Here is a 144,179-nt window from a genome sequence, read left to right as displayed (position 1 = left end):
TCAGCTTAATGAGGTCAGGCTTGGGGCTCTCATTCCATTGAGTTGGTATTCTTTTTTTTTTTTTTTCTTCATCATTTTTGGGCAGGTGGGATGAAATGGAGGTGTTATGTGCAGAAATTAAGCCCAGGAGTCATGAGTTTCTTCTTTCTAATATCGCAGAACCCAATTAGCCTCTTTGTGAAGAGAAGTATAGGCCCCAATGTCAGGCTGCCTACAATGTCAACTGCATACTCATATGTATTGTATTGGGTTGATGAAAGAATTAAATGAGATTAAAAGAAGTAACATACATTCGGTCTTAAAAGCCTAGGCCATAATAAGCACTTAGTGGTATTAGGCAATTTGGGGTCACTTCATCCCACCTTGGCTGAGTTGATCATATTCCAGGTAATACCATTCTGTCTAATCCTGACACCAGTAACTGGAAAACAAGATTCCCTTTGGTTGGAAAGAGAATTCTAGTCAAAATTCTTACATGATTTAAGAAAACAGCTTCAAACTTTCAGACCAAGGAAGAGGCACATGCCTTTGTACTTCCCACTCATGGTGCCTGGCCCAGATCCCCTAGAACCCCTTTTCTGTGTTCTCTGTCCCCTCCCTGAACATCAGCTTTACTTCAGAGGATTGCCCTCTGGCACCTCAGAGAAGCAGAAGTGCCAGGAGTTAGCACTCCAGTTTCCAGGCTCTTCCTGTCCCAGTGTACTTCTCAATGCCCCAACTGGTGTGATGGTACTAAAAGTTCTGCTCCTTGTTTTACAGCTGGCAAACTCTCAGGACTAGGCTGAATAAACTGCCCCTGCTTCTTCCCTGCTCTTTCCTATCGCTTCATATCCTTAATGATTTTGCCCAAGAAATAAAATGATTTGCACCTCAATCCCTGGCTCAGGGACTACTTCTAGAAGAATCTAATCTCAGAAGGCCTTAATTTGGGATTATCTTGAGAAAAAAATGACAGGAGACAGAAGAATAGGAAAGAGAATATATATTCCAATTTGGGAAAAGCAACAAATGCAGAGTCATCCGTGAGTTCAATTCTCTCCTCCATTCCTATTTCATATAGTCAATTACTTGTTCTTTGAAAGTTGTCAACCAGTACACAGGTAGTGAGGGGCAGAGGCTAAGAGAGTTAGGGTATGTGTGGGCAAGTTAGTGGCAGAAAAGAGGCATAGGTAGTCCCTTTCCTCTTCCAGAACAGCTGTATGGGGTAATCCAACTGATCTGGGTGATGCACTGTCAAGGTGGAACATAGAGAAAGACAGAAATTAAATACTGAATTCTGTTCTAAAGAGAGGGCAGAGGGTCAGGTCAGAAAACATGTCCAAATAAGATACTTAATGATGGAATCGGACACAAGAACTGGGAGCCAAAGAGCAGTGTCACAGTGAGTCATACAGCCTAAAATTACATAACAAAAATTAAGTAACATTGAACCAGAGGTGTTCTGGAAGAAAAGTGAATCAGGACAGTGAAAGAGTTTTTATATATTTCTCATCCACTCCAGTATTCTTTCCTGGAGAATTCCATGTACAGAGGAGCCTGGAGGGCTACTGTCCACGGGATCACAAAGAGTTGGACACGACTAAGCAACTAACACTTTCATTTTCATTTTATCTTCTGTAGTATGATACAAGGGACACAGAGCCAGGTTTTTATGATGGTTACTTACCCAAACACTCTAGCATACTCTATTGTGCTCCTGATTCAGAATACACACTGGTGTGCCTGAACTTTTATTCTCAACTGCATGGGAAAGGGGTAGGGTACACTTACAGGGAGACAGAATTGACTACAGGTTACCTTTGACAGGTGGTTCTGGGTAGGAGTTTCTTGTAGGAAGTATGCTCTTTCCTCCTTGCTGTGCAGAGCTGTGCTTAAACTGAGAAGAGAGCAGGCCATCATCATGTCCCTTCCTCTTAGATGTCCTAAGGTAAGAACATTCTTTATCACTCCTTAGTGCAAGAGAAAGAATCTCAAGAGCCTCGACTTAAAGAGTCATTGGTCCTGCACTTGGTCAGGTTCAAGGTGTTTGCCATACTGGGAAGTCAATTAAGTGAAAGGTTCTGGGTAGGAGGATTACGCTGGTTGTTATTAGCCAATTCTTAAGCAGCTTGATGGATGGATTAGCCATGTTGACTTTCAAACTTTTTTGACAACTGCCCATGGTAATAAATACATTTAGATCATTTGACCCAGTAAACACACTGATACACACACACATACACACACACACACACACTATAACCAAAATAATTATTTTATAGAACTGATACTTTCCTTATTTTGTATATACAAGCTGATGTTTCTACATTATTCTACTTTATTTAAAAAAGCACGGGTCAAAAATCCATTAATTTTATATTATGAGCCACTCATAACTTGAAAACCTATTGTTTTACTAATCAGATGATAAATTCTATCATCTTAGGTAAAGTCCTTTGGGAAGGACTGGTGGTTGACAGATGGATGCAGAAGTCAAGGGGATGGGGAAGTTATTTTTCCAAACTGAGATACAAACTATAAATCAAAGTCTGAGACAAGACAGTGTCTGAGATTAAGGATAATACAACATGTGTTGGGACCCTATAGGATGCATCTTTTGTGGATAGAGCATATCATCTTTAAAAGCCCTCCTTCATCATGTTTGCCTCTCTCTAGCTTTTCTTGAGTCCTTTATCCCCCAAATATCTTTCTATTTTACCATCTTCCTCACTAGTTCTGAAATACCTTAGGTCTTCCTTAATGTATTCCAGGTATTACAGGATAGCAGGAAGTGTAAAGCGTGAAGAGTGGGTACTGTCAGAATGGATAAGAATGGGATAAAGATACAAGTACACAGTGTCCGCTCAGAAATGGAAAGGGAAATTTTAAAAAAGAAATACTTTTGTAATAACAATCCTTTTCATCACTAAAAGTTCTTGATAGGCATTTTAGCATATTTTGAAAGGTATCTTGTAATAAAATATAAATTAAAATAAGGAATTACTATAACTACCAATCAAAAAATTTCAAGTAACCACTTGGTTCTCACTTTCAAGGAACCAATTTGAAAATTTCATTTCTAACATTTCTTGTTTCAATGATAGCTGAATCAATTAACTTTTATCACTAATGACAGAACACAATATGTTTTTGAAATTATTTTGGGGGGTCTTTATTCTCCATACAATGACATACTATAGCAAGCCACCCTTATGGACTTTTGCATCATTATTTAAAACAAAGAGCAATTAATTCATATATCTGTACTTTGGTTACAGTATTGTTTTAAAAGGTAGAGCATGAGAGAAAATCTGTCAATAAAATCATTGGACCTTTCCCGACTGATATGATTTATATGGAATCATTGCAGTTCTATTTAGAGTACTGTGATCTCAGTGGCTGGGTATGAGAGGTTTGAATTATTCATATTTTCCTGGTCAATATACATACACACACGCACACACTTACACGGAAGTTCTTCATTTTTAGGCTGCTTGCATGGATGTCTAAGTCTGGTTCCTTTTGGAGTGATTCAGAGTCCGTCAGTAACAAGCTGCATTCTCTGCACATGGACACCAACAGAGGCTTAAAAATAGGAGCCATGTGCACAGAGCTTCTTGTGCCAACCAACAGATTCTATCTGCATCTGCTACATATGGATTGACAGGAGAGGGGCCAAGTATACGTTGGTGTGAAGCAGCTTGCTGCTTCTGTTTTGAGAAAAGCTCATCATTGTACAAGTCCTGAACAAATTAGCCTTCCAATCACAATGCAAGGATATTGAAATAGGGTGAAAAACCTAGATGGTATCAGGCAGTTCTTGCCAAATTAGTAGAAGATTAAAGAGGAAAATAGAATTTTAAGACTGATAATTAGTAAGATAGAAAGATGTGAGGGTATGTTCAGATATGTGACTGAATCTTGAATTCAAAAAAACAGAACTTGTTGCCACTCATTGGAAAATAGCTGGGGTCAAACAGGAAAAAAATATCACAGAGCTCTGAGTTGTTCTTTGGTAGAAACAAAAGAATTTCTGTTAGATCCATAGAGTCAAGGTTGCAAGGGAAGTTTAGGTAGATCTCTGGATCTTGAAGTCACTTACCAAAATTCATAGAGCTAAGGTATTGAAAACCTAAGGGAAAATCCAGATCAAATAAACATTAAGACCAGTTAGTGTGAAACAATAGATATGAGAATGCTCTGTAAAATATAAAACCATGTACAGATTTTACTTTTAGTTATTTTACTATGCAAACAATGTGCAGTATAATCCTTTTACAACTATACTACCTCATGCTAAATGGATTAATCATTTCTCAAGAATATAATACAATTAAACCAATTTACAAATCAACGGCTTCCCTGGTGGCTCCGTGGTATAAGAATCTGCTGCAATGCAGGAGACAAAGGAGATGAGGGTTCGATCCCCGGGTCAGGAAGATTCCCTGGAGGCGGAAATGGCAACCCACCCCAGTATTCTTGCCTGGAGAATCTCATGTACAGAGGAACCTGGCGGGCTACAGTCTATGGGTCGTAAAGAGTCAGACATGATGGAGCGACTGAACACACACACATTAGGGTGTGTGGACAAGGCCCATATTTTCATACCTTCTTTTGTCTCCTAAACAACTTTGTGCAAATTAAAAGGGGGCAACAGTGTATAAGGGGTATACTCCATCCAATTTATTTATTTTATTATCACTGCCATATGTAACCTTTCACTTCATATCCCTTAAGCCTGCATGTCTATCGGAGAAGAACATATGTTCTTAAGAACACAAGCATTGGAAGATAGCTACGTGCACAGCTAGCTCACTCACTCATTAACAACCACCACATGAAAATTACTGAGCAGCCACTGCGTGCTAGGCATTGTGCTAGGCACTAGGCAAGCAACACTGCCTGTTCTTTCAGAGCTCACAGACTGGAAGGAAAAACAAGACAAGAAAAAATGCAATTGTCACAGGGTGCGGTTCCATGATATGAGAAATACAGGGTGATTTGGGAGCACACAGGAGGGATACCAAGCCAAGACTTTGGTGGTCAGAAAGGCTTTCTTGAGGAAACTGACTGGATTTAAAAGTCCACACTTAACTATCCTATAAACAAAAGGTTATAAACCAATGTTACCTACTTTATATATTAAGAAACAAAAGAGAATAAATGAATAAGTGAAAAGAAATCACCATCTGAAAGAACAAGGAAGAGGGTACCCACTGTGGAATTTATAAGCAAATGGGCATGTTAGCAGGATGAGCAGGACTTAAGAATGTCTAGTTTTCTACTGTCTCTGTTTCTCTCTCTCTCTCCCTCGCACTCTCTGTCTCTTAACAATCCCAAGGGATCAGTGAGGAAACTGTGAAGAGCTATAGTGACCATGAATCTCCTGTAAGTTCCTCTTTGGATACCAGCGCTACAGAATTTTCTGCCTCAGAGAATATTTAATAGTTCAGAACTGAAACATTCCTTGTATTTGTACATAGCACACTTGATCACTCTTTCATTCAGGATGAACTATATAAAATACCAACACTTGTAGTTATGCTTAAGATATACTGAGTATTTAATATACGTTAGGCACTAAGCATTTTACATACATTATCTATTTTAACCCTAACAGCAGGGTGTGTTTGGTCGAATAAATATCCCTATTTTACAGAGAGGCACAGGACGGTTACCTACTTTTCTTAAGGTCACTCATTGGCAGAGTTATATTTGACCCAAGATCTCTATGACTCAGGAGTCTGAGCTTTTGAACACTCTACTGTCTTTCCATGCAGTAGTCCCATATTGTTACTGTTATTATCATCATTATTAGTAGGTAAGTTGCCATTTTATTTCCCCATAATTCATTTTGGAATGCTTATAAGGTACTTCTCTTCAAAAACACTAATGAAATAGACATTGGCACGTCCCAATATCTTTTGTATATTACCTCTTGGAAAGTCGCTAATACTGCAAAGTAACAAGAGGAAAAAAAAAAAAAAAAAAAACCCTCTCTTGTCTGAGTTTGAAGGGATACATACTGTGGCCTTAGTTATTAATTAAATGTTTTAAAACATTATTTATCAGTGTGCTTTTTCACTGTCAGAATGCCTTAGGGCTCCGCACAGCAGGTCCTCCACAGCTTTCAGGAAAGAGCTGCCAAGAGTCCTTGCCCAGTGTTCACGGCTATATTTGTTCATTCTATTACAATATATACTGTGCCTCTCCTAGTGATTTCACTTTAATCTATGTAGCAAATCACGCAAAAAATATAGAGATATTTCAGTGCAGTAGATAACAAAGAAATTGAGATTATGCAAATTGGAAATTTTCTGTTGTTCCTTAAGGAAACAATATTTACATGCCTCGTCACTAAAAATTGGCCAAAGGAAACTGGCATGAATGCCATTCCCTAACCTTTGCACTTTCTTAATGATTCAGGGTGAAAATTAGACATACCAAGTAAAATTATGATGGCATGGGTAAATTTAGCAGGTGGTCATAAACTCTTCTCTTTTCCATGGAATTTGTATATCTTCCAATAACTATTTTTGATATACTCTTTGCTTCTCACATTGCAAATACTTTTACTTGGTTTAGTAACAACTTTTGTGTTGTAAGTGTAGTGATAAGCAAAGGAAACACTGAGCTGGCCACCTTGTAAAACTGCAAGCGAATATGTTACTACTGGAGCTGAACAGATAGAGAACATATTAATCCCCATCACCCATGTGACCATGTCAGCAAAGAGAAGAGGATGTGGCTCCCACTCTTAAGTCAAGCTAACTAATAGGAAATTCAAGAACTTGAATTACACAATTTTCAACCTGTCAAAACTTGGCAAGATCAAGCATTTAGACTAAACAGAAAGTTTTTTTGGGGGGGGACTTTATTATTTTGCCATTTTTAATAACCGAAAATTGAAAAAAGAAAAAAAAAAAGCCCCTTTTTTTGAGAGGGGATTCTGAATTGGGAGCATATCATTAACAGAAATTTCTACTTAAAGTATGCCACAGAAGGATAAGATTCCAGGAAGTATATGATTTATGAACAATTTCTATTTCCTTATAGTCAAAGGGTTAAAAATTAAAAATAAAAACCCCGCAACCCTGATTCAGCACTGACAAGTATAAAAGCTAAGAAATGATTGGCCAAACAAAAACCACACATGAATGATGCAAGCAGTTAAACACTGAGCAAACTGAAAATATGATGATATCCCATATCACAGCTGAGGGAAGTCAAGTCCCTTGACCTTTCCATTTAAGAATACTTTATACATGAAGCTTTACCTACATTACTGAATCTGGGCAACAGGGAAGGAGTGGAGAAATTAGGAGGCTCAGAATAGAGAGGAATGACCTGAATCTCTTCTCGAATGGTGCATCTGGTGCCTACATTAGTTTCATACCCTGTCTGCCTCTTTCCTGAAACTCAAAAAGCACATTGTGGCAACGGGATTAACAGAACCGGAGCTACAGGACATAAAAGTAAGATGAAGTATTCCAGCGATCCCAGCTGCCCCACGAGTGATGGAAAGGAAACATTCTTCTCCACAGGTAGTAATTACCATAGTTAGATATTTTTCAGACTGATGTCACATATCTTACGTGATTTTTACATTTCCAATATAGCTAAAATGGGTATCATTAGGTACTTACCATATGAACAAAAGGCTGACAGTTATAACTTTATAAAAGGTCTCCTCAAGTACTTATGTTAAAAGAATATATACCTTTTCCCCCTGGGCCTAGGCAATCTCAACTTAAGTTTCCTTCTTTCCTCACTAACAATGTTTTCTCATCAAAAGAAAATCTGATTTCCAATAAACTCTTCCGGTGGAAAATACGGGTTCAGAATGTAAAAGACCACACTTAACATATATAGTAAGTGTATTATTCTTAAAAGAAGTTTCCCACACAACTTGGTCTCTGTCATCAGGCCACAGAAAACAACATAGTGCTAATTAAGTTTAAAAATTCTCTTTCCATTTTAAGACTAATTAGCATATAGCACTTTCATCAGATTTATTGAAAATTTATATTAGGGAATTAGTTTCGCAGAACATTGCTTCGTGACATAGAAAATCCCTCCCCCATAACCCCTCATACACAAATTAATTAGTTGTTATTTAATAGAAGAAATTTAGAATGTTTTAATTCCTATCACTTCTGTTCCATGTTATTGACATCCAATATTTTAGTTCTATTTTGTTTTTAAATTTCTCTCAAATTGGTCATCATGCCATAAAGTTTACCAGGATCACTCCACTGCTGTGTTGAGAATTTACTGTGAGATATCTAAGGAGAAGCAGTCAGGGTTGGCTGTAATCAGAGACTGGATAATTAAAATTGAGGTTATGGAGGGTTTATACCTGTTTTAATGACAACTCTAGGATATACGTGAGAAAATTCCTGAGGTAAGATAGAAGACAATTTCACCGAAGAAGAGGTCATTAAAGAAGAGAGAAGCCAGGGCACTAAAATAATATATTCAAATTCTCTTAGATCAAGAACTAAGAGCACAGTAGTATTGAGGAGAGAAAAAGAGATACTGTGATCCGAAATCTTCAGGGAATAATAGGCAACAGCTATTGAATGCTTACAGTGAGCTAGACACTAATCTGTACAAATATTGACTCTTTTAAGCCTCACAAAACTCTATGAGCTACTATTATTGCCATTATTTTCAACCCAAGAAATCTGTGTAAAAATTACTTAAGTACTTTATGCAACTGATCGGTTGAACTCATATTTGATCCCAAGCTGTCTAGATTCCTAACTATATTCTTAACCACTCAATAGGCTTCACAGAACAAGAGAGGAATGACTCAAGGGTTGTGGTAGACTGCAAAAGGGTACTCTTGCCTGGAAAATCCCATGGACAGAGGAGCCTGGTAGGCTGCAGTCCATGGGGTCGCTAAGATTTGGTCGCTAAGAGCGACTTCACTTTCACTTTTCACTTTCATGCACTGGAGAGGGAAATGGCAACCCACTCCAGTGTTCTTGCCTGGGGAATCCCAGGGACGGGGGAGCCTGGTGGGCTGCCATCTATGGGGTCGCACAGAGTTGGACACGACTGAAGCGACTTAGCAGCAGCAGCAGCAGAATACATGAGATATTAAACTAAGTGTACTGGGGACTATGGGAAGATGACAGTTTGTGTCAGTGAAAACCAAACAATCAACTGATGTCTGACTCCTGACTGGAAAGTTCAAAAGCAGAGAGAAAGGAGAAAAGGAGACATGGTTAAATTTGTCACGATGTTCTAGAGTTTTTCAGAGCACTTTTGCCTAAATGTTTCTTGTGTATCAAATGAAGTCTACATGCTCTATGTCAGGCTGGCACACAGCATGCCTCATAAAACCATTCAAAGAGACTCCAGAGTTGACTGAAGAAGCAAAGCAAGCATCACCTGTCAATGAAATTGCACAGGAATGGTCCACAGAGCTGGGGGGTGGAGCTGAGTTCTCTGATTAATCCATAGAAGTACTCTAGGAAGCTCTAAATGTTTCCTTAGACACAGAGAGTGACGGTGCCAGCCAAGTCAGGCTCTCCTGACCCAGATCCTCTCATCTTTCATCCCTCCTTTCAACTCCCTTCCTAAGACATAGAAACTACAGAGCAGAAGGCAAGAATGAAACCAAACATATTCACGGCCCAGAATGTAGGCTTCCCACTGCAGCAGGCTTAAGCTTTGAATGAACACTGAAGTGTTGACTACTCTTTGGGGAAGCACATGCTAATTTCTGAAGTAATTTAAAGTGACTCTAACATGTATTATCTAAAAGTAATTAGAAAAGACATTGACTCAAATTTCCAATGAAAGTGAGGGGAAGAACTTCTCTTACCAAAATCACTAATAAAAAGACAAGGAGAGAAATAAGAAACATAGTACATGACTACATCCCTTGTGTCCTGCTTCTCCAGCATACTAATTATAGTAGTCTCTCTGCTTTCATTCTTGCCCCTTACCATCCATCCTTCACGCAGTTATCAGTGAGATTTAAAATAAAAAGCAAGCCACGTTAAATTTAAATTCAGGACTGGCAATTCACTACTCTTAAAATCATGTTCAAACTTTTTTCTGTGGCCCATAAAACCAAGCATTATTTCACCCCTACTTATCTCTGCTCCCATATTCTACCACTCCTTTCTTTCATTCCTAGGACTTGCTAAGTTCTCTCTCCACTTATGCCTTTGCACTTGCGGTTCATCTGCCTGGAATGCTTTCTCTCAATATCTCTTTAAAAGTCTTCCATGGCATTTGGCCTCTCTGTTTGAAAGACTTCTCAGAGTGGCTTTTGTTAACCACTCAGGCTAAAGAAACTGCCACAGATAGTTATGAAATCATCCCATTTCATATCTTCCTTCATAGTTCAATGACTATATGAAATTATACTATTCATTTGTTTCTTGTGCTTCCCCTCCTCTGAATAGATGCAAAAATCTATAAAATCAGTGATATTTTAACCTTGATTACTGCTGCATTCTCAGTACTAGAGCTTTGCCTAGCACACAGTAAGTCCTCAATACATATTGCTGCTTAGTCACTTCAGTCATGTCCAACTCTGCGTGACCTTATCAACTGCAGCCACCAGGCCCTTCTGTCCATAGGATTTTCCAGGCAAGAATACTGGAGTGGGTTGCCATTTCCTTCTGCATAATGCATATTATGTAAAAAATATTTTGATGTCAAATATGTTATATTGTGTTTAATAATATTTATCACTTCAGTCACTAGGTTGTTTCCGACTCTGCAACCCCATGGACTGCAGCAGGCCAGGCTGCCCTGTCCACCACCAACTCCCAGAGCTTGCTCAAACTCTTGCCCATCGAGTCAGTGATGTCATTCAACCATCTCATCCTATGTCATCTCCTTCTCCTGCCTTCAATCTTTCCCATCATCAGGGACTTTTCCAATAAGTCAGTTCTTCATACCAGGTGGCCAATGTATTGAAACTTCAGCTTCATCATCAGTCCTTCCAATGAATATTCAGCACTGATTTCCATTAAGACTGCTTTGATATCCTTGCAGTCCAAGGGACTCTCGAGAATCTTCTCCAACATCACAATTCAAGAGCATCAAATCTTTGGTGCTCAGCTTTCTTTGTGGTCCAACTCTCACATTCACACATGACTACTGGAAACATGATAGCTTTGACTTTAGTTCAGTTCAGTAGCTCAGCTGTGTCAGACATTTGTAACCCCATGGATTTCAGCATGCCAGGCCTCCCTGTCCTTCATCAACTCCCGGAAGTTACAACAATCTCATTCTCTGTCATCCCCTTCTCCTCCTGCCTTCAATCTTTCCCAGCATCAGGGTCTTTTCCAATGAGACAGTTCTTCACATCAGGTGGCCAAAGTATTGGAGTTTCAACTTCAGCATCAATTCTTCCAATGAATGTTCAGGACTGATTTCCTTTAGGATAGACTGGTTGGATCTCCTTGCAGTCCAAGAGAGTCTCAAGAGTCTTCTCCAACACCACAGTTTAAAAGCATCAATTCTTTGGCTCTCAGCTTTCTTTATATTCCAATTCTCACATCCATATATGACCACCAGAAAAACCACAGCTCTGACTAGACAGACATTTGTTGGCAAAATAATGTCTTTGCTTTTTAATATGTTGTCTAGGTTGGTCATAGCTTTTCTTCCAAGGAGCAAGTGTCTTTTAATTTCACGGCTGCAGTCACCATTTGCAGTGATTTTGGAGCCCAAGAAAATAAAGTCTCTCACTGTTTCCATTTTTCCCGTCTATTTTCTATGAAGTGATGGGACTGGATGCCATGATCTTAGTATTCTGAATATTGAGTTTTAAGTAAACTTTTTCACTGTCTTCTTTCACTTTCATCAAGAGGCTCTTTAGTTCTTCTTCGTTTTCTGCCATAATGCAGCTTTCCTATGCCACAATCAAGGAGACTAACCAAACTGATCACATGAACCACAGCCTTGTCTAACTCAATGAAACTATAAGCCTTGCTGTGTAGGGCCACCCAAAATGGGCAGGTCATGGTGGACAGTTCTGACAAAACGTGGTCCACTGGAGAAGGGAATGGCAAACCACTTCAGTATTCTTGCCTTGAGAACCCCATGAATATCATGAAAAGACAAAAAGACAGGGCACTGAAAGATGACCTCCTCAGGTCGGTAGGTGCCCAATATGCTACGGGAGATCAGTGGAGAAATAATTCCAGAAAGAATGAAGAGAGAGAGCCAAAGTAAAAACAACATCCAGTTGTGGATGTGACTGGTGATGGAAGTAAAGTTTGAGGCTGTAAAGAGCAATATTGCATAGGAACCTGGAATGTTAGGTCCATGAATCAAGGCAATTTGGAAGTGGTCAAACAGGAGATGGCAAGAGTGAACATTGACATTTTAGGAATTCAGTTCAGTTGCTCAGTCGTGTCCAGCTCTTTGCAACCCAATGAATCACATCACGCCAGGCCTCCCTGTCCATCACCATCTCCCGGAGTTCACTCAAACTCACGTCCATTGAGTCAGTGATGCCATCCAGCCATCTCATCCTATGTTGCCCCTTTTCCTCCTGCCCCCAATCCCTCCCAGCATCAGAATCTTTTCCAATGAGTCAACTCTTCGCATGAGGTGGCCAAAGTATTGGAGTTTCAGCTTTAGCATCATTCCTTCCAAAGAAATCCCAGGGCTGATCTCCTTTAGAATGGACTGGTTGGATCTCCTTGCAGTCCAAGGGACTCTTAAGAGTCTTCTCCAACACCACAGTTCAAAAGCATCAATTCTTCGATGCTCAGCTTTCTTCACAGTTAGAGAACTAAAATGGACTGGAATGGGTGAATTTAACTCAGATGACCGTTATATCTACTACTGTGGGCAATAATCCCTTAGAAGAAATGGAGTAGCCATCATAATCAACAAAAGAGTCTGAAATGCAGTATTTGGATGCAATCTCAAAAACGACAAAATGATCTCTGTTCGTTTCCAGGGCAAACCATTCAATATCACAGCAATCCAAGTCTATGCCCTGACGAGTAGTGCTGAAGAAGCTGTAGTTGAACAGTTCTATGAAGACCTACAAGACTTTCTAGAGTGGTAGTTGCTCAGTCATGCCTGACTCTTTGCAACCCCATGGACTGTAGCCTGCCAGGCTCCTCTGTTCATGGAATTCTCCAGGCAAAGTTACTTGAGTTACCATTTCCTTCTCCAGGGGATCTTCCTGACCCAGGGATCCTGCATTGAAGGGGAGTTTTACCATCTGAGCCACCAGAGAAACCTACTAGACTTTCTAGAACTAACACTCAAAAAGATGTCCTTTCCATTATAGAGGACTAGAATTCAAAAGTAGGAAATCAAGAGCTACATGGAGTAACAGGCAAATTTGGCCTTGGAGTACAAAATGAAGCAGGCCAAAGGCTAACAAAATTTTGCCAAGAGAACACACTGGTCATAGCAAACACTCTCTTCCAACAACACAAGACTCTACACATGGACATCACCAGATGGTCAATACCAAAGTCAGACTGATTATATTCTTTGCAGCCAAAGATGAAGAAGCTCTATACAGTCAGTAAAAACAAGACTGGGAGCTGACTGTGGCTCAGATCATGAACTCCTTACTGCCAAAGTTAGACATAAATTGAGGAAAGTAAGGAAAACCACTGGACCATTCAGGTATGACCTAAATCAAATCCCTTATGATTATACAGTGGAAGTGACAAATAGATTCAAAGGATTAGATATGTTAGATAGAGTGCCTGAAGAACTATGGATGGAGGTTCATGACATTGTACAAGAGGCAGTGATCAAGACCATCCTCAAGAAAAAGAAATGCTAAAAGGCAAAAATGGTTGTCTGAGGTTACAAATAGCTTTGATTAGATGGACCTTTGTTGGCAAATAATGTCTTTGCTTTTTAATATGCTGTCTAGGTTGGTCATAGCTTTTTTTTTTTTTTTTTAAGACTCTGATGCTGGGAGGGATTGGGGGCAGGAGGAGAAGGGGACGACAGAGGATGAGATGGCTGGATGGCATCACTGACTCGATGGACGTGAGTTTGAGTGAACTCCGGGAGTTGGTGATGGACAGGGAGGCCTGGCGTGCTGCAATTCATGGGGTCGCAAAGAGTCAGACACAACTGAGCGACTGAACTGAACCGAACTGAACTGAACATATCTGCAAAGCACAGTAAAGTGGAACACAATAAAACGAGGCAGGCCTCGTCTGGTATTTGTATGTTATAAAGCAGTCTTGATGTTATCAAGCTCATATTAGTGACCACACTGGAAAGGAGCATAGATCTACCATGCCATAGTGAAGCCAGACGTGACTTAGCATCAGGATTTCCAAATTTTATAAAGTATATCTTATCTAACATCCCAGCAATGACTGAGTTAGCACTTCATGATTAAACAGCAAATGACTATATTTTGGGGTCTTCCCAGGCACTAGTGGTAAAGAACCTGCTTGCCAATTCAGGAGACAAAAAGGAAATGGGTTCCATCCCTGGGTCAGGAAGATCCTCTGGAGGAGGGCATGGCAATCCACTCCAGTATTCTTGTCTGGAGAATCCTGTGGACAGAGGAGCTTGGTGTACTACAGTCCATGGGATCTCAAAGAGTCAGACACGACTGAAGCAACTTAACACACATGCATGGCTATATTTTGCTCTGAAAATGCATAATATATACCATATGTGGGACAAATAAAAACTATACATAATTTAACGTTAGTTCAGGTGAGTTTTTGGTGCTAAATAAATGGGATTAGGTCCAGTTCTGTTGTCAAATGAGTTAGAAGAACTTTTTGTTTTTAGGAGTTTGCCATTGCAGGTAAGAGTTTTATCAGCTATAAATTTTTTTTTCTTTTTTTTTCTTTTTTTTCTTTTGTTCCCCATCCTGAACCCTCCTCCCTCCTCCCTCCCCATACCATCCCTCTGGGTCGTCCCAGTGCACCAGCCCCAAGCATCCAGCATCGTGCACTGAACCTGGACTGGCATCTCGTTTCATACATGACATTTCACATGTTTCAATGCCATTCTCCCAAATCTTCCCACCCTCTCCCTCTCCCACAGAGTCCATATGACTGTTCTATACATCAGTGTCTCTTTTGCTGTCTCGTATATGGTCATAGCTTTTTTATCAAGGAGCAAGTGTCTTTTAATTTCATGGCTGCAGTCACCATCTGCAGTGATTTTGGAGCCCAAGAAAATAAAGTCTCTTACTGTTTTCATTGTTTCCCCATCAATTTGCCATGAAGTGATGGAACCAGATGTCATGATCTTAGTTTTTTGAATGCTGAGTTTTAAGCCAGCTTTTTCATTCTTGTCTTTTACTTTCATCAAGAAACTCTGTAGTTCCTCTTCACTTTCTGCCATAAGGGTGGTATCATCTGCCTATCTGAGGTTATTGATATTTATATATTTGATGATTTTAATATTTATCGTGAAAAGTTTTTATTAGAACAGAAAAGTTCCCAAAGGAGTAATAAAGAAGGCATAGGAGCTAGACCTTCAGTGAGGAACTCTATTGAGAAAACTGGCCAGAAATCACACCTGTGAGACAGAATTTTGACATGACAATTACAGTAGTATATCAGTCACTGTTCAATCAGAAAAACAAAATGACTACAAAATGTGGGACAAGAGACTTATCATAGGAATTAGACCTTCTATAACTGTGGGGGCAGTGGGGAAATGAATGTCTAAAAAGGAAAATTAAGATACCAGACAAGTTACAAACTAGTCAATCTCAGAAATCAAGCATGCCCAGATATCTTAGTGAACCCAAGTAGAGGAAGATGATGGAAGAATTTCTGGAAATTATTTGGTGATGAGCCTGAGGTGACGAGCCCAACTGGTCAGCAGTTGGCAAGAGAGGTGGACCTGAATCACAAAGAGAGTTTATAGACAAGCTAGACCCAACCAACTTTGTTCTTAGTCTGAATCCACAATTGACCATCACAACCTTCAGGGAGCCCTGGACACCAATATCCTTCTATCACCTAAACCTCATGCAAGTATCATTTTTATCCAGCTCTCACCCAGAACCATAAGAGAAGGAGGTTCTGGGAAGCACAAACCCAGCTTAACCAAGTGAACAACAGAGTGGCACCTCACAGTTAATTAGGTCTCATTTTACTTGTAGTGAAAGAAACTCAATGGAGTATCCCTAGAGATACATAAATTGTAAAGGATATGCACATTTTCTTGAAAGACAAAAGTAGGAGAGATTAGATATAATGAACCAGAAAGCCCTCTGACCATCTCTCTGTTTCTCTCTGTGCATCTTCAGTCTTTTTGCAAAAGAGCTTCTTCTCCTTTTCTTTTCATATAGTGGTAAGCTTAATCTGAATTTGTCTCATATAGGTAAGCCACATGAAAAGCAGTTGACCTCTCCTTCCTTCTCTTCCACTTTCCTTCTCAATTTCAAATTCCTAAGGAAGCATCTTTGGATTTACCTACATTATCTACATACTAACCACTAATCCAAGCAATCCAGACCACTGAAGAGGGTTCATTAAATAAAATAGATGCCACGAACCTACGGCTATTCTCATGTACAAAAGGAACAGATAGTACTCAGAAAATGATAAATGAAATGTGATAAGTATCTAAAAACGGTATATGAGTACATATTAATACGTAAATGCAGGTGTGAATACTGTATACATGGGATAGCACTTATATATCTGAAAAAATAGCATGTTATGAACTTCTCTGTAGTTTCTGAAAAATAAATAGTATACATTCTGTGCTCCCTTTGTTACCTGCTGCTGCTGCTAAGTCACTTCAGTCATGTCCGACTTTGTGTGACCCCATAGATGACAGCCCACCAGGCTCCCCCCTCCCTGGGATTCTCCAGGCAAGAACACTGGAGCGGGTTGCCATTTCCCTCTCCAAGGCATGAAAGTGAAAAGTGAAAGTGAAGTCGCTCAGTCATGTCTGACTCTTAGCGACCCCAGGGACTGCAGCCTACCAGGCTCTCCATCCATGGGATTTTCCAGGCAAGAGTACTAGATGGCAATAACAAATATTTGTATCAATTAAGAGAGAAAAACATAGTTGGACTCTAAAATAAGAAAAATATACTTGAGATTCCAAAATGGGATAGAGAGGTGCCCAGAACTGAAGCTGCAAGCCAAACGAGTTTTTGATTTAGAAAAAGATATAGGGCTGGAAGTTTCTGGAAGACAATGAGTACCCAAAGTGCTTCTGTTAGGAGAGAGAACAGGCTAACTGCTTAAAACCAATGGCTGATATGGAGCTTCCCTGTTCTACAAAGAAATCTAAAAAAATTCTGCTTCTTGGGTTAGATATTCTATGAACATGTTGCCTAAGGAGAGGAGAGGACAGCCAGAAATATCCCCGTGACAGAATCTAAAAAAATACTCCTGCTGGCTTAAAGACTGGTGACATGAGGCGGCCTTCTGAATTGATGAGCCTATGAGAAGAGTTCAAACCAATAGGTATGGGAGATTGAAACTTAGAGAAAGAGGGTAGTGAGAAATAAAAAGAAAGAGAATTTCCTATTTAAATGTACTGAAAACTTATAATTACATGAACAAAAAATATAGTTCTTAGAAATAACTTTGAGTCAATAAAATCAACTCAAAATTTAATGCAGCCAAGAGGCAATAAAAATAGTATAACAAAGGTTTTTCTTTTTTTTTTTTAGTGAATGAGTAGAACAGAGAAATAAAGCAAGACTAACATTTGAAAAAGAATAAGAAATCCTGAAATCAAAAAATCAAATGATTAAATACAACTTGATAAATACACACAGTATATGTATTAGTTTCCCATCTCTGAGTAACAGATTACCATCCTTATGGCTAGATACAACAAACACTTATCACCCCACAGTTTCTTTGGGTCAGTAGGCCAGGTACAGCTTATCTATGTCCCTTGCTCTGTGTCCCACAGATTAAAATTAAAGTGTCATCCTGGATTTTGGTCTCATATGAGTCTTGAGAACTTCTTCAAAGTTCTTGCGATTGCTGGCAAAATTAATTTCCTTGTAGCTACAGAAATCATGACAACTTGCTTCTTTAAGGTCATAAGGAGGGCACATCTACTGTTCCTATCTTTGACCTCTGAACCCTTTTTAAATGGCTCAACTGTTTAGGACAGGTCTCACCTACAATCAAGGGGAAGGGCTTATATAAAGACATGAGTCACTGAAGGCTAACCTAAAATTCTGACTATCACACTACAAAAATAAATAGAGAAATAGAAAATGTGAATTTAACATACAGCCACTGTGAAGGGATAAAATATCTAAAAAGGTGGGATAAAATAAGCCTGGACACAGGGGGACAGGGACACAGATGAGAGAATAGGTGAAGTGGATGATACCACTGAAGTCTTCATCCAGAAAGTGGCACCAAGTCACAAAGGTATTAAAAAGAACAACAAAATGAAAGGGCAGTTAAGGATAAAGGAGTTCCTAATAAGAGTTCTAAATTGTTTTTTTTAAGTTATGGAGACACAAAGTTTGAAAAGGTAATAGTAAGAATTTTTCCAAACTGAAGAAAGAAAGGAAACATCAGCCCTCAAATTCAAAGTGTCCTGGCAAGATAAATGAAAATAAAACTATACTTAAAATATCAAGGATAAAGAAATAATCTCAAAATCTATCAGAAGGAAATGGCAGATCATGACTATAATTTATCAGACATAACCTGACAGAATATTTCCTCATTGGCAGCAATAGATAATAAATTAGTATCATTAAAGTGATGGAGAAAAATAACTGTTAACCTCAAATTTTAAAACTAGATTATGAAAACTTTTCAGACATTCAAAGACAAGAGTGTAAGTTATAGATTCACAATAAAAAAGTTGTTGGAGTGGCATATCCCACAAAATTTTTCATGTGATGGCATGCTCAGAACATAACAACTGTATGTCCCATGGTGGCAAACAAGGCTACCCTCAGCTGGGAACACGTGGTCACCTCAGACCCACTGGACCATCCTGACCACTGAGCAGATCCATGCGCTGGTCTCCCAGTGTGCTGAAGCACACCAGTTTAGAACTCTTAAAGTTACAGAATCAAAGAGAACTGCTCCCTGAAGACAGGATGAGATTCTAAAAACAGTGAATGGATAAATTAATAAAAATTCATCTCAAAATATAATTAACTATTGATTTGTTAGATGAAATACTTTGCTAAGTATTATATAAATAACTGTAAAACCACTGTTCTATAGAACAATAGCAATATGGATGTATATATGTATGCATGTGGTACTTGGTGAGATGTGAAAAGGGAGTGAAAGTGTACTACAAAATTTGCAGTGTGTTTGGGGAAGAGAGAGAAATACTGAATAACCTTAGGCTTTGTTAGAAATGTTTATATATAATCATGAATGTAAAAATAATTATGGGAAACCTCCCCTAAAACATAAACTGAATACAAATCCTGCCAACCAGAAGAAACAAAAAGGAATTTTAAAGTTTCTTAATGCAAAAGAAGAGAGAAGGATGAGAAAGGAAATAATACCAAGAAGAAACCATAAAATAAGATGACATAAATAAGTCTAAACATGTTAATATTTATAATAAATATGAATGCATTTTTTAAAAGAGAAAGTTAAAATAATTTCAAAAAATCAAAACTGAGCTAAAAACTACTTAAAAGTCAAAAGGAGGTGAGTAGGGATAATTAAATGTTAATTATTATTAACAATATTAACATGTAATTTAAACCCAAAAACCATGATAGCAATACAAATGAATATAACAGACAAGAAAAAAGAAATTCACCCTGAAGATCTAATTATCATGTCATAAAAACACAACCTCAAAATGTCTACTTCAAAGACTGGCAGAATAACAAGAAGAAACTGATAAGAACACACCTATAAATGATAGATTTTAATGCATTAATATCAGAATCTGGTAAGTCAAGCAGACTTTAAACAAGAGATCACCACAATAATGAGATCTATCAACATGATATATCACCTGATACAATGCATAGAGATGAGTACAGGATTACTTATTTCTGTGACATTCTTATTTCACATGCATAACCTGAATTTAATCATAACATCATCAGAAAAATCCAAGCTGAAGGTCAGTCTACAAAATAAAGGGCCATGATTCTTCCAAAGTAACAAGCTATGGACCAGGGGAAAATATTTACATTTATCTAACAAGTAACTTAAACAGAGAACACGCAAAGGAGTTTTGAAACTCAATAATAAGAAAACAACAACCCTTCCACAAAATAGGCAAATGGTGGAAAATACATTTCCCCAAAGAAGATATATGGATGACAAACAAGCACATGAAAAGAAGCTCAAAATCATTAATCACTGAGAAAATGCAAATTCAGACCAGAATGAAATATCACAAGAATTCAACTTAAATGGCTAATAGGAAAAAACAATGTCTAGTGCTGAGAAGGTGTGGAGGGACTGGAACTCATACATTGCAGAAAGAAAACAGCCGCAGTGGAAAACACTTCAGCATCAAAATAAATACTTATCCTTGATATTTGCTCAAGAGAAATGAAAACATATATTCACACAAAAATCTGTCGAGAATGTTTATAGCAGCATATTCACTCTCACCCCAAAGTGGAAACAACCTAAACGTCTCTGACTTTCACTGGCTTAATGGATAAACAATGTGTGGGACATCCATACCACAGAACACTTCAGCAATTACAAGAACGAATTAGCAATACACGCAACAACATGGGTGAATTTCAACATGGTTGAAATGAAAAGTAAGAGAAATCAATCATCATATGATTCCATTTCTATGACTTTCTGGAAAAATAAAAACTATAGGAAGAAAGAACGGATTAGTGACTGCCAAGATTTAGAAATGGGTGGAGATTTTAACTACATAAGGATAACAAGATGAATTGTTGGGGCGATGCGACTGTTCTGTGTCTTGATTGTGGTGGTGGCTACACAAGTGTATGTACTGGCAAAATCTCATAGAACTGTTCAGAAAAAGTAATGATAACAACTTTACTTCATGGAAATTAAAACTGCCTTCTACAAAAATTGTAGATGAACCAGTTATCTCTATTTTGATATCAGCACTAAATACTTAGAAAAAGAAGCTAAAGGAATATATCTTTATGACATAATGGTTTTGATGACTCAAAAATTCTGAACCACTAAAGAAAAAAGTATAAATTTAATTACATAAAAAATTTATAACTTTTGTGCAATAAAAAAGCTAAAAGTCAAGTGATTCACTGAGATAAAATATTTGCAGTATCTATATATAAATAAAAGGTTCATATCCAAAATATATTTTTAAAAATCTACAAATCAATAAGGAAAAACCAAAGAACCCAACAGAAAAGAAACAAAATAAGTAGGCAAGTCACAGAAAATGGAATTAAATGGCCACAAACATGAAAATATAGCCATCCCACTAATCATGAGTTAAGTACAATTCAAAGCAAGATACATTTTTAAACCTTTATTATCTCCCTAACATACCTCTCTAAGATCTGAAATATGAAATTGTATCAACAGATCTACTAAATGTATAAGCCAGAAATTCTGGTTGTAGTATATAACTCATGAAAAACTTTTCATGTATGCACAATGATACTTGTATTTATAAAATTAAGTATTACAGTAGTTAAATAAGCTGATATTCTGTATTTCAATATGGATAAATCTTAAAACCACAATACTAAACTAAGTTAAGTACTTACATAATGATAAATCACATATAACAATTTTCTCAGAGAGAAAGAGGAAGAAAATTGTTTGTGGATATATATCTCTGCAGTTACAATATAAAATCATGGGTAAGAATCACACACTTGTATTTCAGAATGACACGTCACCTGGAGTAAAAGGGAAGAAACAAGGGACAAGGAGGGATACAGAGAGGATTTTAAATGTTTCTGTAGAGTTTTAATTATTTATAAAAATTCTGAAGTGAATTTGGCAAAATACTAGATTTGTTAAAATTGGATGAGAGGCAGAGCTTTTATTTTGCAATAGATATTTTTTCAAATAAATAACTCACAGAATTGAGAGTTGCATATCTATCTCTAATGCTTGTTATCCTCACATTTGAAGTCAATCTATCCTTTGGGCCAGAGGTGCAAACTATAATTCTTGCATCCCAAGCAGTTTATAAAACCAATATAAAGAAAGAAAGCAAATATTTAATTTTCAATTATATTTATATTTTCAACCCTTAATATGGCTTCCAAAAATTTTGTTTCACAATGTCCATAATCAAGATAATGAATAGAAAAGAAACCACACGTGTGGTGATATATCATAAGTTTACTAACTGGATGGCTGATTTAAGTGTTTGGAGACTGCTTCTCTAGGTGGTGATTTTTCAGATTTAAAGTACACATGTACCACAGATGGGTAGTGTTTAACATGTAGCTCCCTGGGGAATGGTATGAATTGAAATGCTCTATGTTTCAATTTAGTCAGTTTGGGGTTAGACTTTGAATCTACATTTTCAAAAAGCACCCCAGATGATTCTGAGGCAAGTTTCAAAGGACCCTATTTGGAAAACAACTCTAGAACAATACTCCTACAAACAAGTATCACACATAAGAACATGGCAGCTTAATTCCCTTAAATTTCTGCAGTAGAGTAATCCTTAGGCTTTCTATATGATTTCAGTGACAGAATATCACGTTAGGCCACCTATCTTCCATTACCACTGACATAAAAAGAAAAGGATATAGCTTTTAAGATAATTTGCAGATGAACATGTGGGTTTTTTTCCCCCTTTTTATCTGTCAAGGAAAAAAAAATCAGTGGGACTTCCTATACTGTGTATTACCTTTTCAAATATGTCCCATGGACAAAAGGTATAATTGGCAATATTCTTATTCCTTCTGCCCTGTAGATGACTGCAAACTTATCTCTGTTGATCCTTACAACAATTTTGTAAAACACAAAGCCTCATGCCATTTTATAGGTGGGAATACAGAGTAATAACAGACAGAGCAAGAATAAACATGAACCTCAGATGAGCAGACTTTAAAAGCCGTGTGTGTGTGTGTGTGTGCTCAGTTGTGTCCAATTATTTGCGACCCCTTGGACTATAGCTTGCCAGGCTCCTCTGTCCCTGGGATTTTTCAGGCAAGAATACTGGAATAGGTTCCCATTTCCTTCTCCAGGGAATCTTCCTGACCAAGGATTGAACCCATGTCTCCTAGGTCTCCTGCACTGCAGGTGGATTCTTTATTGCTGAGCCATGGGGGAAGCATTTAAAAGCCTTACACTGCTCCATTCTCCCCAAGTGCTTTCCACAGGTGTGAATAAATGTGAGCACAACTGTTCCACTATCACCAAGGAACTACATGCAGTGTGAAAATTTTACAGAAATTTAAAATTCCTGCAGAAAGGGGTTCAATATGCCAGGTTCCACTTTGCAATTTGCTATTTCTAAAATTTGAGGCATGCCTAGAACAGTACTTTTTGGATACCAAATTAGAATTCGGTTTATTGGGAATCAAGAGACATGATTTGAAGGACAAGATCTTTCTCTGTGTCCTCAAATCAGCCTGCCTTGAATCACACTGTTTGCTAGTCCTGGTATTCTTAGCATTCAGCCTGCTCTGTGGGGGAACCTAGATCTGCGTTTTTGGGTTCTCATGGCAGGACCTCTGAAGAGGGCTACAGCTATACTTATGAACTTTTAATATCACCATTTGGGAATTCTGAGAACAGGAGATGTGTTTATTATCAAGCATCAAAGAGAATTAATAGGACAAGGTTTCAAAGCATTTATAAATATCACACATAATAGACTATTTTGCTAAATGCTAAAGAAATCATGCTAAACAACATGATTTTAAAGTTTCTTTCAGATTGTTGGTCATAATCATTAGAAAATTTTCCCCCAGAACTCAGAACTGCTAAAGTTGTAACCTACTACAGCCTATGGCTGCTCTTACATAAGGCTGAAATTTAAGGGGGAATACTGAACAAGTGCAGCTCATACTGGGAGCTCCCAGGTGGCTCAGTGGTAAAGAATCTACCTGCAATGCAGGAGATGCAGAAGACACGGATTTGATCCCTGGATCAGGAAGATCCTCTGCAGGAGGAAATGGCAACCCACTCCAGTATCCTTGCCTTGAGAATCCCATCGGCAGAAGAGCCTGGCAGACTACAATCCACGGGGTCATAGAGTGGAACACAACTGAGTATGCACGCAGCACAGATTATTGTTATTGTGTTATTATCTTGTAAAATAAAATATTGATAAACTTCACTGACCTGTATCTGCTATCTGATTCAAAATAAGAGACTAATCATTTTAAAAATGATCTTGGGGGATACATGTATATGTAGAAATACATGTATATTACATTTATATTTTACACATATGATATAATTAACAAAGCTATCCCTCTGATAGTGCTTTCTCCTTTGATTTACTAAGATCTGGACTAAAAGCTATGATCTTTGATTGTGTTTTTCTATTCCCATGCAAATAAAATGGATCATTTTAGCATCCATGTTAAGAATGAGTATTCTCTTGTCTTAAAAAAGATATGTCAAGGAATTTTGCCATAATTAAACATTTATAAATATATATATCTACATAAAAGAAATTAAAGACCCCTGTCCAATAAAGCAAGTCTCAAGAGTCAAACTAAATCAAAGAACTCTTTGGGAGAAATATGGAGTGTTCGAGATAAATTTATCATCATATGCTCTTAAAGATGTGGAATAAAGTTGTAGAATTTATGGGTAACATTGCCCTTAATCAAACAAGTAAAGTGCTGTCTGCACAGAGATGGAATGTGACTACATAATTTCTTGGTCGTTGAGGGGAGAGAATCTTGTCTTCACCATCAAGCATACGTGTATTTTTTTCAAATGTCATATACTACATGATACGACGAACAATATTCTTTTTTTAAAACTTAAGTTCCTTTGGGTCCCTTTTACTGAATTTCATGATAGTATCACAGGCTGTTTTGGATTTGATCATTGGGAGAGAAGTTTCTACTGGCAAAGAAATATAGAATTTTAGAGCTGGGTCATTATGCTTTGTTTAAGCTTAGTTTTAAATATGAGCTCTTTCTGGAGAAAAATGAATTTATTTTATCTAAAATATGCATCTTATGAGCCAGAAAAGAAAGCGAAGGCAGCAAAAAAAAGTCAAAATTTATTGTACCTGAGAGAAATTACATCCAGGCACTTAATTTGATGAGTATATGGATTCCACTACTCACATTTTTCAAACAGATTACTTATTTTGGAATAATACTGATTGTTCATTAAGGCTGAAGCACGATAAAAAAAAGACTAAAGTAGCAAAATGCTTTATATTTTATAAAGATGACCTCAGTATTCCAAGGAGTTACTGTTGGGTAGGGTAAAAAGTGGAGTGGGCAATGGCACCCCACTCCAGTACTCTTGCCTGGAAAATCCCATGGATGGAGGAGCCTGGTGGGCTGCAGTCCATGGCGTCGCTAAGAGTCAGACACGACTGAGCGACTTCACTTTCACTTTTCACTTTCATGCATTGGAGAAGGAAATGGCAACCCACTCCAGTGTTCTTGCCTGGAGAATCCCAGGGACGGGGCAGCCTGGTGGGCTGCCGTCTATGGGGTTGCACAGAGTCAGACACGACTGAAGCGACTTAGCAGCAGCAGGGTAAAAAGTAACCAATCTTGAGGATAAGTCCACTTGCCTCCTGGCCCCATTTTTCATTTCTGTACATTATTGGGTACATCTATCTCCCTTATTGATTTTCATGTTTCCTTGCAAGTAGGGAACATATCATACTCATGTGTATATCTGCAATAACATTTAGAAGAGTGACTTGTTGATGTTTTATTGTTTAAATAGCATTAAATAAAATTAAGTAAAAATAAATATTTTAAATTTATGAAATAGAAAACAAAATCAGACCAAATGTGCTGTGATACTTAAAGCAGAATATAAAATGAGCACAGCAGATCAATTATTATTGGTAGTGTCTACATTTATGACATAAAAAATGAAATTCAAATATAATATCCAGTTTAATATTATTCTTGAAAATATTTGAAGTCATAATTTTGGTTTACTTTGGTGAAGCATGCAGTTTTTTCTTGCTAGCTTTATAATCATGTAAATCAATGGCAGTAAAAAATTCCATTTGGAAGTTATAGTTTGGCTCTTTGGGCTTGTAAAGATTCTAATATCTTAGATGTCTTATTCAAAGTAGTGTTATTAAATGCTACCCAGTGAATGTCAATTTTACCTGCGTAAATGCATATATTAAATGTATATACATAGATATTGTATTAAATTATTAAATCACAAGTTGGAAATGTAAACCTCGCTTGTACCACAAATTTGAAAGGATGCCATCTTACTGTGTATTGATGAGCATATCAGTTTATATTATATGACAAATGGAAGTTTAAATGATGGGAGTTGGAAATCTTAAGAGATGCTTTTCATGTAAATAAAAACCACCTGTCTCTCAAGGTTGCTATGGATGTAGAACACAGAGAATAGTGAAGAGGTTCAGCAGCCATTTAGAAGTTTATCAGAAAGAAAGCAGCTCGTCATGTGCCATACGCTGCACCGAATGTTTTATACATCAGTACTCATCATCTACTGCATATTTATACAATCCCCTAATAGTAACTATTATACACCATTTTTTAAAATTAATTCATTTATTTTAATTGGAGGCTAATTACTTTACAATATTGTAGTGGTTTTTGCCATACATTGACATGAATCAGCCATGGGTGTACATGTGTTCCCCATCCTGAACCCTCCTCCCACCTCCCTCCCCATCCCATCCCTCTGGGTCATCCCAGTGCACCAGCCCTGAGCACCCTGTCTCATGCATCGAACCTGGATTGGCAATCTATTTCACATATGGTAATATACATGTTTCAATGCGATGAAAATGGACATTAGAAGATGTAACATGAAAAACCCAAGGCCAGATTGTAGATCAGGCATTTGACACCAAGAGTTATGCTTTTGAGTTTCTGAGGCAAAGGCAAAGTTGATGGTTGTTTTCTTAGGAAATAACCAGAAAAAGCAACAAAATATGAGAAACGGAACAGGCAGAGGACTGAGCACTTTAGATGATATAATGCATGGAAATAGTAGCAAAGGTTTCAGTTATGAATGCAGAAACCATGCCAAATATAATAAAAGCACAGCAACTTCCTGTAGCCACTGAAATTGCTTGCACAGTTCCTGTTTTAACAGAGGACTAGGTAACAGAAGGCTAAAGGATACATCAAGTAAAGAATGTATCATTTAATGTGAAGTTAAAATCAAAGCAAACCTATTATTATTGATTACACCTGTCAGTCAGATTGAATTTTTTTTTTTTTAATTTTTCTGTTTGGAGCTCTGAAACATGAAGATAAATAGCATTTAAAATTTGTTCAATGGTGTGGGTTCCTTACAGTGAAATAAGGAAAACAAAAGCAACATTTCCTAATTTGTATTCATTGAAAACATTTCTTTGTATTTACTCCTCCAGACATCTAATGAATACTTGCATGTTCTTACTAGGTTTTTTTATATGATGTACTTTACAGAGACTAACAATTGAAAAAAAAAAAAAAATCCAGAAGGAAGATGAAATAAAGGAGGCACTAAAGTCTAAAGTTCCTCTGTTTTTAAATCCTAATGAAGGTACACACTGTAGATGTAGTGTTTTCCATCATTTAAAAAAAATTTAAAAAATATTTTCTGTGCTTTTAACCATTTATGATATTAAACAATATAGCTTACTAGAGATTTCTCAGTTAAGTTACTCCTGCTGATACTTTAATTTACTGTGAAAATTCTATGCATAATTTCTTTATACCATCTTGGCCCCATTTTCCTGATGAAAAAATATTATTAAAGTTGGCAGATCTTGACAAATACCATATGATATCACTCATATGTGGAATCTAAAATATGACACAAATGAACATATCTACAAACAGAAACAGACTTACAGACACAGAGAACAGACTTTTGGTTGCTGAAGGGGGTAGGAGGGAAGGAATGAGAACTGCAGATGCAAACTAATATACAGGATGAAAAAAACAAGGTCCTATTATATAATACAGGTAACTATATTTATTATCCTATGATAAATCATAACGGAAAAGAATATGAGAAAAATATATATGTATAACTGGATTACCTTGCTGTACAGCAGGAAATAACACAATATTATAAATCAACTGTACCTCAATAAAATAAAAAGTTGGCAGACCTTGATTCTACTAAATAGAACTTCCCTAACCCATAAATTTACAACTATTTAAAAGCAGAGAACTTTGAGTATGATTTTCCTTTTTTTTTTTTTTTTTTAGAATTCTAAATTGGATTTTTTATTTACATCAATGATTGTAATTGCCCTGAGGGTATGTATATGTTTGTATATTTGTATATACACATTAGTTTTTTGTATTTTTTTAACTTTACAATATTGTATTGGTTTTGCCATATATCAAAGTGAATCTACCACAGGTATATATATGTTCCCCATCCTGAACCCTCCTCCCTCCTTCCTCCACATACCATCCCTCTAGGTCGTCCCAGTGCACTAGCCCCAAGCATCCAGTATCGTGCATCGAACCTGGACTGGCGACTCGTTTCATATATGATATTATACATGTTTCAATGCCATTCTCCCAAATCATCCCACCCTCTCCCTCTCCCACAGAGTCCAAAAGACTGTTCTATACATCAGTGTCTCTTTTGCTGTCTCATATACAGGGTTATTGTTACCATCTTTCTAAATTCCATATATATGCGTTAGTATACTGTATTGGTGTTTTTCTTTCTGACTTACTTCACTCTGTATAATGGGTTCCAGTTTCATCCATCTCATTAGAACTGATTCAAATGTATTCTTTTTAATGGCTGAGTAATACTCCATTGTGTATATGTACCACAGCTTTCTTATCCATTCATCTGCTGATGGACATCTAGGTTGCTTCCATGTCCTGGCTATTATAAACAGTGCTGCGATGAACATTGGGGTACACGTGTCTCTTTCTCTTCTGGTTTCCTCAGTGTGTATGCCCAGCAGTGGGATTGCTGGATCATAAGGCAGTTCTATTTCCAGTTTTCTAAGGAATCTCCACACTGGTCTCCATAGTGGCTGTACTAGTCTGCATTCCTACCAACAGTGTAAGAGGGTTCCCTTTTCTCCACACCCTCTCCAGCATTTATTGCTTGTAGACTTTTGGATCGCAGCCATTCTGACTGGCGTGAAATGGTACCTCATAATGGTTTTTATTTGCATTTCTCTGATAATGAGTGATGTTGAGCATCTTTTCATGTGTTTGTTAGCCATCTGTATGTCTTCTTTGGAGAAATGTCTATTTAGTTCTTTGGCCCATTTTTTGATTGGGTCATTTATTTTTCTGGGATTGAGCTGTAGGAGTTGCTTGTATATTTTTGAGATTAGTTGTTTGTCAGTTGCTTCATTTACTATTATTTTCTCCCATTCTGAAGGCTGTCTTTTCACCTTGCTTATAGTTTCCTTTGTTGTGCAGAAGCTTTTAAGTTTAATTGGGTCCCATTTGTTTATTTTCGCTTTTATTTCCAATATTCTGGGAGGTGGGTCATAGAGGATCCTGCTGTGACGTATGTCGGAGACTGTTTTGCCTATGTTCTCCTCTAGGAGTTTTATAGTTTCTGGTCTTACGTTTAGATCTTTAATCCATTTTGGGTTTATTTTTGTATATGGTGATTTTCCTTGTTTAATAGCAATTGACTAGCTAACACATGAAATGTAATGATCAGTAGACATTTACATGGAAAAGGGTCCCACCTTGATCATTAACACTTAACACTTATGAATGGTCACTGGTTCCATTAGAAAAAATATTGTGGTCAAATAACAGATTTCATTTTGAGGTGGAGAGGAAGGGATCTCAGCAGAAGAAATTGGTCATTTACATACAATTGTTGGAAAGTGAATGTGAAAGTATGTTGGGAACTTTAAAAATGTATGCAATCATAGTCTGTCTAAAAAGTGAGATTGAAGCAGTCCATTCCATGTCAGTTTCAAACCTTTATGGTAATATCAAGAGTAAATCTGTACTATTTTATAAGTGTTAGGATTAGTGAGGGCATCATTGAGTATTAGAGATAGAAACTAAGAAAAAGGTCGCTGTATTTAAAAAATATTTCAATTTTACTATTTTTTTTTTTTTTAATCTGAAGTTCATACTTTAATCTCCTCCTTAGGAACATCAATCAGGTTCATCAAATACTACTCTCAATACTACTGCTACTACCGTTACTGAAAGACGGAAGGACACTCTGGGACCCTCCTAAGTATAAATCTTTTCTGTGTCTTCTAGTTCTTGTTTATAGGATAGAGACTTCTTTTAGCCTCTTTGACCTTCTCTGAGTTCCAAGAGGCAGATTCAAACAGCTGCTTATCAAGTAAGGGAGGGAATGCAGAAACAAAGGGGGAAAAGTCAAGCACTGTCAGTGCTGACATTGGGAAGGGTCCGGGTTCCTTGTTAAGGAATATACATAACAATGCCTTTAAGTTCTTCTGTAGAAACTAAGCTCCCCACCCAGATGGCACACCTCACCACCATCAGAAGACTGCATACAGTAGAAGATAATGAAGATTCTGACCCCCCTCCACTCTCCATATGATTCTCCCTTTAAAAGCTTTCATGGTTGAGCAGAATCTTTGGAGTTGCTTTCTGGACACGAGTCCACCTTCCCCCTAAGTTGCTGACCTCCTGAATAGAGAGACCTTTCTTTTTCCAACCAACACTTGCCTCTCAAGTATTGGCTTTTGAGTGGCAAGTAGCTAAACTTGAGTTCGATAATACTACTGCTACTACTTCTAATAAAAGTATATTACTGATTTCTTATGTAAGTCTTATACTGAGTAAACAGAACTCTTGAGGTGCAATTACAAACACATTTTTTTGTCTCCCAATATTTCCATCTCAAACTCATTCTGTGGAAACAATTCTTCTACCTCTATGTAAAATCCACAGAAATCCCCACAGTATTTCTGATCATGATCAGATGATAAAGATATTTTTAAAAATTTCGTGTTATTATGTTTTAGTTTTCAATTAATTTAACAGTACTATTTCTAAGTACTAAAAAGATCTCAACTCATCAAGAGCTGAATTGTACAGTTTGATAGGAAACTATGTGCAAGGAATTATGTGCAATATTATTTCTAATATTTCTACCTTTTTAACTCTATTAAGTTTATGTTACCAAAAGCACAGAACTTTATTATTACTTGTGTTGAATTTTATCTACCTTGTGACTTATGATCCCATGCCAGCACCAAGAGAGAAAAAGTAATTTATGAAACCTAAAACTTATCCCATTTCACAATGAAGAGAACATTAACATGACTGGTGGTGGCATTTTTATCAGAAGTTTGCATTTCATTGACCTTTAACCATTAAAACATAGTTTCATTTAAAATGCACTTTTAAGATTTGCCCACCCATGTGAGTGGTCAGACTTTCTACCTGAAAGCACTTTTCAAACCACAGTGAAAGAAAATGATGCCTGCGTTAAGACAGTGGTCTTGCTGAGCTGAGCCAGCAGAGATTACACTTCAGGGCTACTGAAATGACTAGAATTTCAGAGAGGTAGAAGCTGTGTAAAAAGGAGCCTCAGAAGTTTGATTGAGGGTTTCTTATATGTCATTGACTGAGGACTGAGGGTTCTTAGCTGATATCTAACATAAGATTACAGAGAGGCTGTTATGAAACTAACAGCTCAATGGAGATATGTAAAACATACTGAAAAAGGAAAATATATTGAAACCAAGCAAGATCCCGAGGGGTCCTTCCAGGTAAAAAAGCCTTTCTGAGTATCCCCATTTCTTGTTTGTGGGGAAAATATTTTCAGCCTCCTAGGGTAAAGCATCTGCCTGCAATGCGGGAGACCCGGGTTCAGTCCCTGGGTTGGGAAGATCCCCTGGAGAAGGAAATGGCAACCCACTCCAGTACTCTTGCCTGGAAAATTCCATGGACTGAGAAGCCTGGTAGGCTACAGTCCATGGGGTCACAAAGAATCGGACACAACTGAGTGACTTCACTTACTCAGAGCTTCCTTAGTCTTTTGAGCATGAACAGCCCATTCTCTGTTTTGCCCTTGCAATAAACCTTTCTCTGCTCAAACTCTGACATTTCTGCTTGTTTAGCCTCACTGTACGCAGGGCACACAAACATGGGTTCAACAACAATATGAGAACCTGTTAACACAATGAATGAGGGTAAATGGAAAATATTGATATTATTGTTAGGGAAAGTGTTGGGCGCTCAGTCTCAGTCATGTCCAACTCTTTTGGATCCCATGGACTGTAGCCTACCAGAAACCTCTGCCATGAGATTTTCCAGGCAAGAATACTGGAGTGGGTTGCCATTCCCTTCTCCAGAGGATCATCCCAACCCAGGGATATAACTCAGGTCTCCCGCATTGCAGGCAGATTACTTACCATCTGAGCCACCAGGGAAGCCCAGTATTCACAGTTTAGAGTGGTAAAATACTCATTTTAGTCACACTTTAGTGAATTAGGAATGTATACTGTATACTGTAATGCTTAGAGCATTACATTGGTTAAAAAGCAAAAAGAGAAAGAAAGCAGAATACATAAAATATACAATTTAAACAAAAAAATCAAAAAAGGAAAAATAAAAGATAGCAAAGATGATAAACCCAACCATACTAATAATTGCATTAAATGTAAATGAACTAAACAATTCAACCTAAGTCAGAGATTTTCAGGCTGAATAAAAGAAATTATATATTTTCTACAAGAAATACACTTTAAGCCAACATTTATTACATACCTATAATGTACGGAGTACTCTGCAACACATTTACATCTCAAAAAAGGTATATTAACATTATCACTCAGAGAATGCAAAATTAAGCTGGGAACTAGGTAAAGGGAAAATATGATTTAGAAACACATGAAGCAATTAAACCCATTAAATTTTTCATCAATGTCAGACACTGGGTAATTTTTGCAATTCCCTAATGACAAATAATGTTGAGCATCTTTTCATATGCTTTTATGCTATCTGTATATCTCCTTTGATGAGGTATCTTTTTAGAGCTTTGCCCATTTAATAATTAGGTTGTTTGCTTTTTATTGTTGAGTTTTAAGAGTTCTTTATAACAGTTTTTTTTTTTTTTTAATTTTAATAATATTTTGATGCCTACTGGAGAAACTCACAGTAATCACAGCCTTCCGCTCTGTAATGACACGGTGTTGTTTTTCTGCATCATTAATAGCTTAATATTGTGCACCTACCACCAAGAAACTTCTAGTAGTACTTCAGTATGTACTAACATTATTTTAATTGCTGCTGCTGCTGCTGCTAAGTCGCTTCAGTCGTGTCCGACTCTGTGTGACCCCATAGATGGCAGCCCACCAGGCTCCCCCATCCCTGGGATTCTCCAGGCAAGAACACTGGAGTGGGTTGCCATTTTAATTGCTAGTCACTCAGTTATGAAGTACTAAACTCCTTGGCCTCTTCTAATAAATATTCACTTCTCCACTGAGGAAATACTGTTTAGCCTATACAATTCTGGCTGAACAGGTAGTACTCAGGTACCATGTACTTCCAGCCAAACAGCCCTGAAAAAGAAAAAAAGCACAGTAGAATTAAGGTTTGTGTCTGCAGCAATCATAGGAGATTTTTTTTTTCCTATAAGAAAGAAAGGTTCACAAATGGAGCAGGAGGCTAGTCACCAAGCAGCTCTTCAGCTACACATAATACATATTTTGATGAGTTCATATTTTACAAGCCACCAAATAATACATTAAAGTGCTTCACTTTTTATCCACATCCTTGTATGTCATTCTTGTTTCAAACTGCTAAAAGTGAAGGAGAAAAACACAGCAGTCACTTTTCTAAAATTTAACTTCTTTTTCTGGTCTGTGAGAGACTATGGGAACTTTTCTAGGCCTCTTTAACAAAGTGTAAAAGGCAGAACAGCAATGTTGTTAGAAGTCTAGGCTCTGAGTCAGATTGCTTGGACTCTTACCAGCTATATGACACTTGAGTAGCTGTAGTCTTGAGAAAATTCTTTAAGTTTCTTGTATCTCAGTTTCCTACTTTTAAAATGGAGATAATAATGGAATCTACTTCACAGAACTAATAAGAGAATTAAATTATTTAACACTTGGTCATAGGAAGAGAACACCACTCACTATCAGAAATGGAAAAGCTGAATAATATATTTTATCATGAAATGAGGAAGGTCTATGCTGGCCAGATACACACTCAATGAGTAAAGCAAACTGTTGAATCTTTTTAGGATATTTGAGAAATTCTTGATTAGAGGATGCTTTAGTTTCTGAGGCAAGAGCTATTAACACCAGCCTTGGAAGTGTCGTTTGTGTTATCTGGGTAAGAGTCAATATCAACTTTATAAATCTACTCACTGCTATATTTAGTACACACGGCTATATTTAAAATGGATACCTAACAAGGACCTATAATGTATGACACAGGGAACACTGCTCACTATTCTGTAATAATCTAATTGGGGAAATAATTTGAAAAAGAATACATACATGTATATGTATAACTGAATCACTTTGCTATACATCTGAAACTAATATAACATCAACTATGCTCCAATACAAAATTTAAAAAAAAAATTTAATAAATTCACTAGGATAAGTCTACCACCAACTAGCTAACTTTGAAGGTGTAACATTGCCACTAGTTGGCTGGCTTTCAAAGAAATGTTAACTGAAACAAATTGTCATTTATTGATTAAATGAGTTTAAAACCATTTCTCATATTTACTTGTTATCATGGTTAAGCTCTCAGTTTTTTCCCCACAAGCTGGAGGAATTATTCATTACTCAGATGTTCAAGCTGGTTTTAGAAAAGGCAGAGGAACCAGAGATCAAATTGCCAACATCCGCTGGATCATAGAAAAAGCAAGAGAGTTTCGGAAAAACATCTACTTCTGCTTTCTTGACTATGCCAAAGCCTTTGACTGTGTGGATCACAATAAACTGTGGAAAATTCTGAAAGAGATGGGAATACCAGACCACCTGACCTGCCTCTTGAGAAACCTGTATGCAGGTCAGGAAGCAACAGTTAGAACTGGACATGGAACAACAGACTGGTTCCAAATAGGAAAAGAAGTACATCGAGGCTGTATATTGTCACCCTGCTTATTTAACTTCTATGCAGAGTACATCATGAGAAACGTTGGACTGGATGAAGCACAAGCTGGAATTAAGATTGCCGGGAGAAATATCAATAACCTCAGATATGCAGATGACACCAGCCTTATGGCAGAAAGTGAAGAGGAACTAAAAAGCCTCTTGATGAAAGTGAAAGAGGAGAGTGAAAAAGTTGGCTTAAAGCTCAACATTCAGAAGACGAAGACCATGGCATCTGGTCCCATCACTTCATGGAAAATAGATGGGGAAACAGTGTCAGATTTTATTTTTGGGGGCTCCAAAATCACTGCAGATGGTGATTGCAGCCATGAAATTAAAAGATGTTTACTCCTTGGAAGGAAAGTTATGACCAAACTAGATAGCATATTGAAAAGCAAAGACATTACTTTGCCAACAAAGGTCCATCTAGTCAAGGCTATGGTTTTTCCAGTGGTCATGTATGGATGTGAAAGTTGGACAGTTAAGAAAACTGAGCACCGAAGAATCAATGCTTTTGAACTATTGTTGGAGAAGACTCTTGAGAGTCCCTTGGACTGCAAGGAGATCCAACCAGTCCATCTTAAAGGAGATCAGTCCTGGTGTTCATTGGAAGGACTGATGCTAAAGCTGAAATTCCAATAATTTGGCCACCTCGAGGAGTTGACTCATTGGAAAAGACTGTGATGCTGGGAGGGATTGGGGGCAGGAGAAGAAGGGGACGACAGAGGATGAGATGGCTGGATAGCATCACCGACTCGATGGACATGAGCTCAAGTAAACTCCGGGAGTTGGTGATGGACAGGGAGGCCTGGCGTGCTGCAATTCATGGGGTCACAAATAGTCAGACGTGACTGAGCAACTGAACTGACTAGATGCCATAAGCACTCAGTGATCAATAGCTACCATTATGTGGTATTTCTAACTTGATTTAGTTAATAAAATAGTTGGAGACAATGCATCTTTAGCACAGTTTTACTTCCAGGTCACAAATTTCTAATTGCATTGGTAGAAGTGAAGAATTAGGAGCCTGACTTAGATACTTCTAACATTTTAAGAAGGGTAGTAGTCCCACACATTGATACAGCTACAGTTGTTTGAAGAAGTGCATGGCTATACAAATGAATGAGCAGAAAAGAGATGGAATATTAGCCTGGGCAAGGAGTATTATGGATTAGAACATGTCATACCATGTCTATGTGATATCTTCTACATGTACTTTATAAGAAGACCAGGGAAGTGATTTCCTTTAGTCTCCATATACAAAGTGGTTATTCTAAACTTATCCAAAGGAAAGGATTCTATGAAGCCAGAAAAAAAAGCTAAGGAGTAAATACTGAAGCTAAATATATTGCCCATATTAATATGTACACTCTATTGCATATATTTGACATTTAATTTTATTATAATGTGTATTTAGCATTTAATATTTATTATAAACTTCAGTCTATGAATTATGTACAAATTGAGGCTTTCTTTGTCTTGTTTACAATGTTGCAAAAGCACTTGATATAATGCTTTGTGGGTTAAAAGGTAAAATTAAGCAGAGGGAAGTTAACTAAAGTTTTGTTACTGTTGTGGTTGTTCAGTCACTAAATTGTGTCCAACTCTTTGTGATCCCCGGACTGTAGCATGCCAGGCTTCCCTTTCCTTCAATATCTTCCAGAGTTTGGTCAAATTCATGTTTATTAAGTCAATGATGCTATCCAACCAACTTGTCCTCTGTTGCGTCCTTCTCCTCCTGTTCACAATCTTTCCCAGCATCAGAGTCTTTCCCAGTGAGTTGGCTCTTCACATTAGGAACCCAAAGTATTAGAGCTTCAACTTCAGCATCAGTCCTTCCAATGAATATTCATGATTGCTTTCCTTCAGGACAGACTGGTTTGATCTTGCAGTCCAAGGGACTCACAGGAGTCTTCTCCAGCACCACAGTGCAGAAAGATCAATTCTTTGGTGCTCAACCTTCTTTATGGTCCAATTCTCACACCTGTACATGACTACTGGAAAAATCATAGCTTTGACTGTACAGATCTTATTTGGTGAAGTGCTATTTCTGCTTTTTCATATGCTAAGTTTGTCATAGCTTTCCCTCCAAGGAGCAAGTGTCTTTTAATTTCATGGCTACAGACACCGTCCGCAGTGATTTTGGAGCACAAGAAAATAAAATCTGTCACTGTTTCCAATTTTTCCTCTTCTATTTGCCATGAAGTGATCTTAGTTTTCTTTAGCATATTCCAAATTCCTTATAGTTCCTTGTACAAACTAAAGCATTATTTCTGTCTTGTTGTTATTCTTTGAATTCAAATATTGAAATGCATTCTATGTATCTCTTTCAAAAGTTTCCATTAATCAGCATGTGTTCAGCTGTGTCAGTTATGTCACACTCTTTACAACCCCATGGACCGTAGTTTGCCAGGCTCCTCTGTTCATGGGATTTCCCCTGGCAAGAATACTGGAGTCGGTTGCCATGCTCTCCTCTTGGGGATCTTCCCTACTCAGGGATAGAACCCATGTCTCCTGAGACTCCTGCATGGACAAGCAGGTTTTTACCTGCTGAGCCACCCGGGGAGCCCACATTAATCATCACATAACTAGTAAAATGTCCACAAATATTTCTATTTTTTAAAAAGTAAGAAAGTTAAACCCATGTGGATGGAGTTGATCTTCTAATAAATTACATAAATATGAAAAAACTTCAGAGTATTTTCTCTTAATGTTATGAGGAAATGTATGCCTTTTATTTATTTTTTGGAAGACACTTCTTTGAAGAATTTCTTTAAAAAATAGGGGCTTCCATTTGTTTTGCACAATGAGACATGTATAAAATTACAACTTGATATCACAAGTTGTTAGTCATGCATAAATAATTCAACAATATTATAAAAAAGAGAAATATCTTGACTCTGCAATATAAAGCAATTCTAAATAACCTTCCCCATTAAAATATGTGTATGTGGTGAGTGATAATGAATGTCTAAGGTGATGAAACATAACTATGATGTAGTGAGGTGTTGTCAAGATTTTTTTTAATTTCCAATTAGTGTTTAGAGAGCTTTCACTACAATGTCATCAGCTTCACAGGCCTGTGTGAAGGCATTTTCACTGTTGACGAAACCAGGAAAATATCATGTCTTTCCAAGACTTAGAGAAAGTGAGAAATGTAATGCTGCATGCCGACTTTTTCAGGATGGTAAATGGCATTTTAAAAAATTAACTTTTGTCCTCCTGACTTTGCATTACCATCACTGCTGCTAATCAGAAAGGTGGCACTTAATGAGAGAAAATGTTTCGTACTAAATTTAAAATGTATCCTGTGTTGTTAAATTTACATTTTACTAATTTATAGATAAATTTTGACTTGCCTTAACATGGAAATAATATGAAGAGTTGGCATCTAATGGGTCAAGAAGAATATCTTTCATTTCAGATTAGCTAGATATTAACTATGTCTCTAGAGTTCAAAAGCTTGGCCAGGTAGTTAAATATTCCTGATTCCTCAAAAGGAATCAGGAATAAAATTATAACTTGATATCACAAGTTGTTAGTCATGCATAAATAATTCAACAATATTATAAAAAAGAGAAATATCTTGACTCTACAAACCAGCCTTACAGAGAGATAAATAAAGGTAAAATATCTCTTACTTATCAAAGGAATAATACCATTGTTATGTATATATTAATACTTCCCTTTAATCCAAAAATATTAATCAAATATATAAAAATGATTGGGGAAACAATCTGACAAAACATTTCATCTTAATTTTATTTCAGCAATTATTTTTCAATTGCTATGACCAACCTAGAAAGTATATTAAAAAGCAGAGACATTACTTTGCCAACAAAGGTCCATCTAGTCAAAGCTATGGTTTTTCCAGTAGTCATGTATAGATGTGAGAGTTGGACTATAAAGAAAGCTGAGTGCCGAAGAACTGATGCTTTTGAACTGTGGTGCTGGAGAAGTCTCTTGAGAGTTCCCTGGACTGCAAAGAGATTAAACCAATCAACCCTAAAGAAAATCAGTCCTGACTATTCATTGAAAGGACTGATGCTGAAGCTGAAGGTCCAATACTTTGACCACTTGATGTGAAGGACTGACTCATTGGAAAAGACCCTGATGCTGGGAAAGACTGAAGGCAGGAACAGAAAGGAAAGACTGAAGGCAGGAACAGAAAGGAACGACAGAGGATGAGATGGGTGAATGGCATACTGATTCAATGGACATGAGTTTGGGCAAGCTCCGAGAGTTGGTGATGGACAGGGAAGCCTGGCATGCTGCAGTCCATGGGGTCACAAATAGTCGGACACGACTATGCAACTGAACTGACTGAAGGTATAGGGCTTTATTTCTTAGTCTAAATATCTGAATTTTACCTATAACTCTAATTTAATCTCCATTCCCTTTGCTACACTGCTTAGCTAAATGCTGAATATCTAAATGGTTAGTTTTTCTTTAAGAATAAAATATGATTTAATGTTCAACTTGAACATGATAACAACAACAACAAACGGGAGCCCTCATTAGAAATAAGTTTACATCTATTTTAAAGAGTACACTAAATCTTTCAACCAGTAAGTATATACAGTTGCTCAGATATGCTTAGCAGGGAAATACATGTGACAGGCAGTCCTTTATTTCTCAAAGGTTATACAATAGAAAGTAAGAACAAATATATACAGATGAAATATAGCTCGGCAATAATGCAAAAGAGTACACTGCTACTCAACAAATAAAAAGATACATAATTCTTAAATACTAAAATTTCATTAGAAGTGAAGTCGCTCAGTTGTGTCCTACTCCTTGCGACCCCATGGACTGTATCCTACAAGGCTCCTCTGTCCATGGATTTTCCAGGCAAGAGTACTGGAGTGGGTTTCCATTTCCTTCTCCAGGGGATCTTCCCCACCCAGGGATCCAACCCGGGTCAGCCGCATTGCAGGCAGACGCTTTACGGTCTGAGCCACCAGGGAAGCCAGGCAACAAAATAGAAAGGAAGGAACATGAATGGGCTTAAATCACAATTTTGCCTCCAACTAGTTAGTTAACCTTTCTGGAACTCACTTTCTTGTGTACAATGCCAAGGTGTGTTTACACAGTTTCTGAGATTACTTTCAGCTTGAACAATTGATAAATTGGAGCTGGGAGACTTAAAGAAGCTGTGTAAAGAAGTTAGGATTTCATCTGAGTCATGAAAGTTAAGAAAGATATGATTAGGGAGAAGAAATAATGGGAAATAGGAACACTATGAACTCAAAGCTGAATATGCCATGGTCAGGAGAGGATGACAAGCTGGGCTAGAAGGAAAATGAAGCTGGATTGATAGAGAAAGATTGGAAGAGGTTACACACCATGATAAGGGTTTGAACTTTTTCCTAGACTATATAGGAACATGGAGCAGGGCAATAATAAAATATATATCTTAATAATATTAATCATATGTAATGGGTTGGTTGAAGAAAGGAAGGAGCAGGAAATACATGAAAAGTCAGTTGCATCTGTCTGGATATAAAAAACTGGACTAAGGTGACAGAAATAAGAAACAAAAAGCACTGATAGCAGAAAATATTTAAGAAAGAATATGTAGGTCTGGTGACTTGGAGTTACTGAAAGACAACAAAAAGCCAGATATACCTCCAAGATTTTTTTTTTTTTTGGGGGGGGGTACATGAAAAAAGGGTAACAAAACTAAGGAAATGGCAAAAATTAACTTCGGCAAGAAAGGGAGGCTGGGGTGTCATCAAAAATCGTGAATCTTCATTTAGCTAACAATCTCTGTCCCTACAGAATACGTCACTCTAAAAAAGGTCTTGGAAAAACTTGAGCTCTAGAAGTTAGGGGGTAACTGTGGCAATTCTGAGGCATCTTGGCAGAGAAACAAAGCCAAACAAGGAGTTGTAGTATCTTCAGCAAATTTCGGCCTAAACGTTGAAAAGATGTAGTTAATGTTTTCCCTTGAACCACAGTAAGGTATTTTTTCCAGTATAAAACCTCTTTTGACAACAATACTGCTAAAGTTCATTAATTTAAATCATTTTTTCATGAGCATTTTCACCATAAAATAAAAGTATCAAGTTAAAACTTGGCTTGTAGCTAACCACTTACTCTATATAGCATGTATTTTGTTAAGCTAAAATAAATCTACATAATTAAGTTTACTAGCAACTTGTGCCGTTATATTTTGTCAAAACCAAGAGGTGACATGCAATTAAACTTACTTGGCTTTGTAACTTTTTCTGTTAAAATGGGTCTCTTAAACATGTCACTGGCAACTCTTCTCAGAAGCAAGATTGTGAGCTTGTAACAGCAAATGCATACTTGAGAAAATGGTATCTGAGAGCACAGAATCTAAATACTTTGTCTTAATGAAACTCAGTCGATCTTTACCAGGTAGACTTTATTCAATATAGGATCATGAATGCAATTATATTCTCTAATTATGACACTTAAGTGATTCCCTTAGTCCAGAAGGCCTCTGAATTATAGATCTTATCAGAATAAATGAACAGAATTTTAACACTTGTAATGCAGCTATTATGACAAATTTTTACATGGATGCCCCAAAGTATAAAAAGGACAGTGAGATTTTTCTAGGGAAGTGAGTGTTCTCTGTCAGGACTTATTCTACTAAATAGAAGAGGTCTTGTAACCTCCTTTTATGTCTTTTGCTTCCATACAACATCTAAGCACAATTTTAAATCAGTTCAGTTCAGTTCAGTTGCTCAGTCGTGTCCAACTCTTTGCTAACCCATCGCAGCACGCCAGACCTCCCTGTCCATCACCAACTCCCGGAGTTCACCCAAATTCATGTGCATCGAGTCGGTGATGCCATCCAGCCATCTCATCCTCTGTCGTCCCCTTCTCCTCCTGCCCTCAATCCCTCCCAGCATCACAGTCTTTTCCAATGAGTCAACTCTTCACATGAGGTGGACAAACTACTGGAGTTTCAGCTTTAGCATCATTCCTTCCAAAGAAATCCCAGGGCTGATCTCCTTCAGAATGGACTGGTTGGATCTCCTTGCAGTCCAAGGGACTCTCAAGAGTATTCTCCAACACCACAGTTCAAAAGCATCAATTCTTCGGTGCTCAGCCTTCTTCACAGTCCAACTCTCACATCCATACATGACCACAGGAAAAACCATAGCCTTGACTAGACAGACCTTTGTTGGCAAAGTAATGTCTCTGCTTTTGAATATGCTATCTAGGTTGGTCATAACTTTCCTTCCAAGAAGTAAGCGTCTTTTTAATTTCATGGCTGCAGTCACCATCTGCAGTGATTTTGGAGCCCCCAAAAATAAAGTCTGACACTGTTTCCACTGTTTCCCCATCTATTTCCCATGAAGTGATGGGACCAGATGCCATGATCTTTGTTTTCTGAATGTTGAGCTTTAAGCCAACTTTTTCACTCTCCACTTTCACTTTCATCAAGAGGCTTTTTAGTTCCTCTTCACTTTCTGCCATAAGGCTGGTGTCATCTGCATATCTGAGGTTATTGATATTTCTCCCAGCAATCTTGACTCCAGCTTGTGCTTCTTCCAGCCCAGCGTTTCTTTTAGTTTTTTAAGGAACCTCCATACTGTTCTCCATAGGGTTGTACCAATTTACATTCCCACAGTGTAAAACAGTTCCCTTTTCTCCACACCATCCGTCTCCAGCATTTTATTGTGTTTAGAATTTTTGACAATGGCCACTCCGACTGGTGTGAGGTGATATCTCAATGTAGCTGATCTTCATTTCTCTCATAATTAGTGATGTTGAACATCATTTCATGTGTTTGTAGGCTATCTAGATCTCTTCTTTAGAGAAATGACTGTTTAGGTCTTCCACCCATTTTTTGATTGAGTTGTTGGGGTTTTTTTTTTTTTTTTTTCAGATTGAGTTGCATGAGTTGTTTGCCTATTCGAGACATTAATGCTTTGTTGGATGCTCCATTTGCAAATATTTTCTCCCATCCTGATAGTTGTCTTTTCATTTTGTTTATGGTCTCCTTTGCTATGCAAAAGCTGCTGCTGCTGCTGCTGCTGCTAAGTCGCCTCAGTCGTGTCCGATTCTGTGTGACCTCATAGACGGCAGCCCACCAGGATCTCCCATCTCTGGGATTCTCCAAGCAAGAACACTGGAGTGGGTTGTAATTCCTTCTCCAATGCATCAAAGTGAAAAGTGAAAGTGAAGTCGCTCTGACGTGTCTGACTCTTTGCAACCCCATGGACGGCACCCTACCAGGCTCCTCCGTCCATGGGATTTTCCAAGCAAGAGTACTGGAGTGGGGTGCCATTGACTTCACTGATCCAAAAGCTTTTAAGTTTAATTAGGTCCCATTTGTTTGTTTTTGTTTTTATTTTCATAATCTAGGTTGTGGATAGAAAAAGATATCTCTGTAGTTTATGTTAGAGAGTATTCTGCCTGTATTTTCCTTGAAGAATTTTATAGTATCCAGCCTTACAGTCAGGTCTTTAAACAATTTTGATTTTATCTTTATGTATGGTATTAGGGAGTGCTCTAATTTCATTCTTTTGTATGTTGTTGTTTAGTCACGAGGTTGTGTCCGACTCTTTGTGACTCATGGACTGCAGCCAGCCAGGCTCCTCTGTCCATGCGACTTCCCAGGCAGGAATATTAGAGTGGGTTGCAATTGCCTCCTCCAGAGGATCTTCATGACCTAGGGACTGAACCCACATCTCCTACATTGGCAGGCAGATTCTTTACCACTGAGCCACCTTGGAAGCCCTCTTTTGAATGCAGTTGTCCAGTTTTCACAGTACCACATATTAAAGAGACTGTCTTTTCTGCACTGTATATATTCTTGCCTTCTTTGTCATTGATTAGGTGGCCATAGTTGTATAGGTTTCTCTCTGGACTTTCTATCATGTTCCATTGATCTATATTTCTGTTTTTCAGTCATTACCATATCGTCTTAATTACCATTGTTTTGTAATACAGTCTGAAGTCAGTGAGCCTAATAACTCCAGCTCCATTCTTCTTTCTCAACATTGCTTTTGCTATTCAGGGTTTTTGTGTGTGTGTGATTTCATACAAAATTAAAACTTGTTGTTCTAATTCTATGAAAAATGTCCTTGGTAATTTGATAGGGGTTGCACTGAATCTGTAGATTACTTTGAGTAGTATATTCACAATATTCACATTTTTACAATATTGATTCTCCCAGTCCAAGAACAAGGTATGTCTTTCTGTGTCATCTTTAATTTCTTTCATCAGTATCTTGTATTTTCTGAGTACGTGTCTTTTGCCTCCTTAAGTTGGTTTATTCCTAGATAGATATTTTATTCTTTTCGATGCAGTGGTAAATGGGATTGTTTACTTAATCTTGCTTTCAGATCTTTCATTGTTAGTGTATACAGATGCAAGAGATTTTTGTGTGTTAATTTTGTAACCTGCAACTTCACTAAATTTACTAATGAACTCTAATAGCTTTCCAATAGCATTTTTAGGATTTTCTATATATAGTATCATTTGCAAAAAGTGACAGTTTAACTTTTTCTTTTCCAATTTGGATTTCTTATTTTTCTTTTATTTATCTGACAGATGTGGCTAGGACTTCCAAAACTCTGTTGAATAAAAGTCGTGAGAGTGGATATCCTTCTCTTGTTCCTCATCTTACAGGAAATGATTGCACATTTTCACCATTGAGTATGATGTCAACTGTAGGTTTGTTGTTTATGGCCTTTATTATGTTGAGGTAGGTTTCCTCTAAGTCTACTTTCCAGGTAGTTTTTATCATAAATGGGTGAATTTTGTTAAAAGCTTTTTCTGCATATGTTGAGATGATCAAATGGTTTTTTGTCTTCAGTTTGTTAATGTGGTGGATCACACTGACTGATTTGCACATTCTGAAGAATCCTTGTATCCCTGATATAAATCCCACTTGATCATGGTATATGAACCTTTTAATGTGTTGTTGGATTCACCTTGCTAGTATGTTGTCAAGGATTTTGGCATCTATATACACCAGTGATCAGTTCAGTTGAGTTGCTCAGTCATGTCCAACTCTTTGCGACTGCATGGACTGCAGGACGCCAGGCCTCCCTGTCCATCACCAACTCCTGGAGCTTACTCAAAAACATGTCCATTTAGTCAGTGATGCCATCCAACCATCTCATCCTCTGTCATCCCCTTCTCCTGCCTTCAATCTTTTCCAGCATCAGGGTCTTTTCCAATGAGTCAGCTCTTCGCATCAGGTGGCCAAAGAATTGGAGTTTCAGTTTCACCATCAGTCCTTCCATTACATAGTCAGGACTGATTTCCTTAAGGATTGACTGGCTGGATCTCCTTGCAGTCCAAGGGACTCTCAAGAGTTTTCTCCAATACCACAGTTCAAAAGCATCAATTCTTTGGTGCTCTGCTTTCTTTATAGTCCAACTCTCACATCCATACATGACTACTGGGAAAACCATAGCTTTGACTAGACGGACCTATGTTGGCAAAGTAATGTCTCTGCTTTTTAATATGCTGTCTAGGTCGGTCATAGCTTTTCTTCCAAGGAGCAAGGATCTTTTAATTTCATGGCTGCAGTCACCATATGCAATGATTTTGGAGACCAAAAAATAAAGTCTGCCACTGTTTCCATCGTTTCCCATTTCTTTGCCATGAAGTGATAGGACCAGATGCCATGATCTTAGTTTTCTGAATGCTGAGTTTTAATCCAACTTTTTCCCTCTCCACTTTCACTTTCATCAAGAGGCTCTTTAGTTCTTCTTCGCTTTCTGCCATAAATGTGGTGTCATCTGAATATCTGAAGTTATTGGTATTTCTCCCAGCAATCTTGATTCCAGCTTGTATTTCATCCAGTCCAGCATATCTCATCAGTGATATTGGCCTGTAATTGCGTGAGTGTGTGTGTGTGTGTGTGTGTGTGTGTGTGTGATATCTTTGTCTCATTATAGTATCTTTGTTTGGCCTTGCTATTGGGTTGGCCAAAAAGTGCCTTCAGTTTTTAAGTAAAAAAAAAAAAAGACCTATTTTTCATTTTCACCAGGAACATTATAGAACAACACATTCACCCTTTGTTCCACTACTTTCTGCCATTTTCCAGGCAACTTCATAATTCTATCTTCCCAAAACTTTTTTCTTTCTTTGAGCAAAGAGCTGTTCCAGGTGCCTTTTAAATTCTACCTTGGAATTGAAAATTTTCATTAAGAGAATTCTGTAAAGACCTTAAATAAATGGAAATCCAGAGACACAAGGTCTGATGAGCAAGGAGGATGAATAGAACTCCCAGCAAACTGTAACAGCCTTTGAATGGGCATTAAAGAAACGTATGATCCTGAGTTATCCTGATGGAAGATGATGCATTTTCTGTTGACTAACTCTAGATGCTTTTCATCAAGTGCTGCTCTCAGTTGGTCTAACTGGGAGCAACTGTTGATGGAATTAATCATTTGGTTGTCTGAAAGGAGCTCTGAATAGAGGACTATCTTCTAATCCCACTTCATTCTTTCTGGAGTTATTTCTCTACTGATCTCCAGTATCATATTCAGCATCTACTGACCTGGGAAGTCCATCTTTCAGTGTCCTATCTTTTTGCCTTTTCATACTGTTCATGGGGTTCGCAAGGCAAGAATACTGAAGTGGTTTGCCATTCCCTTTTCCAGTGGACCACATTTTGTAAGAACTCTCCACCCTGATTTGTCCATCTTGGGTGGCCCTACATGGCAGGGCTCATAGTTTCACTGAGTTAGACAAGGCTGTGGTACATGTGATCAGATTTGTTAGTACCTGTCATTGTGGTTTTCATTCTGTCTGCTCTCTGATGGAGAAGGTTAAGAGGCTTATTGAAGCTTCCTGATGGGAAAGACTCACTGAAGGGAAAACTGGATCTTGTTCTGATGGGTGGGGCCATGCTCAGTAAATCTTTAATCCAATTTTTTGTTGATGGGTGGGGCTGTGTTCCCTCCCTGTTGTTTGACCTGAGGCCAAAATACAGTGGAGGTAAATAAGATAATGATGACCTCCTTCAAGAGGTCTCATGCAGGCACTGTTGCACTCAGGGCCTCAGCAATGCAGCAGGCTACCACTGACCCACACCTCTGCCAGAGACTCTGGGACACTCACAGGCAAGTCTGGGTCAGTCTCTTGTGGGGTCACTGCTCCTTTCTCCTAGGTCCTGGTGCACCCAAGGTTTTTCTGTGCCCTCCAAGAGTCTGTTTTCACAGTCCTGTGTAAGTTCTGGTGGCTCAATGGTGGGGTCGATGGCAACCTCCTCCAAGAGGGCTTATGCCATACCCAGGTCTACTGCAACCAGAGCCCCTGGCCCTGCATCAGCCTACTGCTGACCCGCACCTCCAAAGGAAACACTCAAACACAGTTCTGGCTCAGTCTCTGTGGGGTTGCTGGGTCCTGGTGTGCAGAGGTTTGTTTGAGCTATCCGAGTGTCTCTGGCGGGTATAGGGTTTGATACTAAACACGATTTTGCCCCTACTACCATCTTGCTGGGATTTCTCCTTTGCACTTGGAGGTAGAGTATCTTTTTTTGGTGGGATTCAACATGCTCCTGTTGACCGTTGTTCAGCAGCGAGTTGTAATTTTGGAGTTCTTGCAGGAGAAGAGTGCACATCCTGCTATTCTGCCACTCCTCCCTCGATTAGAAAGAGCTCCAGAAAGAATAAAGAGATGGAGCCAAAGCAAAAAAAAAAAACACCCAGTTGTGGATATGACTGGTGATAGAAGCAAGGTCTGATGCTGTAAACAGCAATACTGCATAGGAACCTAAAATGCTAGGTCCATGAATCAAGGCAAATTGGAAGTGGTCAAACAGGACATGGCAAGAGTGAACATCGACTTTTTAGGAATCATGGAACTAAAATGGACTGAAATGAGTGAATTTAACTCAGATGACCATTATATCTACTACTGTGGGCAAGAATCCCTTAGAAGAAATGGAGTAGCCATCATAGTCAACAAAAGAGTCCGAAATGCAGTTCTTGGATGCAATCTTTAAAATGACAGAATGATCTCTGTTCATTTCCAAGGCAAACCATTCAATATCACAGTAATCCAAGTCTATGACCTGACCAGTAATGCTGAAGAAGCTAAAGTTGAACGGTTTATGAAGACCTACAAGACCTTCTAGAATTAACACCCAAAAAAGATGTCCTTTTCATTATAGGGGACTGAAATGAGAAAGCTGGAAGTCAAGAGATATCTGGAATAACAGGCAAATTTGGCCTTAGGGTACAAAACGAAGCAGGCCAAAGGCTAACAAGGTTTTGCCAAGAGAATGCACTGGTCATAGCAAACACCCTCTTTCACAACACAAGAGAAGACTCTATACATGCACATGAACAGACGGTCAATAGGAAAATCAGATTGATTATATTCTTTGCAGCCAAACATGAAGAAGCTCTATACAGTCAGGAAAAACAAGACTGAAGGCTGACTGTAGCTCAGATCATGAACTCCTTGTTGCCAAATCCAGACTTAAATTGAAGAAAGTAGGGGAAACCACTGGACCATTCCAGTATGACCTAAATCAAATCCTTTATGATTATACAATGGAAGTGACAAATAGATTCAAGGGTTTAGGTCTAATAGACAGAGTGCCTGAAGAACTAAGGACAGAGGTTTGTGACATTGTACATTGTCAGTGATCAAGACCACCCTCAAGAAAAAGAAATGGAAAAAGCAAAAATGGTTGTCTGAAACCTTACAAATAGCTGAGAAAAGACGTGAAAGGCAAAGGAGAAAAGGAAAGATATACCATTTGAATGCAGAGTTCCAAAGAATAGCAAGGAGAGATAAGAAAACCTTCCTCAGCGATCAATGCAAATAGAGGAAAACAATAGAATGGGAAAGACTAGAGATCTCTTCAAGAAAGTTAGACATATCAAAGGAATATTTCATGCAAAGATGGGCTCAATAAAGGACAGAAATGGTATGGACCTACCAGAAACAGAAGATATTAAGAAGAGCTGGCAAGAATACACAGAAGAATTATACAAAAAATATCTTCACGACCTAGATAACCACGATGGTGTGACCACTCACCTAGAGCCAGAAATCCTGGAATGTGAAGTCAAGTGGGCCTTAGGAAGCATCACTATGAACAAAGCTAGTGGAGGTGATGGAATTTCAGTTGAGCTATTTCAAATCCTAAAAGATGATGATGTAAAAATGCTGCACTCAATATGCCAGAAAACTTGGAAAATTCAGCAGTGGCCACAGGACGGGAAAAGGTCAGTTTTCATTCCAATCCCAAAGAAAGGCAGTGCCAAAGAATGTGCAAACTAACGCAAAATTGCGCTCATCTCACACGCTAGCAAAGTAATGATCAAAATTCTCCAAGCCAGGCTTCAGCAGTACATGAACCGTGAACTTTCAGATGCTCAAGCTGGTTTTAGAAAATGCAGAGGAACCAGAGATGAAATTGCCAACACCTGTTGGATCATGGAAAAACTAAGAGAGTTCCAGAAAAACATGTACTTCTATTTATTGACTACACAAAAGCCTTGGACTTTGTGGATCACAACAAACTGTGGAACATTCTTCAAGAGATGGAAATACCAGACCATCTGAGACCATCTGCCTCTTGAGAAATCTGTATGCAGGTCAGGAAGCAACAGTTAGATCTGGACATGGAACAACAGACTGGTTCCAAATGGGGAAAGAATTGTGTCAAGGCTGTATATTGTCACCCAGAAAACAAAGATCATGGCATCTGGTCGCATCATTTCATGGCAGATAGATGGGGAAACAATGGAAACAGTGACAGACTTTATTTTGGAGGGCCCCCAAATCACTGCAGATGGTGGCTGCAGCCATGAAATTAAAAGACACTTGCTCCTTGCAAGAAAATTTATGACCAACGTAGACAGCATATTAAAAAGCAGAGACATTACTTTGCCAACAAAGGTCTATCTGGTCAAAGGAATGGTTTTTCCAGTAGTCATGTATGGAATGAGAGTTGGACTATAAAGAAAGCTGAGCACAGAAGAATTAATGATTTTGAACTGTGGTGGTGGAGAAGACTCTTGAGTGTCTCTTGGACTGCAAGGAGATCCAACCAGTTCATCCTTAAGGAAATCAGTCCTGAATATTCATTGGAAGGACTGATGTTTAAGCTGAAACTCCAATACTTTGGCCACCTGATGCAAAGAACTGATTGGTTGGAAAAGACCCTGATGCTGGGAAAGATTGAAGGAAGCAGGAGAAGGGGACGACAGAGGATGAGATGGTTGAATGGCATCACCAAATCTATGGACATGAGTTTGAGTAAGTGCCAGGAGTTGGTGATGGACAGGGAAGCCTGGTATGCTGCAGTCCATGGAGTCGCAAAGAGTCGGACATGACTGAGCTACTGAACTGAACTGAACTTCCAATCCTACCATATACACGACATCACCTTCTTTGGATGCAGACCAGCCTTTGTGTAGTTGGTGGGAGTTCATTTTTCCTGCTTCACAGTCTCTTCCATTCCACATTATTGTATAATATCCACTTTCATCATCCTTCACAATATCTTTTAAAAACATAATGTTTTCATTAGGTTTCAGTTGAGCATCACATGTGGAAACATGGTCTTCTTGAATTTTTTTTTTTTTTTTTTTTGCTTTACTTATATGGAGTCCAAACATCAAAGTGATGAATATAACCGAGCTGGTACAAATGATTTTCAATGCTTGATTTCCATAATTTGAATATGCTAGCTATCTCCAACATGGTATAACATTGATTGTTCTCAATTAAGGTGTTGATTTGATCACTATCAACTTCAACTGCTCTACCCTATCAATGAGCATCATCCAAAGAGAAATCTTCAGCATAAAACTTTGTAACCCACTTTTGACATATTCCATCAGTCACAGCACCTTTACCATATGCTGTACAAATTGTTCCAAACTCCACTTGCAGCACTCAACTCCCCTCCTTACCAGGAGACACATAACTCAAGCTGGGGTACACAGGGTGCGGCATGAACCATTCACATAGGTCTTACTCTGTCTTACTTCCACAGGTCAGTTGCTGTGCTCCCCTCCAATTCCCCAAAGGTCCCTCTCTGTCCCAGCCAATCCCCCCACCGTGAGGGGGCCTCTCCAAGTGAGGGAACCGCTCGTTCTTCAGCTCTCCCACATGGGTGCCAGTCTCTTTCTGTTTCCCCTTTCCTGCTTTTGTTTCATCTTACCTGGTTGCGTGGGGATTTTTCTTATCCTTTTAGGTGTAAGAGGTCCTGTGCCAGTTTTCAGCAGGTAAGCTCTGAGAACTGCTCCATCTGTAGATGCATTCTTGATGTATTAATACTTGTGAGGGAAGACGAACTCAACATTCTCCTATTCTTCCCTCCTCAAACATAAATTTTTGAATAAATGAATGAATAAATTTTTCTTCTAAGATCAATTTTTCCAGCCTAACTCTTAGCCCAAGAGAATGATTCTAATGGCAGAAATTTATGCATTTTTAGTATATTAGTAATATCCTTGTAGTTTCTATTTCTGCCTCACTATAGGGTAGTGTTTGAATGTAAAATTTAACATTAACCTTGGAATCAAAGCATCCCTTCAAAAGTTTGACATATTACTTCACAACCCTTTCCATAATGCCCATCTATGACTAAACATTCAGAAAATAGCTGAAAGTAGCTTGGGGTGAGACAACTGCTACCCATTATCTACCCGTTATCTCCTACCTCCTAACTGCTTACAATTCTCCAAGAAGGAGACTCCAGCAAGTTTATCTGGAGTCCCAGAATGAACTCCAACTCTCAAAACTAATGAAAACAACAGCAGTGCTTCAGGAAGTGAGCAGAGTAAAATTAAATTTGTTTAAACCACAGGAGAATCTGATACCTCCAAAGAGAAATAGATAAAACATCCAACATATGCCTAGGCTGCTGAGTTACTGAGGACTGACTGCTATTCTGCAGTCTTGAAGGCCATGGTCTAAATGAAAAAGGGTATTATTTTAGGGGTAGAGTCAAAATAACCTGGATTAGAGCTAGATGACAGAAGAGATAAAGAATATTTAAAGGAGGGTACTAGAATTCATTCATAATTTGTCTTCTTGCAAAAATTTTTAGGAACAATAGCATTAGAAGGAGGACTTGTAAAGAACGGAAAAAGTCATACCTCTACAGGTACAACAAAATAATAATTGTCCCAAATGAGCATCTCTCATCCAGGGGATATGTAAAACAATCCACTAGAATGTAATATAGTATGCTAGAATTCCTACTTACACTTTTTATATAAAATAAAAGAAAGTCTATTTTTAACAATTTTATTACACATCTGAATACTAATACTCACACTATGGCCATATGTCATCAGTCTCAAATCACAAGCAAATGCAAGTAGCCCAACATTTGCTAGCTTTCAACATACTATGATTTACTACATTTTAAATTCATTTATGGGTTACATTGTCTTCTATAATGAATGTGCACAATTATTTGAAGATGAGGAGTGTATGTCAAGCTTTTCACAATTTTTATGTACACTAGCTACCATGAGACAATGTATTTTAAAAATTTGTCAGAATTAAAGGTTATTTATTTATGCATGCATACATGCTAAGTTGATTCAGTCATGTGATTCCTTGCAACCCTATGGGCTATAGTCTACCAGGCTCTTCTGTCCGTGGGATTCTCCAGGTACAAATAGTAGAGTGGGTTGCCATGCCTTCCTCCAGGCTCAGGCATTGAACCCAAGTCTCCTGCATCTCCTGCAATTACAGACAGGTTCTTTACCACTAGCACCACCCTGGAAGCCCTATTTATTTATATATTTATCTAAATTTATTTATTCACATCCACCTATTATCATCAATCTGCTGCTGCTGCTGCTAAGTTACTTCAGTTGTGTCCGACTCTGTGTGACCCCAGAGACGGCAGCCCACCAGGCTCCCCCGTCCCTGGGATTCTCCAGGCAAGAACACTGGAGTACGTTGCCATTTCCTTCTCATCCACCTATTTATATAATTATCTATGAAGAATGTTCAAAAATGTATACATGAGGTATTAAAGGTAAAATGTTTGAAGACATCATTACAGCAAACAAACAGCATAAGCTTTTTCTTCCTTGTAGCCATATGCTGTCCTTCCAAATGAGTAAAGCATATTTTCCATACTTTAGTGTTGCCACAGCATCGACTGTCAGGAGATGTGGTTTTAATACTTAGGAAGTAGTATCTTCCTCTATGAAAAACAGGAGTACTCAAAGGACCTGGAAGCTATATGCTGAATGAAGATAAAAAAGAGTAAGACATCTCATCAATGACAAAGTAAAGATATTTTTGCTGGGTGATTATGGTAGTAGCATAAAGGTTGCTGCTGCTGCTGCTAAGTCACTTCAGTCGTGTCTGACTCTGTGCGACCCCATAGATGGCAGCCCACCAGGCTCCCCTGTCCCTGGGATTCTCCAGGCAAGAACACTGGAGTGGGTTGCCATTTCCTTCTCCAATGCATGAGAGTGAAAAGTGAAAGTGAAGTTGCTCAATCGTGTCCGACTCTTTGCAACCCCATGGACTGCAGCCTACCAGGCTCCTCTGTCCATAGGATTTTCCAGGCAAGAGTACTGGAGTGTGTAGAGATGATTATTTCATCTAGCCATTCCTTAATGAACTCACTCAAAACATACTCATTTTGCTAGTACCTGAAATGTGAAAATGAAGATGACACATCCTTATCTTCAAGATAATCAAGGTCAAGGAAGTTTGCCTAAATAAAATTTTTTAATAATATCAAGATATATCTATAGCTTTAAAACAAAAATTAAAGGTGAAAAAAATAATGGTGATCAGGACTTCACCGGAGGTCCAGTGACCAAGACTCCGCATTTCCAATGCAGGAGCCTGGGTTCCATCCCTGGTCATGGAACTAGATCTCACATGCCACACCTGAAAGATCCCACATCCACAATGAAGATCAAAGATCCAGCATGCCATAACTAAGACCCAGTACAGGCAAATAAGTAAACACATATTTGAAAATAATAATGGTGACCATTCATTCCGCCTTTTCCTTTATAATATACATATATAATGTGCTATTTTTAGTACAGAAAACAGAAGCCTGAAAACTCTTATTTCCTTATTTAGAAAACAAACATTAAATAACAAAAGTATATCAAATTAATATTATATAAAATACTTAAGCTTATATAGAACATTTAATTTATATAAAGTAACAAAATTGCAGAACACATTTTTAAACACAGAAGTGTAAGAACACCAACATCAGCTCATAAAAACAATCGCTGCCTGTGTTTAACACTATAAATACACTGGGAAATTGTCACATACACTTTAATACACTTTTGGCCCTCAAATCAACATTTCAAAATGCATTTATCCATAAGTGCTTTTCCTGGTGCAATTTATCAAACAACCATGTTTGACATTTAACTGAAAATTCAAAATGACTTCATATGATTTGGCTATTATTAGGGTGTATTAAAATGCACTTTATAATGGAATCTTGAAAAGATACTGATCTGACATATAACAGTTTAAAATCAGTTGTCATATGTTGAAAAAGTTAGGAATAAGAAATATTCATAAGAAATGAGCTACTGTAAGTTAAGTGAAAGAAGGAAGGAAGTGAGGGAGATTGGAGGAAGAAAGGAAGGAAGAGAAGGAAAGAGGGAAGAAGAAAAAGAAGAGAAAGAAAGAGACACGGGATGGAGGGAAGGAAGGAGGTAGGGGAGGGGAGAGGGATGAGAGAGGAAAGAGAGAGGGAAAGGAAACAGACTAGGGATCACCGCACTGTAATGTGTAAGGGATATGTGAGCCTAACGCTTATTGAGCACTTTATCAGAAAGTGTCAGTCTCTGCAACATAAACCTTTATCCAAATCAGTGGTTCCATCTTTACTTGGGATCAGAAGGAGGTAAAAATTTTCCCTAAAGGCCCAGATAGTAAATATTTTGCTTGGCAGGACATATGGTAACGCAACTACTGAGCTCTGTCATTGTAGTGAGAAAGCAGCCACAAATTGTAAACAAATGGGTAAGGCTGTGTTCCAATAAAACTTTATTGTTTGACACAGAATTTTAATGCATCCCAAAGTGTTTTCCTTTTGATATTATTTTTCCAACCCCTTAATAATATAAAAGCCAATTATCTAGCAGAACATACAAACACAAGCATCAGGACAGGTTTGACCTCTGGAACACAACTGCCACCTTTTTTCTGCTATATCTACTGTTAGAATTAAGGCATTTTTAAGATGTTCTGTAAGACAGAAAGAAGTTATCTTTCCAGAAGTCTATTTGTATGAGATATTGAGAAGCTTTATCATGGAGAATTTCTTCCAAAGGAAAGAAAAAAGAATTGGACAGACAAGCTAGTCTAAGGGTAGAGAGGGAACTGACTTCAACACAATATTTTTATATATATTAATACGTGGACATGGCTTTGCCTCATAGGTTAACCTCTATGAACTTGTGTCTGAAATTCTCAGGAAGGGTTTAAGCTTAAATGTTCAAACGAGCCATTTTCCCCCTAAGAACTCTATAAGACATCAGAGTGGAAGCAGCATTGTTCTGCTGCCTAAGAGTTTACACGACAAGATAAGGTTAGCATTCACGTCCACTTCCCACCATATTTGGCACTTTGCTGCTGCTGCTGCTGCTGCTGCTAAGTCGCTTCAGTCGTGTCCGACTCTGTGCGACCCCAGAGACGGCAGCCCACCAGGCTTCCCCGTCCCTGGGATTCTCCAGGCAAGAACATTGGAGCGGGTTGCCATTTCCTTCTCCAATGCATGAAAGTGAAAAGTGAAAGTGAAGTCGCTCAGTAGTGTCCAACTCTTCGCGACCCCAGGGACTGCAGCCCACCAGGCTCCTCCGTCCATGGGATTTTCCAGGGAAGAGTACTGGGGTGGGGTGCCATTGCCTTCTCCGTCTGGCAATTTAAGGACTCTCAAATCACTGTGGCAATGTTGCAGCCCCACAAAACAGCAGCCCACAGTGGGTAGGATGCAGAATGAAAAAATGGACAAAAGGAAAGACCTTACTTACCTCCGGAAATGACTGTGCTGGCATACAAGCATGCATGAGGACTCTCTCGAGAAAGGTCAGGCTTTCCCTGGAAAGTGAGGGAAGAGGCTGGCCCTGGGAATTGGCAGACAGGGCACAAAAAGAGAAAAAGAAGTGGCAAATATGTCTACGATCAAAGCAATCTCATTTTTAACCCATTTGCCTAAACAACTGTAGGATTTCTCAGTTAATTTAACTTTTACCATAATCATGGGAAGCCAAGCCTCCTTTGGGCCCTAAGCTATTTCTCACAGAAAGCAGGCTTACTACCAATGGCGGCAGCAGCAGGTCTGAAGGGAATGCACTCTACGTCCACCTATTTTGTCCATACCCCAAGTCGGTACAATTTTTTATGGGATTTTTATGTCAGGAACTGAATGTATCTGCTCCAAAAATGTGCTTGGGGTTTTTTTGTTTTTACTTTTTTTTTTTTTTCACCTAGTCTAACTGAGAAGGCAACTGAATAAATGTTTGAAGTGCCACTTACTATGGAAAAATTACTTTTAAGACTGATCTCAACTTCATACAAAAAATTTAAAGTATGAGTTTGTAACTGAGCACTTACAATTCAGTACTTACTTCCTCAACAAAAAAGAAAAGTCTTTCTAAACATATTAATGATCGCATTTTACAATTCGTTTTTGGAACTGATTTCCTTTGGATTATCATCTCACATTACGTGGCAGTACAGAACGCAACACTGCCATCTTTGACGCTATTGCTCGTGGGTGACTTTCATGTGCACCGCAAGAAGACAAACTTCAGAGGATTTTTTTTAAATTTATTTAAGCTGCGGAAATAATTCAGAAATGTGTCATTGTTTCCCAATGCTAAGGGTGGATCTATTGCTTTCAGTTCTACAAACAGGTTTTAACAGAACCCCAGTCCCAGGCAAAGCTTTCTCAGAGTGACGTGGTGAGAAGCTTCTATTGTGCCTGAGTCACTGATCAAAATCTTCATTCCTTCCAGTGTACAGCAATCTTTGCTATTGTTGCAGTGAAGACATTTTTGCCCATCCCACTTGATTCTTAGCTTTCTCATAACTGAATTCAAATTTTTAGATTCCAACAATGTAAAACAACAACAACAATTCCCTCCAAAACAAGGAAATCCTTGAAGGATAAAATAATGTGGGCTTACAGCAAGTCCACTCTTTCTATAGAAATCATTCATGTTCATAGATTCTAGTCCAGTGGCCCTGAAGATCAATCAGTGTTTTCTTTCCACGAAGGCCTACTGTGATACCCTCAAACTTTCTGAAACTGTGGTTACCACATTCAACCATGGTATTACAAGCCACTTCATCCATAACAAATTTTCAATCAAAAAACACCTAACTTATTAAGTTGCATCTCCAGCTGACTTTGTATTCCATTTTCTTCCTACATTCAGCTGGAAGCATTCACAAATAGCAAAGTATAATACTTCCCATGTTATGTGTTGCCAGGCAATCAGGGCAGAAATAATTAACACAGAAAGTGGACTGCCAGTATCCTGCTGAATGGCTCTGGAAAGAGTTCAAATATGACAAACATTCTTAGCTGTCCCTTCTGGGACACGTGCTCTGAAATAACAGTTTGAAAGGACAACTGCCAAATCTAGTTTCAAACAGTTTGACAGCACTACAGAATTTCATTCTAAAATCTGACTCAGTTTTTATTTAAAGGAGAATTCATCTATGCACACGATGCCTGTCTTCCTTTGCCCATTCCTAAAAGAACACTTCTTGTTCTCCTGCTGCCTCCATTAAAGCCCAACTGCCTAATGAAGCTAATCCTGGGCACTAGATCTTTCTATAAATGTAGAATTCACACTGAATTCAAAGGGAAACCTGGGTCTGTGAAGAGCCTTGTGTCAGGCAAGCCAAGGGGATCACATATTTATTTTTAATGCTCAATCTCACTTTCTATCTAACTTTGTTGAAATAAAAACCAAGTTCGAAAGCCAATCAATTCAATAAACACCTTCCCACAGAGATACGCTCACCCAGAAATATGTACCACATGAAGCAAAGTGATAGATATCTAAATACATTCCAAGAATCCTAGCTGAATGCATTGCAATTCAGGTCAATGAAGATGTATTGTGTACCTATGAGGTACAAGGCTCCAGATTAAGTGCTGGAAACCAATAAGGACATAGTCGCCTAAATCCTCACATAATTTTTATCTGATGGGAAAGACAGGGATGTATACAGTTTTTCAGTGCAACATGGCAAACGCTAAAATAGAAATCTAGATGGGATGCAGCAGGCAGAGAAATGAGGAACACCTGAGGTGGTTTCCTCTTATAGAAAGGACCATAGTGACTATCTGTACAACAAGCGAATACACTCACTTCTAAACCAGAACACCGCTGATCAATTATCACTGTTTTAACACTTCAGCTTAGAAAACGTGAGTTCAAGCTCTGGTCCTACTCACTCTACATTTCATAACACAAACAAATCGTGTTATGGATGTTAGGCCTTACAATCAAGGCCCCTGATTTAATGGATAGATTTTATCTATCTATATCTTTCACGTTTAATGTGAAAGATAGATATTTTGGTAAAAAGTCAAGAGTGCACTGGGAGTTACGAAAGAGGAGGAACAAATTAACGTTGCCCCATTCTTACTGTGCATTTGAACATGTCTCCTTACTTCTTTAGGCTTCAATGCCTCATCCAGACATGAAGAAGCTGGAAAATTCCATCTCTAAAGTCCCTTCCAGCCCTAAAAGATACTATAACTTCAAGAGAGAGAAAGTTAGATAGTTTGTGAGCAAATCTCATCTATTTGGGAACCACTGAACTTTTCTAAGATAATACCACTGAACTTTTTCTAAGATAACTTTTCCAAGATAATCACGATAGTGTGATCACTCACCTAGAGCCAGACATCCTGGAATGTGAAGTCAAGTGGGCCTTAGAAAGCATCACTACAAACAAAGCTAGTGGAGGCAATGGAATTCCAGTGGAGTTATTTCAAATCCTGAAAGATGATGCTGTGAAAGTGCTACACTCAATATGACAGCAAATTTGGAAAACTCAGCAGTGGCCACAGGACTGGAAAAGGTCAGTTTTCATTCCAATCCCAAAGAAAGGCAATGCCAAAGAATGCTCAAATTACTGCACAATTGCACTCATCTCACACACTAGTAAAGTAATGCTCAAAATTCTCCAAGCCAGGCTTCAGCAATATGTGAACCGTGAACTTCCTGATGTTCAAGCTGGTTTCAGACAAGGCAGAGGAACCAGAGATCAAATTGCCAGCATCCGCTGGATCATCAAAAAAGCAAGAGAGTTCCAGAAAAATATCTATTTCTGCTTTATTGACTGTCAAAGCCTTTGACTGTGTGGATCACAATAAACTGTGGACAATTCTGAAAGAGATGGGAATACCAGACCACCTGACCTGCCTCTTGAGAACCTGTATGCAGGTCAGGAAGCAACAGTCAGAACTGGACATGGAACAACAGACTGGTTCCAAATAGGAAAAAGAGTATCTCAAGGCTGTATATTGTCACCCTGCTTATTTAACTTCTATGCAGAGTACATCATGAGAAACGCTGGGCTGGAAGAAGCACAAGCTGGAATCAAGGTTGCCGGGAGAAATATCAATAACCTCAGATATGCAGATGACACCACCCTTATGGCAGAAAGTGAAAAGGAACTAAAAAGCCTCTTGATGAAAGTGAAAGAGGAGGTTGAAAAAGTTGGCTTAAAGCTCAACATTCAGAAGACGAAGATCATGGCATCTGGTCCCATCACTTCATGGGAAAGAGATGGGGAAACAGTGGAAACAGTGTCAGACTTTATTTTGGGGGGCTCCAAAATCATTGCAGATGGTGACTGCAGCCATGAAATTAAAAGACGCTTACTCCTTGGAAGGAAAGTTATGACCAACCTAGATAGCATATTAAAGAAGAGACATTACTTTGCCAACAAAGGTCCATCTAGTCAAGGATATGGTTTTTCCTGTGGTCATGTATGGATGTGAGAGTTGAACTGTGAAGAAAACTGAGTGCCGAAGAATTGATGCTTTTGAACTCTGGTGTTGGAGAAGACCCTTGAGAGTCCCTTGGACTGCAAGGAGATCCAACCAGTCCATTCTGAAGGAGATCAGCCCTGGGTGTTCTTTGGAAGGAATGATGCTAAAGCTGAAACTCCAGTACTCTGGCCACCTCATGCGAAGTGTTGACTCATTGGAAAAGACTCTGATGCTGGGAGGAATTGGGGGCAGGAGAAGGGGACAACAGAGGATGAGATGGCTGGATGGCATCACTGACTCAATGGACATGAGTCTGAGTGAACTCCGGGAGTTGGTGATGGACAGGGAGGCCTGGCGTGCTGCGATTCATGGGGTTGCAAAGAGTTGGACACGATTGAGCGACTGAACTGAACTGAACTGGACTGAACTGAACTGAACTTTTCTAACAATTTGGTGCAGTTGTAAGAATATGCACCTCTGGAGCCCAAAAGATACAATTCAAAATTGTAATACCACTACTTACCAGCAGAATGACCTTGGGATAATCTGTAATTTTCAGAGCCTCTGATTTGCAAGAAAATTTTTAAAAATGATAACACATATAAAAAAAGAAGCACAGTATAGTGGTGGCATATAGGTACAAAATGCTGCTAGTTACTCTTTTCTGCATTTCTTCCATCAGACCAAAATCTATTTATTTATCTATCACCTATCTTTTTCTCTTGCCTTCTTTCTCATTGAAATTTGCCAATTACTGAATTTATTGAACACCAGCATTTATTGAATGCCTATTTATTTGTCACCCATTGTGCTAGGTGATGGAGAACAAAACAGTCAATTAGTCCCTGCCCTCATAAAAGAATTTCAATTTTTCTCTAGCTGTTTACCTACCTTTTCTAAGGTAAAGCCCTCACAGTCCTGACCTGCTTCTCTAGGGGGCTCCAGATCCTGAACTCTGAGCAACATCTCCAGTGACCCTTAGCCAAGTGCAAAAGCTGTCCATGGATGATCTGGCAGTGCTGCCACAGCAGTTCCTCACTAGAAGGGTTAAAAGCCTTAAACCTACTTGGATAAAATATCAAACCAACCCCTGCCTTATGCAATCACAAATAAAACTCAGCTAGTTTTTGTAACCTTATGACTTAAAGTTGAACCTAACTGAACAAAGTTTCCACTCTTAGAAAATTTCCATCATTTAAGTGTATATCATTTTGATAAGTGATAACTAAAATAGCTTTGCCTTTCTGAAAAAGTGGGGGGTGGAAATTATGTCCAAGCACTCCTAATTTTAACTCCTTACAGGGCTCACATCTTTTTTCTCATGTCCACCTTTGAAGTTTCTTTGTCCATAATTCCATTCCCTTAATTAGTTCCCAAATGGACAAAATTATCCAGCTCAACTATTTTCAGTTATGGCATTTCTAATTTCCTGTAAGAATCCTACTGAAAATATTTGTCCTGGTAGGCTCTTTCAAGCTATTTCTCATTACTGATTTTTTTTTTTTTTTTTTTGACCTGAGAGTTAACTATTAAGAGTCACTCTTTCTGAAATAGATTTGGTTATGGGTGTTTTTTCCTCTTTCAGAATCACAAGAGTCTTTCTGGCTATCTGGAATCAATTACTATTTCACTCTAATAACTTGCTTTTTTTTTTTTTTTCATTGGTATATATTTTGAAAGAATACTTATGCTGGATATGTTGACTGCTATTTGAGCCATTTTCTTCAGGCAATACTGTTTCCATTGCTTGTGGATTAATAGACAGAGTTGCTTCTTCATACCCCTGTGGACCAGACAATCAGTAAGCTGCTCTGGTCAATGAGCCCTAATGAAGTGTGATCAGTAAATTCTCTTATCACCATGGTAACTGGTATACTCCTTAGACAGTGTCCTATGTTGGTACCTTGGGGAAAGAGCTTGATGACACATCACTATGATCTCCCTCTACATTTACCTTGTTGTTTGAATCAAAGTCTTTGGGGACTCTATTTAAGCAATTACACGTCTATAAAACTGTACACATATATAGTTCTGCAACTTATCTGCAGTTAGATCATAAATAAGTTTATCAGATATTTAACTCAAGTTAATGTATGTGATGTTCAAATTCATTATTTTAATAATATCTTACAAAAGGGAAGAAAGTGGTTTAGCTAAATTATTCTTTAAAACCCCAAGTTGGATCTTAGTGTTCCTAAGGGTTCACAGAACACTGGTTTAATTTATATCAGAGTTTTCAGTTTCTGGTTTAACCTTGACATAAGACAGGCTTTTCTTGATTTGATTTAAAGCTTTTCTCTCTCTATTTTCCCTGAAATAATCAATATAGTTAGCTCATTTTCCAATTTTGTATAGAAGCTGGTTTTCCATGTCAGTTTCTATGTCAGTGGATATCTTTGTGTGATATAACCCAATTAAATTTCTACTGAAACAATCTTAGCTATTAGAATTCTCCATTCCAAACCCTTAGAATCTCAATCATTTGCAAAAGAATTTAGTAGGTTAGTTGTAGGTTATTTGCCAGTTTATAGGGGAGGAGAGCATTCACTGGTTTTTAATCTAATAAGGTTTATGCCTCCAATCCATTCTTTCCCAAATGATTAGCAATCTCCCAAAACCATATCTGTTTCTAAGACAGTGACCTTATCCAGACTCTTTCTTAAAAGCATATCGCTACTGGATGATAAACACCCTACAGGTCTCAGGAGTCCACATTTTGTATGTATGGTAATGTAGGAAGTGATATACCTAGCCAAGACTAATGGCTTATCTACTATAAACCATAGATGGGCATTGGCAGGTTTTCAGCTTTCCACTCAACATTTTCACAATTTAAGGCAGACTCTCAGCATCACTCGAATGCACTTTCTGCAGTTTACTTTATCATTATGCAGTGCCATGTGATTTCATGTCACAGCCAAACAAAGTGAATAATGGAACTTTTGCATTAATATTAGCCACAGGCACAACTCAAATGTTCTAGGACTTTACCTGCCTGTGGTGGATCCACAGGAGATTACATTACATTGCCAAATGGGTTGGTGTGTATTCCTAAATTTGGCCACCATCACAGATATTTCTATGGACCTAGGATAGTTTATGGATGCTAATGGCATCAATTCCCTTGATGTTCCTTATCTATGGCAACTCTTGCCCTAAGAAGTCTCTCTGTCACTGATGGAGTCTCTAGTATCCTCTGTGAGAAACTGCTTTTCATTTTTAAGGAAGTGCTTCCCAACACTTCAGGAAAAAATCCCAGGAGTACTCTACTAGTACCAAACAACACGGAGTGACCTCATTTCTTGTCCCAACTGTGTAAACGAATGTCTTACACTTAACTGAGAGCTGCAGGGTCAGCTCTCCAGAAGGGGGAGAAAACAACCCAAACTTGTGCACCTCTCTAAACTCTGATGTGCTGAGAACTTCTGCACAAAAACAACTCTTGAAACATTCTTATTGACTCCATACATATCAATGCACCTGAGAGGGTGGTACCAGCCCACAGGATCATTTAGACACAATCTTATGTTCTGTCAGAACACTATGCTTAAATGGAGAGTGTTCTTCAACAAAAAGGAGCACTGGAAAAGATGGCAAAAGGGAAATCAGTCTACCTGTTATTCCTTTTTTTCTGTCCAGTCAGGAAGCAACAACTTCCTTCCAAAAATATTTAAGGGATTGTGATGCTTGTGTCTGCTCTGAAGATAACGGTCACAGCTGGAACCATTACCCAGACATCTCTTATGACTGAATCACTGTTTAGTGCAGGTCTGTTTCCCTACTCCTAATGAATCCTGGCTTTAGAATTGCAGAAATTCATCCAACAGAAGAGAGGAGTGCACTAATGTGTTATTTTCCCATGAGTGAATCACCTTCGATAGAGTCTAAATTCCATAATTTTGTATGATGGATGCCTGAGTGTTTTGTGAGTGGGCCCTGAAAATCAGGATCCAATTTGAAAACATTGGTAAGGACCCTGCAAATGACTATTGTGTTACTAAGCACACATTTGTATACTTAAAGCAATCTCAATTACAAAGGATGGCATATGTAGGATAAAGTGATAACTGGCAAAATGACAAACACCAAGCCTTAATTCATTCAGGATTACATTAAATAATTGAAATAGTGTGTTTTCTAGAATAAGGTTGCAGAGATTTCTATGAAAAGCACCTTAGTAAGTAGGGTAATTTTCTCACCATCAAAGCATCTGTGGCATGGATGCCCTTGTTTTCTGAATAGAGGATCAAAAATCATGTATCTTGGAATGCTTTGAGACTAGTTTTCTTCAAGGCAGAGTCCTTTGTTCTCCGATCACTATTGAAATCAAGGATAGCCAAGTCAAATGGCAACCAGACAGAGGTCATAAACCAGTGGAAACAATAAGAAGAAGACACTCTAGTAACTTAAATGGAGTCCCAAATACACCTAACATCTCAGGGTGCATTCAAGAAAAAAAGGATGAAAAGATTATGAAAGTCCAGATAAACACAACTGCAGGCCCCATCTCAGGGGTGCTGCCAGCCTACGGGGAGCCTTCCTACACCACAATCCGAGGCCTTGTGCTACTCCCTGCTACACCTGTTTGCAACTTCTAAATTAAATTCATTCCTATTTCCTTTTTCCAAACCAGAGATACTCTCTAAAAGGCAGGTTATGTTCATTCATTTACATCTAAAAAACAGGTTATGTTCATTCATTCACACCTGTGAAGCAGAAGTCCTACTATATTCCCATTTTTGTAAAATTGTTGGGGGAAATGGTAAAAATAGTAATTAAATAGAATTATTTTTAACTAATCTATAACTTGGGGTCATTTATTCTCAAATATGAACTTCTTCATTACATGAGTATGCAAAAAATTCTAATCCTTGATAAATTCAGATGTCTAGATTTACCTTGTCCAAAAAATGCAAATAATTACTACACATAAAGCAGTTTGCTAGTAAGTGTTCATTTCAGCTGCTAAATTGAAATTTCAGCAGCTATTACTATCCTTTATGATAGTAATAACAAGTCAATGGTTGCCTTCCAAATATTTTTTTAAAAGCTGAAAGGGTGAGGACTGTGTTAATGTACTTCTTAATTTGCATATTTCACAGATTTTTGACTAGTTATTGTAGCTATTGCATGTTGAAATAAATACAGAGAAGGAATATACTCCAAGAATAGTTATTTGATTTCACAAATAATCTAAAATTCAGCTACTGTTTTTCTATCTTAAAGTTAAGCCTCTTAGAAAATAGTTAAGAATAATGAAATGGTTCAGATGGCAGAATGAATTTTTAAGAAATAAGTGAATCTACCATAAATATTCAAAATCATGTTAGCTTCATTTTTTAAACAATTTCTTAGATGTTAGCTTGCTACAGTGTAACTGCTGGTCAAATCAGAGGCATAAAGGTTAGGTTATGCTTCCTTCATTAATGATTTGGCTCAATGCACACAGCAGTATAATGTATTTTATGAGTGAGGGAAATGATATTGGTTTGAGAGGTCTCATGTAACAGTCACATCCTGTCCAAATAGAATTTTGAAAACAATCAGAGCCATTATGGCTCATACAGAAAGAAAGATAAAGACAGATAGCTGTATATGGGTTTTTAATAAGTAATTCACCCTGGGTCTTGAAACATCAGATTGCCAAGTAATGTTATTAATGTATAAGCATGTTGGTAAAATCATGTATTCTTTCCATTGGTTGGCTTTAGATATGTTTCCAATGCAAATATTGTGTAAATGTATTGAATCCAAGATATGCAAATCAAGAAAGTAATTCATCTTTCAAGAGTTTTACTTGATTATTTCACATGCCAAGGAGCATTTCTCTGGCAACAGTCTACTGACTATTTATATCTAACATTTTCCATTGGTGAAATTATGCATCTTTTGCTATTAGATATTAGTTGTTTTAACATATTGATCACCTCTGTCTTTGAGGTTAGTATTCTGTGAAACTTCTTGAGTCTTCCATAATGAAAGTGTGGTAAGAGACTTGATAGTATTGAACTGGTTTTTTTTTTTTTTTTGGCAGAGAGGAGTGTATGTGTTCACAAATGAGAACCTAAAGCAAAGACAAAAATAAAACATCTCAAAACCAGAAGGTTGACCATCAATCATGTTGTTGGAGCAGATTTTAAAGACACTCTTTCCACCTGGCCTGCTCTCTTCTCCTCACTCTCCCTAAGACACAGTGGGTCTTTGCAATACAAGTTTTCCTCATCTTAATACCAATGTTCCAATTTGGAACCTTAACATGGGCATATTAACCCTCATATTTAGCATATACATACTTGACATCTACCCTGATAATCACCTTAAAACACAGAACAATGACATAGATTAGTTATCTACATTATTTTGCATGTTTGTCTCCTTATGAAATGCAAGCATCTTTGAGGACTTTTCTGTGTCATATTTGTCTTTGATACTTTGTTTCTACCCTGCCTCCACTCAACTCCATCTTTGGTACAGAATTAGTAATCAGTCAAGTGATGCTTTTCAAGTACTTATTATGTGGCCAGACTTCTCAGGTGATGCTAGTGGTAACAAATCTACCTGCCAAAACAGGAGAAGCAAGAGATTTGGGTTTGATCCCTGGATTGGGGAGATGCCCTGAAGTAGGGAATGGCACCCCACTCCAGTTTTCTTGCTTGGAAAATTTCATGGGCAGAGGAGCCCGAAGGACTGCGGTCCATGAAGCCACGAAGCGTCAGACACAACTGAGCGAGTGAACATATTCTGTGGTCAGTTAATATTCTAAGGACTTTATATTATTATTTCAGTGAACGCTTACAATCAACTTTTGAACTAGGTTATTATTATCCACATTCTACAGTTGAAGATACTGATGTACTGATTACAGCCCTACAGTTAGTAAATGATAGAGCCAGGATTTGAAAATTTGAGTCCAGCACCTTCACTCTTAGCCAGTAAAACTGACAGCACTCATTACATTCTAAATATTGTTTAAATAAATAAAAATAATGGCTAAAACTTTAATAATTTTGTATATGCCTAGGACTGTTCTAAGAAATTTTTCCAAGAATTTATAAAAGTTGGACTGCCCAGATGGTACAATGTATGGGAGTCCACCTGCCAATTCAGGGGACACAGGTTTAATCCCTGGCCTGGGAGGATTCTAAATGCCAGGGAGCTATGAGCCCATGAGCCACAGCTGCTGAGGTGTGTTCTGGAGCCTGCAAGCCACAATTGCTGAGCCAGCGTGCTGCAACTCCTGAAACCCCTGTGCCAAGAGCCTGTGCTTCACAACAGGAGAGGTCATCCATGGTGAGAGGTCTAAGCGCTGCCACAAGGAGTGGCCCCTGCCCATCCCAACTGTAGCAACACTAAGCACCCAGCAGTGAAGAGCCAGCACAGCCGAAAATAAAAATTTAGAAAAAGAATTTGCAAAAGTAACATTACAAAATAGTTAAGATATCTGCTCAGGTGTGGGATGGTCTTGGTTCAAATCCCAGCTCCTCTTCTCATAAAAACTGTACCTCGGTTAGTGCTATTGCTATCCCATTTTGCAGATGAGGAAAAGGAGAAATCAAGAGTCAAGTAACCATGGTCCAATCACGATCGAAGGTTTCCATTACTTTACAACATCTTCTAACTATGATGATTCAGCCAAGAGCTGAACTTCTCTCCTGATGATAAACTTCCAAATGCTGGAAGTGGCATATGCCATCTTTAGGTAGCAGGAACTTTTGGAAGTTTCCTACTTTATTAAGCAGAAATCTTTTACCTATTGCTTCTTCCCTGAAGAAACAATTTAATTCTCCTCTGGCCATGGGATTTCCCAGGCAAGAATACTGGAGTGGGTTGTCATTTCCACCTTGAAAGGATCTTCCCGACCTAAGGATCGAACCCACGTCTCTTGCCTCTCCTGCATTGGCAAGCAGATTCTTTATCACTAAGCTATCTGGGAAGCCCTCCCATTAATTCTAGTTCTATTCTATTAGGTAATGACTGAGTTTTATGTGTTGGGAATGAAAATCCTAGAACCTCCAGCCTAGTTTCTTCACTAGATTCCACATCTTTGTCAAAAATATAGCCAAATTAACATAACTTATTTTCTACTTCATGATTCTTGAAGTATGTGATAATTGCCCCATAGATGTTCATCTGTACCAGGGTAGACATTCCACTTTCTTAAACCATACTTATTTGGAAGTCTGACTCCTCAATATATTCTACAATTATTTTCTATTTATTAACCCTCACAATCATATCCATTAAGTCGCTGATGCCATCCAACCATCTCATTCTCCATCACCCCCTTCTCCTCCTTCCCTCAATCTTTCCCAACATCAGGGTCTTTCCCAATGAATCAGTTCTTCACATCAGGTAGCCAAAGTATTGGAGCTATAGCTTCAGCATCAGTCTTTCAATGTATATTCTGTCACCATCAGCAGTGATTTTGGAGCCCAAGAAAATAAAATTTGCCACTGTTTCCACTTTTTCCCCATCTATTTTCCATGAAGTGATGGGACTGGTTGGCAAGATCTTAGTTTTTTGAATGTTGAGTTTTAATGCAGCTTTTTCGCTCTTCTCTTTCACTACCCTCTTTCACACTCCTCAAGAGGCTCTTTAGTTCCTGTTTGTTTTCTGTCATTACGATAGTATCATCTGTGTATCTGAGGTTGCTGATATTTCTCCCAGCGATAATGATTCCAGCTTGTGTTCATCCAGCTTGACATTTCACATGATGTACTCTGCATGTAAGTTAAATAAGCAGGGTGACAATACACCCTTGACATACTTCTTTCCCAATTTCAAACCAGTCCATTGTTCTATGTCCAGTTCTAACTGTTGCTTCTTGACCTGCATACAGATTTCTCAGGAGACAAGTAAGGTGGTCTGAGATTTCCATCTCTTTAAGAGTTCTTCACAGTTTGTTGTGATTCACACAGTTAAAGTCTTTAGTGAATATTACTTGTGTATTATCATGGAATAACATCTTTGGTGATAGAAACTTAAAAGTTTGACAGTTAACCATTTAGTTCATTTTATTTATATACATATATATATATACACACACACACACATGGTATGCATATGAATATATATTGATACATATACAGTTTTAAAATATGGCTACAAAACTGGCCTCCTAGTTCAATAATATTTTTCATATATGCTTGTCAACTTGAAGAATCTTTAGGTAGTTGTATTAACCACTGGCTGCCTCAGTTAATTGAAATGTTTTCCTGTACTTGAAAACACCCTGTTTTTCTCTCCTTTTTCCCTGGTATCATACATTCTGTCTCTTTACCAATAATCACTGTGTCATTTATATCCTCTTCTTCAGTCAGTTTCTCTTTAATTAATCTTCAGATTTCATTCCTTATAGTTTTCCCCATGATTAATTTTCAAGTTACTCTACATACTGGTCATTACTCAGTCATACTATCTAAAATCCATCATTATAAATTCACTCTTTTGGTTCTCCTTTTCAAGAGTACTTTACTGAAATGAAAGTCTTTCAGGGAGAGGAAACTATAAAAATTCTATCAGCTGGGAATGAGTCTAAGATAAGATATGGTAACAGCTTAAAAAAAGGTAAAGACAAATATGGCTTGATTCACACCTCTGCTTATGGTTCTACTATCAGCACAAAATGAATAAAAAGCAATCAAAAACACCTAAATGGTAATATTCTTCTACTTACATATGCAATGAGTTCTGCTAAAATTACAAGAGAATAGATTTAACAAAATTAAATAGATTTACTAGATTTAACAAAAGACCTATATATCTTGACTCCTTACAAAGGAATATAGTTATTAAAGTTCCAGGAGGATTCCAGGGATCCCAAGGATAGGACCAGAATTAAGTCTCAGTGTCTTGGCAATAAGAGATTTACTTCAGACTGGAAAGCATATATAGGAGGAGCAACACTTTGAAAAAAATCAGCAACATTTAGTTTCCATTTAGGAAATCAATGAGCACATAATTTGTGTATTTTACACGTGCACATTTAAGACTTGATTTAGAATTTCCACTCATTCACTGTGCAATAGTAAGATAGATGTATGATAAACATGCTAAAATCTAAAGAAAGCCCAAAGCTGAGGCTGTAAATACAGACGCAGCTTCCATGCACTAGATGCTAATACTTTTTTTGGGTTTTGTTTTGGTTTTTGTTTGTTTTCACAGTGCTCTTGATAGAGGATTATATGGTCCAAGAGAGGAGAAAATATTCACCCCAACATGTTATTTGTATTAGTAAAAACCTCTCTTGAAAATAAAATTTAAATTTGATTTTAGACCACAGAGAATTCACTGCTTTAAAAGCTTAGTAGGGAGGTATAGGAAATAAAAATGACTATAAAAGACAAAAATATTGATTGTGCCAAGCAGTGTACATGCATATCCATGTATCCAAAAAGCAAACACTGCCAAAGTGGTACAGCCTTTCTTTCTTTAAAGTGCAGCTCCAAAGCCACCTCTTCTGGAAAGCCTCTGTAACTCTTACAAGCAGAGACAGTTCAGGTTTCTCCTAGTATCTCATGAATGTCTATCTACAAATTCTCACCACCCAGAGGATGTCCCATCACATGCTGTGACTTACCATAATTCAATGCATTTTGATAAATGGTACTTATTTTAAGTTGTCGGTCCTTCCACCATTGTACATTAAAAGAACAACAACAAAAACCCTACTTAGTTTACTCAATAATTGAAAGTCTATGGAGAAACATCTAAGGAAATTATTGACATGAAATATCAAAGCAAGACTCAACGCTGATTTTTTCCCCTTAATTAATCTCTTTGGGAAATCGCAATCATTTTTACTTGTGTGACTCTACAAATACCCTAAATTGTGTCCCAAATTGTTGAACCTCTTTTGTCAGAAACATGGGTTCCAAAAGAGATGGATTCTCACAGGAATGGAGAACAAAGAGACATATGGAGTTTCAGTAGCAAATGAACTGAAAGAGATGATGAACAGTGCTACAAAGATTACCATACTAAGTGAATTAAGTCAGACAGAGAAATACAAATGGCATATGATATCACATACACAAAATCTAAAAGAAATTATATAAATGAACTTTATTTACAAAACAGAAACATTCAACAGATTTAGGGAACAAACTTATGGTTGCCAAGGGACAAGAATGGGGGAGAGGAGGAATAGATTGTAAGTTTGGGATTGACATGTATATACATATTTAAAATAGATAACCAACAAGGACCTACTGTTCAACACAGGGAACTTAGCTCAATATTTTGTAATAACCTAAATGGCAAAATAATCTGAAAAAGAATGGATATTTGTATGGTATAACTGAATGACTGTGCTGTACACCGGCAACCTACACATCATTGCTAATCAACTATACTCCAAGATAAAACAAAACTTTAAACAAGAAAGCAGAGAATCACAAACATCTAATTTACCTCTCTCCTGGAGGTATTTAGTTTCTTCTGCAAATGTTAGTAACAGATATATATATATGATCTTAAAAGAGGTGGAAAAACTGCAAAAATGCCCAGAGTCATCTCGTTCTACTTCTATGTGCTCAGGGTGATCATAAAATGCCAGATCAACCATCTACATGTGCCAAAAGTGAAATGGATCCTGTACAACATGGTCAACCAAGACTGACTCTCCAACTATGAATTTACAATGTTCTTTAGATGTTACTGGCTTAATTTTTTCATAAAATCTAACTTTCCATTACAGGATGTTACAATTTATACCATTCTTTAATTTCTGGATCTGTCCTTATGTTACAAGTATACTTATATTACATAACAACAGACTTACAAAGTAAAAATTAACTTATCTTCTTTTTTTTAATTTAATTTTATTTTTTTATTATTTTTATTTTTTTATGTTTTTTTAAATTTTATTTTATTTTTAAACTTTACAAATTGTATTAGTTTTGCCAAATATCAAAATGAATCCGACACAGGTATACATGTGTTCCCCATCCTGAACCCTCTTCCCTCCTCCTTCCCCATACCATCCCTCTGGGTCGTCCCAGTGCACTAGCCCCAAGCATCCAGTATCGTGTATCGAACCTGGACTGGCATCTCATTTCATACATGATATTATACATGTTTCAATGCCATTCTCCCAAATCTTCCCACCCTCTCCCTCTGCAACAGAGCCCTCTAAGAGTGTTCTATACATCAGTGTCTCTTTTGCTGTCTCGTACACAGGGTTATTGTTAGCATCTTTCTAAATTCCATATATATGCGTTAGTATACTGTATTGGTGTTTTTCTTTCTGGCTTACTTCACTCTGTATAGGCTCCAGTTTCATCCACCTCATTAGAACTGATTCAAATGTATTCTTTTTAATGGCTGAGTAATACTCCATTGTGTATATGTACCACTGCTTTCTTATCCATTCATCTGCTGATGGTCATCTAGGTTGCTTCCATGTCCTGGCTATTATAAACAGTGCTGCGATGATCATTGGGGTACACGTGTCTCTTTCCCTTCTGGTTTCCTCAGTGTGTATGCCCAGCAGTGGGATTGCTTAAAAATTAACTTATCTTCTTAACCAACATTATATTTTCTAAGAAAAAATAGTTTGTTTCAAATTACATAAGACATTTTATAACTTTTTAAGATTATAACTGCCTCCAATCACTGATATTAATGTAACAGTAATGCTACAAGGATAAACACAAATACAAAAAGTGCAATAAAGATTCTACCATGGCAGCTCCAAAATATTATTGGGAATTACTGATTCCACAGATAAACTGAAACTCTTATAACTGTTTAGACAGAAGGTCTAGCATTGAATCTATGTACTAGGGAAAGGATGTGCCTAAATTTGGTACATTATGAAACTTCAAAGAAACATTCTTAATTATTCAACTTATGTTCCTTCTTGTGTCATTCTCAACTTATTTTCCCCTACACCAGATAATTCCTTCCTCCTATTACTGAACAATCACTGTTTGTCTCTGTCTTTTCTCTCTTACACTCACAGACATACAAACACACACACACACACATACACACACACACTTAGTTTCTCAAATACACACGTACATGAACACACAGGTTTATTGAGAGTTTGACTTTTTATCCTATCAACAAATTAAGTGCTGTTTTCTTACAGGGTTCACCACACAGGAGAGCAAAAAGCAGTTATTATTTATACCTTTAGACACGTAATACTCAGGGGAACTCCAGCATAGTAAAAAAAAAATGGTGTCATAGTTGGAATATTGAATGGTATTTATGGTAACTCACCTGTCTAGACTACAAAGTATGAAACCTTGGCATCTGAAGGTACTATTAATATCATCAAACCCAAACTTCTCATTTAAAGATAGTAAAGCTGAAGCCCATAAAGGTCACAGAACACAACTAGGGTGATGATATTTCATTACATATTGTGGAGAGATTCGAATTCTGCCATATTCCTTTAGCAAAGGATTAACTGCATGCCCTTGAGCCATCTCTTATGGATGGCTCAGTCCAAGAAAGACTATCTTTTTGGATTTTCAGTGCTATTAGAGTTATTCTTTGGATTGGGTTAATACATCTTCCAAATGGTGGTTCCTGGAGCAAGAAATCCCCAAATCACTATAATGACATCACCATAAGTAACACACTAAGTTCTGCTCAGCTAAATTTGGATCTGGATTTGTGGAAATTTTCAAGAATAATAATTAATTGGGATATTATTAGCACATCTCAGAGAGGTTGTGTATGAAACAAATCATTGGGAGTACACTGTTGTAAAGCTTGTACAGCCTTTACAGTTACCAGAACAGGCTGGACCTTTCTTTACATTTAAAAAATTTTTCAATCATGATACTAGAAGAGTATGTAACCTTTTCCACTTCCCCACTTTGGGTAAGAGAAAGGATATGCAAACATTTCAAGAATAGAATAATATTGTAAAGAAACATTTTAAATTAGATTGGAAAATATAAACTCCAGGCCTGTTCATTTGGATAATTGTTTTAAATTAATACATATCTTACCAATATAAAAATAAAAATAATATAGAGCCTAAGAAAAGCTGGACAGGTATGGTCAGGGTCTCAAGTTTGAGAGAAAAAACAGTGCCTCAAAGCAGACAGCGGAGAAGGCAATGGCACCCCACTCCAGTACTCTTGCCTGGAAACTCCCATGGACGGAGGAGCCTGGTAGCCTGCAGTCCATGGGGTCACTGAGGGTCAGACACGACTGAGCGACTTCACTTTCTCTTTTCACTTTCATGCATTGGAGAAGGAAATGGCAACCCACTCCAGCGTTCTCGCCTGGAGAATCCCAGGGACGGCGGAGCCTGGTAGGGCTGCGGTCTATGGGGTCGCATAGAGTCGGTCACGACTGAAGAGACTTAGCAGACAGATGGTTCAGAACCCTGGACAGTTGCCCAGCTGCTGCTCCTGCTGCTGCTGCTGCTGCTGCTGTAGCTGTACCTTTTCTCTCAGACCCCGCCCCCACCCCTCACCCTTACCAACGTGGTTCCCTTGGCTGAACGAATACTTAGCAGTCTGCAGCACATTAGGACTGCTATAAACGTCACCTTAGTGGTCCCAAGAGAGACAAGACATACTGTCAAATGTGTGTTATCTTTACAAACATTCCAAAAACCAAGATTTGGACATTTGTATACTATCTTGTTTCTATTTCCATAATATTTTATATGACAGCCTAAAGAGAGAGAGATTGGCTATATTTTCAGAGTACATAACAGCAACACCAGAAAAATATAGTTGTTAAAAAAACTGAAAATTCTCCTCTCCACAGAAAAACAGTATTCTTAATTGAAATAATCAAACAGTTTCTCATCTTCATTCTTTTACTCTGCAAAGTCTTTGCAAGAAGCATTTCATAACAGCCAGCATTGAACTCTTAATTGAAAGGTGAAAAATATTCAAATATATTTGCTTAAATTGCATATTATAGACTATTTTAGGAAAACCTACATCATCTTTTTGGGAATATATGAGAAACCACTTCAATTTACCAACTGGTTTTGGTGGTAGCGGTACAGATTACATTCATGACAGAGCTTGAACTTTGAAAGAAATAAAAGATTTCAGTAATCTCAGGTAACATTTATAAATCTTTTGCAAAATTCAGCAACTAAACACATGTCAGGAGCTATATTTTCTTTTTCTATTTTAAAATCAGGATGCCTTGTATACTTAACTAACAAATACAGTATATGAATGACCTTCTGAACATACAGCTTCAATCATAATAGAATTGCTATTTCAGTCAATATGTCCCTTATCTCTGCATATCTGAAAATGCCTGGAAAAAATAAAATCACATAATATAAGCTTTGTAAACAGAAAAATTACTGTCTTTTAATTCTATGCTATATGAATACTGTTACAACAGATTTGGTTAACTCAAATTAATATACTATTTTAGTCAAATAATGCTGGATGTGCATTTATTCTTGCTAAAATATTTTAAACAGAATTAAAAATATACTCTTCATTTAAAAATGAAAAGTCAATATAATCTCTTTTCCTTTCATTAACTTTCTGAATATCTGGCAGCCCATTTACTGAATTAAAAAAACATGGGTGAAGAGGTTAAAGGTTTTCCACAAGTTTTGGGGTACAGCATTAAATGAATAAATCTATCCTAACTTCTCTGCCTCAATCTAATTCTAGCCTTTTCAGCATTACCCAATCTACCCTAAATTGGAACAAGTCAGAACCAGAGTAAAATTAAATCTGGAGAGTCCACCGCAGACTGACAATCTCTCCAAGAGCACTCCCCAATGAGCACTGGTCTCAGCATTCCCAAAGACCTTTCAAAGTTATGCCAATTTCCAGGATCAGCTTAAGTTATAACTCCCTTTCTCAATAAGAAAACCTAGAATTAATGATTGCTCTCCAGCCAAAGGGGACATTATTTTAGAAACATGGTGATATTTTCCAATATTTCTGGTAGTTTTGTCTCAACCTAAAGCTTCAGAGAGTTTATTCAGGAATGGCTTGATCTGAGTAAACATGAACATTTTCATTCAGTTGTGTCGCATGACACAAACCGCGGAAGCTTCATGTCACCTTTACACTTTTGTGTTTTGTTCATGAGAACTACTGAACTATTTCATAACCTATGAGTTTCTTTCAAGCCAGAGATGAGTGATGGGTTAGAGCAGGTGAAAAAGTTCATGTCTCCTAAACAGGACACATCATCACTCTTCCTTTTCTTTTGCTCTATTGGGATAAGAGTAATAGCTTATGTCTGATGCTCTGTGCATTCTATAAATATTCCTAATTTTTCAACTAGATGATGCTATTAAGATAGCCATCCAGTGGCAGGAAAGATCCAAAACCACTTTTTATATAAGAAAACTGATCGCAAATGTAGCTCAGTGCATTGGCCAAGGTCCATTAGTTGGTAAAACATCAGAGTCAGAACCTGAACCCAATGTAAAGAAAGATTTGTATTATATATATCCATTCATATTAAGGTTTGTTAGGTATTCTGAAACTCAGGAGACTGTGGCAAACTAGAGAGTCTCATAACTTTAATTATATGCATATTTTTAAAAGGTATAAATACTGAGTAAATATTCATAGTGTGCACTAGTGTAACAGTAAAAATATAATGTGTGGAGACCTCCTAGACCTTCTAGCATGTGAATTACATAGCAGTAAATACAAAGTTTAATTTGGAATAGTTGGCATATGGTGTTAGTGAGAACAAATATGTAGGTTTGATTTCTCAGTTGGGCCAGTTGATGCAATTCAAGGAAAGGGGGTGTTCCAGAGCTTCATGACAATCCCAGTCAGTCAGTTTTAAAGATACGTGACCACAAAGGAATTTAGGTTACAGAATACTACTAGGTCAATGGAGAAGAGGACAGAAGTCAGCCATTCTGCAGATCAACTTCTAAGTGTCAGTATTCTCTTTTGTTTTTTCTAACTGTTTACAGATTACTTTGGCCTGTAGGTATTAGAATAATTTTATGATGCAAATTTAAGCACTTGAAGATTTCTACTTCTTGAATTCCAAGTTCCATGATTAATGGTGACATCACCAAATTCACACTAGATCTTTTCCTCAATGAATGAGCATCAGAATCCTGAAGATAAAATGAATCATGGTTCATAGCTTGTTTCTAACATCACATTTTGCATGTTTCTTGAAATTTCATAGTTAACTGTGACAACATTACAGATTAAAATGTCTTTAATCATGCAAAATTAATGCCAGAAAATTTGGAAAGAAGAAACTGCCACTAATTCTTGACCTAATGTTAATCTTAGTTTCTCAGATGAATTGTGATAATCCATTTATCACTTCACAGCCTTCAATTATCTAACTCAGCTTTTGCTCTGAACCATGCTAATTCATATAGCTCTTGCAAACTATTCTGCCCTGGGCTTGAAAGAGGTCACATTTCTGTACTTGGTATATCAACCAGAAAAGTCAGGAAAATACAATTCTGGACACTGGGATAGTAGGCCTTCTATAACTTTAAAGGTTTATTACTTATATCTTGTCTTTCTGTAGGGAACCTCTTCTTAAATCTAGTAATTCTTATACTCTTACTTATGTAATTCTTCCTGCTGTTGGATATCAAGGAATCTCAAATCTTTTCATCTCCTACCTTGTATGAACATATAGGCTTCCTGCTATCTAGAATTAGAAACCAATTTCTAAGACTCTGAGCACCTTCTGAATATGTCACTGTGCTTTGTGGAAATCTGTGCCCAGCTTAACTGTACCTGCAGGAAAAACTTCCTTTGTAACTGATATCCTTGGTACCACAATCAAATGTTTAAATCCTTTATGCTTTGGGGATGACTGAGCTATCCACAAAAAAACCCTTGATGCTGTCTTTCCAAGAATTACCTTGGACTAATCAACTAGTAGTATCAAGTGAAACCAAAGAAAAGAGAAGCAAAGTTTTTTTTGTTTTTTTGGTTTTTTTAATGCCTTCTATATTATTCCGTATTCTCAGAGAACTCTGTGCCATCCTTTATTATCTAAACTTGGCTAATATTAATTTAAGACTTTATCACTTAGCTCTATTTCTGAAATACAGAATTCACATAAAGACGTTTTCTGTGTAAAGAACACTTGCCTTTCCAAAACAAAAAACAGAAATGTTACTTTTGGTTAGTAAATAAATTTGCTTATTCATGTGAGCCGTATTGTCTTTTAAAACATCAGAGCAACACTCCCCAGTTTGTTTTAGAATAATGTTTGTTTTTTTCCCCTTTGACATCTCATACCATGGCTTTATGACACAACAGGGTATGCTTGGTTGGTGTGTTAATATCACAGTCTGAATGCAGTAAGCTATGAATTCAAAGGAGAGAAACTACAAAGGACCAAAAAGTGTATTACTGGTTGAATAAAGCACATCCTGAAGTGGTAATTCAAGTTTTGTTTTGTCACTTTATTAATGATACTCATTATATTATAAGGTATTATATTACATAAAAGGAATCATATGGCCCCAACTGTATATGGATAATGCTGTAATTCCATCAAAGCATTCCAGCAACGTTGTAAACTACCTGAGCAAAGCCTGAATAGCTTGTTTATTAGCACCAGAACCCAGAATGGAATAATAGCTCTGATTTTATATACATTGGGGATACATTACATACCACAACATGTATTTATATCAGCCAGGTATATGAAATGAACACAATTAAAGTGAAATTACATGATGAAATAATCAATCATAACCTTATAAAGAGAATTACTACACATCCCTTTGGAGCTCCAAATCCCTTCCCATTTCTGTCCATCAAAGAATCAGGAATGCCAGAAAGAAAAAGAAAAAAAAAAATATTTTGCCCAGATGAGAGAAGAAGAGAAATTTGTTCTCCAAGTTAGCAATCTAAATGGCTGCTGGAGCTTATAATTTTCCCTGCTGCTTGGAGAAAACACCCAGGAGTGTGCTGGGTCTCTGCATGCTTGCTATGATGCCCAGTCAAGAGGCTTGGCACAGTGTGTCTTTATTTCCTTCTGGGGACCATGGACACTTTACTAGTTTCTCCATGAAAATACGAGACAATTTTACCATGTTGAAAAATAAATCACAGGACACATTAGCAAGGACTGAGAAATAGCAAAGCCTTCTTTTGGTCTGGTCATAGTCTGCGTTAATGCATGGAAAGTCACAGAAACAGAAGTTAACATTTACTAAATACATACAATGTTCCACACTAGGCTGAGTGCTCTATATGCCTCATCAGATTTAATCCTACAACTCTGTGAGTAGGCAGTGTTACTAATGTCACTTGCCCAAAGAACCAGCTAGAGTTCATAGTGATCAAGTAGCCTGACCAGGGTTACAATGCCTGTAAGGATCAGAGTCTCATTTTCTAAGTCAGGCTTGCTCCAAAACCATTGCACACAACCATGTCTACAAAAGTACTCCATGGCAATAACATTTCCTCCACTTTTCAGGAGTAATCACAGCAGGAGAAGGCTGCTATATACTTTCATACCCGTACTTCGGGGTTTCCCTGGTGGCTCAGATGGTAAAGAATCCACCTGCAATGCGGAAGACCTGGGTTCAATTCCTGGGTTGGGAAGATCCCCTGGAGAAGGGCATATGGCAACACATTCCAGTATTAAGGCCTGGAGAATTCCATGAGATTCCCTGGAGAAGGGAAAGGCAACCCATTCTAGTATTCTGGCATGGAGAACTTCATGGACAAAGAGGCCTGGCAGGCTACAATCCATGAGGTCACAAAGAGTCAGACACTACTGAGCGACTTTCACTTTCAATTTTCACCCCTACTTCTAAGCTTTCCCCCTCTACTTGAATGGAAGGGAAATATTATCATGACATTTTACTCTGTCACATGTTCTCAGAATTCTTGGTTCTTCAGAGAAGCTAACCGCTAGTCTTACAAAACTGAAAACCAACAATCCCTCATGGCCTCTTTATAGATATCTTTGAAGGGAAAGAATGCATACTCTGACTTGGAAAATGGGGAAGAAGATATGGAGTACAGAAGCAAAATCCAAGTGGTGAAATTCAAAATCTGTGCTGAAATTTCTGAATTTTTCAGGGAACTTAACTAAGAAAGAATAACACAGTGCTTTACCCAAACAAAAATGGGTTTTAAGATACATACTGGAATTTAAACCAACTTCAACAAACACTAGTTATGTGGCTTTAGAAATAGTATTTAATAGTTCCAAATCTTAGTTTTCTAATATGCAAACATTATCTATTTCACAATAGTTTTATGAATATCATACAGTACAATTTATAAAAAGTAACCTGTATGTGTCTAGCATGCTAAGTTGCAATTCATTTAAGTATACCAATGGAAATATGATTATCATAGGTGTGCCTTTTATAATCACTTTTTGTTCTATAAAAATCAGAGTTGTTTATGCTATATTACAAAGTGGTGAATTTAGCAAGGACTCCAAGGCAGTGGCACCCCACTCCAGTACTCTTGCATGGAAAATCCCATGGATGGATGAGCCTGGTAGGCTGCAGTCCATGGGGTCGCTAAGAGTCAGACACGACTGAGCGACTTCACTTTCATTTCTCACTTTCATGCATTGGAGAAGGAAATGGCAGCCCACTCCAGTGTTCTTGCTTGGAGAATCCCAGGGATGGGGGAGCCTGGTGGGCTGCCATCTATGGGGTCGCACAGAGTCGGACACGACTGAAGTGACTTAGCGAGAACAACAACCAAGAGTAAGGATGCAGCCCTTTGTTCAACAGGGCTTAACCTCAGTGCTAAGTTTGGTTTTGGTGCTCATCTCCTTGGGACAGAGAGTGAATTCTGACACTCCCTTGGTTTTCCACTAGCTGTCAAGTAATAATATCCTGAGCAGTGGATTTGCTGCTGGCCATCACATGGAGGGAGATGACAAGCTTGGAAGGAAAGAAGGGGAAAAAAGCCACAGAAATAGAAAGATACCAGCAAACTTGGAGAGAAAGAAGATTTATTACTAAATCAGGTTATCTATATTGGTGCTGTCAAATAGAAATGTAAAGTGAGTCAAAAAATCTGAGTCACATATGTCATTTTTAATCTCTTAGTAGCCATATTTCTAAAAAAGGAAACAATTTCAAAAGTACATTTCACTTAGTCCAATAAATCCAAGAGTATCATTCCCACATGTAAAATATAAAAATTATTAATATGGTATTTTACATTCTTTTTTAGACTATGTTTTGAAATTCAGTGTCTTACACTTACATCACAGCTTAATTCAGACTAGCCACATTTCAAATGCTCAACAGCCACATGTAGCAGCACAGAAATAGATAATATGTGCTCACTCACCTTTTTTTTTACCAGTAGCCTCCTAATATCTAGTTGTGGTAGGATCCACATTTCAGGTTAGGTCACAAGATAAGAGCACCCTCACAAACTCTCACTGACTGGTTTTGAAGTAGTGTTACCAAGGAACCTGTGTCCCCTGAGGCCAGTGAGATGCTGCTGCTACTCAATCAGGGAGAAAGTCCTAGGGGAAAGTGAATATGAAAGTAAAATGTTAGATCCAAGGACCACAGGACTCCTTCCCATTGGGAGATTCTTCCTCTAGAACTCTCCTGTGGAGTGGAGAGCAGTCTGAGTTCTTTTCTGGCTAAAAAAGGTACGTTTCTACAGAGTGTCATTTCATTTTGTGTAATAAAAATAATCTTTCCATATGGCTACTTACATCTTAAGCACTGTTATACATGCACTAAATATTTCAGATCAGTTAAAATATTACTTTACAAACACTTTGCTGAAGGTGAAACCAAATTACAGTGAGTTCCAGAAACTTGCTCAAGATCCTATAACTAGTGAGAAGAAGACTTTGAGATGGAACCCAGTCAGTCTGGCTCCTAAACATGGCTTTATTGCCCCAGTAACTCAGTCACGTACCTTAGTCCCTAATTAATGGTAGTGAGCACAAAACTATCAACTGTATATGCAGTTTTAAAATAAAGATCAGATCTCCTGATCCTCAGCAGCCTGGGGTTCTAGCATGTGTATTGACTTAAATGAAACCCTAGATGTTCACTGCATCAGCACTTTTAAAAACAACACATGTAATTTAAAAAGAACAGGTTTCCTAAATGTCTCTGTATATATTCAAGAACACAACTATACATCTGGATCTTACTTGACAGCTAATGGACAATTTCATTTGAAAAAAACTGGCTGAGGTGAAACCTCTTTTGTTCCTTTTCCACTTATATAACATATAACTTTAAACTTTTGGCAGAATAGCTCCAAAAGCATAGAGACTATAAACAGCTTTAGTCAAAATTTTAGGGTTCCTTAAAACTGAACCAGTGAGTATGTGCATCATGCTAAGTCGCCTCAGTTGTGTCGAACTCTCTGTGACCGTATGGACTGTAGCCTGCCAGGCACCTCTGTATGTGGGATTCTCCAAGGAAGAATGCTGGAGTGGGTTGCCATGCCCTCCTCCAGGGGATCTTCCCAACCCAAGGATCAAACCTGTGTCTCTTATGTCTCCTTCATTGGCAGGCAGGTTCCTTAACCACCAGCACCACCTGGGACTGGAGAGTAAGGCGAGGAGTAAATGAGAAGGATCCCCATTCCCAGCTTGCTCAATGAGGCCCTGAGAAACTCATATGGAATTAGCATGTGACTTTCACCTTTGTCTCCTCCTTATCCCAAACATTCACCAATGCCAACGTTTGGTAGGGGAAGGAGCTACAGAGAAAAGAGCCTCTTTTTATCTGTCTACCTAACATTCTAGATCCTTAGTGCCAATCATGCTATTTTCCCTTTCCAAAGCTCTTCACAGGGCTTAGGTAAGTGGGAAAGAGTGGATTTAGGATCAGTCACACCTGATTTGAATCACTGTCACTTACTAATTTTGTGACTTTAGGGGCTTCTCGGAAACATTCTATGTTTCAGTATGTATTGGCTAAATATGCCTAACACCACCTATTTCTTAAGAGGTACTGCAAAAATCAAACATGTATAAAATGCCTAGCACACTGCCTTAGCTCCTCTTTAAATGATAACCATTATTAACATTTTAAGGAGGATGAGATGAAACATTCCTCTCATAGAGATTCTTCTGGTCCAGGACTGGTATTTTAAATAAACAGACTCTAGGTATTATAGGCACCAAGAGATCAGAACAGACACTGACCTTGGGACAGCCCTTCTGGATCACACCCACTGAAGAGCGTTGCTGACTTTAGAGATGCGGTCGTATGGCCTTTCAATTAAGGTAGAAGACAAAGTAGGAAGGAAAATACAAAAACCGTGCGTCAGAGCCAATGAAGAGAGTTGAGCAAGTCAGCTTCTATTCCTAGGATTCTTCCACTCCTTTCTAAGCAGATAAGAAACTGCTTTTTGGGAGGACCTAAAATAAGTGCATGGAAGATACAGAACCAATTTTGTCCTATCACCCCTTTCCACTCCAACAGCGCCCTGTTGGAGTGGAAAGGGGTGATAGGACAAAATTGGTTCTGTACCTTCCATGCTAACTGCCTGACACAGGCTACAGCCAAGCCATCATCTCTCCTGTCCAGGTCTTTGGGACCATAAATTATGTCCAGTTCTATCCCAGAACTGCTGAGTCATAGTGAACAGCCCACACAGGCCTGCAGACCGCACAGTCCTTTGATAAATCAGAATAGAAATGGTAAAGCAGGGAACTAGGGGTCATCACCCCTGCTTGAGCAAAAGCAAGAGCAGTGTCCTGCACTTTGCTGCCTCCATGAGTCACAGGAGTAAACTAGCCATTTAGAGAATTGGGTCCTCCTCCAAGCTGAGGGTTGTGAGGGTTGTCAGGCCTCTTGCCTCACTTCTACAGGCAGAGTCTCATGGGCCCAGATGCTGGGAAGAATTAAGCTCTAAGTCTTTTTCACAGTAAATTTTATACAGCTTTCAATTACCTACAGTACTGGATGGTGGCTCTGTGGAAAAGAAACTGCCTACCAATGCAGGAGACACGGGTTCCATTCCTGCTTCAGGAAGATCCTGGAGAAGAAAGTAGCAATCCACTCCAGTATTCTTGCCTGGAAAATCCCATGGAGAGAGGATCCTGGCAGGCTACAGTCCACAGAGTCACAAAAGAGTCAGATACAACTGAATGACTAAGCACAACAGAACAACTGGATGGACACATCAGCATACACAATATAAGATGCCCACACCAGAGCATGGAAGCCTGTTGATGAAATACTGAGAACTAAAGGGACATAATATTGGGTTCATGTTTAAATTCCAGAGTGAGGTATTATACAGTGCACTTATTTTTTCCCCCTCCACTTTGCCGTGTATTCTAAATAAGTCGATTATAAAATCCCTTAATATAAACCAGAATAAAGATATTAAATTTTAAAAATCTTTTGGTCACTCAGTAAATGCTGATTAAGGACCATCTATAAGCCAAGAAGTGTTCTTGCCTGGAGAATCCCAGGGACGGGGGAGCTTCGTGGTTTGCCGTCTATGGGGTCACACAGAGTTGGACACAACTGAAGCGACTTAGCAGCAGCAGCAGCATAAGCCAAGAATGGAAATAAAACATGAGTATCTTCTTTGAGTGCCTACTGGTAGAGGTGAATGCCTCTATAATAATCACAGTGAGAAATGATACATGCTATCATGAGGCAACTGCAAGTAGCTCTAGGTCAGGTTATTTAGGGAGAGTGTGGACTTGGCAAATACCACAGATTATGGAGTGGCTAATCGAAGAAAATCCATCAACAAAACAACAACAAAATACACTGCAAAAGGAAATGCCTCAAGTGTCCTAGTCCATGTTCAATAAATCACTTTCTCCACTACTTCACTGAGAAGACGGAAACCAAAGATGACGTCCATCTGCCTCTCTTCCCCAAACAAACTTACTATTCATACACCTTTTCTGCTGTCCTTCTACCTCAAAGGATGAGGGAGCCTCCCACCTTCACAACTACTGTTCTAACTTCTGCTTTGAGGCCTCTGTCTCCTCAGAAACACAATTTAACCAGTTATCCCTTTTCTCTTCTCTGCTCCAACCTCTTTCCCAGCATTTTCCCACAGCTTATAAAATAGCTCAAGATTCTCATCTACTAGCTCTACCTTGTAGTCACATATTCCTTTCTTCAGCTATTTTCACCCAAAATATCAAAACAAAAGTTTAGCCTACCCTGCAGACTCTCCCCCTCACTGGAAGTTACCTTCTGTTTTCACCACTTGACTGAAAATAGTCTTACCGAGCTCGCCAAAGGCAACGGACATTTCACAGTCACTGTCTTACTAAACCTCGGCTGTAATGCCACTTTTAGCCTTCTCCTGGTGGAATTCTCTCTCTACTCTCTTAAGAGTCCGTGGCTGTAAAACTGCTGTGGTTCCCCTCATGCCCCTCTGTGTGCTCTCAGTTTCCCTTCCTGGGCTCTCTTCTTCCATCTGCCATTTAAGTGTCCGGGTTCCCCGGGGTTTCGGCTGTGCTTCCAGCTGCCTGGCCTCTTCCTGCCACTGCCCATTTTCTAAATTCCAGATTTCCAGTTGCATCTGTGAGTTATACACCACCTTTCAACAACTACTTTTATTTTCTAACTAAATTAGCCAGAGTCAGTTTCTGTTGCTAGGAGCTGAGCATGGAGAAGATCTGGCATAACAATAGAGGCTGGCAAAAAAGAACAGGGAATGCAGTTGTGTATGAGCTCAATATGAGTAACCTGGAGCCACAATACAAACAGGAAAATGATAAAACAAATAAATAAGCATCGCAGTAGACACAGTGTTCAGATTAACTAACATGATACTTCCAACTTACTCTGAAGCTGAAGTATTGTGCCCAACTTGGGGTACCACACTTGAAAAACAAATGTATACATTTAAAGATATTTATTGGATTTTACATGAAGAATCATACTTTACAATGAGAACACAAGGATGAATAAGATCATTTTTTAGCAGAAAAAAATAAATATAAGTGCTGTAAGTGTAAAACGAGTGCTGGTACTACAAAACAGGTGTGATCAAAGCTGCCTTGAGGAACAAGATTGGTTAACATTTGAGGTGCGTACTGAGTGATGAACAAGATGTCACTAAGAATGAAAACATGACCATTCCAGGAAAAGTGAAAGGTAGTCAGAGGAAACAGATGAGAGATGGGTCTGGAGTATAGGGTAAAGGAGCAAAAGTCCCCCAAAATGAGAACACAGATGAAGGGTGGTGTCTGATCAAGAAAGGCCTGTCTGTAACTCAGTCCCTAAGCCTTCACAATCTGGATATCACAAGGCCTTGAAACCATGCTTCATGGGGGTCAAATGAAGGAAATGGGCTTGTTTTATCCTGAAAAGGATGAGCGCAGACACAAAATGTCTCCACACAATTGAAGAGGTGCATTTTGACAATACAAGTATGCAAACTTTCTGCCTATATGTTTACACAATTCAGGGAAGAAATTACTATCAGTGTATCAGCTCCACCAGAGAATGAACTGCCTTGAGAGGCAAGAGCGTTCTCTGCTACTTGTGGTATTCAAGCTGATCAGGAAAATTATCAATCAAGTTAATTGGGTAGGAAATTAGTTTATATAAGCTTTGAAGTTACTACTATTTTATGCACTTTTTTGCTGCCAACTTATTTGTATCCTTGGCCAGAGTTTTCCAGAGAAAAACCACTGTGCACTTATCTATTTCTCTTACGGTGCCAGGACAATAACAGTAGCCAGTGAAACCGACCACTCTTCTCTCTTTTAAGGAAACAATCTTTAGTCCTAAGAACAGAACATGGACTTCCACTCAGAGTTGCAGATGAAATTGTCCTCTTAGTGACTTTTACCTTCATTCCACTTTAACACTCAACTATTTTCAATTTTGGCATCTTCCATCATTATTCCACCTTTGAAAGAATAAGATTAATGTATGACCATAAACGGTTCTCCCATCTCAAAGTAAGTTCCTTTATTCCCTTCTTCAATTTTTCTCCTGTATACTCTGACTTGTTTCCTTTCTTATCCAATCTATTCCTCATTTTCAGAACTGGACTTTTTACTTATCCCCATCTTCAATTTTTGGGTGAAATTACCCTTCAACAGGGCCCATCTGATAAATACCCAAACCTAAATTAACCCTATATCTTACTTTCTATACTCCTATATCCTAACTATAAAAAAAGAGAGAGAGAGAGAATTTTCTTTTCATAACAATATCAACTGAGGCCACAACACTTTTTGTGGCTGTCAATCTTAGCTGAGTCCTCATAAAGGTAATTATTTAATTTTATTTGGCCAATTAGTATTTCCCTGAAGACCCAATGCAACATCATAGCAGATGATCTTGCCTTGTACTCCACAGGCAATGTGAGGGCAATTAGTCCGCATTTTCTTTCCTCAATCTTCAAAATTATGTACATGCATCTTTATCCTTACCGTTTTGCTTTTTCACCAAGGCTTTTTACTTTTATTATGCTCTTAATTCCCCCATGTTATTATTGATCTTATAACACTAATTAATACCTTCTTATTGTACCTTATCTCTCCTCTGAACAAGAAATTTTCTTGTGTTTTTTTCATTTTATATCACTCAATAGACTATAGGTTATATAGAGAATACATCTGAGGATATAAGGTGAGAATTAAGAGGCCTTTATACTAGTTCAGGGAGGAGATTATAAAGATATGAACTAGGAAATGGTTATAGTGATGGGGAGGCTAAAAAGGTTCAATAAATAATTAAGCAATAAACACAATACTGTAATTATATTATTACGCATTACCAGAATATTCTGTCACTGCCACCAGCACCGAATCGACCTATGGAAACCACTGATGCCCTCTGTTATAGATATCACCATCGCCTGCAGGATGAATTCTCCACTCTCTTTCCTTCCTGAGTCACTAACTTCACATTCAAAGCCCTGGACTAGCACATTTGACTGGCCAAGACAAGCTGCTTGGGAACACTGCCCCAGGAAAGCAAGCAAGTATTTGAGTTTATGGTTGGAGGAAAACTACCTCAACTTTCGAAGAGAGATTAACTCCTGGAGAAGAAATACAAGTGTGACTTGTGCCATGGATTTTTTCACATAAAGACAAATATTTCTATCAATTCCTATTTAGTAAATTTGTCAGTCTTTTAACCCCAATTTTAACCTTTTTATTTTTATGGACCTTGAGTGTGTCCCAATATTTTAGCTATTCTTTCAAGCTTTAAACCACCTACCTATTAAATAAAATTGCTTACCCCCAACACAAGCCCCTGTAAAACTGTACAAGGCAAAGACAAGAATAAAGCTCCGTCAAATAAAGATAAAGACTTTCAAGTTTGCAGTTGATCTTAATCAACCCCCACCCAAGAGCTCTTCAATGAGCTGTAAAGATAATTAACTATACTATTATCCAGACATCTATTTTAATATTTTCTCTTATTCTTAAACAAGTATCTAGGACTCCTCTGACATAGATAGTGCCCAACAACTAAAATCCAGGTGCACCAAGCTGACAATATTCTCTTGAGTTACCAAGATGGTAACACTATCCAAAATTGGGGAGGGTGTTGGTAATTTTAGCATGGTACTTTTTCATTTGGTAACTAAGGATAGAAAATGAGAATGAAAAGATGGGGAAATGTTTCCTGAGGGAAATGGAAATTAGGAATAATTCCACTGTACCTTGATAAAGGACACTGAACCCTGGAAGAAACTGGACAATCCACCAACAGATGAGCAAAAAGAGACTACATCATCAAATAATCTATCACTCTATCCTATCCGTTGGCATAAAGTGCCATGAAAGAGGAAGTGTCAAATATTAAGTGTGACCAGATGCCCTGGAACAAAATGTTCCCCAAAATGATTTGCCACCAACTTACTGCTTTGAAAACCAACAGGTGTCAACTAATTCATAACTTCAGAGGGGAATCCAGAACTGCTGGCAAATGGCCCTATACCTTTAGACTCACAATTTGTCCCAACCGGTGTCCCCTGCAGCTTCAGAACTGGCACACCAGGCGATGGCTCTGTAGCAAAAGCCTTTTTCGAACTGCATCTTTTTTTCAGCAGTTAAATCTGAGCTGTAACATTTGGCAGGTTTCCTTGCTAACATTTGGCAATAATTGTTTATCAAATGCTAACAAGGAATGCTGCCAAATGTAACAGCTCTGACTGAACCATCTAAAATATAATATTGAGGCAAAACTCTACAGACATGTGCTCAATCCTTTCTGACTAATCCTAGAAATAGGATCCCGTGCCCTTGGTCAGCAGACCGTGCTGCACCACAGCAGGGATGCACAAAGGACCAGATTCTCTTTCCTCAGCACGGTGTATTATTTCTCTTGATTTCTAAGGGAGCTCATGAGAAAGAGATGCCTGAAAAACACAGAGCTGGAAATTTACAACAGGCTAGAGACCACATACACTATAACTTCATCAATTTGAATGCAAATTTGTAGAAGATCAGGCAGCAAAACCAAGGCTGAATTACCTTTGATGGGCAAATCATTTTTCAGTCATACTTAATTCCCCTGGCTGCTCCTTGTTATCTCTTGGAAGGCCTCATGCTTGTGCACATTCGGTCCTTTTCTTCCAGCTTTCTATGCAGTATAGGTCTAACCTCTCTTGTCTTCGCTAATCCACATCTTTAAAAGATCTGAGGCTTCCCTGGTGGCTCAGTGGGAAAGAATCTGCTTGCCAATATTTGCTGATGCAGGAGACACAGGTTCAATCCCTGCATCAGGAAGATTCCCTGCAGAAAGAAATGACAACCCACTCCAGTATTCTTGCCTGGAAATTCCCATAGACAGAGGAGCCTGGCGGGCTCAATGGGGTCACAAAGAGGCGGATACAACCTAGTGACTAAACAACAGCAATCTTTAAAGATCTAGCTCAAATTCTGCCTCCTCTAGGAAGTCTTCCTTACTCCACCTTCACATTATTCTTTTCCTGCCTTCTATTTACTTAAGTTTTAAACCTTTATTGACTGGAGCCTTATTTGGCATGGATATTATTCCTCATTACCAGCATTCTCTGTAGGTAGATCAAGTATCTTAAATCTTACTTCCCTTCCCCAGTCAGTCTACCAAATCCTTGAGGGCAGAATCTGACTGCTTCACTCTTACATTTCTAGCATAGAGCTGTATAAAATTCTGTACTTATGACTTTGTAGCTAGAGTACAAGTTTAGAACAAATGCTTTTCAAGTGGTTTGGAAGTACTCATTTACATCCTGATATCTGATATGCTAACTCTAAAGTATGCTTAGCTATTCATCAAAATAGATCTTTTTAGAAACTTTCTCCAGTAATTTTAGCTTATGTTAGCTAAATTTAGGTAGCTAGGTATATTTGAAAGAAATCAGATTGCTTTCCTTCAGAAGAATTCTATGACTCAAAACTTTTAAACACTCAGTTATCTTTTATTGCTGCTTTGCTAGGCCCTTGAAATACAAAAATAGGAAAGATATTGTCCCATTTTTTGCTATCCTACTCTCACATCCTCAAAAATATGCTTGACAATGTCAAAATATTATTTTAATAATAAAAAACAAAATTAGTTGAGGGATAGAAACAAATAACTCACCATTTTTTTCAAACTGTGGAAGAAAAATTTCATTTAATATCTCCCCAAAGACTTTGAGAAGATTTCCCACTTCATGCAAATACACAATAACTTCAAACATACACATACTACACATAGTACTACAAACCAAATTACCCCATGGGATAGGTTGTTAGAAGAAATAAAATCAAAGTTCTCGTCTCATTTATAGATAGATGACAAAAATACTTCCAAAGGCAAGCTCTTGGTTTTGCAGGAAAGCCATCTAGACTTCTAAGCACTCTTTTTTTTGCCACTTAGTAGCTAAGAGTTATTAGGTAATTTAAGTTCGCAGACATCTGGATCCCTCATACATGAAATGAGGACAGTAATGCCTTCTCTGATTTATGCCCAAGACCTCTGTCAGATATTCTTTCAAGTTCTACATATAAGACCAACAAATATCTTACTTAGAAATAAGTAAGAATTATTACTTATATTATTACTTACTTAGAAATAAGTAGAAATAAGATGACAAGAGTTATAAGCAATTTAAGAGTCAACTAAGGACACAAACGATAATTTTTAAATTCTAGGTACTTCACTTAAATGTGTATTTCTGCTCCAGTCTTAAATCGTGCCCAAGAATAAGAGCAGTTTCCCCTCATCTACATATAAGGAGACATAGACAGTTCTCCTCATAATATGCTAAAGTATTATTGGACAGGAGCATCCCATCCAGAGTTGCCAGCCACACAGACACCTGTCCTATGCCTTCTTCAATCTTTACTCTCTAAAGATAAAGACCCAATATATAAATGGTAACCAGGCAAAGAACTGAACCTTCACACAAAGGTTTTCAGCCCAATAAAACATCTAAATTAGGCAAGGCTGTTTGGATCAGGGCCAACAGAGACAGATTCATGGTCTTATCACAGCTTGGACCTTCTCACAAGACATGTTGGTTAAATCTTTCTAGTTATGCTTTTCTCCTTAACGCAACAAAGTCCAGCTGCCATTCAGGTTATAGGAAGCCATGTTGTCCTTCTGGTCAAGGGAAGTGGAGTTTTGTTAGCAAGAGGACGTTTGGAAATTTGCCCTTTTTTGCTATAAGAAGAGGCCATCACAGCTTACACAGTGCCTCTGCTCAGAAGAACACCTTCTCACTATTTTTTCAACAGATGTCTTACTGAAGCGTATTTTACTATTTATGTTGGTCTCCTGTAAAACATCTGAGAAAATTCAGAATAACAATGAAAAATGATTGTGTTCACAAAATCAAGTAAATCCAATAATATTTCTGACAGAATTGATTACAATAATGTCAAACGCCCCTCTCCACTCTCTTTGAAAGTTATTTCAAACATAAAGATAATGAAATATGTTGCCTGTCACTTGTAAATTGTGTGCTGAAACTCTAAAGAGATAATTTAAAGATTCCCAGGTAGAACTTGCTTTATTTTATTTGTCAAGAAAATATGTTAGTTAGGAACTTTCTGCTCTGGAAGTTAGAGACCTCCACCCTTAAAAAAAGGATTAGACATTTGAATTGTTATCTGAATGTCTTCGTGGGTCACAATTCCTGAATTGTAGAAGTTACAATTACATGTAGAAGTTTTTACATGTAGTAGGAGTGAACAGGGAGGTGTTTAGGTTACATTTCCATAGAATTTAGATTTTTTTGCTGTCTTTGTTATGGTGGTATAGCAACTGTGGTTACAAGCATGAATATTGTTGTTGTCTGTTGTTTAGTTGCTAAGTTGTGTCTGACTCTTTTGTGACCCTATGGACTGTAGCCCACCAGACTCCTCTACTCATCGGACTGCCCAGGCAAGATTATTGGAATGGGCTGCCATTTCCTTCTCCAGGGCATCTTCCTGACCTAGAGATCAACCAGCGTCTCTTGCATTGGTAGGCAGATTCTTTACCACTGAGCCACCAGGGAAGCCCACAAGCATGAATGTCCAGCCTTAACAAACCTAGGATCAGATTTCTAACTCCATTACTCACTATGTGTGAGACTTGAGAAAGTCATTTAACTATCTGGAGCTTCCATTAAAAGAAACAATAATAATTACTTCATTGGTATGTAAAGTGAATAAAATGTACATAACAACTTCATGGTATGTGGCACATAATAATATTCAATAATGATAGCTATTATTGGGCTTCTCTGATAGCTCAGTAGGTAAAGAATCTGCCTGCAATGCAGGAGACCCCAGTTCGATTCCTGGGTCAGGAAGATCTACTAGAGAAGGGATAAGCTACCCATTCCAGTTTTCTTGGGCTTCCCTTGTGGCTTAGCTGGTAAAGAATCTGCCGGAAATGCAGGTTCGATTCCTGGGTTGGGGAAATCCCCTGGAGAATGGAAAGGCAATAATTACTTCCTTGGTGTGTAAAGTGGATAAAATGTATGTAACACATGCAAATGACTTTCATGGTATGTAGTGCACAGTAGTATTCAATAATGATAGCTATTATTATTATTATTGAATTCACTGGTAGTTACTATTATTAGATATAGTCCTCTAAACATAACCTTCCAAATCTCTTTTTTCTGCTTATCTCCATCATTTATTACCTTAATCTCATAATTATAATACTTCTCACATTCTATCGCTCTTCCACTTTGATTCCTCATTAAATTTTGTGAAGAAGAGCTTATTACTTTGTTTAACTCTTCATTTCCATTTCCCCATGAAAAGTAAACTGTGCATGGGCATATTTTGATCATCACTGGCCCCTCAAAACCCAGCATGTATATGTCACATAACAAGGGCTCAGTACACAGGAGTTAAATAGATGAATGTACCACCCTGCTTTTTACATAGACAAGCAAACTGAGCAAAATAATTTAAAGATTGCTTAAAACCAAAGTCATTTCAGTAAGAGGAGGAGCTAAGATTTGAACACTGGCTATAATGAGAGCTCCCGCTCATTTCCCAGCACCCAGCAGCCTCGTTGAACCTAGAGTCATATGTGGTAGAGCTCTAGAAACCTAGCTCAGTTTTTTCTAACAATTTTTCAAAGCACACTTTCTCTCTACACTATCCTTAATGGAATATCAAAGGGGGAGACCAGTAAATCTCAGTTAGTGGAGTCCTTTTGTACACCAACCACTGACATTCAAGCAGTTAGGCAATTATTACTGCTGGAAATCCAAAAGTGCAACCTGCATGTTACCAGCACTTCCATCTCTAGTGAATTTACCACCAGGGACAATAAAAAGGAAAGTAGTGAAATGGTAAAGTCAGTGTCTGGTGCTTAAATGTCACAATAACAGATTTCTACAGCTTAATTTTTATGGGGGGTGAAAGGGAATGTTCCTTGGTAAGTAGTAGAGAACAGTTGGTAAGAAACCAATTTATGCTTGTATATTTTACAGTCATCAATAAAAGACATTGCCTTCATATGACTGACAAGGTATTTATTGTATACTTCTTTTAGATCGAATTAGATCTTCATTTTAACAGCTTTATCTCTGGATGATTATAATAATAATAATAATGACTTCCCTGATGTGGCTAAGTGGCTAAGACTCCATGCTCCCAAAGCAGGGGGTCCAGGTCCAATCCCTGACCAGGGAACTAGATCCCACATGCTGCGAATGAGAGTCCTGTACACCACAACGACAAACTAAGCCAAGTAGATACATTTTAAAAATAATAACGTCTATCTTATAGTGCTAAGACATGTTTCTCACTGCCAGCATGTGGATTACATTGTTTGATATTCACAACATCCCCACACAGCCAGAGAGAGGTATATTTCCCCCATTTTCCAGATGAGGTTATTGAAACAAAAGACAACAAGACTTCCTCCAGATCGGAAAGACTGTGACTGAGCCAGGATGGGGCTCATTTTCCAACCTGAAGCCCAGTGCTCCTTCTTACCCCCTCCAAGTCAAGTTCATACCAATAAGATTAGTAGCTCTGTTTAAATTTTGACTTGATTCCAAGCCAGTTCTAATAATGTCAAACATTTGGTGCTCTTCAAAGAGTAAGGATACCAGACAGAATGCTGATTTTGCACTAGCTCTTTTTTCTGCAGTAAATTCTACAGTTAATATCAGGAGACAGGCCACTTAATATATTCGTCATGTTTATTTGGTAGTTTCAATATTTCTCACTTTTAATAAAATTTTATAGATTTTTAAAAGAAAAACACAATACCGTGAATACTTTGGGGTCAGGCTCTGAATCTGATTAGCATCCCCAAATGAATACTTAGATTTATTTCACAGCCCAGTCTTAATTGTATTTACCTTTTTCAGAGCCAGAGTGTCAAAATCACTCAAGTTGTTGATGTGTGGGGTCTGCTGTGCAATCACAGTGGACCTGTGGGGCACTGTTGGTATGATCTGCCATTTATAATAAACTGTGGAAAATTCTGAAAGAGATGGGAATACCAGACCACCTGACCTGCCTCTTGAGAAACCTGTATGCAGGTCAGGAAGCAACAGTTAGAACTGGACAGGGAACAACAGACTGGTTCCAAATAGAAAAAGGAGTACGTCAAGGCTGTAGATTGTCACTCTGATTATTTAACTTATATGCAGAGTACATCATGAGAAATGCTGGGGTGGAGGAAGCACAAGCTGGAATCAAGATTGCCAGGAGAATTGTCAATAACCTCAGATATGCAGATGACACCACCCTTATGGCAGAAAGTGAAGAAGAACTAAAGAGCTTCTTGATGAAAGTGAAAGAGGAGAGTGAAAAAGTTGGCTTAAAGCTCAATATTCAGAAAACTAAGATCATGGCATCTGGTCCCATCACTTCATGGGAAATAGATGGGGAGACAGTGGAAACAGTGTCAGACCTTATTTTTTGGGGCTCCAAAATCACTGCAGATGGTGATTGCTGCCATGAAATTAAAAGATGCTTACTCCTTGGGAGGAAAGTTATGACCAACTTAGATAGCATATTACAAAGCAGAGACATTACTTTGCCAACAAAGGTCCGTCTAGTCAAGGCTATGGTTTTTCCAGTGGTCATGTATGGATGTGAGAGCTGGATTATAAAGAAAGCTGAGCACCAAAGAATTGATGCTTTTGAACTGTGGTGTTGGAGAAGACTCTTGAGAGTCCCTTGGACTGCAAGGAGATCCAACCAGTTCATCCTAAAGGAGATCAGTCCTGGGTATTCATTGGAAGGACTGATGTTGAAGCTGAAACTCCAATACTTTGGCCACCTCATGCGAAGGACTGACTCATTTGAAAAGATCCTGATGCTGGGAAAGATTGAGGGCAAGAGAAGAAGGGGACAACAGAGGATGAGATGGTTGAATGACATCACCAAATCGATGGACATGGCTTTGGGTGAACTCCGGGAGTTGGTGATAGACAGGGAGGCCTGGCGTGCTGTGGTTCATGGGGTCACAAAGCATCGGACATGACTGAGCAACTGAACTGACTGACTGACAACATTTTGACATTGACCAGACCATATAAAATAATTCCCGACAAAAACAGGTTTTTTTCTTACGGCTCTTTGTTACTTAAATTTAGGAGGGGGCTTCCTAAAGAAATATCCGGTTTGTCAAAATCTCTATAATTTATAATCAAAAAGACAATATAATAGGCTTGTGAATTTTAAAATACCATAAAAGCAATGTCTGTGAAATATAGTAAATAAGTCACCTTTCTAAGAAAGCGAAGTTCTATTTGGACCTCTTTGTTCCATTCAAAATAGGGCAACCACGTGTTAACACGATGCTTCCCCATGTTACCACAACCCTTCCCCATGTTACCAATACTTTAGCGAGGCACTAACATGGGGAAACAAGATTAGAGTTAGAAGTCCTGGCCTGACAGAAATTGTAGTGTCATTGAGAAAAAACGCTGAAACACAGAGCGCACTCAGACGTGCTCAAGGGAGGATCCATTTGATGAAATGTCTAGAATGCTGCTTTGTCCCTGGTCCCCCTGTCCTCTGACCCAAGAAAATATTTAGTATTTCACAATGCTAAGTTTCTCAGTTGTCTGACCCTTTGTGACCCTATGAACTGGGGCCTGCTGGACTCCTCTGTCCATGAGATGCTCCAGGCAAGAATATTGGAGAGGGCTGCCATTTCCTCCTCGAGGGAATCTTCCTGACCCAGGAATCGAACTCGCACATCTTATAGTCTCCCACATTGGCAGGCAGGTTCTTTATTGCTAGTGCCAGCTGGGAAGCCCACAGTACCTTCTGTTAATAAGTACTGCCTTCTTGCAACCTGTAATTCCCTTAAGGAAGCCAGTATAACCCAAAAGAAAGATGCTAGGTTTTAGGGTTTGATAGCTCTAGGTTTAAATTCTACATTTTCCACTATGCAGGGTGAGGAATATTGGGCAAGTTATTTAAACGCTCTGTGTAGGCTTTCTCTTTAAAAAGTTGTCACAAAGATATATATGGGAGAGTAGCATGCCTGATAAATGCAAACCATAGGTCCCCACCGAATGTGTATTTCCTACTTTTAACTATGACACTGTATTTCTGTATTCCCAAATATCTTTCACCCTGTTTGTAGTTGCTGATCCTGGTATAAAGTGTAAGGACAAGAATGCCATTAGGCATCCACAAGAGTTAAGTGACAATTTTAACCCAAGGGAGAGACCCTAATTAGATTAATCTGCAGATCTGAATATAGGCCATTCTCAAGATGGTCAATTATTTTAAAAGAAGGTCTTCCTTTGCAGAAGGACAGAACCTTACCAGAAAACAAATTCCCTTTCATGTTGTTCTAAGCCAAGAGCAGATGTCTGGCAATATGAAAACGGAGCGGTTATTTTCACAAATGAGATCTTTCTTTCTGCAGGCAGCATTGCAAAGCTGACTCTGGCTCATCCCAGGCTTAATGGTTACTATCTGTGCAGTGTTTTTAGCAATGTCCTTACTGTTGCATTAAAAGACATTGTGACCTCTTTAAGTGCATGGAGGACCTTCCTCAACGTGCAGTTAAGAGCTCAGAATTATTCATTGCTCTTTAACCCAGGGGGTTCTCAGCTCTACTCCTTTGGGAAGTCCAATAAGTTTCTATTAATAATTGTTTGCACATGTGTACCTGTGGCTGATTCATGATGATGTATGGCAAACCCCACCACAATGTCGTAAAGTAATTATCCTCCAATTAAAATAAATATTTAAAAAATACAGAAAAAAAACGCTCATGTGAAAAAGAAAATTATTTGCATATTGGTGATTCCTCCTCCCATCTCTCTTTCTCACTCTCTCTTCTAACCTCATAGCATTATTCCACTAATGTGAAACATATACTGAGCTTTCAGGCCATTTTCCTCCAATGTTTTATGTTAATATTTGGAAAGGCTCCAGGTTAGCCATACCTACCTGCTCTTTATGGTAGTGAAGGCTTATTTTGCCTGGCACTGAATATATAGACATTTCAGTACTTTAGTAGAATATGTTATTCAGTATTGTCTTTCTCATTATTTTTCAGTCCAGATTATCTAGTGCCTGGGCAGAGTAAAGCACTTCAAAGGGACCAGTTCTGACTCACAACCTAGGGTGTAGCTCCAACAAGTTCATCAACCTCCTCTTCCTACATTGACTGACTGCTGGTAGACAAAAGGCAAAGTTCTCTTTTTTTGCTCTTTCCCTCATTGGGCCTAGTCTTTGTCACAGTTCAGTTTATTTAGAGAAGCAAAATAGCTGTGAAAGAGACCAATCTTGATAAAAGGAACCAGGTCATTTAGACCAAAAAGCCAAATAAACGTGAAGTAAAATCCAATTTTTACACTACCCATATTTTATTTCAGTTCTGGGCCCCTCAGTTTTATACATTTGGACTAATAAGTACTTTAGCCATTACAACTACAGACTCAATCTCAACTCCCCAATCTCCCACTGCCTTTTTTTCCTGTTTCCATGTGTGAGTTGTGAAATGTTTAGATTTTTAAATATTCTGTGTGTTTCATCTTTAGAACACTGAAAAGCAAAACAGTCTAAGGAGCAGACCCTGAAGGTAGAGCTAATAAATATAAAAAGATGCCACCTCTGCCTTAAAATATCTTTCCTAAATTGCATAAAATGTTGACTTAATTTTTTATGCTGCCTGAAAGTCCAACATTCATTCATTCATTCAACAAATAATATTGAAAGCTTAGCATATGCCAAGTATATGTGAAGAATATGAAAGTATATGAAAGCTTTACATATGTGAAGTACTCTTGTTCCTTCACAGATCAAATTAATTTGGATTAATAAACCTCTTTTTTAAAGATGCAAGTATTCGATTTACAGCAGGGATCAACAATTTAAACTATTTCCAGCTGTCTAAACGTTGGTGTGAATTAATTCAATCAGAACACTTTCTGCTATCTCCAACTTAGGTTAGTGAGTGGTACAGATGTGAACTGTGGTTATAAAAAGGGGAGGTGAATCAGGAATGCAGAAAACTGAAAAGAAGGCTGGGCTTGGGACTTGAAAAACTAATAGTATACTGCATATATTGGGTATTTACTGGGTAAATAGGTGCCTGAGCACAGGGAGACAGGAGAACTGTAACAAAAAAGAAAAAGGAGGAGGCTGAAGTATACCAAAGACAAACTGCTACTTAAACACTCTATCTAACTCAGTCTCTCTCTCTCTTTAGTCGCTAAGTTGTGTCCCATTCTTGTGACCCCATGGACTGTAGCCTGCCAGGCTTCTTTGTCCATGGGATTCTCCAGGCAAGAATACTGGAGTGGGTTGCCATTTCCTTCTCCAGGGGATCTTTCCAACCCAGGAATCAAACCCAGGTCTCCTGCATTGCAGGCAGATTCCAACTCAGTCTAGGAAAAAGAATAAAAAAGAAAAAAACTCTTCTATCAATGCCATATTTCACTCTCTTCTTAGTATTCAGATTACAGATGAGTGCTTGTAGAGACATAATTGAGTTCCTCTTGGGCTAGCCTAGATACCTGATCATTGTTTAATTAAGAACAATTAATTAAATACTGTTTAATTAAACAATTAATAATATTTACCTGTTCACTTTTTCACTCAGTAGGCCTTATGAGGGTATCACGATAAGATCAACCTTTCCTGGTGGTCCAGCGGTTAAGAATCTGCCTGCCAAAGCAGGGGGCACAGGTTCGAGGCATGGTTAGGGAAGATTTCACGTGTGGCGAGGCAACTAAACCCGTGCACCACAATGACTGAAGCCTGTACACTCTAGAGCCCATGCTCGCAATGAGAGGCCACTGCAGTAAGTCCACACACCACAAATACAGAGCAGTCTCCAGTCACCTCAACCAGAGAAAGCCCGCATGCAGCAACTAGGTCCCAGTGCAGCCAAAAATTAATAAATAAACAATTTTTAAAAAATTTTAAAAGATAAGATTTACAATCAAGGGCATAAAAAACAATTAGTTCACTTGTTACTTAGAGTTATTTAGTGTTACTTAGTGTTACTGATCACTCACCCTCAATTCATCCGTGCGAGTCAATAATGCCTATCAGTGAAGAGTAATACATTCAAATGTCTATTTATTTTGCTTTGTGAATATTTATTTGAGTAACAGGCCTTTATTTTGGAAGCTTCATCTTAGATCCCAAGATACCATAAAGGATATATTACAAAGAAACTGCCAGGCCAATTGCAAAACTGAGAAAGGAATGGTTGAAAAGTAGTTACAGGATGCTTGAAAACCCTCACTCTCACCAAGGATGTAAAATGATGAAATTTTTCGAAGACAAACTGAAATAGGATTTATGAGGAAGATCATTCTTCAGAGATAGCCATCAGTGTTCTAGGGGTGAGGATGGGAGAGGTCCATTCTCCTCAGCTTAAGCTTGAAGAGAAGGGCTAAAATATATGCTCTGGTATGTATCACCAGGAGCTTAGGAGCCAAAGTGGATAGTTATCTGACATATGCCTAAGGAGTCTAAAGGAAAGAGGCTCTGCTGTCAAACCGAGGTGGCAAGTGGTGAAAGAGATCAACGTGGGCCACACCACTGTGGCTCCATTCTACTGTTTATGACAGCAAGGATTCACTGGCTCCGACAAATGAGCGAGAGCCAGCCTGGAGCCTGTGAAAACATGACTAGAGAGGACAATCTGGAGGGGCAAGGTAATCCCAACTGGGGTAGACTGATGAGGGGCTGAGGAGGGCACAAAAGAATGCATTGGCTAAGTCCCAAATTATCCACTCCTTAGAAGGCGTGGTAACAGGCTCCCAGTATGTTTCTCTGAAGAACCTAACAAAGAGCCCATGAGAGGAAGAACCATACTGAAACCCTCAATGACACCTTACAGCAGTATCAGCCAAAAAGAGACCTTCTTGGCTTCTTTCTGACCCTTCCTTCCAGAACTTCAACTCTAACAGCATCAATATAACCACTGCTGCTGCTGCTGCTAAGTCGCTTCAGTCGTGTCCGACTCTGCAACCCCATAGACGGCAGTCCACCAGGCTCCCCCGTCCCTGGGATTCTCCAGGCAAGAACACTGGAGGGGGTTGCCATTTCCTTCTCCAATGCATGAAAGTGAAAAGTGAAAGTGAAGTTGCTCAGTCGTGTCCGACTCTTAGCGACCCCATGGACTACAGCCTACCAGGCTCTTCCGTCCATGGGATTTTCCAGGCAAGAGTACTGGAGTGGGGTGCCATTGGGGAGAAAGAGGTAAGAACTCGAAGTGCTATCTGCAGCCAGCTCTTGACAGGACTAGGTACCCCTCTAACCATGAATAAAGTGTGAAGCTCTGATTATTACAGGGGACCCTAGGCATTTCTAATTATTCAAGGAGACTGTGTTTGTGACTTCAAGTGGCTGCAGGGCTTTTTATTACCTACGAGTGTATAGAACATCTTTGGACTGCAAGATCTTTTATCTGGGGTCAGAGGAGGAACTTCTCCCTGCTGAATAAATTTTATTAGAATAGTGGGAGACAAAATAAAGTTGCTTTTGATTACATCCCATGAGTGTTGCTCATTGAATATATCAGTTATACTTACTTTTAAGGCAGAGGGAATTGCTTAAGGGAATACATGATGATTCTTCTCAATAACTTATAAACAGACTCTAATTCACAAATTTGCTAATGGTTCTTTCCTGCTAGCCATTAACAGAGGGGAAAAAAAATCTCTGCTTGGCCATTAGCTTTAATTTAGATATAGCCTTAGAGTTACAAAGAACATCTTGAGAACAAGCAAATGGCTCTAGACTTTATTAAAACCATACTCCAATGAAACACTCTTGAAGCAGTGCCCTTTAGAAATACATGCTGGAAATATACAAACTGCAATTCTTTCAAAATTCCTCCAACTCTGGTTGCCACTTTTTCCCCCAGCTTATCTACATGATCTGATTCTTTCTACCCATCACCAATAGTCACAAATCCCCACGAGACAGATTCAAAGCTAGCCACCCCAGGAGCCTACTTTTTATTCTCTGATATTTGCCTCGACCCACTGTACCCTCAAAAGACTTACTAAACATATATGTTTTAAATAACAAGTATAGACCAGGCTCTGGGCAGTGATACAAAGATGATTAGAACCTACATTCCCAGAACTATCAATTTGGGAATGGAGCTATATATTTAAACAAGTAAATCACTAACAAAGACCAAAGAAATACATGATGGGAGTAGAGAAGCAGAGGTGATTAACTCCACTTGGAGAGGTGAGGGAAGCCATCTCAGAAGCAGTGACATCTGACCTGAGTCTCAGCAAGCAAGGGTTCAGGCAGAGCAGGCAGGGTGGCATTTTAAGTACTGCATGAGAGGAAAACACTGAGAAACAGCATGGGTTTTCTGGGAATGAGAGAGCATTTAGAAAGTAATGAGGACAGGAGATAAGTAAGTTTGGGAGATGGCAGGAATAAGATGAAATGACCTCTATTGTACATTTTCATGCGTGGATCCTCTACCCAGTAAATGAAAGGAAACCACTGAAGAATGTTCAAGCTACCAGGTTGGAAGGAGAAAAGAAAGTGAATGAGGAAAATTACAACCCACTTTCGATACGTGGACAATACCCAAGGCTTTCCCTTGCTCTTCCTGAACTCACAGATGTGCACATATCAAAGTATCTGGATATTTTAGTGAAACTATGCAATGGCATCTATCTCCAGGATAACTCAAAAAATATTCTTCCAATTTTTTTACAAAAATGTAGAAGAAGAAAATTTGGTTACTGTGCATCATATCTTTAGAAGAACAAATTCATAAAAGGTAAACACTGTTACTCTTTATAGTTCTTATGACTTTGAAACAAAGTACAGAATCAGAAACATAAAAATGCTGAAAACAGCTGCATGTGATGATAATCTGTCTTAAAATGTTGAGGGACTTATGTCATATGCTTCTCTTTTTCACGGTGTTTCTATTGTACATCTCTCATCATACCTCCTGCACGTTGACACTGTGATTTGTACTTTATTAGCTGCTTTGTGTATGTCAATTCTTACCAGTAAAGTCAAGATTATATTCCATCCTGGGTTTACAAATGTATTATTTATTCTCACACCATTTCCTCTAGAGGGCTAAAGAACACGGTTTTAAAAATGAAAGATAATATTTATAATTCTTTCATGAAACTTTTAAGAGATCACCAAAGAAAAACTTACAGGTGTTTGAGTTTTATTTTTAAGGTTTCTAAAACTGTGAATGAGTTTATTTAAGAATCAGTTAAATCAAGAAAAAGGTAAGCTATTTTTACTACATATTTAGTATCATAAAATGTTGATTTTTAAGTCCTGATATATAATACTTAAGGATATTTTATTCTTTGATTCTTGACAAGTTCTTTTCAATAATGGGTTACTAACATTATTCATAATTACAAAAAACTTATATGAATGAATAAAAATAAAAGTTTATCCTAGTATTTTATTTATAGCCCATAGCTCATTCCCTCAGTATAGAACTTTGTTTCTACTCACAGACAACATTTTACCTATTCTAACACCTCATATAATCAGAATGATCTCTTTTCTTCAAAAGATTACAGATATCACAAGGCCAGAATTCATATGTATCTCATTCATTTCTTTACTTCCATGGCTAGATCAGTGATTAATGCAAGATATGTGCTCAATAACTACTTGCTGAATGAACAAATAGAAGAAAATTGTATTATTGCCTGAAGTAACAGGCTAGTTCTTTGAAGCCTTTTCAGAATACCCATGGAAGTCATTACAACATGAAAAAACAATCAAGAAAACAAAACAAAACCCCTCCAGATTCATAAGAGCTGACATTTGAATCTAGGATGTTATACTATCTACTGTAAAGTATGGACAAGTTAACCTGAGGACCAATTTCATCATCTGTAAAATGGAAATAGCAACATGAAGCTCACAGGATGCTTCTGAGGATTAAACCAGATGTCCACATAAGGTGAGTATTTTAGATCTCTAAAAATTCTGATCTAATCTATTTGTTCTTCTGCAGTAGCAAATAAGGAAACAGTTTAAAGGGGCAGAGACGTAAGGAAATGAAGAAAGGTGTTAAACATTTCTGTTGAGAGACTAGCTTGATATTGGTCGGAAGCATGAAGATGAACATTCAAAAGGAATGCCATCACTAGTAGGTCTTTGACCCATGCCAGTAATTTCTCTCTCTCTCTCTTGACATCATCAATATTTTCCTTTCTGATCTGTTACTCTCATCACTAGATAAACCTAATAACATTCTTTCCTCATATCCCCTCCTAGTTGTCATTCCATACCTCTCCTCCCCTTTTCAACACAACTTTTAGAAGGTATTTTCTTTATTGAAATGTCTCCTTTACCAAATATGTTGGTCGATTTATTTCAGAGCTTATCTCATGAATCCATTAGTATTTGTTTTTTTTTTTAATTTTATTTTTTAACTTTACAATATTGTATTGGTTTTGCCATATATCAAAATGAATCCGCCACAGGTATACATGTGTTCCCCATCCTGAACCCTCCTCCCTCCTCCCTCCCCATACCATCCCTCTGGGTCGTCCCAGTGCACAAGCCGTGCACCAGCCCCAAGCACCCAATATCATGCATCGAACCTGGACTGGCGACTCATTTCATATATGATATTATACATGTTTCAATACCATTCTCCCAAATCATCCCACCCTCTCCCTCTCCCACAGAGTCCAAAAGACTGTTCTATACATCAGTGTCTCTTTTGCTGTCTCATATACAGGGTTACTGTTACCATCTTTCTAAATTCCATATATATGCGTTAGTATACTGTATTGGTGCTGATCCCTCTCTCCCTCCTCCCTTTAAAAAATAAGATTCAAATATCAAAGAGATTTTTATTTAGTATATATTTAAAACACTCACTCCTATCCCCTTCCTAGCCATCTGCTTCCATATCTGCCCACCAAAAACACTTTTACTATTTTCTTGTATATGTTTCCAATGTTTATGATATATATACAACTGTAGGTTTTCTTCCCTTTAATAAGGATAAGTTTTTGTTGTTTCTTCCCTTTAATAAGGATAAGTTTTTGTTGTTCAGTTGCTAAGTTATGTCTGATTCTTTGAGAACCCATGGACTATGGCACACCAAGCTTCCCTGCCCCTCACTATCTCCCAGAGTTTGCCCAAATTTGACCTATTATAGATAAAACAGTATACTATATATACTTTCACCTAATAATATAACATGGAGTCTTTTCTTACTACTTTATACATAGAGAATTTCTTCATTATTTTCCAGAACTGCATAATATTCCATAATGTAGATGTACTATAAGTTACACAGCCAGCATACTTTAGATGGATCTTTTGCTATAATATAAAATGTTTCATTGAATATTCAGTATTCATACATAATTACTCATACATAATTGTGTTATACAATGTTTAAGTTCCTGAAAATGGGAATACTGTGCTAAAAGATAAATGCATCTATAATTTTTACAGATATGGCTAAGTTGCCATCCAATACAATGGATGAGGAACAGTAGTCTTATTTTGCATTGCTCTTATTATAAGTCACTTCATTCTTATTGAAAAACAGTCTTCACTAGGCTTTCAGAGGACAATTCTTTCCTGGTTCTCTTCCTCAGTCACTGGCTAATGATTATCTTTCTACTGAGGCCCGTCTTCTAAATGTTGGCATTGCTTACTGGCTCAGCCTGCCAAATCATTTTTATTCCTAACCTTACTAACCTCTAGCTGGGTACTCAGGTTTACAGATTAGAAAACTATCTATATATTGACCACTTTCAAATTTAAATAATCTAGCTAGGACCTTAACCCACTCCAGTGTTCTTGCCTGGAGAATCCCAGGGACGGGGGAGCCTGGTGAGCTGCCATCTATGGGGTCACACAGAGTCGGACACGACTGAAGCAACTTAGCAGCAGCAGCAGCTAGGACCTTTCTCTTGAATTCTAGACTCATGCATCCAAATGTCTCCTGAATATCTCAGAACAGTATAATATATAATTCAAATATAATGTGCCCCAAATCAACTTCTGATTTTCCTTCCATATCCAAACTTTCCACATATCATGAAAAGAAAATGACATCCTTTCAATTGCTTAGGGGAAAAACTATTGAGATCACTCTCAAATTCTCTGGCTCTCAAATATCCTATAAGCTGTCATCAAATCCTTTTGGGCATATTTTTAAAATAAATCCAGAATGCAACTACTTCTCTTCACTTCTGTATATGACTTTACCTTAAGTTACTACCATTTCTATCCTGATTTTTATAGTAGCCTCTTGAATGGTCTTTCTCCTTCCACCATTGCCAACCTGGAATATATTTTCAGCGTAGCAGCCAAAATAAATCCAGTGTGTCTCCTCTCTGCCCAAATCCATGCAATAATTCCCATCACATTCTGAGCAGCCAAATCCTTCCCATGGCCTATGAGGAGCTAAACCATGGGAATCCCCACCCCCTTCCTTATTCATCTCTGACCATATCTCCTACTCCTTCTCACTTAGTTGCTTCTGCTCCATTGGCCATTTTTCTCCCTGCAATCTCAGAATCGTATTTTCACAAATGCAATCTCAGGATCTTTTAACTTGCTGTTTTCTCTGTTTTCAATATTCTCCTTCACTCCCATCTCTACTCACCCAAATGGTCAGATCACTGTTCCATTACTTTCCACAATTCTCTGCCCAAATATTATCTTATCTGACATTCTGTGACATCACTCAATAGAAATAGTTACTCCCACCCTTAGCACATTCTACCCTTTATATTACTTCATTTTTATCCTTAGTATCTATCATTACTATACACATAATATTGTATGTTTTCCCTACGTAAGCAATATAATAGAATAGCAGGGGATTTTATTTTCTCCAATATAGTGTACATAAAATCTAGAACAGTTCCTACCATAAAATATGTGCCCATTAAATATGTGTGGGATGAGTACAGTATTTTTAGAATTCGATCCCCAAGAAATCTTGCAAAGTAATGAATAGTGACACCATTCTATAAATGAAGATGCTAAAACTTAGTAAAGTTAAATAATTTGCCAAAAACCACTGTAAATGAGAGTGTCTGAGTATGAACCTAGGCCTGCCTGATGAATCCAAAGCTAAAAAAAAAAAAAAGAAAAGTGGAAAAAGTGATAGTTACAAAGAAAGGTATTTCAGCAATATCTATGGTGAGCAAAACTGTTAACAATCTAACATGAGGAAATGTTTAAATAAGCAAATATGAATTTGACTGACTAATGGATTCATTGAAATGAGCATCATAAGTCTATATGGCAACATGGACAATTCTGATATATTGTTAAAATTTGTATCTATATTATGATTATGAATGATTATGTAATTAAAATAGTATTTTTTGGTGAGAAAGATTAACAATGAATTTCTCCTTTGTATTTGATTTCAGTGATTATAAAGTGATGCTTCTAGACATATATTAAGAAAATAGCAAAATCTTTAAGTCTGATATAAATATATTCATATTAAGATAAGATAGTCTTCTGAATAATTATAGTCTTGTAAAAATCTTTAATTTTGAAGGAAAGAATAAAGACTGAAATCAAAATATAAACAAAACCTCATCATATCATTGTATATATTGTTACAGTAAATGTTTAGTAGATATTGGCTTAGAGTTACCTGACAATTAACAACCTTAAATTGTAGGTCACATCCTATAAAAAATTTTAATGAATAATCACAATGTTATGTAATAATTTCCTTTGCTATCGAAAACAGATTTTTTTGCCTTCATGGTTTCATTTAAACTAGCTTTAATTTGGCATCATTTTCTTCATCCTTTAATAGAATTCTCCATAAAGTGTGACGTTTCCAAAAACATAAAAGAGAGCTTCAGTTGTTATTTCACTTAAAACTCTAAAGTTTCCTAAACTAGCAAAAACATCTAGTTATTTAGAAATTAGTGATGATATCGGTTGTAAATCCACAATTTTATATGTATATCTCTGTTCATATTGTTGTTAAAATATAGCAGAGTACAGATGGTGATAACAAAACTGATATTATCTGACATAAATATATATTTGTCAGACAAATGTGCTATCTCACGCTGTATTCTATGAAATAGAGGAATAAACTACAGAGATTTTAATCCAATCAGCAAATGTTTGTAGAGTTATTAATCTCCAGTAGAGAATCAAAAAATTCAAATATTTAAACAAGTTTGAAATCAGAATGTTTATATGCTCCAAAATGAATCCAGTAAAACTGAGGAGAGTGCTACTTTTCTAGAACTTGACTTTTGAATGACACATAAAGGCAACAAACACAAAAATTTAGACAAAAATTGACTCTGCCCAAATATCGCCAAACTTCTCTTCCTTATTCTGTGTCTTAAATAATAATGGAAAAGACTATGGTAATAGAACATGCTGCTAAGTCGCTTCAGTCGTGTCCAACTCTGTGCAACCCCATAGACGGCAGTCCACCAGGCTCCCCCGTCCGTCCCTGGGATTCTCCAGGCAAGAACACTGGAGTGGGTTGCCATTTCCTTCTCCAATGCAGAAAAGTGAAAAGTGAAAGTGAAGTCGCTCAGTCGTGTCCGACTCTTTGCGACCCCATGGACTGCAGCCTACCAGGCTCCTCCATCCATGGGATTTTCCAGGCAAGAGTACTGGAGTAGGGTGCCATTGCCTTCTCCGAATAGAACATAGAAAGAGCTTAATAACTAAGGTAAAGACTACCTGAGCATCACTGCTTCATGAAACACCCAGTGTAAATGAGGTCCTAAAGAAACTGTTGTTTTTCTACATCTTAAAAGCCATCCCATTATCTAGGCTCACAATACTCTCCCCTCACTTCCTGAGAGATCTTGAAGAATGTTCATCCTCTATCTTGCATCTTGGATCTTTCCATCTCTATGGGCTCCTCCTCCGTATTTCCAAATGTGCATGCATCTTCCTCATTCGGAAAACAAAAATCATTTCACTTAACCTTTTTAACTCTTTTAAACTATTAATAAACCCTTCCACAAATTTTCACATGAATCACTTGCATGCTGTTCTAAATGAAAAACACTGGTGAGATTAAGCAACATTGCGTCTTTTAATTAATATATTTAACACTGGGCAAGATATTGCAATTTTTATATTCATTAAAGGAGTGCAATAGCCTACAACACCTCCCCTTACTTACTGGCTTCTTTAAACAATGCAGCAGTTCTCAAGGCCTTATCTCTAAAGTTCCATTCTAACTAAAAATTGTTTGTTCATGCCTTATCTCTTAAATGGGCTTCCCAGGTAGTGCTACTGGTAAAGAATCCACCTGCCAATGCAGGAGACACAAGAGATGTGGGTCCCATCCCTGGGTCAGGAAGATCCCCTGGAGGAGAGCATGCAAACCAGTCTAGTATTCTTGCCTGGAGAATCCCATGGACAGAGGAGTGTGGCAGCCTATAGTCCGTGGAGCTGCAAAGAGTCAGACATGACTGAAGCGACTGAGCAGGCCCACATACACACACATGTCTTTAAATAAAACTTAACTTTCTTTTATAAAAAGAATGCTCTCCTGGCCGTCTTCCCATATATATATATATATATATATATATATATATATATATATACATACATATATATATGTATATACATTTTTTTTTGGAGTTCTAGTTCAAGATTACTTTCATTACTCTTTTTCCAGCTTTATCTATGGCCAGATGCCTCCTAAAATTTATCACTCTTTTCTTCTAAACATTTTCTCTTGTGGAGAACTCATCCAGTCTCAAAGATTCTCACTACCAATTCATTCTATGAACACTAGAGTGTTTAATCTATTCATGTGCTGTTCTAGGCAGTGGGCTCACAAGTATGTCTAAGGCAATGTTCTTGTCCTCAAGGAGCTTAGAACTGAGTTGGGGAAAAGACAAAAAAAAAAAAAACAGGCACAGGTAGGACAGTGAGTCTAGCAGAGGAGATACTGGGATACCTGAGTCAGTCAATAAGAAATAGTCAAATGTTTAAAGGTACACATACATGCTGCTGCTGCTGCTAAGTCGCTTCAGTCATGTCCGACTCTCTGCGACCCCATAGACGGCAGCCCACCAGGCTCCCCCATCCCTGGGATTCTCCAGGCAAGAACACTGGAGTGGGTTGCCATTTCCTTCTCCAATGCGTGAAAGTGAAAAGTGAAGTCGCTCAGTCGTGTCCAACTCTTAGCGACCCCATGGTCTGCAGCCCACCAGGCTCCTCCGTCCATGGGATTTTCCAGGCAAGAGTACTGGACTGGGGTACCGTTGCCTTCTATCTAGTATATAGTAAATGATGTAAGGGCATTTCAGAGAGCAGAAGCAACACACAGATAAGGAAATTCTTAATTCTCCATAAATAAAGCAGATTTCTTACACAAACTTAAACCTTTTCAATTTTCCCTAAGATTCCACTTTTCACCATATTAAACTCAACAAGCCTAAACATACTCAAGAGCAGTGCTGTCTAACAGAAGCATAATGACAATCACATATAAAATTTAAAAACATTTAGTATCCACAATTTAAAAAGCAAAAAGAATCATGTAAAATCAACTTGAAAGTATATTTTACTTAAATCAATATATTCAAAATATTATTTCAAAGTATAAACAATATAAAATTATTAAAGGGATATTTTAAATTCCTTATCTAAACTAACTTTTTAAAATCCAGTGTGTATTCCTCTATTATTTTGTTGTTGTTGTTGTCTCCCAGCCGCATTCTACTTTGCAACCCCATGGACTGTAGCATGCCAGGCCTCCCTTTCCCTCACCATTCTTCAATTATAGTACAACTCATTTTATCCTAACCCAATTTTGACTGCTCCATAGCCACATGTCGTTAGTGGCTATCCTATTGGATAGCACAGCTCCAAGGAAAAAGTAAAACATTAAAGTATTGGCACATGAATAAACAGACAGATGAAACAAAAACAACCACAAAAAGCACAAATATAGACCCAAAGAAGAAATGTCACATTGCCATACTATTAACAGTTATCTCAAATCAGTGAGGTAGAATGAAATTTCTAACAAGTGATACTAAAACAAATGAATAGCATCAAAAGACAACTGAGACCTCTACCAGATAATCTCTAAATTGATTAAAGATATAAATGTAAAAGTAAGATCATAAAATTATTAGAAGAAAATATGAACAAATTTCTTTATAAGCTTGGAGGAGTAAATTCTCTACAATTCTCACACAAAAAATCCAGAAACCAAGAAAAAATTAATATGCTATATTTCATTCTTTAAAAGGCTCCATAAGTAAACACACACAAAAAAGGATAAAATGGGAACAAAAATGTCAACTGACATTAGAAACAAAGAACTAATCCCTTAATAAGTAAATGGCTTCAAGACACAGAGAATTAAAACATCAGTAACACTATAAAAATTAGGCAAATGGTGTGAAAAGACAGACCTCAGTAACAGGAACAGAAACAGTTGTTAAGCATATTAAATTTCTTACCTATCACTTCCTACCTATCATGTTAACAAAAATGCTTAAGTATGATGATATACTCTGTTGTCAAAGCTACAGGAAAACAGGCACTCTCATAAACTGCTGATAGGAATATAAAGTGGTACATGCCTCTGGAGGGTAATTTAACAATACCCATCAAAATTACTAATGCTTCACTCTTTAACCCACTTATGAACCGACTCAGATAACCTTTCACATGAACAAAATGGGCAACACACTAAGATATCATTGCAGCATTGCTTGTAGTAACATAAAGTTGGATACAGACAAAAGTCCTTCAATAAAGAACTGTTAACATAATTCATACATAAGTACATACATTCAACAGCATGCTAAGCAACTACTAAAAAAGCAAATAAGCAAACCAAAGGATGACAATTTCTGAAGAGAGACATGATGAGAAAGCCGAAACATATTTTAAGTAAAAACTCAATATGCAGAACAAACATATGTATATGTATATGCATATGTATCCTCCAGGAGAATCCTCTTTCTCTCCAAAAATATTACATATAGGTATATGCAAACATATATATGCATGTACATATATATATAGACAAACATAGATATATACAGATATTTATAATGTTAACTCTTTGTATAAGAAAAGGAGACAAAATATTTGCTTTTATTCACATATTACTGCATAAAGAAACCCTGGAAGAATGTCTACCTAGAGTGAGTAGGAGGGAATGGGGCAGATGAAGAAGGAGTTTTGATTTTTATTTGAAACTATGTCAATGTATCATCTATTCACATAAAATAACAAAATGTCAAATATATATGTGCTTGTACATATTTGTACATGTGTCTGTGTATGTGTATTTGAGATAATAAGGAAATGGAATAACTTTTGACAACAAGGAAAGTTTTGCTGTAAGCCTGGCTCCTCTGTGATTTGCTATGTTATATTGCCTCCAACTTTTATTCTTGATACTATTAAAATAAATATATATCTTTTAACATCGTTATTACAGTAAGGTTATAACATTTTGTGTGATTATAACTTAAGACAAAATTAGGAATTTTAGAGTAAATGTAGGTACAAAAAAATGAGAATAAAGACATAAAGAAAGTAGAAGGTATTTGAAAGCACTGATGTGAACAAAGGGAGAGGGTGTTCAAAAGCAAGAGTATATTTTTCAAAAACATTGAGGGTCCATTTCAAGTTGATGACCATGAATCTGTGTAGTTGTGTGGTTTTCACTGTATTTGAGGAAGTGTATAGATAAGGTTTCCATTGCTGTCTTTGCTAGTCAGAAAAAAAGGAACAGGGAAACGGAGTATAGGATTTGATTAGAGACTAGCTGAAGTTTTTCCACTAGGGAAAGTAAGCTGAATGGAGGAGGGTATACAGTGAAAATCAGAAGGATTAGTAGAAAGCAAGAAAGGACAGGGCCAGTGATGTCACTGAGTGAATTAGTTGTAAAAATAAAGGTTAGAATAAAGAATAAGATATGGAAATTTTTCTTCAATAACATATCAAAAATTATGAGTTTTCCATTCTCCAAATTTCTACACTTCCTACATTCTACACTCCAAAAGTCAGGCTTGATTTGCTAATCCCAGACATTCTTGCTGCTCACGCTTCCTTGGTTGAAATTCTGGGTCTACCCAGATTTGGTGGCAGTGGAAAAGCTAGTTAAACTTCTGTGTTTCAGTTACATCACCCATAGAAGAGAAAAATACTGATCCACCTGCTTGAGCTTGTTTTCATCTTTATCATTTTGAGTCAAGGACCATTAAACAGTTAAAACATGATAAAATGCTTTCTTACTAGTTGTAAGACAACTTTTGATTTCAGAGATGTCATGTGAAAAAATATACACCTTGGATTTCATTCTTGAGTTATAGTTTGTTCCTTCTCACAATGGAACCTAAGACTTCTAAATTAATATTTTTAAGGCCAGAGTAAAAATTTAGTGTAACAAAATTATAGCCCATTAATGTTCATTCAGAAAACGAAGATCATGGCATCCGGTCCCATCACTTCATGGGAAATAGATGGGGAAACAGTGGAAACAGTGTCAGACTTTATTTTTGGGGGCTCCAAAATCACTGCAGATGGTGATTGCAGCCATGAAATTAAAAAGACGCTTACTCCTTGGAAGGAAAGTTATGTCCAACCTAGATAGCATATTCAAAAGCAGAGACATTACTTTGCCAACAAAGGTCCGTCTAGTCAAGGCTATGGTTTTTCCAGTGGTCATGTATGGATGTGAGAGGTGGACTGTGAAGAAAGCTGAGCGCCGAAGAATTGATGCTTTTGAACTGTGGTGTTGGAGAAGACTCTTGAGAGTCCCTTGGACTACAAGGAGATCCAACCAGTCCATTCTGAAGGAGATCAGCTCTGGGATTTCTTTGGAAGCAATGACGCTAAAGCTGAAACTCCAGTACTTTGGCCACCTCATGCGAAGAGTTGACTCATTGGAAAGGACTCTGATGCTGGGAGGGATTGGGGGCAGGAGGAGAAGGGGACAACAGAGGATGAGATGGCTGGATGGCATCACCGACTCGATGGACGTGAGTCTGAGTGAACTCTGGGAGTTGGTGATGGACAGGGAGGCCTGGCATGCTGCGATTCATGGGGTCACAAAGAGTCAGACACGACTGAGCGACTGAACTGAACTGAATGTTCATTACCAATCCACATTCCTCTCAGAAGTTATTCTGAAACAGTGATATAAATTGACCAAATTGTATTCTCTGAAAAGATATTTTCATGATTTCTTTAGACAATACTTATTGATAAATATTTTTAGTAGAAAAATTACCAGTTACAATGTGCACTGCATTCTTTGTTTTTATTAAATAATTGTAGCTTGATACGCCTGGTTATTATGACCCTTACAACACTGCAGGAAAATTAGGGATAATGATGTTAATATTCCGCAAATCAAAATACTGTGTATAATAGAAGAACAAAATAAGGATTTGAAATCAAGCTTCTCTGTACTCTTTGTTATTTTATGTCTGTACGAATTTGGATAAATTACTAACCTTAAACTCTCAGTTTCTAATTTGCAAAATGGGTATAATAGTACTGTTTAATAGAATTGTTGTAAGGATTAAATAACATTTTTATTTATTAAATATCTAAACACATTAGGCTTGAATATTTGTCCCTATCTATCTACATCGCTTTCTGCTCTGGCATCTCTAACAGCATAAGGTTAAATAACAAAGGAATGCTTAGAAAGTTGGACCCATTACAAAACAGCTCTACAATTACTAAGATTACTCTCCCCTTCTTCCTCCCTAGCCCCACACAATTTAGTCACTTCCTCTTTTTTCAATATTCCATTAAAAATAGCCTTATTCTCTTTAGTTTATGATTGATTATCTGGGAAAGGGCTGGTAATGCTCTTTGTGAATAAGCTACATATTGAATTGAGAACAAAATAGCTGAAAACAGTCTGAAGCATTCTAGTTGGCACACAAATCAATTATAGATCATCATTTACCAGAAACCAAAACACAGACACTCACTAGAGAATCAATTTTGCCCTCAACCTCTTCCTGAGAAAAATAAGAAATATATATATATATTTATAAAAATGTCAATCTACCCCACTAACTTGTAATAAGGGAAAATATCTTTAAAATACCAATATTGTCTTTATTTTGAGTCAGAAAAAGGTTGTCTTTACCCTATGTAACCATACAAGTTCTCAGTAAAACAAAAATAAAATAGAAATTAGATTCTCTGCACAGTAAAGTATTACTTCATACAAAATATAAGTGAAAGATAATGCTGAGAACTTTTGGCATATACAGTAACCCATGGACTGTAGCCCCACCAGGCTCCTCTGTCCATGGAATTCTCCAGGCAAGAATACTGGAGCAGGTAGCCATTCCCTTCCTGAGGGGATCTTCCCAACCCAGGGATCAAACCCAGGTCTTCATCAATGCAAGCAGATTTTTTACCATCTGAGCCACCAGAGGAGCCCAGTAACACAGGTTGCAAAAAAAAAAAAAAAAAAAAGGAACAGTGCATAAATGCCTCTTGTTTCTATGCACATGCCTCTTTGCAGTATCACTTTGCTGTTCCTTCCAGCAAAAGGTAGGGTCGATTTCTCTCCCTGCATATAGGCTTAGTGACTCATCTTGATCAGAAAAATGTGATAAGCTTTATGTTATGGGGAGTTCCAAGTCTATGCCTCAGGAAGGCTTACAGCTTCCATTGTCACCTCTTTGGAAACCAACCACCATAAAAAGAAGCCTGAGCTAGACTTCTTGATATTTACAGGCTACGAAGAGAGGAGTGGAAGGAGTCCTATCAGCAGCCAGCTGTAAGACCATCTTAGGTCATTTCTTCTGTTAAGCCTCCATATTACTTCATTCACAAGAATGACCTCAAGTGAGACCGCAGAAAAGCCACCCAGCTGATCCCAGCTAAAGTTTCTGAACAAGATAATGAGGAGCAAATAAAATGATTATTTCAGGCTACTAAGGTTTTTGCTTTAAGTTTTTCTGGAAAAAAAAAGTGGCATATTCTAATGATTCTCAAAAAAATTCTCCCAAAGATTAATACTACAAGTTTAATATACATTATGAGCAATTATAACTTTTATACACAAGGAAAGCCAGGCTGTATGAAAATGAGTTAGCATCTTCTGATTCATCATCCATAATTAGCTGTACATCTTCTACTTCTGCTGGGGCATGTTTTGAATTCTATTTTTCTGAGTAACGATTGGACAAGGGTAACTAGCAAAGAACTTTGGCATTTCAGGGATACAATGCCTTCTTCAAATTTTCTAGAGGTTCTTTTCCCTCTTCTTATAGAGTTGGCCATACTCTAGTTTCTAACAATTCCTTATTGTGGTCATAACTTCATGTCTTATTTTGTTCTATTTTTTCTGATCCTACTTCAGAAGAGTCTTCTTCATAAAATACAAAAGAAGCCCAAAACTGTTGCCTAAATATCTGGTTTCTTTAAATTCCAGTCTACATCTTTACTTTCATTTGTGAAAGCAATCAAATATGAACTAAAGAAAATATTTCTGATTCCTTTAATGCTAAATATCTGCTTTACCAGACAGAAATAAAATGCCACAGCTGGTGGGGGAAAACATTAGGTCCTTCTCTCTAAAACTGATTTTAATAACTTCAGATTGGTAGGGTTCAGGGTATTTTATGTTTGAATAAACATATTGATATGTAGTTCCAGCTAATTAATGTTGAATCATTTCCTTGGTGAAACAGAAATTGAAACTTACCAATCATAAATTTTACTTATTTGTTGTTGTTCAATCCCTAAGTCATGCCTGACCCCATGAACGGCAGTGTACCAGGCTCTCCTGTCCTTCACTAGCTCCCCGAGTTTGTTATAATTCATGTGTCACCTAGTGACTTAGAGACCAGGCAGACAATAGAAAAGAAGTCTTTACACAAACTGAAAAAGTTTTTTTTTCCATTGGTATGCAAACTTATCATTGTGACAGAATCACTGACATAGCCTACAACAATGGGCACAGCTTCCCCAAGCCACCATCATATTGGGTGATGTGTTATATAGCAGGCTGCTGCTGCTGCTGCTAAGTCGCTTCAGTCATGTCCGACCCCGTGCGACCCCATAGACGGCGGCCCACCAGGCTCCCCCATCCCTGGGATTCTCCAGGCAAGAACACTGGAGTGGGTTGCCATTTCCTTCTCCAAGGCATGAAAGTGGAAAGTCAAAGGGAAGCCGCTCAGTCATGTCCGACTCTTAGCGACCCCATGGACTGCAGCCCACCAGGCTCCTCCGTCCATGGGATTCTCCAGGCAAGAGTACTAGAGTTGGGTGCCATTGCCTTCTCCTATATAGCAAGAGACAACTGATATTAATCCACTAAGATGGAGTCACCAGATTTCAGAGAAAGAATGTTAAATAGAAAGACGGTACTCTGGCTTCAAGTCCTGGTTGCACCATGGATTAACCGTGTAAAACTGGATGAGCCTCTTAACCTCTCCAGACCACAGGGTCTTCTTGTGCAAACAGATTTCAATAGATTTATCTTTTAAGTCACCTGAGCTATAAAGTTTATGCTTCTAAATTACTATAGCTGACAGCAATTCTACAATTCAGCAATTACAAATTAACGGAAGCTTTGGTTTCAGAATACTGCTCATAACTGACTAGAGAGCCCAGATTCTCACCTGCTAAAGGAAGATGACATCTGTTATCTCTTTGAAAGCAATGATTCTGCCAAAAGTCTAAGGGAATTTTCTATTTTTGGAGATAGTTTTCTTTTATGAGTTGAATAAATGTAGTGTGATCAGGTGAACAGTACTCACCTGTATCTGCAAACCTAACACGAAAGGTGAACTTACAGAACTTCGTAAATTGTCCCTATTTCAAAGCAAAGTTTTTTCTAAAAATCCTTAGCCACAGCAATAAATCTAAGCTAGAGGAATCTTCAGAAATACAGAAATATTTGACTGAAAAATGCTGTACCAAATTTTCAGAGTTCTCATTTCTTAACGTTCTCATATCATTTATGCAGCAAGAATCAAAAATGAAAATTTTGTACTATCCAAAATTCAATTCAACTGTAGACAGACATCATTGAATCTACTTATTCATAGCCAGCTAAACACAAATCTAGTGTTTTAAGTGTAAACATTTTTCAAATAGACAAAATATTTGTAACTAGCCTCAGGAAAGGCTACAGTATCAGTAAAAGTGTGTCCTTAATCTGGAGCCAGATAGTCACAGCTCAGTCTACAATCTGTCTCTTAGTTATGTAACTCTGGACAAACCACTAACCTCTCTGAGGTATAGTTTCTTCATCTATACAAAAGCAATGATGATACACCCAAATTGACCATTTCGTAAAGATACGGTGAGAACCAAATCAGACGCTTCAGAGAAAAGGCTTTTCAAAATGCTCTATGGCTAATCCCCAGAGGAAAGGAAAAGTGAGAGGCCCAGGCAAGTCTCAATTCAGTGCAATGCCTGAGGTCTGCTGCGTGTATACAAAGCTGTACAGTTTTGGATAGAAATGATTAACACCAGAAGGAGATTCTGTGTTTTCTTTTTTACTATCATTTTCTCTTGTCAATTGATTTTTTTTTCCCCCATCTTCATTCTCTGCCCTTTTGCTTTTCATACGATGTGGCCTTCTCACTAGCATTCAGTAACTCAACCAACAAACATTTACTGAGCTCCTAGGGAACATGGAAGGCAAAGATGGTCAAGATTCGACCCCTAGTTTCAAGAAGCTGACATTCAAATAGAATGTCACACAAACAACTCATCTCGAGGCACTAAAAACTGTAATAAATACATGGCCTAAACACTAAGAGAGCACAGAGGAAGAACAGGTATCCTTTCTGAGGTGTAGAGGAAGGACACTCTGGACAGAAAGGATAGAAAGGATACTCTCAAGGGAAGTGGCATTTGAGCCATATCTTGAAAGACGAGAATTTTTCTAGGCAGACAAGGGACATTTGAGGTAAATCATAATATCATAACATATGATAAGAGCTGAAATTAATTATGTTTAAAAAAGTAATTGGGAGAGCTAACATCTATCAAGCATTTGTTACATACTAAGGAAGGAGTTTGGACTTCGTATTTTAAAGGAAAGGGAAGATAACTGTTCATATTGTTTAGAGTATTTCGCACATCAAATATTCAATTCCTGATTTTTTATTTACATAATATTTTGGCAAATTAATGCCTCTAATTGGCACCTCAGTACCATAAAGCCCTCCAATAAAAAGCTACCTCAAGGCTAAGATGCATTTAGTAGTTTTTAAAATGCATCCTTTAGTTCAATGCAAAAAAGAACATAAGTGATGATTAATTATTAACAAACAGAAGTCACAATTAAATAATAATACATTCTAGGAATCTAGTCTGTTTATAAGGTGTTTAATCTTTCAAAAAATTGCTAATAAAACTAGCTGTTGGAACCATATCAATTTAACTTGCTTTTTCTCTGACATCAGTGAAAGGGTATTATTTATCACACTAAGTATATATTATAATCTTCTGTTGATAGTAAAAGATCAAAGATTACCTTGCATCAAACAGAATTATGATGCCATAACATTTTATCTTGTTACAGCTGATATCAATCACTAGGTGACAGTGAGCCGCAGAGCAGAGTTTTCAGTCAATATCCCTGACATGTTCAAACATCTAAAATACAGCAACCAACTTCCATGTGCTTTGGTTGTGAAAGCGAAAAACGGAGCATAAACAAACAAGTGCCTGATTGCAAATATCATATATGTTGCTCAATACCACTTGGTTTCTGAGCACTTAACTGGTATTTTTACCTAGAATTTCATCAAAGGAGAGAAAAGTCAGTGTCAATAAGAGAAAGTGGAGTGTTGTTTTAAATGGAGACGTAAGAGTGGTAACATCTTCAATCACAAGATTAGGGCAAAGACTCCTCCTGGTGTAACTCTCTGGAGACACATATATTCCCACTCTTTCATCAGAGAGCTATACAAGGCCCTGGCTGAAGTCACAAATCTCCCAAGTAAATCCTCTTTCTCAGGAAGGGTCACAGCCTCTTTCCTGCATCTATTTTGAGTTATATCATGTGCTCACGCAATGGGTAATCTGGGCCAACTTTTCCCCTTCCTTGTGGTTTCGTAACTGTAGAAGACTATTCCTCCCTTCTCATTATGTTGGGGCTTTGCTTTTTTAGAAAAAGATAGCGCAGGGTCTTTGAGTTTTTGCAACACTCAGTGTGCATTCAGTGTTATCAAATACTTAAGCTACAGAAAGGAAAACACCACATTTGTAAAATCTTTGTTCATCTTCATGTGTAAATTTTGTAGCTTGCTGATTCGTGTCAAAACTCAATACTATATTTATTCATTAGTCATACCAGCTTCTTAATATTTCTTTAACTGAAATGGCAGAATAAGAAGAGACTTATTATAAATACCAAACTTTAACCTTTCCAAGAACCAACTGTATAGTTTACTACATTCTTTAGAATTTAGTATTTTTATACTACTTAACACAGCAGTTGTTTACTCTGTGAATTATAAAATCCTTTGCTTGAAAATTTTCTTTTCTCTTTTTTCCTATGTTGAGATGGTCACACACTACATCACAGAGAATACAGCAAAATCCTCCCAAACTTGCAAAATTATTGGATGGGGCATTCATTTTTATGCAAGCTATATGCATATTCATACAAAACAGTCTGAAAAATGTATCAGATATAATTAGCATGTTTATGAATCTATTTGCTCTGCTATTAAGTAACAAATTTGTAGTAACCATGGCAACTGCAACATCACAAGCATAAGTTCTATTTTTGTAATAATATGAGTACCTTACTTAAAGCAACATTCATGCTCAAGCTCTACATTTTAAAATTTTAAAAGAACAGCTTTTAAAATATCACTTCATTTTTCATTATATAACAGCACATTCTGATTTTATTTTACATTAAAAGCTGTTTCTTTTTTGTTGTGTGTGTGTGTGTTTGTGTGAGCACCAATAATACCATTTAAGTGTAAAGGGAAAAACATGGAATATCAGGGGCACATTAACACAGGTCATTATAAGATCATTAACTTTTAAAAATTCCACTTCATTTTAAACAGTAAAAGCATAACAGTGTTCCAAATTTTTAAACATCATATGTGGATTTCCTATTTGATTTTTATTTAAATTTTCACCAGTACCTGATGGTCTAGTGTTTAGGATTCAGCGCTCTCATCTCTGCAGCCTGGGTTTGATTCTCGGTCAGGCCTTTCTTCTTCCTCTGCCCCTGTCACCTCCCAACCTCTGATATGACCATACCACCCTTCAGGCTTCCCTGGTAGCTGAGCTGGTAAAGAATCGGCCCGCAATGCAGGAGACCCCGATTCGAACGCTGGGTCGGGAAGATCTGCTAGAGAAGGGATAGGCTATCCACTCTAGTATTCTTGGGCTTCCCTGGTGGCTCAGATAGTAAAGAATCTGCCCACAATGCAGGAGTTCTAGGTTCAATCTCTGGGTTGGGAAGATCCCCTGGAGAAGGGAACAGCAACCCACTCCAATATTCTGGCCTGAAGAATTCCATGGACAGAGGAGCCTGGCCCATGGGGCCATGGAGTTGGACACAACTGAGTGACTAACACTTTCATTCAATCTTAACAATTATCTTTTCAAAATGTAAGCAGTAACATTTTTCTCTCTAGCCAATTTGGGGAGGTGTTTTAGTTAACATTTTTGTTCAAAGTACTTAACTGAACTATTATTCATTTTTATCATCTAAGTACTAACACTTCTAGAAATGTCACCTTGGGCCTTTTATGTGATCATTTCAAACCTCATTTTGCTTCCCTATAAAATGGAAACAATAATAATACAAACATTATTGGATTCTTGAGAAGGTAAAAATCTGAAAATGCCAGTATGATGAACATTCTCTGCTGTTCTTTTGAAATTACAATTTCATATTCAGGTATATTTTGTTATAAAAATCAAATCTAATTCCAAAATGAACAGTTTCAAATAATACAAACCCTACAAACATTGGATTTCTGCATTTTCTAGAAAAGTGGCAAACATATAACTAATGTCTGAAGAGTTGGGATGATGGGATTGGGTATAGGGATTGTGTAAAAGCAACTCTTTCTTTTTTAAAAAACATTTCTGGCATGGGTTTGAGCCCCAACTCAAACCTCACCAAGCCTCATGTCCCTCAACTATATATGGAAGAGTAATATCTATTTCCTTGTATTTTTACATGCATAAATATAACATAAAGCAGCCATTATAATTTATGACATAATATGTCAATGAAAGTTGTTTTCTTAATCCACATTTCCTTTCAAAATTGTATAGACTTGAGAAAATTTAGAGTGTTAAAGAGAAACTAAGAGTTGAGCCTTTCTAGAAAAAACTGGAAGGAAATTTCTCTCCACAGACCCTGTTGGAGCTAGGACTAAGTTGGCTTTAAGAAGAATGTCTACAATTCCAGCTGATAAAGTAACACTGTTGCCTGGATGGAAAGTCAAACTAGAAGGTAAGAGGAAAGAGCAAACTGTAAACACAGGTCAGTGATTTGGAACTCTGGCTAGCAAGGGAAAGGAGAACCCAGCACAGAGAGGGTCTGTACATCTGTAATTGCCCTCATCTTACCTCACCTCCATGTTCAACACCATCATGACCATTCGATTTAAACATTTCATCCCCTAACAATCCTGTTTCCCCTTACTTTCTTGTTTTCTTCATAGGACTTACCAAATTGAAACAGGCTCTAAAATCATATTCAGTGTCCATCTCCACCCTCTGAGATGTAAACTCCAGAGACTTACAGTTCTTTCTTCACTACTGTGTGCTCAGTACCTGTCAGACCCTCAGAAAATATTTGCTCAATGATTGTTTAGCATGATGTTTGGCACCCCGTCAGCACAGAATAAAGATTTGTCATTACTACTATACTTGTGTGTGTGCTAAGTCGCTTCAGTCCTGTCTGATTCTTTGTGACACTATGGACTGTAGCCCTCCAGGCTCCTCTGTCCATGGGATTCCCCAGGCAAGAATACTGGAGTGGGTTGCCGTGTCCTTCTCCAGGGGATCTTCCTGACCCAGGGATTGACCCACGTCCCTTGTGTCTCCTACACTGGCAGGCAGGTTCTTTACCACAAGCACCACCTGGGAAATCCACTACTATACTTATTCTTTTTTTTTTTTCTCAAAATGCCTAAAAATAGTCTTTCTAAAACTAAAGATATTGGAAATAATGAATATCTACCTTATCCTTTTTATGACAAAGAAACTAATTTTGGTTAGATAAATCACTAACAAAAGATTTTAACATAAATAATAGCCTCATCTTTGAAAAGACTATAGTCCATAGCAGACTGACAACAAATTAATCCATTAGATTATCTGATCAATTTACTTTGTTAAATCAAAAAATTATACCTGATTATCCAAATTGGATGAATCTCATATTTGCCTATTTTTTTGGATACCATATACATTTTATCTCTTTATGATGTGTTCATTTACAAAAAATAAATAATTTGAAGTTTATCCCTTTTGTTGTATAATAACTTCAAGGCTGAGTTGCTTACTCTAGAGTAGGTATACATTTTAACTGATTTGTTATCATTTAGAAATTTAGGGAGAAAATTAATGATGATGGTAAGTGTGATTAAGTCTAATTTATCTCAGCCAATGCAGTAGACATAAATTCTCTCTAGTCAAAGTCAACATTTGTCAAGCTGACCTACCTTGTCTTATTTTCTGTGTGTATTTCAGAGGCATAGAAATAGAAGTAATTTGCTGAGCAATAATGTAGTTAGTGATGTACTAAACAGGACTTATGATCTTCTTAATGACAGAAGATGCAGGCTGTGAATAAAAGGGAGAAGAAGCATTGTCTGTATCTCATGAAGAACTGGAAAAGTGATCCTGTGGCAGGGTGCACTCCTAGCAATTGGTGATACAGTTGAGATCCGATTGTAAGGTCAGTAAAACAACAGGACCATAAACCAATTGGTTGTATTTTAGTAGATTCCTTATAGGAAATTTAGAAAATAAAGTTCTTCTCTCTCTCTCTCTCTCTATATATATATATATAGATAGATATAGATAAATAGATAGATAGATAGATATAGATAAGCAAAGGGAATGGGAAATGCCTGGATGCTTACAGAACTATTTCAATTCAGATAACTCAGTTCAGTCTCAACAGAGTTAGGCACTGGCTACAAACCATATATCATGATGGTTGAAAAGAATTATGTTTGGTTATACTGTATAGTCAGCTGTTCTGATAAAAAAAATATTTCAAATGCATATGTCTCCACTTAATGTTTATTCCCTCCTTTTAGAAAAAAAAATGTGTTGGTTAAGGTTAAATTAGATAGCAATAATATAAATTATAAACAATCAATGGTTTCAAAAATAAAGTTAACAAATGAAAAATCAGAGTATGAAGGGCCGTATAGATAAGGTAGAAAAATTAGTTTTAATTCCTTCTCATGCTGTGTTGAAGGCTGTCCTTAAAAATTTCTACCCAGTAACTCCATTCTATCCTTCCTTTCCCTTGCCTTTAGACTGTGTCTTTTTCTCCTCCATAGAACGTCAGCAAAAATTATTGCTGTGAATAAGATATGCTACTTTCAAGCTTCATCCTTGAAGTTCCCTAAACCAGCCCTCTAAATTCTTCCCTCCATCCTATGGGTAGGAATGACAATGACTTCAGATATCATGCATTTAAGATGGTATCGTTGTTAACAGCCTGGATCCTCAAATGATATTCATTCATTCAACAAATATATATTGAGTACTTCATATGTGCTCTGTACTATATTTTTCTAATAATTTGCAAGATTATATTTATTAATCAAGATGATAAAAATATTTTAATAATTGAATGTCATCCAAAAATGTGATTTTATAACATACTTAAGATGTGAGAAATGAGTGTGATAAAATTTAAACTCAAAAAAATACAAGACACAAAGTTGTCTATATGGTGTAATTCTAACTTTGTTTGATATTAATAAGGGTTGTATAGGCTTTCTCAGTACCCACTCCCTTCAGTGATAGAGGTTCAAAACCTAAAAATGACCTACTCCGTATCTTCCTGTAGCTTGGTTTCTCTTTCATTTGAAAGGAGTTATGAAGTCAGAGGGAGAGGAAGGGTGTGAGGCACCCATTCTGGTTGCAGGTGTGCATCAAGGTAGTAGCAGGGAGATGGTAGAGCCAGTAGCCAAGAGGAAAGCTTCCTTAGTGCGCAGTTTCCTGAACTTGGCACACATAGGAGTTCTCTTGGTTCTCCTCTGGTTTCAAGTCACTTCTGAAAGCTTAGATTAGAGGCTTTTTTTTTAGCCTTCCAAAAATTGTGTGATCTTCCTATACAAAATGTGAAAGTGTGTCTGACTCTTTGTCACCCCATGGACTGTAGCCTGTCAGGCTCCTCTGTCCACAGGATCCTCCAGGAAAGAATAATGGAGTGGGTTGTCATTTCCTACTCCAGGGCATCTTCCAGATCCAGGGATCAAACTCATGCCTTGTGTGTTGCAGGCAGATTCTCCACCAGGAAGACCTTCCTAAGTTCTCTAGTAAAGTATTTCCTGCTTAAACTCCTTAAAATGGCATGAGTGTGTGTGCGTGTGTGTGTGTGTACAGTTATTTATGAATTCTTGGATTAAGGATTTGTTAAAGCAATTTTTTAGCCTAATCCATAAACTCTTGGCATTTATCATTATTTTGATTACATACAAAAGGCTCATTCTAAGTATGTTAACTACAAATTTAATGTCTTGTTTCTGAAATTATTCTTTAACCATATTGTAGTCTTATACCACTATTTTGATAATACGGAATTACTGAAAGTCTAACTTCACAGAAAATGTTGTAACATAAAATATTTATATTCATAACATTAACTACACTCCAAAAACATTTAACTATATGCTTTACACTTTGAAAGTCCTTAACAAAAAGCATTAACACTAACTGTAAACTCCAAAGTCTGGGTCTGGCATTGGTACAGTGAAGTCAAATAAATTGAACACTCTAAATAATTTTATTTTTTATTAAAATGATAATTTTACTAACAATCATCCAGAAACTTTTCCAATCATATGTTTAGATATTATATGTGCATGGTTTTATAATAAAATTTATTCTTATTAAACAGACATTTGTAGTGCGTAGGTCATTTATACTGTCAACCTAAATTGAAAATGTACTGGCTATCCTAGCACAATTATAGGCAGACTTCTTAATTAACACTTACATCATGCTAATAATATACTCGATTGGTATTTTCCTGTTAAAAATTGACAGGTGCCCCAAAGAGTAAATAATAATAACAATAATGATGATGATGATGACCAATTTCTTTTGAATAAGAAACAAAACCTCCAAACTATTTCTATTCCCATAATTCTATCACCAGCTTAAAAGAACTGATGTTTTAGAGGGGAAATGTTATAATTCATGATTATATAAAATATTGTATAACTAGAGTTACAACTATTCTATGTAAATTTATTAGAATAACTGTCATTTGTTTAATCACTGAATATGCATTGATTGTCTATTTTGAACCTGTCATTTTGCCCTGTACAGGTTATACAGTGGTGAAGAAGACAGATACAGATTCATGGAGCTGACAGGCTAGACGCTGAGATGATAAACTTGTAACAGGTGAGTAAGTATCTACTTGCAAGCTCAGAAAATGCAGACATGATGCTGTGATAAAAGGTAACAGGTCAGGATCTACTTAGACAGGGTGACCAGGAAAGAGCCTCTGGGGAGATGAGACATTAGCCTAAAAAAGACCTGAAGGATGGGTAGGAGCCAACAGTACAAATATTTGAGGAAATCCTGCAAAGGGAATTGACCTTGTGGATTCTCAGGAATGAGTTAACTTTAAAGGTTTGAAGAAATAAAATGCTATGTTATTAAATTATAAAAACATGTATGGTTATTTTTGTTGTTGCTGTGCTCAGTCATGTTCAACTCCTTTGTGACCCCACAACTGTAGCCCTCCAGGCTCTGCCATCCATGGAATTTCTCAGGCAAGAATACTGGAGTGGGTTGCCATTTTCTACTCTTGGGAATCTTTCATATCAAGGGATTGAACTTGTGTCTCCTGTGTCTCCTGCACTAGCAGGTGGATTCTTTAAGACTGGGCCACCAGGAAAGCCCCTATATGGCTATATATGTATACATAATATACATCATATAATATGAAATGTTTGACCTTTGGTGCAAAATTTTCACCAACTCCAAAATGTTAAACTTGCATGAAGAATGTAACTTTCCTTGCCTATAGGCTTACAGGATAGGTTACTGTAGTAAAAAACAAAATCTCAGTGTTAACTTCTCACTCTACCTGTCATGATTATGTGTAAGAGATGGTAATGGAGGGAGCTGAGGGCCTTGCTCTTCATCTCCCTCACTCCAGGACCCAGGTGAAGAGAAAAGTTTCTCAGGCAAAAAGTGGGCTGCATTGCACTCTGGCTCTTAATGTTTCCATGGAGAAGGACACATAGCACTTTGCTCACGTTTCCTTGACCAACATAGATATCATGGTCACAACTACTCCATGTGCCCAATCAGCATAAGAGATGCTTGGTACACAGCATTGGGAAGTCTGAATAACAGAGAGAAAAAGGGTGGGAAAAGACTGATTTTGATCACGTTATCAGGAGGCTCATACTTAAGAAGGCTTTTCCATTTGAGGAGAAATACGTAGCTCTGAAATGAGATGAACAAAAATTCTCAATAATATAAATTTACAGTCTTACATTATCAAATTTTCTAATGGTCAACAGTTTAATTTAATTGTGAATTTGCTAATTTTGTTTTACTTTAATTCTCTAGAACTCTAAAAATGCTCAGAACTCTTAAAACACCAGCAAATCAAGACTGACAGCACCTGGAGGATATCCCCTTTCTTATTTACTTTCAATTTACTTTCATCATGCTCTTTTGAGGGAGAACAATGTCATAATTCTTGTGACACATTTGGGGTAATTATCCAAACATTCTAAACATGTTTGTAGTCATTGCTGTGCAAATATTTTGCAATATAAAGCTATCTACCTTCAATGAATTTTATTTTCTTTCTTCCATAAACTTTTCCTTTTCTTTAATCGAAAATGCTTAGAAAAAGAAGAAGGTCACTGATTATTGCAAATGGTTGTGACATACACCCTTTATTGCTCAAACAGGACCTGCTTCATCCAGACACACAAAACCAAAAGGAAAGAGATAAAGTGCATAAGACCAGTAAGAGTAGTCTTGGGAAAGCACCACTTCTGGAAGTAAAGAGGTCCCGCTGGAGCTTTAGGGTGTTGCAAAAGAAGCAAGCAAGAGATGGAGGGTTAAAGGGCCTGAACGAAGTTACAAAATCAGAAGACAGAATCATCCACCTCTTCAACAGAAAAAAACATGAAAGAAAATTAATGTTACCATATCAGAAGAAGGAAGTACTCTTGAACTAATAGGTTACCTATCTCCTTTGTCTGCACAAAACTTACCTCTGGTCTAAGAAAATCAAACGCATTTAAAGATGTCCAACAACATTCATACAAAACTACTGTATGGTACAAGGAAAATGGAAAGTTCAAATCAAAGTAATTCAATTTACACTCTCCCTAATGAAACTACAATAAAGCAGAAAGAAACTGAATTAAATAACCTTAAACAAATTTACAAAATTTTTAAAAATTTAAATCATTGTTTATAAACTGTAAAACAAACAGATAAAAAAAGTATGAAGTATGAAGTAAAAACTGACAAACTCAAAGAAATGATACTTTCAAAATTATAAAAATCATCTTAGAGATAAAAAATAAATTACAAGGTTCATAAGGGAGAATGGACAAAACAATAATAATAATCATAAATGATATTAAGAAATACAAACATAAAGCCACATCAATGAAAACAAAAGAAATCAGAAAAAAATGGAGAAAATATAATGATATATAAAATATAAAATATTTAACATAGAAATAATCTAATCCCCAGAGCATTTTAAAAAAATAATGAAATAAAATACATAAAGTGACAATCGAAGGAAGAAATTCTGGTAATAAAAAAAGACCTGACTCTCATATTAACAGGGCCCACTGTAACTGGGAAAACTGACCCTGACAAACTCTAACAAAACTAGTATTTTTTAGACTTTATACTCTAAAGGTGAAGAAAACTCCTCTGGGCCTAAGAAACACACACATATAACACCCACTCACCCACCCAGGCCCTCCCCACACACACCTATCTCTCCATCAATCTAAATAGAAACAGAAAAGTAAATAAACAAAACATTTACATGGAACTTCCCTGGTGGTCCATTGGCTAAGACTCTGAGCTCCCAATGCAAGGAGCTTGAGTTCAATCCCTGGTCAGGGAACTAGATCCCACATGCTGCAACTAAGATCTGACACAGCCAAATAAATAAACAAACATTAAAAACAAGAAAATGTTCACAAAATGTTAATAATCAATGAACCAAGAACAAAAATATATGAGTGTCCACTGAATTATTCTTTCAAATTTTCTTTAGGTTTAATTTAAAAAAAGAGAAAGAGAAATCATCACTAGTAACAGAAAAGAGACAATCAACAGTTTTTATACAAGTAATTTCCTAATTTCCTACATAATATCATTATTTTAATGGTTGCATAATATTTTATAAGAATATTATACTGCTTTTTATAAACCAATAACCCTTGTTTGGAATTTAGGATTTTTTTCAATTGCTGCAAATCTTCAAATTTTGAACATCAGTTAAAATTTTTTAACAAACTAAAAAGAGACCAAAATGTAAAGACTAGCAGAAAGTAATGAGACTGACTTTTAAAACAATTCCAGAGGAGATGATCCTAAAAAGTGTTTTAATGATGCCAGCATGAATAAGATAAATATGATCATCTTGAGAGATAAAATTATATTTGCTGTGCAAATTTCATAGTTTTTTAAATGTTTAAGAAAAGAACAAAAAAGTTAGGAAAGAGAAAACATCACTTTATAGTCATAAAGAAGCAAAAAAATGATATAATTATGGGTATATCTCAAACAATATCACTACTTCCTCTCAGCTTGCATTTTTTAAGGAGACAAGTATATATATATGTATACATATATAAAATATATATAATGTAATACAGGTAACATAGGCATGTACCTGACATCTGTAATACAGGTAATACAGGCATGTATGTAACAGTTATAAAACAGGTAAAGTGCGATATATGCATAATAGCAACCAAGAAAACACTGTGCAATATAATAAAGGGAAGAGAGAGAGTGCTTTAAACTTCTCAGAGGGCTCAAGAACAGTGACAGAAATAGTTTCATAAATGAGGTAAGGCTGGAGACAAGCCTGAGGTGAGAGAAGGGCTTTCCCAGGGAATTACAGAAAAAAGTCAAAAAAAGAAAAAAAACAAGGGTCAGAGGTCTTTGAGAATTAGTGGGTGGATGCAAGACAAATATGTGGCAGCAAATATCCATAAAGTTACTGAAAAAATATTTATTGAGACTCCCACATGGTGAGCGTTGGTTGACATGCTCGGGACTTTGAAACTTGTCCTTAGAAAATCAGGACTATTGAAGGCTTTGAAACAGCTTGTAATGGTAATGTGATGGTCATGCAAAGGTTACGTGGCCAATGAGGACCTGGTCTCAAATCAACATAAGATGTCAAACCCTGCCTTGACTTTGTATAACTTGATATGCCCGACTAGAGTATCTCTCACACCTGTGGCAATGTGGTTACTGCCTTAAACACTCATTTTCAATCAAAGTCATAACTTTTCCTACTTTATACAATTATCCCTAAAGGACATTCCAATTAGATAAAAGCTATTAAAATATACAAATGAATGCTGATAAAGGAAATCAACTGTCTTCTAAATAGCCATCTGTTAGGATAGAGTAGATTAATCACAGTGATAGATAAATGGCTCAGTTATTCTTTTTTTTTTTTTTTTTCTGTATGTTTGGCTATAAAATGTGCTCAGGGCCAAAGGTTTCTCCAGGCTGCTCAAACATTCTGGAAAAGCCTGGCAAAGATATTCACTTTGTCTCATATTTCTTTGTCCCTTTCATTCTCAGGAATGAAGATAGTGTACTACGTCAATAATCATGACTTTATTGGAAGTAAACATGATTTCTGGGTCTTCTGAAAAGTACTATATATTTAGTAGCTGTGTCTACATGATTTCAATTTGAAACCAACCTTTGAATGAATCTTCTCGAGCTGAACTGCTTTTGGTTTAGGCCTCATTTGATTTAGGCAGTAAAAGAAAAACCATGTAGAGAAATATAGAGCCAAATTTTCTGTGACAGAAGTAGAGCTGTTGCCCTGTTCTTCCTAAGGATTAAGTGATAAGGTATGACAAACACTGGATTGGATCAGGGACACTTGAGTTGCAATCTTAAGTCTGTCATATTAATTCGTTCACTCATTCATTCAATAAATATTTATTGAGCTTCCTACGTACAAAACACTGTCCTAGGTCTTGAATAGAATAAGATGGTATTGACTTTGGGGAAAGAACCTAACTTATTCGGAGCCAGTTAAAATTTTTCTGTGTGTGACTATCTGAAGTGATAATCTTAAAATGATCTGAGGAGCTAAGTAGGGAATGTGTGGGAAAAGGATGAGAGTATGGAGGAATTGGTGGTGAGGGTCAATGGTGTTCTAGGCAATCTATGCCCCACCTAAAGGCATTCAAATTCCATTTTTCAAAATAAAATGTAATGGGGAAAAACCACACTGTGGGCCCTATTTGGAGGGACTCTTGTTTCCTACCCTTGAACTATATGATTGATCTCTAGGACATTTTCTGGTCCTCACATCCCTTTCATACTTTAAAACAAATGAATGAATGCGTGAATGAATGCACAACTCTAAGGAATCTATTTCCTTAGAGTTTGACTTCCATTCCATTTTCTAGACTTCTCTACTTAAATTCACATTTTTGGCAGGAGTAACTTCTCCTGATAATTTGTTCTATGGAAATGGGAAACATACTTGGGGGAGGGATAAAAGTAGGAATGAAAAGCCACTGAAAACACACTTGGCCCACTTATTAATAGCATATTTGCTTTAGGTGACCCTACCTACATACTTCCCCACTCAGCCTAAACGCAGAAGTACCTTTTGAGTCAAAATTCTTGTCTTCGATCTAGATTTAGGTTTGGTGCTAAAGAAGATACATTTCACACCCTGTAAATTACTAAGGACAGTGTCTGGCACGTGGTAAATGAGACTGTGAGCATACACACAGCAATGTATATAAGAGCCTTGCCTCCCATGTCAGAACTTGGTTTGAAACCAATTCTCACTTTTTACAGATGGGTGGGCTTGAACAAGTCATTCAGTCTTGTCTCAGTCCCCTCAGAGTACCTCCACATGGGGCTGCTGTAAGACGCAATGGGATATGTCATGTTTCCAGCACAGGGCCTGGTACTTAGCAAAATCCAAAGAAACAGGGGCCATCTTGTCAAGATTCATAAAGATGCTGCTTTCTTTTTTTAATTCTCATTTATCTTTTTGTAAATTGATATATAAAATGATAGCACATTATTAAATATGCTATAAAATTATTCTAAAAGAAGGAAGCCTTATACACTACTTTAAAAATTATTTATACACCACTTGAAAAATTATTACACATTGGATGGCTCTATGAAGAGTTAAATCAAGGCTTTATCTTTCATAAGCCTAGTGAAAACCAAATGGCACAAGGATCAATATGAAACTTAAAAAAAATTTTTTTTCAGACGGAAAATCTACAACTATAGTTCAGGCACATTTTACACATCAGTGAAAGTTCCAATCAATATTCCTGAAACTTGTTGGCTAGCATAGATTTTCTTTATAGTTGGAAAATTGTGAAATGTTTAAACAAGGGGACAGAAGTTACGCTGGTATAAAAGCAAATAATAACATTTTAAAACTCTGTCACTAACCAAAGTTCATCATCTTTGTTCTTATCTAAATTTAGGGAAATGCATTTGGTTATTGTAAGTACTATCTGCATGCATTCAGTATTCACATTCTATTCATTTCCTAGAAATCAATAAGGATATTTTATCCTTATGTGTGAAGACATTTTAATCAACAAACATGCATCATACTACCAATATTTTTATAAGTATCAATTTAAAACATAAAATTCTGTATTTGCACATTGTACTTTTATTTACTTCTGTTTTTTAAAGCTTGGTTATGGCAGAGCAAGATTGTGTGTAGCTGATTCCTTTAAGCTGAAGCTTTTCATGATGACACCAAGAGCTGCTCACCCTTTCCTCCACCCTATCCATACCAATCATTGCTGTGCCTCAAAGCGATTTCTTACATGAGTAGCATCTCTTCAACACACTCTTTACCTAAACCTTAAAACACTGATAGTAAAAATAATCTCTCAACATTAAAAAAAAAAATCTTCACAGTGTCATAACAATAAGGGAAGACCTCATCTCACCCTGGATTTTATTTAACTTTATTCTGAGATGATGCTTTTCACAGTAGAAAGCACTTCTCCTTTGGCAATATTCTAAGGAAATGACTTTATTTCAGTTATATAAACCATAAATAAACAGAGATAAAAGAGATTGATGAGCACCAGTACAACTGAGTGACAGTCATTAACTACAGTTTTGCTTTACTGAAAAAACTCTGAGTTTTGCTCCATTAAGGCTATATCCTAATTATCTCAGTTTCATTCTGCATTAATAACTTTATTTTCTTGGAAACAGTACTGATGGAGGAGTTTTAAATCATACTCTCACCAGTAAGGCAGAGTACAATCAAGAAAGGGGTTCCCATGTACAGTTCTGTGGGAATACATGTGAAATGATCACATTTCCTAAATGGTCTTACACATCAGACTTCAGCTAAATGTAGTACTCCATTATAAGGGACAGGGGAAAAAATTGAATGTTGGAGTTCAAATTCATATAATAATTAGAAGGGACATTTATTTCAAAATGTGGAAGACTTGACAGTAAGAAAATGACAGAAATTCAGCTCCACAGTGAATTATAAATGTCAAATTACTGGTACGCATGTAAAAAAGTATGTAGCTATTAGAAACCAGACTCTGCATTCACGTGCAGTGCTTCTGCCTTTATCAGCTTCTTATATTCCTCTAAGGTGTTCTGTCATTCACTGTCATATTTCCAGTGTAAGATTATAAGACATACGTCAGATCAATGTCCAAAGCTTTCCAGGTTCTGGACACACCAATGCAGTCCCATATTTTACAACATATTAAGTACATTAAATAGGAAAGCTGCTCAGTTATTAGAAGTCAGTTACAGAGTGTACTCTAGCATGTGATAGCATCTACTCTGAGGAATGCAAAGTGCAGGGGAGGGGGGAGCAGAGCGATTCTATATTGTGTGTGGACTCATGATGCTGTCAGTGTCAGCAGGATGAACAATGAAAAGGATGTTAACTAAATTTTGATGTGCAAGAACATGTGTTTAATTTGCAAGATGCTTTGTTTAATTAAAAGGTAAATACCATTTACAATTCCTCTTGCAGACAAATCTAGAGCAGCAACAACACCTACAGAGTGTTCAAATTGCCAGAAGAATTTCTTGGATGCATCTGATCAATTAAAAGGGTACACATTTGGGGAAAAATAATTATTTTTTCCATGTGTTTTCAAATAGAAATGGCTTTATTTTCTATAAACAGATTATTCCTAGTGTTTAATGCCTAGCTAAGTATGGATTAAAAGATATAAAAACTATATTATTATATACCTAGTGCAGAGAAAATAAACCTGAAGTCTGAAAGTTTCTCTTGTCACTCAACAGCAAGTCAAAGCATTTTTCCCCTTCCTCCCTTTTTGTTTTTCCTTCCTTTACCTTTTCCCTTCATCCCTCCATTACTTCCTTCTTCTCTCCTCCCTCCACCTTTCTTCCTTCCTGTCTTTCTTTCTACAGAGAGGAGGCTCCAAAAGTTGAATGTTTCACAAAGACCTTTTCACCCCTCCAGAAAGATAACCTCAGTCACATCACTTGGGAGTGCCAACATAACTGTTCCATAAGCTTACTCAGATCTCAAAGCAGATAAAAAAGGTCTGAGGTCTCATGTTTTCCTTTATTTAAGATTTGCTACTTTTTCAGTGATCCTAGAAGAGGAGGATGCTGTTGCTTCTTCAGCGGGTCTGTGGGCAGAAAGTCAGAGATTCAGAGCTCTTTAGTTCTAACTTCTAATCTCAGTGATAGAGGTAGTAGAGATAAAAATTCAACCATTTATCTCCAACACAACACTTCATGTAGTTGTAGTGTAATCTTGGTTACACTTGGAGGCAGGAAATAGATCAGTGACTCTCTGGAGGATATAATGTAATCATTTCCTTGGTTGATACCAACACGTGGCATCCAGGCAACAAGAAAGAGAAATTCTCCAAGAGTTCCTTGACAGTTCACAATACACTGAATTAGATTTGGGTGACCCTAACTACAGGGCTTCCCAGGTGGGGCTGGTGGTAAAGAACTGCCTGCCAATGCCAGAAACGTGAGAGATGCAAATTCAGTCCCTGAATTGGGAAGATCTCCTGAGGAGGGCATGCAACTCACTCCAATATTCTTGCCTGGAAAATCCCATGGACAGAGGAGCCGGGCAGGCTACAGCCCATAGGGTCACAAAGAGTCAGACACAACTGAAGCAACTTAGCATGCATGCCCAACCCTAACTATGAAATAGTCATCCAATAGTTCATTTTAGTCAGTCTTGCCTATCACATGACTAACACATAGGTTGCTGAAATGTTAAATAGCCAAATTACCCTATTACTAATATATTACACTATATTATTAACTACATTACAACTAATGTGTTATATTATTGCTTTATTGGAACTGAGAACAAATACAAATTAAATTGGCAGGGAAGGGCACAAAAGAATTTTAGTGGATAAATGTACTGTTTCCCCTTGTTTTATCAGACAAAAAACTCTCTTTCCCTACCCCATCTTCACTCCCTCCAATTACTGAAAGCTCAACTCTGCATACCTGTCAAAAAAAAAAAAAAAAAAAACCTTCATTTCATTACTAAGCAAAATACAGTCAAACCCTGTGGGGAAAAAAAAAAATCTTCCCCTCACTAGTGGTAAATGAATGTGGACATGAGACAATTGGTCATCAGTCCTCAATGTTTAAACTCTGACAAGCAAAATTCTTTCAGGGGAAGCAGCAGGGGAGGGATTTTAGGAAGCTGTTGTATCCTCATCAGTCGGTAAATTTTCATTTCAACATCCAGTGTATGTTTTGTTTGTAATGGTCTGTTCTATTTTCTGAAAAATATTTTTGATGAATCTCACAATGAGATCCAGAATTTTACAGGGTTGAACTTTTTACACCTTTCCCTCCCCAATTATTCCATGGTAGGGTTGAAGGGGCTACTATATATCATATTCTAAAGAGGAAAGTTGAGTTTATCACAAAAACCAACCTGAGGTGTCTCAGGTTGCCTCAAGCTAGCACCTCAAGCTAGCACCTTCCTGGCCCTTTGGTTTATCTGCTAGAGCATCTACTATACATCCAAAAATGTATCATTTTTAAAAACATCTTCTGAATAATTTCCTCTTTAATCTCTGTATTATTTCTTTATCCCAGCTCCTGCACAAGTCGATTGGAGAAGGAAATGGCAGCCCACTACAAGTGTTCTTGCCTGGAGAATCCCAGGGACGGTGGAGCCTAGTGGGCTGCCGTCTATGGGGTTGCACAGAGTCGGACACGACTGAGCGACTTCACTTTCACTTTTCACTTTCATGCATTGGAGAAGGAAATGGCAGCCCACTACAAGTGTTCTTGCCTGGAGAATCTCAGGGACGGGGGAGCCTGGTGGGCTGCCTTCTATGGGGTCGCACAGAGTCGGACACGACTGAAGTGACTTAGTACCAGCAGCAGGAGCACAAGTCCATGCTATCTCACAGGCAAGGAATCCCAAATCACAAGAAGACTCTGGAAAAGTATTACACTTTACCCGTGAATGGATCACCTGAAAGGGCAGTGCCTACTTGGTTACAGTGTGCTTTGTCCACTCGTCAATTTCTAGTCCATTAATTATTTGGCACAAAGGGTACCCCTAAATTTCTTACACAGGAAATGTGTAAGAATATCAGCATACGTTTGCTGCCATACACATGATAACACATTAAAGCTAACTTTAAGAAAAATGTCTTTATAACCATTATTGAGATTGGCATTTGATTCTGCTGCTGCTAAGTCACTTCAGTCGTGTCCGACTCTGTGTGACCCCACAGACGGCAGCCCACCAGGCTCCCTTGTCCCTGGGATTCTCCAGGCAGAAACACTGGAGTGGGTTGCCATTTCCTTCTCCAATGCATGAAAGTGAAAAGTGAAAGTGAAGTCGCTCAGTCGTATCGGACTCTTAGCGACCCCATGGACTGCAGCCTACCAGCCTCCTCTGTCCATGGGGTTTTCCAGGCAAGAGTACTGGAGTGGGGTGCCATTGCCTTCTCCAGGCATTTGATTCTACCCACCATTAAAATATAAATTTCAACAAATTTAAGCCTTTTTTCTGGATTGTTTTATTTTTTCTTTTGTTGAATTTCTAATGCCTAGGAAAGCTGCCAAATTCATGGCAATAACTAGTTGTTGAATGAGTGACTGAATCTCTGACAGTCAAATAAAGAAGGAACATGGCAATGTGGGAATGCACTTGCCTTAGAGGCTGAATGCAGAAAACCTGGGTTCCATTTCTCATTCTTCCCTTAACTAGAGAGTTGACCTAGCAAATTCTGAATTGCCTCTCAGGACATCAATTTATCCATCAGTAAAATACAATGATTAGACTAGATAATTTCAAAAAGCCTTTCAAGTCTAAAAATCTGTGAAAGTGTTTATGGTACAAATTCACACAGACAAGCAAGTTTTATTATATAACATAATAGTTCCAAACTGATATTGATAGTAATGGTTTTAATGAGAGGTAGGAGAGAAAAAATTCCCAACTTGACATTAACAATCATATTCAACTAAATTAAACCTTTGGAAAAAAATCACAGATCCCCAATTTGACAGGAGGCCACGCAGCCAAATAATTTGCACACAAATGACTGAGAAAGACGAGACATATGGGCTGCAGTCCAGTCAGTGACTTAAGGCAGTTCATCTGGCTTCTTCTGATACTTTGAGCCCTACTGAAAATGAAGGAACCCTAAGACCATTTTATGAAGCACATTCGGTACTTGAGTTAACTTTACAACACAGAGTAAATCAGTTCTACACAATATACTTCAGTGCATTGTAAGTGTGCCTTAAAATGTGGATGCCAATCTAAAATCTCTTGAGAATTAATTTTATATATGTTTGTCATTAAAGTGGCCACCCTAGAAATTTGTTTTGACATTTTTACTGTAACCATTCACAGAACAAAGAAAAAATACATGAATGGAGATGAAAAGCACCAAAACCTTGTGTGTGTTAAACTCCTTCCTGAACAGAAGCTAGCAGAAATGGAACGTGGAAAGACTTAACTGGGGTAGTAAGATATGTCTTGGGGGGTGGAGAAGACTAAAATGGTACTCAGGTCTTTCTGATATCATTTTAACTGCTTTTCAAGTAAAGCTGATGTAGTTTTTATCTCATTTAATTCACCACTGAGAATGGCTGTGCACCTTGCCAGGGTAACTAAGTTGATTCATTCTCTCAGTTTTCTCATCTGAGATAGTGATAGGGAATTGATGACCAGAATTTTTTTTCAACAAGTACTCCCATTTTATCTAATGTTTTCTTTCCAGAAAAGATTATCTTTTTTTATGAAAGACTAAAATGTAGACTTAAAATATTAGTATATTACCAGCTTGAATTCAACACAACAAGCATCATTTCTCAAGCTATCTCTCCTACTGCCTACTTTTCAGATCCCTGTTCTTCTGATGACCACTTGTTGTCTCCTTAATCAAATAAATAAAACTTTCCAAGCTTTACTTTCCTGTTCTATAAAATGAGAAACTGTAACAGTACCTTATCCATAAGGCTGTAGTGAGAATTAAATGAGATAATGAAGGTAAAGGCTGCAACTTAGCACCTGGTAGTAACTAAACACTCAACAGTTATTCTTTTAATTGTCATTGTTATCTTCCAGAATTCTAGTCCCCTATGATCTGCTCAGATCTTCTGTATTGTTGGCTATAAAAGAGGTACCAGATCCCAGTTCAAATCAGCCTTATTCCCTTTCCTATTAGCAGATCAAACATTCTGTCATCCATCTGAAAATACGAAAACTAAAAAACATGTAGCATTTCAAAAGATACTTTCCTAGATCCTGCCTACTATAAACTAGTCTCCAGAGACAGTCAAAATCCTTAATTCTCTCCTCCAAAGACTGTGTGAAGAAAGAAGCAAACTGATCTTTTACTGGATTTATAACTATTATTTGCTTAAACTTATATAACAAGTTTTTTTAAACTCTGCTCCTTCTCCAAAGACACTAGACATCCGGAGGCAACAGACATTACTGAAAGTCATAGAATAAGACATTATGCCCATCTCTAAGTCAAGGTTGCCTGAATAGAAAGAAACATTGTGATGTCTAATAACCTGTACCTAAGCACAGAAAAATCTGCCACTCAAAGCATAGAGCCTATTTCAAGGTTAAACTAATTTCAAAACACCATACAGAACTAAGTCATGAATTGTCTAGATACACAAAACAAACACTCCCCCCGTTCTCTGGTGAGGAATGGGAACAGGACACAGGAAACCACCCCCCTAGAAATGGCTGAATCTCTCTTCCTCCTCAGTAGAAGGATGAAAACTTTTCTGCCCACGCGAGGACTTGGGACTGAGAATAGTACTCACGTCCAGGTAGGATTAAACTAAGGGGAATCTTTCTTCCTCTTCCCTCCTCTTTCCAATCTATAGAATTACTGGTGTTGTCTATAACCTAAAGAATCAGCAAACGTTTCCTTCAACACCTAATGAAATGTTTCCAGAAACATGCACATCAGTAGCCCTCTTCCGGACTGGTAAGTGTGGGTATGGTAGAGGGTGTGTATGTGTGTGTGTGTGTGTGTGTGTCTGTATGGGTGTGCATGTGTTGTATCTTGTTTAATATTGATGCTTGCAAAACGTGCTTTCAAAAGCAGCCATGATCTTTCGTGGGGGCTGTATGTGTGTGGGGGGGCGGAGGGGGAGAGTCGCCCCTTTGTCTCCCCCAGATCTTAGCCCAGAGGACCAGAGGGAGGGTCAGAGAGGGGCGTGGGAGAGGCTGGACTCACACTTACCTTTAAGCAGTAGACGAGGTGAGAGTGGATTTTGGCGCCGTGTTTGTTTTGTTTTGTTTTCTGTTTCTTTTAACGCGCCCCAGCGCTGGGGGCGCCGAGGGTCGCAGCGGGGCGGGGCGCGGCGGGGCGGCGGGAACCGGGAGCGGGTAGCCGCGCTGCCGCGTCCGGCCAGCAGGGGGCCCCTTCGCTCTGCCTAAAGCCGCTCTACCTTCTCCGCCGGATCTCAGCCCGCGCGGCCGGGGACCCCGGGAGCGCAGAAAATCGGGAGAGAGGAAGAAGACGAGGACTTGACAGAGACCAAACGGGGTGAGCCACATAGTGGCTTTCCCTGAAAGCTCGCCTTCTTGGAGCTTCTTGACACGACAAATTCTGGAGAAGTCGAGCGTTTTCAGGAACGGGGTCCGCGCCTCCGCTTTACTCCGGCTCCCAGGCGCCGCGGCGCCGTCTCGCGCCGGCCTCCTGCCCAGGTCGCCTTCGGCCCGAGGCAGCCTTCCCGGCTAGGGTGTGAGGGGGCGAGCCGACGTAGCCGGCCGGGGCACGGGAGGCCCCGGAGAGAAGTGGGAAGGCGGCGAGGGCGGCGATTCCCTACACCCTGGTCCCCGCGCGGATCGCACCTGGTGCTGCTGGGGCTACAAAATGCAGGCCGACTCAACCCAAGAGGCAAAGGTCTGTGTGTCGTCCAGGGTAACCACACCTTGGTTTGGCTTCCTTTCCTCGATCTGAGAGCCAAAGTGGAGGTGGAGTTTTCGTTCCCTTACCGTCCCCCAGCAGGCCCGGGTCCGAGCCAACGATTCAGGGCCGCAGCTGCAGAAACTAGAGTGGAGGCTGGTAAAACGATGCCCTCGTCCCACTCCGGGGCGTCGGGGAAAGAGCCGAGTCCGGGCGGCTGGCCTCCCTCGGCGATGGAGCATCCAGCCTGCCGACCAGCGCTCTGCCCTTCGCCACACGAGAGTTGAGCCCCCGGCCGCCCGCGGGAACTGGCCTCCGGAGGTCTTCGGGACCCTCTCTACAAACAGCGCGAGTAGCTGGCCTCGGTCTAGAGGAGCAAGATACTGTATCTTTCTAAGGGGTCTCTCAGATCTACCTTGTTTTGATCTGCAGCAGAAGTGATGGCCTTGAATTTGTATAAAGTTACTGCCTGAGACACCCTCTCCCCAAATCCCCTCAACCCACACACCGCGCTCCACTACCGCTCCCACCACTCCCACTCTATTTGCATTTGAAAACCTCTGGAAACAAGCCCTTTCAGGATGAACCTACACACACACACACACACACACACACACACACACACACATTCCATCCCGCCAAGTGAAAACTGAGTTGAGTCATAGGATGCAAATAAGTCAGGTTGCCTGGCCTTTCGCTTCTGAGGAAAAGAATGACCAATAACCCAAGATTCCGGCAATAACAGAACATAACAAGGTTTCTAGAACCCTGTTCGGATCCTTTAGAAACAATTAGAATAATAGCCAGTGAAAGTAAGAGGAAAAGAATTGTGTTTTTCAGGGCACTTGCTGGCCATCTGCTGCATCTTGTATGGGGAGAACTAAAAATTAATGCCCTTGATTCAGACCCACAGGTCAAATGACACCATCTCTCTTCGCTGGAGGATAATTAAAATCAACTCTGTCCATAGAAGTTTGATAGACATTTGACTCAAAATAGTTAAAAATTGTTTTACTCAATAGCAATGTGCTTCTACATATAAAATCATGTGTAATCATATCAAATATATGAAATGTACTTTTTAAAGAAAGGTGAATTTTCTTTACAAATATCCACTCAAAGACAGCTAGATATGTCAGCTGTAGGCAACAAGTCTCTATTTTGACTACAAGTTATGCAATGATAGTCAAACAGTCTAACCCAAATCCTCTCTTTGCTTCAAGAGTATTAAACTATAGAGGGAAAGACCTTAATTAAAGATGTAGTGTCCTTTTGAAATTTAACAAGCTTTAAAAATGTAATAAAACATGGATACGTTTTCAGGATTTTTTGTTTTTGTTTTTTTGTTTCTTTAGTTGATTGCTTGGTTGGTTGCTTGACTAGTTGGTTTTGCTGTTAGATTTGTTTAAGATATAACATAGTCATCACCAGTTCCTATCCCATGTTTTTATTCCATAGGGTCTGAAAAAAGTACCAGTGAGTAGAGTAAAAAATTCTCCAAAAAAAGCCCTGAGTCTTGCCACTATCCTCATCTAAATCTTTTGTGTGAATTTCAGAATAGCTCTAAGATAGCAGAATGCATTTCATATTTCTAACTACTTTGACAAAATGTGGAAATAATACTTCTAACATTTGACTAGGTATAATTCTAATTATTGCTAATTTGGCGTTAAAATTAATGATATTTTGCATAATGATATGTCATTGTTCAATAAGACATATATTTAAATAATAGGAAAATACCATTGCAGGGTTCTTTACAACTCAGTGTAAGTAGCTATATCATGACTTCGAAACATAAAAGAATCCTCTCATAAACCTTCTGAAACACTCTCATAAACCCACTCCACTTTCTAACACTATGGAAAAGTTGATTTAATTTAATTTCTATTCTGCTGACATTAAGTTTATTTCATCTTGGAGAGGTGCCTTGTTTGGAAAAAGTTGATTGTAGGAAAGGAGGATAAGGTGGCAGGAGCATGAACACTGAAATAACATTCCATTTTATATCCAAGAAAAACAGTGTAATTGCCCCATCACATCAGTAGTAGGAAGACTCTGAAAGGGTTTGATTCAAAGGCACTTCATTGAGTGTACCAAGAGCACACTGATATCAAGTAGTAAACTACCCAGGATCATTTCTTTATTGCTGAGAAATCATAATTCCAATTCTGTCACCTTTGTTTTTAAGTTTTGCTGGAGCCTGTGGGAAAAGGATAAAGAAAGAGAAAGAAACTATATTGAGTGCATCAGAGTACTGCCTTCCTGTGTGAAAACAAAATAGATAATCTGCTCCACCCAGCACCTCTCAGAAAGAAAACCCAAATCATCTGTCTACAAATATCATTTCAATTTTTCTCAGTTTACTAGCTATTTCTAAACAGTTTAAACTATGGTGTCAACAAACTTAATAAGTGGACTCTACTTAAGTAATGGGAGAGAATGAGTAACATGACTACCATAAATTTACCAGACTTGGCCAAATTCTGCCTGCACTTTCAGCCTAACCTGCAGGGGGCAATAGCTTGACACGAATAAGAACAAAGGCTGCTAAGCTATTAGACTTGGATTTCTGACTGTGACCCTGGAATGTTGTGTAGGTTGGAAAGAGTGCTTAATTAATGTATATTGAAACAAAAGATCAGGTAAATTGTTTGATTTGTCTTCAAGCTATATTTTTAGACTAATCTAATTCATAACTGTTAGGGTTTTTTTTTTTTCCTTAAAGAGATTATCAAAGTTTCAGAAGACATTCAGCTATCTCAAGAATTATCCTAAACACTAATTGTTTACTATGAATATATGTAATTTATGTTCTCAAAGGCAGCCAAATCAAAATAAACACAACTTTCAATATTCAAATGGATGACAAAATTAGAGGAAACATAGATTATTTGGATATAGATGATAAAAGAATGTCACATACATAGATAATAAACTCTAGATTCTTTTTTAATTTTAAAATATAAATGGATAAGGGACAATCACTATTGTTTGCACTATTTTCTTTCCAGATATAAGACATTAATTTTGAAAACTGGTTTATATTTAAATATCATGATAAGCAATTAGTAAGTGACCTCTTTTATTGCCATAGATTTTTATTACAGATAAAACTGAATTTACTGGTTATTGATAATCCACAGTCCTCCTCCTCCCTTTCCACACCCTAACCCCATATCTCCACTCCCTCCCCTTCCCTATACCTCCCCCATCAGCTGATCAGGAAAGACTGGAAACCGACCAAAAGGAGTTTCAGCCAGAGGGAATAATTGTAGAATTAAAAAAGAAAACTCTCCCTATCTCCTCACTGCAATCACACTTAACGTTCATTATGTCAATTTTCAATGATGCAAAATGTCTTGCCCAAGAGGCATCCTGCTTTCAGGAAGTCAAAAGGGTACGTGGCATTAAACAACATCCAGTCAATCCTGGTTGGATTAACTGGGCTGAGTTTCTATATACTGCACATGCTATGGATCTACTCTGATCGCAGTAAGGAAAAAATATGATAATAGATTTTTTCTTTTTTTTTTTTTTTTTTAGAATTGCTGCAC

The 144,179-nt window shown here is 37.8% G+C and overlaps 1 protein-coding gene across 1 annotated transcript; it reads right to left on the bottom strand.

Moving 5' to 3' along the window:
• Positions 1 to 56,017: 56,017 nt before the first annotated feature.
• On the bottom strand, positions 56,018 to 143,955 carry LOC147375869 (uncharacterized). The gene is made up of 4 exons (XM_086394054.1): positions 143,934 to 143,955; positions 140,712 to 140,989; positions 139,954 to 140,450; positions 56,018 to 56,114 (listed from the first exon to the last, which is right to left on the bottom strand). The coding sequence occupies exons 1-3, from the start codon at positions 143,953 to 143,955 to the stop codon at positions 139,956 to 139,958; spliced, it is 795 nt and encodes a 264-aa protein (XP_086250180.1). The 3' UTR covers positions 56,018 to 56,114; positions 139,954 to 139,955.
• Positions 143,956 to 144,179: the final 224 nt, after the last annotated feature.

This window comes from Bos grunniens, chromosome 3, assembly GCF_055505025.1.
Source record: "Bos grunniens cultivar Pamir isolate PY7600 chromosome 3, Bosgru_T2T1.0, whole genome shotgun sequence".
Classification (NCBI taxonomy): domain Eukaryota; kingdom Metazoa; phylum Chordata; class Mammalia; order Artiodactyla; family Bovidae; genus Bos; species Bos grunniens.
The sequence above is the reverse complement of the archived record's forward strand: the minus strand, read 5'-3'. Positions and strand labels throughout refer to the sequence as shown.

Excerpts from the sequence above, each read along its gene's own strand:
- LOC147375869 (XM_086394054.1), bottom strand. The coding sequence starts at position 143,955 with ATGAACGTTAAGTGTGATTGCA. Across the intron at positions 140,990-143,933 it reads GAACGTTAAGTGTGATTGCA|ACCGAGGCCAGCTACTCGCG; the intron begins GTGAGGAGATAG and ends TTGCTCCTCTAG. Across the intron at positions 140,451-140,711 it reads CCCGGGCCTGCTGGGGGACG|CCGGGAAGGCTGCCTCGGGC; the intron begins GTAAGGGAACGA and ends CTCACACCCTAG.